The 144,179-nt window shown below is 43.1% G+C and overlaps 4 protein-coding genes, 1 non-coding gene and 1 pseudogene across 13 annotated transcripts; 5 read left to right on the top strand and 1 right to left on the bottom strand.

The window, feature by feature from the left end:
- The first annotated feature begins 4,145 nt into the window (after positions 1-4,145).
- On the top strand, positions 4,146-5,459 carry LOC128573465 (serine/threonine-protein kinase Sgk1-like; annotated as a pseudogene).
- A 1,748-nt stretch (positions 5,460-7,207) lies between these two features.
- Positions 7,208-7,314, top strand: LOC128574434 (U6 spliceosomal RNA). The gene has a single exon (XR_008376785.1). It is a non-coding gene; the product is annotated as a U6 spliceosomal RNA (small nuclear RNA).
- A 33,876-nt stretch (positions 7,315-41,190) lies between these two features.
- NXT1 (nuclear transport factor 2 like export factor 1) lies at positions 41,191-44,987 on the top strand. 2 transcript variants are annotated; one of them, XM_053574726.1, is made up of 3 exons: positions 41,191-41,453; positions 42,776-43,117; positions 44,199-44,987. In XM_053574726.1, the coding sequence occupies exon 3, from the start codon at positions 44,260-44,262 to the stop codon at positions 44,680-44,682; it is 423 nt and encodes a 140-aa protein (XP_053430701.1). In that variant the 5' UTR covers positions 41,191-41,453; positions 42,776-43,117; positions 44,199-44,259; the 3' UTR covers positions 44,683-44,987. The 2 variants fall into 2 exon arrangements, with proteins under 2 accessions (XP_053430701.1, XP_053430700.1); XM_053574725.1 differs by lacking the exon at positions 42,776-43,117.
- Positions 44,988-62,440: 17,453 nt separating this feature from the next.
- On the top strand, positions 62,441-72,273 carry GZF1 (GDNF inducible zinc finger protein 1). Of its 6 annotated transcripts, XM_053574476.1 has the most exons (7): positions 62,553-63,310; positions 63,478-63,568; positions 64,760-66,137; positions 68,067-68,161; positions 70,104-70,271; positions 71,046-71,203; positions 71,553-72,273. In XM_053574476.1, the coding sequence occupies exons 3-7, from the start codon at positions 64,777-64,779 to the stop codon at positions 71,901-71,903; spliced, it is 2,133 nt and encodes a 710-aa protein (XP_053430451.1). In that variant the 5' UTR covers positions 62,553-63,310; positions 63,478-63,568; positions 64,760-64,776; the 3' UTR covers positions 71,904-72,273. The 6 variants fall into 6 exon arrangements, with proteins under 6 accessions (XP_053430450.1, XP_053430451.1, XP_053430452.1 ...); XM_053574475.1 differs by lacking the exons at positions 62,553-63,310; positions 63,478-63,568 and adding an exon at positions 62,441-62,540; XM_053574477.1 differs by lacking the exon at positions 63,478-63,568.
- Positions 72,274-75,954: 3,681 nt separating this feature from the next.
- NAPB (NSF attachment protein beta) lies at positions 75,955-139,759 on the bottom strand. 2 transcript variants are annotated; one of them, XM_053573613.1, is made up of 11 exons: positions 139,529-139,759; positions 121,624-121,703; positions 115,378-115,494; positions 113,326-113,372; positions 113,108-113,185; positions 99,135-99,190; positions 98,890-98,974; positions 82,355-82,459; positions 80,992-81,060; positions 80,537-80,587; positions 75,955-79,359 (listed from the first exon to the last, which is right to left on the bottom strand). In XM_053573613.1, exons 1-11 carry the CDS (start codon positions 139,624-139,626, stop codon positions 79,249-79,251), a joined length of 897 nt encoding a protein of 298 aa, XP_053429588.1. In that variant the 5' UTR covers positions 139,627-139,759; the 3' UTR covers positions 75,955-79,248. The 2 variants fall into 2 exon arrangements, with proteins under 2 accessions (XP_053429588.1, XP_053429590.1); XM_053573615.1 differs by lacking the exons at positions 113,326-113,372; positions 139,529-139,759 and having other exon boundaries at positions 121,624-121,639.
- On the top strand, positions 116,619-117,741 carry LOC128573392 (40S ribosomal protein S3a-like). 2 transcript variants are annotated; one of them, XM_053573616.1, is made up of 2 exons: positions 116,619-117,031; positions 117,306-117,741. In XM_053573616.1, the coding sequence occupies exons 1-2, from the start codon at positions 116,625-116,627 to the stop codon at positions 117,691-117,693; spliced, it is 795 nt and encodes a 264-aa protein (XP_053429591.1). In that variant the 5' UTR covers positions 116,619-116,624; the 3' UTR covers positions 117,694-117,741. The 2 variants fall into 2 exon arrangements, with proteins under 2 accessions (XP_053429591.1, XP_053429592.1); XM_053573617.1 differs by lacking the exon at positions 117,306-117,741 and having other exon boundaries at positions 116,619-117,247.
- Positions 139,760-144,179: the final 4,420 nt, after the last annotated feature.

The following is a 144,179-nucleotide window of genomic DNA, read 5'->3' as shown; positions in this document are numbered from 1 at the left end:
ATCTGGGCACCCTTATGTCTAAGATGGCATCAAAGGTGGTGGCCAGGGAGGTGTGCTGCCCAGATGTCTCTCCAAGATAAGTGGTGGACTGACTGCAGCTGTCCTCCTTCAGGTGCTCCCAGGTGGGCAGCCCATTACTGAGCACAGGGTAGTGGGGCCAGGCCACCCTCCCGGGCCGGCACACCTGGAGGGGGCAGACTGTGCTCGCTCCCCAGTGGGTGGGCTGAGCCACCGTCTCCTGGGCCAGGCCAGGCTGCACAGCACTTGCTCCCCTGACCTTTTCTCCTTTCTAGACAACCAGCTGCCCCACAGAAGTCCCACACGTGGCATCTCCATCTTAAACCAACACATCATGCAAATTTGTCTTGAGCTTCTTTAATGGCAAGAAACTCATGAGGAAGCTTGTTCCACTTTGGTGTGATGAAAAAGTTCTTTCTTACTGTATGTAATGCTGGTGAAAACAGATTTCTACTTAGATGGTTCAGAACCTTAAACAGAGGGAGACTTGTCCAGGTGTGAAGGAACAAACTCTGCCCCTTGTCACTGTAGCCCGGGGAGAAGGGGCCAGGCAGGGAAGGAAGGGCCACTGCTCCCTCTTCCTGCTCATCTGCTCCTCCCTGATCTTTCTCAGTAACCCAATGGGGGAGGCAGTCTGGGAGCTCTGGGCAGAGACAGACCCATGCTGAGGCCTAGGCAAAGTAGGAGCAGCACCCCTCTTTCCTTGATGGCCACAGGGTGGTCCTGGCTATCTTCTCTGTTGCTGTTCTCACTTTGTACCTTGTACCTGTGACTCCTTTTCAAGTTTTACATTTCAGCCTTGAAGTTTCCCCCCAAGTTCTCCTGGATTTATGCTACCGGCCTCATGATGAAATATATAGGGTTGCACACACCCACTGCAGCCAGAACTAGCCATTACTGAGGATATACTGAGGGTATACTGAGGATGGGGACGTCATCTCTCTGCACGCATGCTGTGTCTTGGGTGGAAACATTTGGCCAAGGTAAATGTTCACCAGACCACAGCACTCTATGAACCTCTTGCTCACAGCTACTGATTCCAGGATTCAAGGGCCGCCAGAGCCTCCTCTCCCATGGCAACTTGTGGCTGAAGTTAGTTTTCCAGCTGACCTCAGACCCTCACCTTTGCCAGTTTGCATCTCTCTGGGGGCAGTGTATACAGCACTGCACATCCAACTCAGTGCTCTCAGAACAGAACTGAGTCCAAGGAAAGTCACCATCATAGATTTATAAAATACAAAACACAAAAGTCCAAATTTACCCAACAAGTCTCCAGGGAGCTGTTTACCATTATGTTCTATATAGGATGGCCATGTGATGCCCAAGGCCTGGACTTGTATCTGCAGCAGCAACTTTACTGACACACTGGCCCAGCGTGATACCATGGCTTGCTGAGTAAAAGCCAGGGGCTCCCAGCAGGGATGGGAGTGAAGAACAGAGCAGCAGGGCCTCCGGTCAGAAGGGCAGCGCCCAGACTATGTGGCTCCTACACAGGAGAATCAGGGACTTAAACTCACAAAAAGTTTTTTATTCTGAAAAATATATCACAACATGAAAGAAGGTTTTGAGTCTTGAAATGTGACAATAGGCTTTAATTTTTAATGGAATTCTCTTACAGCTGTGTTAGAGCTGAGAGTTCACCTCTGTGCTGTTCAGAGGACCTGGTTCAGTTCATCGAACCAGCAAGTTCGGCTGAGTCAGAGGGAGAGCAAAACACTGGGGTAATGAAAAATGAGGCAGCTGGGACTCCAGTATAGCAGAACAGGAGCAAAGTTTGTATTTAAAAGTGAAGTAAAAAAGTAAAGGAAAGCAGAGACAAGAGAATGGAAAAGGGTCCTCCCTGCGAATGTGAGGAGACCCTACACAAGGCAGTGTAAGTGCATCATCCTGAATCCTCCTACGTTCATTATAAGGATTCCCACTGGTTCCCCTTTGGCTCTAAGAGAGTGAAGATGGGAGGTTTGATAGCTCTTGAGGGTCCAGAAGTTGAACCGCACCACTCCCTCCACATTCTCCCAGATAAGGGCATCCAAGGGCCAGTCCAGATTAGAGGGGTGAAGCAGCAGGCTTTGTACCTTGATGAAAAAACCTGGAACGTCACATCAGAAAGGGGCACCGCCACAGGAGGCAGGGTTTGCTGGGGGCCATACTTACAAGGATCTATCACAGTGTCAGGCAAAGCACAAGCCTCAGAATGAGCAAAGCACTGGATTCTGCTAAAGGTTTAAAGAACAGCAGCTATCTTCCTCCCCCAGAGCTGGCCTGATGATCAGTGTGAAAACTGCAGTTTTGCCACTTCTCATGGGCCAGTTGAGGTGCTTCTTTCAGACTCCTAGGGAAATGACCTTGGAACATCTCCTGGTGGCCTTCACAAGAGGCACCATGCAAATAAGCACTCATCTGGGGGTACAACCTCAGCTGGCTTGTGTCAACGTGTCAGCTGCTTATTATGCGAAAATGTGTTTTTCTGGCCTCACTCTGGGTTGAAGTTCAGAAATTTGGTCCTATTCAAAAAGAGAATTGGAATACCCAAGACTCCCCTGGAACCTGGTTAAACCAAACAAACATTCTGCTCTTGGTGAACCTGAAACGCCTGTCTCTGCAGGAGTGTTCTCGGGACTCGTGTTTTCATGCTGCATTTCCAGCCTGGGTCCACAGGGGGAGACTGCTCAAGACACAGAGCGCTGATCAGAACAAAACATGTTTCTCCTAAGAATGGCAGTGCACCTGGAGAGAAGCAATGTCAGCACCCGCTTCCCACTAGCCAGCTCAGGGGCATGAGCTCCGCTGTCTACAGCAGCGCACCAAATTCAACAACATTCTGGTTAAGCCACAAAGCTCAGGAATCTCATTTATTTCAGGCCACCATCACCTGGCAAAGTTCCAGAGTACACCAGCCACTCACTGCTAGTGAGTATCATTCCGTGTGTCCTTCCTACACATTCAGCCCCATGCATTGCCCACCCACCCCAACCCCCCCATCTCCTGCGACCATTGCAGGTCACCTGGAATAGCCAGGGACTTTGTTTTCAAGCAACAGAATCTGAAGTTGGCTAACTTGGGTAAAAAGAGAAATTTAGTGAGAGAGCTGTCAGAGCTCACAGAATTAACGGGCAGCTTGAAAACTACTGTCTTATAAAACGAGACAAGGGTGACCACTATCACCTTTGTTCAACATAGTGCTGGAAGTCCTAGCCAGAGCAATCAGACAAGAGAAGGAAATAAAGGGTACCCAAATGGGGAAAGAAGAGGTCAAACTATCACTCTTTACTAAAGATATGATTTTATATCTAGAAAATCCCAAAGAGTCTGTTAAGAGATGCCTAGAATTGATAAATTCAGCAATCTCATGTTATAAAATCAATGTACATAAATCAGTACCATTCACACATGGCAATAATGGTCAAGCTGAGAACCAAATCAAAGACTAAATCCCCTTTACAAAGAAAATAAAATACCTAGGAATATATTTCACTAAGAAGGCGAAAGACCTCTATAGGAACAACTGTGAAACATTAAGAAAGGAACCTGCAGAGGATATAAACAGATGGAAAAACATACCATGCTCATGGACGAGCAGAATCAATATCTATACTACCCGAAGTGACTTACAGATTCCATGTAATCCCCATCAAAATACCAATGTCATTTTTTTTGCAGATCTGGAAAAAATAGTCCTAAGCCTTCTATGGAACCAGAAAAGATCCTGAATAGCCAAAGAAACCGTATGCCCAAGAAAAAAAATTGGGAGGCATCACTTTACCAGCCTTCAAGCTATCCTACAAGGTTATAGCAACCAAAAAAGCATGGTGCTGGCACACACACAGAGACATAGACCAATTGATCAGAACAGAGAATGCAGATATAAAACCAACCTCATAGAGCCATTTGGTCTTTGACAAAACAGGCAAAAACACACACTGGAGAAAAGAATACATATTCAGGGCTGGTCACAGTGGCCTACATCTATAATCCCAGCACTCTGGGAGTCCAAGACAGGTTGATTGCTTGAGCTCAGGAGTTCAAGACCAGCCTGAGCAAGAGGGAGACCCGTCTTTAAAATTAGCCAGGCGGTTGGCTGAGCCGGTGTCCAGTCATCAACGCCCTGATTTATTCCTTCGGAAGTGATGATGGTGAAAACTGAGGCTGCTAGGGGTCCCCTCACTTACTCCAGAATGAGGGGAATAGTAGCAATTCTTATCGCTTTCATGAAGCAGAGGAGGATAGGCCTGAACAACTTTATCCAGAAGATTGCTAACAACTCCTATGATGCAAGCATGCAGAAGTTCAGTCCATATTGAAAATCTCCCAGCCCCACGGGCCTGAGCTTATAAATGCCAACCCTTCTCCTCCACCAAGTCCTTCTCAGCCAATCAACCTTGGTCTATCATCCAACCCTCATGCTAAACCATCTGACTTTCACTTCTTGAAATTGATTGGGAAAGGCAGTCTTAGAAAGGTTCTTCTAGCAAGACACAAGGCAGAAGAAGTGTTCTATGCAGTCAGAGTTTTACAGAAGAAAGCAATCCTGAAAAAGGAGGAGGAGAAGCATATTATGTCAGAGCGCAATGTTTTATTGAAGAATGTGAAACACCCTTTCTTGGTGGGCCTTCACTTCTCTTTCCAGATTACAGGCAAATTGTACTTTGTTCTAGACTACATTAATGGTGGAGAGTTGTTCTACCATCTCCAGAGGGAGCGCTGCTTCCTGGAACCACGGGCTCGTTTCTATGCTGCTGAAATAGCCAGTGCCTTGGGTTACCTACACTCTCTGAACATCGTCTACAGAGACTTAAAACCTGAGAATATTCTTCTAGACTCCCAGGGACACACTGTCCTTACCGACTTTGGACTGTGCAAGGAAAACACTGAGCACCATGGCGCGACGTCTACCTTCTGTGGTACACCTGAGTATCTGGCACCTGAGGTGCTCCATAAGCAGCCTTATGACTGGACCGTGGACTGGTGGTGCCTGGGGGCCGTCTTGTATGAGATGCTGTATGGCCTGCCTCCTTTTCATAGCCGAAACACAGCTGAGGTGTACGACAACATTCTGAACAAGCCCCTCCAGTTGAAACCAAATATCACAAATTCTGCAAGGCACCTCCTGGAAGGCCTGCTGCAGAAGGACAGGACAAAGTGGCTTGGTGCCAAGGATGACTTTATGGAGATTAAGAGTCATGTCTTCTTCTCCGTAATTAACTGGGATGATCTCATTAATAAGATTACTCCTCCTTTTAACCCAAATGTGAGTGGACCCAGCGACCTGCGGCACTTTGATCACGAGTTTACCGAAGAGCCGGTCCCCAACTCCACTGACAGGTCCCCTGATAGCATCCTCATCACAGCCAGCGTCAAGGAAGCTGCAGAGGCTTTCCTAGGCTTCTCCTACGCACCTCATGGACTCCTTCCTCCAAACAATCTTGGGGTTAGGCTTTTGAAGGATTTTGTGTGTTTTAAATGCTTTAGTTAGCCTTTCGGCGGAGCTGCCAGCTGACAGGACATCTTTAAAAGAGAATTTGCACATCTCTGGAAGCTTAGCAATCTTGCACACTGTTTGCTGGAAGATTTTGGAAGAGCACATCCTCAGTGAGCTCATGACGTTTTCATTTTTATTCTTACTTCCAACGTGGTGCTATCTCTGAAATGAGCATTAGAGTGCCGCCTTAGATGCAGCAGTCTTGTCAGAAGGAAGGCAGTGTTCTAAGAAGGTTCTCCTGCAGGTTTATCTAGGCTGTGATAAGGAATATTATGAAATGTATCTTTTCTGAAGAGATCGTGTTAGCTCCAAAGCTTTTTCTATTGCACAATGTTTCAGTTCTTTACTTTTTCCTTGTGGACTTACTCTGTGAACAGTGGAATGAGTGTGGTATGCTTGATCACAGACGATGGATTTTGTTATAAGCATCAATGTGACACCTGCAGGACACTACAACGTGGGACATTGTTTGTTTCTCCCAGATTTGGAAGATAAATTTATGTGTAGACTGGGTTTTTTTGTAAGATACAGTTAAAACTAAATTTACTGAAATGGTCTTGCAATGACTTGTATTCAGATGCTTAAAGAAAGCATTGCTGCTACAAATATTTCTATTTATAGAAAGGGGTTTTATGGAGCAATGCCCCAGTTGTGAGTCAGAGCCGTTGGTGTTTTCATTGTTTAAAAATGTCACCTGTAAAATGGGCATTATTTATGTTGGTTTTTTATTTTTTGCATTCCTGATAATTGTATGTATTGTATAAAGAAAATCTGTACATTGGGTTATAACACTAGTATATTTAAACTTATAGGTTTATTTGTAATGTAAACCACCATTTAATGTACTGTAATTAACATGGTTATAGTATGTACAATCCTTCTCCCACCACACAATTTTTTTGTGTGTGATAAACCAATTTTGGTTTGCAATAAAATCTTCAAAAAAAAATAATAAATAAAATAAAATTAGCCAGGCATTGTGGTGAGTGCCTGTAGTCACAGCTACTCAGGAGGCTGAGGCAACAGAATCTCTTCAGAGTTTGAGGTTGCCATGAGCTATGATGCCACCGTACTCTACCCAGGGGGACAGATTGAGACTCTGTCTCAAAAAAAAAAAAAAAAAAGAAGAATATATTTCCTATAAATGGTGCTGAGGAAATTGGATAGCCCTATGTAGAAGACTGAAACAGGATCCTCATCTCTCACAAAAGTTAATCCACAATATGTAACAGACTTAAACCTAAGGCACGAAACTATAAGAATCCTAGAAGAAAATGTTGGAAAACCTGTTATAGATATCAGCCTAGGCAAAGGATTTATGAAGAAGACTCCAAAGGCAATCACAGCAATACCAAAAATAAATGAATGAGACCTGATCAAATTAAAAGGCATCTGCACAGCCAAGGGTACAATCAATAGAGCAAAAACAAACAAACAACAAAACAGGAGAGAATATCTGCATGCTATATATCTAATAAAGGGCTAAAAACCAGAATCTATTAAAAAAAAACTCAAAGAAATCATCAAGAAAAAAAGTCATTAAAAAGCAATCAAAAGACATGAAGAGAAACTTTTCAAAAGAAGATAGACTAATGGCCAAGAAACATGAAAAAACGCTTGACACTTCTAATCAGGGAAATGCAAATCAAAACCACCATGAGATATCACCTAACTCCAATGAGAATGGCTCTTATCAAAAAGTCCTAAAACGTGCTCGCTTCGGCAGCACATATACTAAAATTGGAACGATACAGAGAAGATTAGCATGGCCCCTGCGCAAGGATGACACGCAAATTCGTGAAGCATTCCATATTTTTAGCAACAACAACAACAAAAAAAAAAAGTCCCAAAACAACAGATGTTGGCATGGATACAGACAGAAAGGGACACTTACTCACTGTTGGTGGACTGCAAACTAACACAACCTACATGGAGAGTAGCGGGGAGATACCTCAAAGAACTAAAAGTAGACTTATCAGTTGATCCAGCAATCCCACTACTTGGTTCATACCCAAAAGAAAAAAAGACATTCTATAAAAAAGACATTTGCACTCAAATGTTTATAACAATTCACAATTACAAAGATGTGGATGTAACCCAAGTGCCCACCAATATATGAGTGGAGTAATAAAATGTGGAATATGTACACTATGGAGTACTATTCAGCCATTAAAAAGTGGTGGTCTAGTATCTTTTATATCAGCCTGGATGGAAATTGGAGACCATTCTTCTAAGTGAAGTATGGTGAATGGAAAAATAAATACCACACATACTCAATACTAAATTGAATACTAATAATCAACATGTGCACATATGGAAATAAAATTCAACAGAAATCAAGCAGGTGGAGGTGGGAGGAGGGAACAGGTAAATTCACACCTAACAGGTACAATACATACATAAAAGGTCACACTTTTAAATTTGGCTAAAATGATACAAAAGGATTAAATGAAACCAAAACATTTATACCCCTGTAATATTCTAAAATAATAAAAAAAGAACCACACCTTCTGTGCTATCCTGGGTACGTCATGTACCTCTGGTGTAGCTGAGACGCGCTGAGAAGCCTTCGTGGTTTAATGAAAACTAATCTGAGACCAAGAGATAAACAGGAGTCAGGAGAGGCAGGCGGTCAGAAAGATGGCCAGCCTCATGCAGCTCCATCCAGCTCTCTGGACTAGACTTGCAGGACTGATGTCAGCTGGGGACAGCCTAGTGTGGTCCTCTGGGACTCAGGAGATGGGAGATTTTGTCCTGGCTAAGGACTCCAGGAATGACATCTTTCAGCTCAATTCCTCAGATAGGGAAGCTGCTGGGCTTGGTGGGTAAAAGCTCATGCAGCCATTTTAGCAACAGAGAACCCAGCTTCTCTCCTGTTCTGCTTTCAGCTTTACAAAATCACGGCCTGGTTTGCAGAGTAGACATTACTGCAACTACTATTTACTAGCACCCATTCCTGGCCAGGCTGTGTCCTAATGAATTTACACTGAAGTTCCCAAACCTCATGGCAACCCTCCCGCCCTGCCCCACTCACAGAGAATCACCCTCCATGGACCTGCAGGCCACTGTCAGCAACCAACACAAAGCATGGCCACTTCCCCTGTTCACCCCCTGGGTGTCCTTGTCAACTTCTGCTGTCCAAAAACCACCTGCCACTCAGGAAAGCATGGCTCCCACAGCCCTCCGAATGCTGCTCTGTGAAGGGTGACAGGCCTCTCCAACTATGTCATACCTGTGGTCACCTGGTCCCAAGGCAGCTTGGCCTTCACCCATATTCCCTATGAAGTTTTTTTTTTTTTTTTGAGGTATATTTCTCTGGCTTCTGGCCATGCCCAGACCCAGTCCAAGGCAGAGGTCACACCTCATGCCCTCTTCTCTAAGGGCCACAAGGCCCAAATTCCTCCTTCCTCTCCCAATTAAAAACCAAAGTACCAGGCTGAATCAGTCACATGATCTTCAAGGCCCAACACAAAATGAAAATGTAGGTTCTCTTGTTCAAAAATTATTAAGAATTTTAAGGCTGGACACAGTGTCTCACACATATAAACCTGGCATATTGGGAGGTCAAGATGAGAGGATCACTTGAGACCAGGAGTTCAAGACCAGCCTGAGCAACACAGTGAGACTCTGTCTCTATATAAAAAAATAGAATTAGCTGGATGTGATGGTGTGCAACGGTAGTCTTAGCAACTCAGGAAACAGGCAGGAGGACCCTTTGAGCACAGGAGTTTGAGGTTATAGAGAACTATGATGATGCCACTGTACTCCAGCCCAGGGAGAGGAATATTCCTCTGGCCTTAGGATGGCCTTAGGATGCTGTCTCCTAGCTACAAAAGCAGAAATATTGTAGGGAAATTATTATACACATATCAGAGTCTTGCTCTGTCTCCAAACAACAACAACAACAACAACAAAAGATGATGACTGCAACAAAGCCAGAAAGCATTAAAATCCTGGCTCGGAGCCCTTCTTAGGTCTGTGTGACTGCACCAGTAGCACTCCAGGAAGCCAGCCCCAAGCATCTGGGTGGCCTGGTGGCAAAGCAGGTCTCATGAGTAATGTCAGGGGCCAAAAGGCCCTGTGATGCATGGATGGATGGGGACGCTGAGATGCTCCAGGCCTGCACAACTTGCCCACGGCTTTTACAGGATTGATGTAATGTACATGGCTATTCAGCCCCTTCCAAAGTGCTCAGCAAATTTCACAAGTGAATGAAGGGAGAAACAGACCAACAAGGCAGCAGAGTCAGGACTGAGGCTTGGGTTTGCTGCTCTTTTCCACTCTTACCAATGGCCAGACTCACACTATGGGAGTTCTCCACCTTGAGGAAAGGCATCACTTTTACTTCATAACTACCCTGTTTCCCCGAAAATAAGACACCCTCCGAAAATAAGACCTACTTACAGGAAAGATAAGATGTTCCCTGAAAATAAGATCTGGTGCATCTTTGGGAACACACCTTAAAATAAGACACTGTCTTATTTTGGGGGAAACAGGATAGGTGGGGGGTCAGAGGGACCCTCTTACTACCTTTGCTGGGAGGCTCATGCATACCCTCTTCAAATGTCCTTCCCAGCCTCCAGATCTATCTGTGCTCAACTTGGATCATCGGTAAATTCCCTGGAAGGTGTGGGACCAGAGCTCCAATGCTCAGACTTGAGGTTCCTGCTTGAAAAAAGGAACTCAAGCACCTTTGAAAAGAACCACAAAGAAAAATTCTCCATCTGTCCTTCCCATCCCCTTGGGGAAGAAATTTTAGGAAGGACTCCAATAATTTCCCTACAATATTTCTGCTTGTGTTGCTAGGAGACAGACTAGAGCCCTTGCAAGAAGCCAAAAGATCAAAACTCACTGGTACAGGACAGAGCCACTTGCTGACAGGCTTGTTTTGCAAACTGTATTTGAATTAATTGCATCTCAGTCCTTTTTTTTTTTTTTTTGTCTGCTCTATGCCTCAGCAAGAGGATACAATGAACATAACCCCACCTTGTGTTCTTGTTGCACTGTTGCACAGGACCCTGCAGGCTCCACGCCTGTGACCGTGCTTACTCATTAGTGCCTCACCCTTGAGGGATGGAGTTAGATGCGATGTACAAGGGCCCAGAGGAGAGGAGCCCACACAGGGAGCTATGTGGAGGGTGGGGTGGCGCTAGAGGAATTCTGTTGTTCATTAAGCCCAGGCAAAGTTAACATGTGGATGTGTTCTTTGTGCTAATTTCAAACGTTCTGAGTTCTAAAGTGCCACAGAGGGCACTGCACATCTAGAAGGCACTAGATGAAGACAGATGGGTGAAATGGTCTGCCAGGAAATCCAGCAGAGGACTTCCTCAAAGCACATGAAAATCCAGTGATGGTAAATCAGGGCACTCAAGGGATGCAGGAAGATGGGACTCTGGAAAGCAAGCCCACGCTGGACCTTGCTGTGCCAACACGAATCCTCACCTGCCTTCTCTCCCCACCCAACTGCTGCAAGGTTTGTTTTTATAAATCTTGATTTTCATGTGAAGTTAAATCTTGATCAGAATGGAAGCAACCACAATTTTCAAACACTTGTATGTCTTTTGATTATTCACCTTTTAAGATAAAGTCCAACATGAAGAAGAGAAGTTGATATCTAGGATTAATTAGGAATAATTCCTGTTTGGATTGTCTCTGTAGAATTGGAGAGCAGAGATTCAATTAAATAAACCATTGTGTGGCAGGGCTCAGTGGCTCACGCCTGTAATTGTAGCACTCTGGGAGGCCCAGGTGGGTGGATTGCTTGAGTTCCTGGGTTCAAGACCAGCCTGAGCCAGGGCAACACCCTGTCTCTATGAAAAAAAAAAAAAAAAAAAACACTGAGGCAAGGTGAGTCTGGGGAGATAAGACTCCAGGCATCTCTGGCTGGTGGGATACAGGGAGTCAGCAACAGACTTCTGGACCCCAAGAGGAGGACAAAAACAGTGAAAAACTGGCAAGTGGTTGCACGTGTTCGATCGACCTAATCTCGCAGGCAGCCATAAGTACAAGCAGCAGTGAGACTACAAACAGGAAAGGCCTTACCTATGAACTGTTACTCTGTTTTTGGACTTGGCACACAGTTGAACTGCCTTGGGGAGAGCTTGAGCAGGAGTGAGGAGAACTCTGGGCATTGTCTAGGGCCCCAGACTGAGCCGCTGAGCCAGACGGAGCTAATAGTGCTCGGCTGTGGGCCGTAGGGAGCCATTGTGAGAGAACTGCCCCGGCAAGCTCCACCCTTAGGGTCACAGAGCAAGGATCGGGAGGGAGCTTGTAACCTAGTCACTGAGCAGCCTAAAGGCGGGGACTGAGCTGCCTTATAGCCTTAACACTCAGGGCAGAGTGAGACCGGTTTTGGCACACTGGAGCCTCGAGTTGTTGCCCAGGGTAGAGTGCCGTGGAGTCACAGCTCATAGCAACCTCAAACTCCTGGGCTTGGTGCCGCCCGGACCTCCATAAGAGCTGCGCTGCGAACCCCAACCCACGACCTGTGCCCGCCGGGCCTCCGCGTGCCCTGACCAGGAGCCGCGCAACCCTACGTCCTCCCTCCAGTAACCTCCCTGCCTCCACACCGGCCCCCCTCGTCTGGCCAGGGACTCTGGTAGCCACATACCCTACGGAGCCCTCCCTGCCTCTGTGCAGAGCCCTTCTCCTGGACAGAGACTGTTGGAGACTTGGACTCTCTGTGTCAAAGTCACTGGGCACCAGGCACTCCCAGAACCGTGTGCACGACCTCCTGCCCTGTTGCTGGATCTGCGTGTGTCCCACTCCGGAGCTGCCTCACAACCAGAACTCCCTGGCTGGGGCAGCACCAGAGGAACTACACAGGGTCACTCCCTACAAAGATTCAGCAACAATACAGTGATCCTGCTGGGGTCTAATCTTGGAGAGACACCTCCCCAACTCTGAGGATGGCCAGTGGCAACGGTGAAAAACAATCATGAGATGAAGTCAACAGAAAAACTCTGGCAATATGAATAATCAGACTAGATGAACTCCCCCAAGTATCAATGGAGCAGACACAGCACAAGATCCCATGCACAAACAAATAGCTGAGATGTCAGAAATGGAATTCAGAATCTGGATAGCAAATAAGATTGAATTAGAATTCCAAGCAGTAACCGAAAAGATGTATCAAGAATTCAACGAATTCAAAGACCAAATGACCAAAGATTTTGACACATTGAGACAAGAAGTTGCAGCCCTCAAAGATCTGAGAAACACAGTAGAATCCCTCAGTAACAGAATGGAGCAAGCACAAGAAAGGATTTCTGACATAGAAGACAAAGCTTTTGAATGTTCCCAAACTCTCAAAGAGGAAGAGAAATGGAGGGCAAAAACAGATCACTCTCTCAGAGAGCTCTGGGATAATTTGAAGAAAACCAATATTCGTCTTATAGGGATCCCGGAAAGCGACGAAGAGGCTTCACAAGGCACAGTCTCTTCTCCATGAGATTATTAAGGAGAACTTTCCATACATGCCAAGAGATCCTGAAATTCAGATAGCAGACAGTTTCAGAACTCCAGCACGACTCAACCCAAATAGGACATCTCCCAGACACATCATAATCAATTTCAGTAAAGTTAATATGAAGGAGAAAATTCTGAAAGCAGCCAGACAAAAGAAAACCACCACCTATAAGGGCAAGAATACTAGAATAAATGCAGATCTCTCTGCTGAAACCTTTCAAGCTAGAAGAGGATGGTCATCGACTTTTAATCTCCTAAAACAAAATAACTTTCATCCCAGGATCTTGTACCTAGCTAAACTGAGCTTCATTTATGACAGAGAAATTAAATACTTCAATGACATTCACATGTTGAAGAAATTTGCCATAACTAAACCAGCTCCCCAGGATATTCTCAGACTTATCCTCCATAAAGACCAGCATAATCCTCCACCACAAAAGTAAACCCACCCAGAAAATTTTGATCAAATTCCAACTTCCACAGTCACAAAAGGATTAAAAATGTCCACCGGACTCTCATAAGGCTTATCAATATTCTCAATTAATGGGAATGGTTTAAACTGTCCTCTGAAGAGGCACAGGTTGGCTGACTGGATACAAAAACTCAAGCCAGATATCTGCTGTATACAAGAATGGCATCTTACATTAAAAGACAAATATAGACTCAAGGTGAAGGGATGGTCATCAATATTCCAGGCAAATGGAAAGCAGAAAAAAGCAGGCATTGCAATCCTGTTCACAGACGCAATAGGCTTTAAACCAACCAAAATAATTAAGGATAAGGATGGACACTTCATATTTGTTAAAGGTAATACTCAATATGATGAGATCTCAATTATTAATATTTATGCACTCAACCAGAACACACCTCGATTTATAAGAGAAACTCTAACAGACATGATCTCGATTTCCTCCTGTTCCATGGTAGTTGGAGATTTTAACACCCCTTTAGCAGTGCTGATAGATCCTCCATAAAGAAACTAAGAAAAAAAAATTTAGATTTAGGGTGGCGCCTGTGGCTCAAGGAGTAGGGCGCCGGTCCCATATGCCGGAGGTGGCGAGTTCAAACCCAGCCCCGGCCAAAAAAAAAAAAGAGTAAAAAAATTTTAGATTTAAACTCAACCATTCAACATCTGGACTTAACAGACATCTACAGAAACACAGTAGATGTTTCATTTGTTTCATCCCAACAAAACTGAATACACATTCTTCTCATCAGCCCACAGAACATACTCCAAAATCGACCACATCCTAGGCCACAAATATAACCTCAGAAAATTTAAAAAAATAGAAATTTTTCCCTGCATCTTCTCAGACCATCATGGAATAAAAGTTGAACTCAATAACAACAGGAACCTGCATACCCATACAAAAACAGGGAAGCTAAACAACCTCATGCTGAAGGATAGATGGGTTATAGATGAGATTAAGAAGGAAATCACCAAATTTTTGGAACAAAACAACAAACAAGACACAAATTACCAGAACCTCTGGGATACTGCAAAGGCAGTCCTAAGAGGGAAATTTATAGCACTGCAAGCTTTCCTCAAGAAAACGGAAAGAGAGAAAGTTAATAACTTAATGGTACATCTCAAGCAACTGGAGAAGGAAGAACACTCCAACCCCAAACCCAGCAGAAGAAAAGAAATAACCAAAATCAGAGCAGAATTAAATGAAAATGAAAACAAAAGAATTATACAACAGATCAATAAATCCAAAAGTTGGTTTTTCAAAACAATCAATAAAATAGATAAACCTTTGGCCAACCTAACCAGGAAAAAAAGAGTAAAATCTCTAATTTCATCAATCAGAAATGGTAATGATGAAATAATAACAGACCCCTCAGAAATTCAAAAAATCCTTAACGAATAATACAAGAAACTCTACTCTCAGAAATATGAAAATCTGAAAGAAATCGACCAATACCAGGAAGTACGCCACATACCAAGACGTAGCCAGAATGAAGTGGAAATGTTGAACAGGCCTATATCAAGTTCTGAAATAGCATCAACTATACAAAATCTCCCTAAAAAGAAAAGCCCAGGACCAGATGGCTTTACGTCAGAATTCTACCAAACCTTTAAAGAATAACTAGTACCTATATTACTAAACCTCTTCCAAAATATAGAAAAAGAAGGAATATTACCCAACACATTCTACGAAGCAAACATCACATTGATCCCCAAACCAGGAAAAGACCTAACAAGAAAAGAAAATTATAGACCAATATCACTAGTGAATATTGATGCTAAAATACTCAATAGGATCCTAACAAACAGAATCCAACAACACATCAAAAAAATTATACACCACGACCAAGTTGGATTATCCTAGGGTCTCAAGACTGGTTCAGTATATGTAAATGTATAAATGTAATTCAGCACATAAACAAACTAAAAAATAAGGACAATATGATTCTTTCAATTGATGCAGAAAAAGCTTTTGATAATATCCAGCATCCCTGCATGATAACAACACTTAAGAAAATTGGTATAGAAGGGACATTTCTTAAACTGATAGAGGCCATCTACAGCAAACCCACAGTCAATATCGTATTGCATGGAGTTAAATTGAAATCATTTCCACTCAGATCAGGAACCAGGCAAGGTTGCCCACTGTCTCCATTGCTCTTTAACATTGTAATGGAAGTTTTAGCCACCGCGATTAGGGAAGAAAAGGCAATCAAGGGTATCCACATAGGGTCAGAAGAGATCAATCTTTCACTCTTCGCTGATGATATGATCATATATCTGGAAAACACTAGGGATTCTACTACAAAACTTTTAGAAGTGATCAAGGAATACAGCAATGTCTCAGGCTACAAAATCAACACCCATAAATCTGTAGCCTTTATATATACCAACAATAACCAAGCTGAAAAAACAGTCAAGGACTCTATTCCTTTAACAGTAGTGCCAAAGAAGATGAAATATTTGGGAGTATACCTAACAAAGAATGTGAAAGATCTCTACAAAGAGAACTATGAAACTTTAAGAAAACAAATAGCTAGGGCGGCGCCTGTGGCTCAGTGAGTAGGGCGCCGGCCCCATATACCGAGGGTGGCGGGTTCAAACCCAGCCCTGGCCAAACTGCAACCAAAAAATAGCCGGGCGTTGTGGCGGGCGCCTGTAGTCCCAGCTGCTCGGGAAGCTGAGGCAAGAGAATCGCGTAAGCCCAAGACTTAGAGGTTGCTGTGAGCCGTGTGACGCCACGGCACTCTACCAAGGGCGGTACAGTGAGACTCTGTCTCTACAAAAAAATAAAAAAAATAAATTAAAAAAAAAAAAAAAAAGAAAACAAATAGCTGAAGATGTTAACAAATGGAAAAACATACCATGCTCATGGCTGGGAAGAATCAACATTGTTAAAAGGTCTATGCTACCCAAAGCAATATAAATTTTAATGTAATTCCTATTAAAGCTCCATTGTCATATTTTAAAGACCTTGAAAACATAATACTTCGTTTTATATGGAATCAGAAAAAACGTCAAATAACCAAAATATTACTGAGCAATAAAAACACAGCAGGAGGAATCACGCTACCAGACCTGAGACTGTACTATAAATCGATAGTGATCAAAACAGCATGGTATTGGCACAAAAACAGAGAAGTAGATGTCTGGAACAGAATAGAGAACCAAGAGATGGATCCAGCTACTTACCGTTATTTGATCTTTGACAAGCCAATTAAAAACATTCAGGGCGGAAAAGATTCCCTATTTAACAAATGGTGCTGGGTGAACTGGCTGGCAACCTGTACAAGACTGAAACTGGACCCACACACCTTTCACCATTAACTAAGATAGACTCTCACCGGATTAAAGATTTAACCTTAAGACATGAAACTATAAAAATACTTGAAGAAAGTCAGGGAAACCTCTTGAAGGAATCGGCCTGGGTGAATATTTCATAAGGAGGACTCCCCAGGCAATTGAAGCAGTATCAAAAATACACTACTGGGACCTAATCAAACTAAAAAGCTTCTGCACAGCCAAGAACATAGTAAGTAAAGCAAGCAGACAGCCCTCAGAATGGGAGAAAATATTTGCAGGTTATACCTCCAATAAAGATCTAATAACCAGAATCCACAGAGTACTCAAACATATTAGCAAGAAAAGAACACGTGATCCCATCTCAGGGTGGGAAAGGGACTTGAAGAGAAACTTCTCTAAAGAAGACAGATGCATGATCCACAAACACATGAAAAAAAGCTTATCATCCTTAATTATCAGAGAAATGCAAATCAAAACTACTTTGAGATATCACCTAAGCCCAGTAAGAGCAGCCCACATAACAAAATCCCCAAACCAGAGGTGTTGGCGTGGATGTGGAGAAAAGGGCACACTTCTACACTGCTGGTGGGAATGCACACTAATACGTTCCTTCTGGAAGGACATTTGGAGAATACTTAGAGACCTAAAAATAGACCTGCCATTCAATCCTGTAATTCCTTTATTAGGTATATACCCAGAAGACCAAAAATCACAATATAACAAAGACATCTATACCAGAGTGTTTATTGCGACCCAATTCATAATCGCTAAATCATGGAAGAAGCCCAAGTGCCAATCAACCCACGAATGGACTAGCAAATTGTGGTACATGTATAGCATGGAATATTATGCAGCCTTAAAGAAAGATGGAGACTTTACCTCTTTCATGTTTACATGGATAGAGCTGGAACATATTCTTCTTAGCAATGTCCTTCCATTCTCAGGAATGGAAGAAAAAGTATCCAACGTATTCAACCCTACTATGAAGCTAAATTATAGCTTTCAAATGAAGGCTATAACCCAACTATAGCACAAGGGTATGAGGAAAGGGCCAAGGAAGGGGAAGGGAGTGGGGAGGTTAGAGTGGAGGGAGGGCAATGGGTGGAGCCACACCTAAGGTGCATCTTTGAATGGATACAGGTGAAACTTACTAAAGGCAGAATACAAATGTCTATATATAGTAACTAAGAAAATGCCATGAAGGCTACGTTGAACAGTTTGATGAGAATATTTCAGATTGTATATGAAACCAGCACATTGTACCCCTTGATTGCACTAATGTACACAGCTATGATTTAACAATAAAAAAAAAAAAAAAAAAAACTGAGGCAAGAGGATTGCTTGAGCCCAAGATTTGGAAGTTGCTGTAAGCTATGATGTCACCAAGGTACTCTACCCAGGGCAACAGCTTGAGACTTTGTCTCAAACAAATAAACAAACAAACAAACAAATAAATAACAAATTATTGCAGTCTAGTAGACACGGTACTGCACCCCTGACCCCACACAGCCCTTCATTTCCAGCAGCCAGAGGTGGCTGCCAAAGGCTCCCTGCCCAGCCTATGTGGCCCAAAGAAGCCACATGGCACAAGGCCACACCCTCCACCTGAGTTCCATGTTGTCTCCCTTCCTGTGTGTATTTCATTCATTCATTCATTCATTCATTCATTCATTCATTCATTCATTCATTCAAGAAGGCTCCAAGGTGTAGTAAGATTGCAGAAGTCCAGTGACAAGGGGCAAGGCGAGGGGTGTGGAATGCAGCAACCCAGTGTGCTATACACCCACAATATGCAACAAGTGCTTCTTGGGCTAATGATTTGTTTATGAAAATACTTGAAAACAACTAAGGACTGACCATCCTGAAAGCAAAACACAGTCCTCCTCTTACCACTCCTGAACTTGAAGAATCTCACGGAATTCTGTATGCAATACTAGCAGGATTTGACATGATTTGAATGCTACTACTTCGTAAGGTATGTTTGGGGCCAGATAATTCTTTGTTGTGGGGGATTGTGGAGTATCCTTACAAGGGAACACTGCTCAGCAGTTAAAGGGGAAGACAACTAACACACCCAACGTGGACAAATCACAAGGTGTCATACCAAATGAGTGAACAGACGCAAAGGGCCACACACAGGTAGCCACCCTAAGCCATGGTGGCAAAAGTAGGTAGTGGCTGCCTGAGGCTGGGGATGAAAGGGATAGACTGGACGGGATCTGGGAACATTTGGGGGTAAAACAACTGTTCTCTTTCTGAGGTGCCAAGACCAACATAAGTTGACTTATCAAGGTGAAGGTGAGGCCACCAACCCGGCTGTACTTCCAGCAGCTACCCCTACCACCCATGCCCTCTCCCACTTCTCTTTCTCACTGAAGGGCAGCCTCAAGTCACCTGCCTCTCCATTCCCCAGCCTTGCTCAGTCTCCCAGGACTTTGCTTTTCTGCCTACCTCTCAGCACAGCAGAGGCCACCATGGATATGAGCAAAGGGCCCTCCTTACAAAAATGCTCTGCTGACCGCAGCTTGGACAGACCTTGCTTTCATGCATGTCATCCCTTCAGAAGGCAGACAGTACCACTTGGCACCACTGGACTGACCAGGGGCACACGTCCAAATAAGACCCAGGCACCTGGGTCTTGGCTGAGTCTCCGACCTCTCTGTGGTTGAGGCTCCTGGGACCCCTGCAAGGCTCAGCCACTGCTGGTCTGCAGGGTCATCAGTCAGGAGGACCACGGGACTGGCTGGACACCTCTGTGTCTGTCTATCACCACATTCAACCTCAAGGACCCTGGAGAGTGGGTCCAGGATCTCAGGCAAGTTCTTTTTGGCCAACTCTAACCTGGAGCCATGCAGGGACGGGCACTCGGTCACAAGTGAACAGGCCAAAACACACCATCTATTCCAGCAGAGCCTCGTTGCACACCCACTGCTTCTTCAGGCATGAGTCACCCTCCCTGAAGTCCTGCCCCCACAGAGTGTGTGACATTTCTCCTCACAGCCTCACACACATACAGAAGCAGTAACTGCCATTTAAGAAATAAAAGCAGCTTTTATCTCAGAATAGTGGACGAGTGTTTAGGAGCTTCAATTTGCTTTTCCAAAAGAAAAAAAAAAACCTACATAATTTGCGAGTTCTGCCAATCACAAATCCTGACAGCGCGTTATGATAATTTTGCAATTGTTTCACACAAATTCTTTAAAGTATCTGATCTGATCTGATTTCCAAATTACAGGGTTCATTCCTAAGCAACAAGCATAGGCTTTCAGAAATACTGACAAGAACAGAGAATCCAGTAGCTGTGCTGGGTGAGAATAAGCCAGCCAAGTGTGTCTACCCTGCCATCACCATTTGCCTCAGGGACTTTGAGGAGGAAGTGCCTACTGGCACCAGCCTGGGTGGGCAATTGGCTGACTATCTGAGCTATCTTGCTGCTCCCAGCCATTGGTACTTCTCCATCGCTCCAAGGCTCAAACACCACATCCTGATTCTCTGCTGGCCCCAAGCACACAAAGCGCACTTCTGGTTTAGCTGGTGCTGCACACCCATGGCTACACTGCTCTCCTGAGGCCTCTTGCTCTTCCTGGGCCATCATGCCACCAAGGTACTGCCCCATCTCACCCCATGCCCTTAAGATCCCACCCTTACCTCATGCCAATAGGTACCACCAGGTTCCCACTCAGCACTCATCCATCCCTTCTTGCTGGGCCCAGACCATAAAGCAAACTAGAGCCCTTGGGGCCCAGAGCTGCTGAAGGTTCTACCAGTGTAAAGAGATAGGATCAGATGTGGACAGGCCAGTTTCCCTGGGTTAGATGGATGCCCTCTCTTCACCTACATGGAAGCACTTACTTGCCGTCTTCTAAGAAGACTGGGTCTTTGAGCACTGGAATTACTGCTCTAGCTGAAGAATTTTATCTGACAAAGTGAGACGCTATTCATGATACATCTTGGATTTGTTCTTTGTTGCCAGCATCCAACAATTGAAATTGGGAAAATTTACCCAACAAAGAAAATTTGTGGAAATCTGGCAGTGTGGTGACTCCCTGGGAGGCCAAGACCGGAGGATGCCTTGAGCTCAAGAGTTTGGGCCTCCTTGGCCTGAGAAAGAACAAGACCCCATCTCTACTAAAAATAGAAAAATTATCCAGGCATTGTAGTGGGTACCTATAGTCCCAACTGCTCAGATAGATGGAGAAGGATTGCTGGAGCACAGGAGTTTGAGGCTGCTGTGAGCTACCACACCATGGCACCTTACCCAGGGTGAAAGACTCTGTCTCAAAAAAAAAGACAAGAAAAAAAAGGAGGAAGGAAGGAAAGTTGGTTTGTGTAAACGTGTCTGCTTTTGCACAGCTACACCATATGTGCATAACGGTCTGGCACACACAGGCCCATACAATCAAATTCCGCCAAATGTAATGGCTGCTTTTTGTGTCAACTTGACTAGGTCATGAGGTACTCAGAGAGCTGGTTAAACATTATTTCAGGTGAATCTGTGAGGATTTTGAGAAGAAGCTAGCATTGCAATCAGTGGGCCAAAGAGCGCAGATGGCCCTCCATGATGTGGGAGAACATCAGGGGCCTGAACACAACAAAAAAACAGAGGCAAGAAGAACTTGCTCTTTCTCTTTGGGGGCTGGGCCATCCCCGCGGACATCAGAACTCCTGGTTCTCAGGCCTTTGAATTCAGACCAGGACTTACCATTTGCCCCCCTAGTCCTGGGGTTGCAGTGATTCTGCCTAACTTCTTAGGACATGGATCTTCTGCCCTCTGCTTCTGGTTCTCTGGCTGGGACTGGAACCTCAGCCTGGGGCTCTCTGGCTTTTAGGCCTCTGGACACAGCAGCTCTCCTGAGTCTCCAGCTCGCAGATGGCAGATTGTAAGATTTCTCAGCCTCCATAAATCACGTGAGCATATAGTAAATCTCTTCCTATGTAATATATAATAAATTATATGTGAGATAAATCTCTTCCTAATCTAAATAATGATTATACTATATTTTACCATGCATTTACATGTTATATATCATGTCTTATTATTAAAATATATATTACATATAACAGTACCCACAGTAGATACACAACCCCAAGACCCGTTGACTCTCTTTCCCTGAGAACCTGGCTAATACACCAAGTGTGATAAAATCCAGATGGTTTCCCTACACAACCCTTTCTTGGCCTTACTCCTTCCTCTCTTTTCTTCCTTTCTCCTTATGGACACAGGGTTACTACACTCACAGGTTGGGCTGAGCACACCTCCCACAGAAATGACAAAGTTGCACATGGTCTCCTCAGAGGCCCTCCAGAAAGGAGACTAGAACAGGAGCAGAGCTCCAACAGAAAGCAAGGAAAACCAGTGTCCTGTGAAGATACGTCTCAAAACCTACATCCCCCAGAGCAGCGGTGGCGCTTGTGACAGTGCAGATTCCCAGACCCTGCCCAGACTCACTGGATCAAAATGTCAGAGACACACGCTGGCATCTGCGTGATCTTTTGCTTGTAGCTGCACATTTAGGCCTGAGAACCAATGCCACAGATACTCAGGAGCAGGGATGAATGTGCAGGAGGTGCATTTGAGGAAGCTCCATCTGGCAGCTTATGTAACATGCATTAGGGGAAGGTGCGCTGGATGCCGGGGAATCAAAGAAGCTGCAGGAACACACCTGTAACCCCAGCACGAGGCTCTCTGGAGTCGGCTCTCACAGAAGCTGAGGCTGAGATGGAGATGCTGGTGTCCAGGGTTGGAGGGCAGGCTCAGGAGGAAGAGGGTGGCAGAATGGGGCAGAGAAGTGAAGTGGGCCTTGTCTCCACATGGGCACAGCTCAGCCTGGCCCCCTGGGGCTCTGGAGCAGGGACCGAGCCACAAAGTTGATCCCACTGTGGGTCATGGCACCTGTTGGCACACACAGCAGAGGCTCAGTGATACAGGGTGCCCGCTGAGCAGCACGCCCCTTTAGACATACCAACAGGCCCAATCTCAGGTCAAAAGCACACTCCCAGGGTGGCTCCTGTGGCTCAAGGATTAGGGCGCCGGTCCCATGTGCTGGAGGTGGCGGGTTCAAACCCAGCCCCAGCCAAAAACTGCAACAACAACAACAACAAAAAAAAAAACCCACACATTCCCCAAAGGATCTTGGCAGCTGGTTACAGGAGCCATTATTGGTATCAGGAGAAGAGAAAACATCTCTAGAGAAGATGCTGCTTCTCCAGGGTCTGGTGGTTTTATTTGCAAGGATTTTCTTCAGTATTTTTTGTCTACGCAAAGCTTACTTAAAAACTCTACTAGAGACTCATTGGCAGGGACCAGACAGAACAGGAGCAAGAGATGACCAAAGCTGATTTTTTTAGGCACTATGGCCTGGGAAGATAATGGCAACAAAAACAGACCACACTCACATCTCCTCTATTGCTCCCTACGTTCATTTCTGACCAACCAAGGGACTCGATTCTGGGTCATCAGTCACTGTTTCCTCCCAACAGTGTCCTTGAAAGTGCTGAAAAATCCCTACTGCTTCCCTTAATAAGTCTTTACCATAGGACTCAACTTCTTCATTTCTATAGAGAAACAGCTAGACCTAAAATCTCATTTTCTTGGCTCGGCGCCTGTGGCTCAAGCGGCTAAGGTGCCAACCACATACACCTGAGCTGGTGGGTTCGAATCTAGCCTGGGCTGCCAAGTGACAACAGCTGCAACCAAAAAATAGCTGGGAGTTGTGGCAGGCACAGCGGAGGCAAGAGAATCACTTGAGCCTAGGAGTTGAAGGTTGCTGTGAGCTGTGATGCCGTGGAACTCTACCCAGGGCGACAGCTTGAGGCTCTGTCTCAAAAAAAAAAAAAATCTCGCTTTCCTTTTTTCTTTTTTTTTGAGACAGAATCTCTGTTGCCCTGGGTAGTGTGCTATGGTGTTGTAGCTCACAGAAACCTTAATCACTTGAGCTCAAGGGATCCCCTGGTCTCAGCCTCCTAAGTAGCTGGAACTATAATTGCCCATGAAAATTTCCAGCTAGTTTTTCTATTTTTAGAGAAAGTAGAGATAGACTTTCCTCATTCTTGCTCAGGCTGACCTTGAACTCCTAAGCTCAGGCAATCCACCTGCTTCAGCCCCCCAGAGTGCTAGTATTACAGGTGTGAGCCACCATGCCCAGCTCCAAATCTCATTTTCTTAGGGCAAGAACATTTGTTGCACATTCACAAACCTTTTCTTGGCAGAAAATTTCTAAATCATTTACATTTATTAAATAAAATACATTTATTTATTTATTTGGAGACAGAGTCTCATTATGTCGCCCTGGGCAGAGTGCGGTGGTGTCATAGCTCACAGCAACCTCAAACACTTGGGCTTAAGCGATTCTCTTGCCTCAGCCTCCCAAATAATTGGGACTACAAATGTCCACCACAATGCCAGCTATTTTTTTGTTGTTGTTGTTGCTGTTGTCATTGTTGTTTAGCAGGCCTGGGCTGGGTTCAAACTCGCCAGCCTCGGTGCATATGGCTGGTGCCATAACCACTGTGCTATGGGAGCCAAGCCTAAATAATTTTTAAAGAATCATTCAAATAAAATGCCAGATCTATGAAGAAAGAATCATTCCACCCACCAACACCAATAACATCTCCCTCAACCATCTAACCACACGCAGCTGGCCACATCACTTTCTGGTTTGGCACTGGTCAGGTGTGTAATGTGAAGGCACAATAGTTTGTTTCAGGTGACTGAAGAAGGCCAGGTGTGCAGGCAGATGCAGGCAAGGGTCCATCACTGGGCACAAGAACAGCCTAGCTCATCACAAAACTGGCTTCCATGTGAGTACCAAATGATGTTTCACAATAGTAGGCTATCTCTGGGGTTCCCCTTCCACACCTCTCATTTACAAAACAAGATCCTCTTCAAGATTGGTTGGTGGTTGCTGGTCAGTAAAAAGAGAATCCACCCCACTATCATTTAATCATTTAATGAAATCCAAAGTTTTCATTAAAATTTTTGATTACTACCCATTGTTGCTATTTCTTGAATGAATGCCACTTTGAGAACCTGTGGTTTCCACCTTATATTTTTACTATAAATTTTTCTAATCCTTGTGATATCAATTTAACTTTTAAGAGATATAATCAATGAAAAATAACCAAAACATCCAACACATAGGAATAAAGATAAATAATTTAGGACCCAGATGTCACTTGCCTTTGCCTCTATCTGATGCCAGCTGACTGTTTTCCTCATCTTCATCACTCTGCTAAATGAGCCTCTGCCATCTGTTCCAGGGAGGTGAACAAACATGCATAATTTGGGCTTCCCATCTCCACCTCATGGAACCAGAGATCGCTTTCATTTTTCATAAATCAATTCTTAAATAATATTCCACCTACAACACACTCTTTCTTTAGTCTACACCAGGGGAAGCCAACCTTTGCTGAGGGACTTGGAGTCCCAGACATGTTACTTAAACAAAACTCTGGCTGATGGGCCTGCACAGAGATGCTTCAGAAAACCATCTCAATTACCAAGTGCTGCAGGGTTCTCGGGCTGGGGGCTAAGAAGCCAAGTCCGGCCAGGGTACCCCGGTTCCCCCATCTGGTTCCTTCCTGGTCCCTCCACTCAGGCCTGAGGCTGACCGCTCAGTTGCTGTAGCAACAAAGTCAGTACTGCATCCCAAGTGGCAAGCAGTGTCAGGCCTCAGTTCATTTTTGTTTGTTTGTTTTTAATTAAGACAAGGTCTCATTATGTAGTCTTGAACTCCTGGGCTCCATGATCCTCCCGCTTCAGCCTCCCAAGGTGCTAGACTACAGGTGCCACCATGGCCAGTCCACAGCCTCAGTTCTTAGAGTGTGGGGAACGCGGGAAGAAGAAAAGATCCCCACCACTGCCCTTTCTTAGAACTGCAACTAAAGCCTCCTCTTATCCTTCAATTTTGATTTGCTCTCTGGTGATTTTCCTCCTCCAGCCATCCACTTGTTGTGTACTTCCAGGTACTGAAATCATTTTGGTATCCCCAGTGATTGTGTAAGCTCTGATTCATTCCACCACTGCAATTGTTCCTGAGTTCAAGTGGGCCTTAAAAATAGCTCTATTTTTCCATCCAAATTGCCATTTCCATTTTTCCCTGCTACTTCAAGTATTAAAACGATAAACTCCAATATTCAACAGATACAGAAAAACCTATAGAAAGAGTAAACAACACAGCTAGTATATTGGCTGACATATACACTGGGAAGCCACAGAAAAACCTGAGATGATCTGCTCCTGATGGCTGTCCTCAGTGAAGAGCTTCCTCTAAGCCAATGAGTCTCAACCTTCCTAATGCTGCGACCCTTTAAATACAGTTCCTCATGTTGTGGTGACCCCCCAACCATAAAATTATTTTCATTGCTAAAGGTTGAGAACCACTGCTCTAAGCCAGGTGCAACAACAAGTCAGGCCCCCTTGCTTCTTGTCATTCTTATCTGCAGAAACAAGGTCAAGCTGGATCAGCCATTCCTGGGGCTTTGCCTTCCATCTACAATCAGATCCCTAAATCTGACCCCTAGACCTTCAGCCTTAATCCCACTCATGCTCCCACCCAGTGCCAAATGGCCTTCTGAACTTGACATCCCAAACTCACCCCCAACAAGTATTCCAAGTCGCATCTACCTCGTTCCCATTTTATCACAGTACATGGAATTGTCCACACAAGGACTCGGGGTCCCTCCTTATTTTCCTTCTCCCCACCAACCACCATCACACCCCAAGGCTCATGACCGTCTCCCTGGTCACGATGCATCTGTGCTCTGCACCCTCAGTGCTACTGCATTCGATAGCTCCCTTGTACTGGTCTTCAACTTGTCCCCCTGCCTCTATTCAGTCCCCCAAAGCACCCTCCACAGGGCCAGGAGTAGTCAGGCCAAGAAACTGCCAAAGCTGACCACTCAATCTGCGTCTCTTCCCACATGCCCTGTGTAGAGTGTGACTTCAATATTCTTCCCATCAAGATGGGGTCTTCCATAGAACTGACCCCAAAGACAGAATAGAAGAGAAGGGACACTCTGTAACTTACCAAGGCCAAGTATAATGAAGTTATTTTTTTGCCACTGTTTTGGATATGTTTGCAGCCAGAGTGTCAGGGACCTAATTCACCTGCATAAAACCCCTCCCCAGTCTCTGTCTTCCCCAGGGGATACTTGAGCAGAATGGCCACTGGCCATCTGCCCTGCCCTAAAAATTAAACTAGCTACTACTGAACAATTATTGGGTCAAGAATGAAATTAAGATGAAAATCAAAAGATCTTTCAAACTAAATGATATAGGGGACACAAGTTACCAAAATCTGTGGGATGCTACAAAAGTAGTCCTAAAAGGAAAATTCATAGCTTTAAATGCCTATGTCCAAAAGCCAGAAAGATCATAAATCAATAATCTAATTAAAAGTCTCAGGAATTTGAAAAGAAAGAGCAAACCAATGCCAATCCCAACAGAAAAAAATAAATAAGGTCTGAGAAGAAGTAAATGAAATTGATTCCAAAAGAATTCTATAGAAGTAATAAAACATAAAGTTGGTCTTTGAAAAGATAAACAAAATTGATAGGCCCCTCACTAGATTAACCAAAAACAGAAAGGACCCCAACACACTCAATTAGAAATAAAAAAATAATATATTACAACGATACCATGGAAAGACAAAATATCATCTCTGAATACTACAAACATCTATATGCACATTAACTGGAAAACATTGAGGAAATGTACAAATTTTTGGAAACACACAACTTCTATAAGCTCAATCAGGAAGAAATAGAACTCCTGAGCAGACCATTATCTAGTAATGAAATTGAAACATCAATAAAAAACTCTTTCAGCAAAAGAAAAGTCTCAAATCAGTTTCACAGCCAAATTTTACCAGATCTACAAAAAAGAACAGGTACCTACACTGCACCAATTATTTTCTAACAGCAAGGAGGAAGGAATCCTAACTTGTTATACAAAGCCAATGTCACCTTAATACCAAAGCAAGGAAAGGACAACAATAACAACAAAAACTACAATTTTCCCTTATGAGTATAGATACAAATATTCTCAATAAAATCCTAACAAACTGAATTCAGATGCACATAAAAAAAAACATTTCCCCATGACCAGATGGGCTTCATCCCAGAGATGCAAGGTGGTTCAACACACACAAATCTATAAATATGATTCACCACATAAAGAGAAGCAAAAACAAAGACCATATGATCCTCTCAGTAGACACAGAAAAAGTGCTTGACAAAACTCAGCATAATTATCTGATAAGAACTCATAAAAAAATAGGCATAGATGCAAAATACTTCAAAATTATAAAAGCCATGTATTACAAATCCACAACCAAAATCACAGTCATGGAGAAAAATAGAGAGCATTCCACTTAGAACTAGAACAGACCAGGTTGCCCACCGTCACCACTTCTATTCAGCATAGTGCTGAAAGTCCTGGCCAGAGCAATCAAGCAAGAAAAGGAAATCAGGCGGAAAACATATCATACTCATGAACGGGCAAATCAACATTGTTAAAACATCTATGCTATCCGAAGTAATTTACAGATTTAATGCAATCCCCATTAAAATACCAATGCCATTTTTCATAGGTCTAGAAAAAATAATTCTATACTTCACAGGGAACCAGAAAAGACCCTGAAGAGCCAAAACCACCTTACAAGAGCCAAAACCACCTTATGCAAAACGAACAAATCAATAGCATCAGTTTACCAGAATTCAAGCTATACTATAAGGCTATAGTAACCAAAATAGCATGGTACTGGCACAAGAACAAAGATCTGTATCAGACAACCCATATATAAAATCATCCTCATAATGCTATCTGATCTTTGACAAAGCAGACAATAACATACACTGGGGGGTTAAAGAATCTATATTCAATAAACGGTGCTGCAAAAATTGGATGGCCACGTGTAGAGGATGAAAACAGGATCTTCACCTCTCACCAGTCACAGAAGTTAGTTTACAATGGATTATGGACTTAAACCTAAGGCATGAAACTATAAGGATGCTAAAAGAAAACGTTGTTAAACCTGTTATAGATATCAGCCTAGGCAAAAATTTATGAAGAAGATTCCAAAGGCAATCACAGCAATAACAAAAATAAATAAATGAGACTTGACAGAATTAAAAATCTTCTGCACAGCCAAGGATACAATCAACACAGTAAACAGACAACTGACAGAATGGGAGAGAGTATTTGCATGTTATAGATCCAATAAAGGGCTGATAACCAGAATCTATAAAAAACTCAAGCAAAGCAGCAAGGAAAAACAAACAACCCCATTTAAAAGTATGCAAAAGACAAGAACGGAAACTTAAAAAAAAAACTTAAAAAAATCTTGACTAAAGGCCAAACAAAAAAAAACGCTTGACATTTCTAATCATTGGTGAAATGCAAATCAAAACCACCACAAGATATCAGCTAACTCCAGTGAGAATAGCTTTTATCACAAGTCCCAAAATTACAAACATTGGCATGGGTTTAGAAAAGACAGGAACACTTACACTGTTGATAGGACTGCAAACCAGTACAACCTCTGTGGAAAGTAGTATGGAGATACCTCGAAGAACTAAAAGTAGACTTACCATTTAATCCAGCAATTCTAATACTGGGTATTTACCCAAAGTAGGGAAAAAAGACATTTTATTAAAAAGGCATTTGCACTCGAATGTTTATAACAGCACAATTTACAATTGCAAAGATGTGGAAACAACCCCAACGCCCATCAATAAATGAGATTAATAAAATGTGGTATGCAAGTTATTAAGTTTGTAAACTCATCCTAGAAAAAGTGCTACACTGAGTATCACTCAGTCACCTCCAAAGTGCTCCTCTTGGGAAGCTATGCACCAAAGTCAACACCTAGCCCGTGCTTCAAAGCAATTTTGGAACTCTTTTTACTTTTTTTGTTTGTTTTATTTCAGATTAATATGAGGGTACATGTGATTAGGTTACATTGTGTTTATACGGTAAAGTCCGAGTTGTAGTTGTGACCTCAGCCAGGAAGTGCGCCATTTATTCATAAATTGTACCTGTTAGGTGGAAACTGACCAAACCCCTTGCCTCTTCCACGCTTCTTGAATTTTAGTTTTGCTTTCATGTGAGCACAATAGTGTTAATCTACAAGTTTCAAATTAGTATTGAGTACATATGATGCTTGTTTTTCCATTCTTATAATACTTTAGAGAGTACTCTCCAAAATCCTCCAAAGCTGTAACAAAAGATACAAAATCTTCACCTTTTTATGGCTGAATAGTATTCCATGGTATACATACACCACATTTTATTAATCCACTTGTGTTGAAGGGCACTTGGGTTGTTTCCACAACTTTGCTATTATTAATTGGGCTGCTGTAAACATTCAAGTGTACATGCAAGGACATATCGTGGTCACAACTGGGAAAATCAACATTCTTAAAATGTCTACAATAACCAGCAATCTATAGGTTTAATGCAATCCCCATTAAACTTCCATTGTCATGTGACATCAGAGCTATCATCATATGGCACACAAAAACACACAATAATGAACGTCACTCAGCAAGACAATGCCACATATTGACATGAACACAGCTGTGAGATACTGATATACCAACCTAAGTTGTTTGTATAGTACTGCCAACATAAGTGCATAGTGGCAAGTTTGCAAACTTAATTGTCAGGCCTGGTATTGTGCATATTGTGGAGTACTACTCAGTCATTTAAAAAATGGTGAATACTTCTTGTATTAACCTGGATGGAACTGGAGACAATTCTTCTAAGTATCACAAGAATGGAAAAACAAACACCATTTGTACTCACTATTAAATCAGAACTAATTGAGCAACACCTATGTGCACCGATGGACATAATACTCATAAGAAATCAAACCGGTAGGAGGAGGGGATGTATAAGTTCACACCTTAAATGTATAATACATCCTATCTGGGTAATGGGTACAGTAATAACTCTGGCTTTAACTGTACAAAATAATTTATGTAACCAAACATTTGTATCCCTATAAAATTCTAAATTTAAAATATAAAATAAAAATATACAAGGGGAGAGAAAGAGAAATGACCAAAATTATAAGAGAAAAGAAAGAGACCATTTCAAGTGATGAGTGGTATACTGAAAAGTCTGGTCAACTGGAGAATGTGAGTGGTTAGGGAGCTGGCCACATGCACTAAAGGCTGGTAGGTTCGAACCTGGCGTGGGCCTGCTAACCAATGACAACAACAACAAAAAATAGCCAGGCATTGTGGCAGGCTCCTGTAGTCCTAGCTACTTGGGAGGCTGAGGCAAGAGAATCTCAAAGGTTGATGTGAGCTGTGACACCATGGCACTCTACCAAGGGCAACATAGTGAGACTCTATCTCAAAAAAAAAAAAAAGAGCGAGAGAGAGAGAAGAGAAAAAAAATAGCTGGGAGAAAGTCATAAAGAAAAAATAGAATAATATTTGCAGAAGTAAAGGAAACAAACGAACAAAAAAAAAAAAAAAGAAGAAGAAGAAGAAGTAAAAGAAACACATCTAGACTGGAATGTTCCAAGGATCTACATAGAATGGCTCCAGGAATAAAGACCATTTCAAGCGATGAGTGGTATACTGAACAGTCTAGTCAACTGGAGGATGTGAGCAAAACACAGCCAAAGCAAGGAAGATAAAAAATAATTAAAACTCCAAGTGAAAATAAAACACTCTTGCCCTTTAAAGACATGGTCAAATCACATTTTCTCATAAATAAAGTGATCTTGCCACTTTCAGGAAAACAGCTGACAATATTTGTTCCCAGTGATAAAATGTGAGCTTTCAAAGGAAAATTAGAATTTTGGAAAACTCATATCCATCATTGTGAACTTGACAGCTTCCTAATACTCAGACTTTTTGACGAGATTGGTGGTAATGTGAAGAGTGGGATTTTTAAAAATATTGTAAAATAAATAAATCATTGTTTTCCAGATGACCAATGCACCATGCTATGAAATCATACATGAGTAAAAGCCATTCTAAGCGCAAGACAGGCAAATTTGCTGAGATGGTTTCAGATTCCACATTATACCTAACCTTTAAGAAACTTTGCCTTGGCCAGGCATGGTGGCTCTTACCTATAATCCTAGCACTCTGGGAGGCTGAAGTGGGTGAACAGCTTGAGCTCACAAATTCAAGACCAGCCTGAGCAAAAGAAAGACCCCATCTAAAAATAGAAAATCTGAGACAAGAGGATCACTTGAGCCCAGGAGTTTGAGGTTGCTGTAAGCTGTGATGCCACAGCACTCTACCAAGGGTGACAGCTTGAGACTCTGTCTGGAAAAAAAAAAAAAGAAACTTTCCTTTGTCAAATTTTTAAGTAATGTCAAGGAAGAATATTCACAATGTCAAGGAACAATATTCACAATTATCTGTTAAAATACTCTTTTTCACCTTCATATCTTCATATGCAGCCGAAAGCAGGTGTGAGAATCCAGCTGTCTTCCATTAGATAAATAGTAAAGACATTTATAAAAATTTAAAACAATGCCATTATTTTCACTTTGGGGGAGAAATGCAGGTTTTTTGCATAGTGTTATTTTTACTAATGTGTGACAGGTTATTGTTATTTTAATGGTTCACATTTTGTTTTAACTTTCTAATATAGTAGATAGCAACAGATATATTTCAACATAAACTAAGCTCTTTGGGGTCCTCAATAATTTAAAAATTCTAAAGAATGTAAATGGATTCTGAGATTAAGAAATTTGATCACCTCTGGTATAGCATTTCCCACTCGGATGTGAATGTTTGTCTAAAAAGTGTCCATCCTCTCTTCTCCTTGGATCAGGATCACTGGAGCAACTAAGATACTTAGGTAAAAGGTTCATAATCACTGCTGGTTAGGAAACGAGTTACGAGAACTTGAGAGGGAAGGAAGGCAAAACGGAACAGGGGAAATACTCTGATACGGACTTCAGGGGTTTCCAAATTGCTTTGTAGCACAAGGCACAGACAGGAGTAGCAGGCAGTACATAAGCATGTTCGTGTGTTTAAGTCAGACTTTTTAGGTCATCTATTATTTTGAAGGTTAGAGTACCCTGTGGGCCATCTCTCTATTCTTCCTGGCACAGTCACCAAAAAAAAGTCTGTAGCCTGTCCTCTTTGAAACTTACACGAGATACTAGCAAAGGGGGTCTTTGTGTTGTAAACTGTTCATTGATGAACACGCGTGTGCTTAACTATGTATAAGGCATCTTGTCATTCAATCTCAAATACAGATTAAAATATTTTTTCATGTTTATTATCCAGTTATGTTTTCTCTTTTGTAAATTGTTCATATCTTTTGTCTCTCTTGACGCCTTATTCTTGTCTATTCATATGTGTTCTTAATGAATAAAAATCTTTTTTATATATTAAAGATTAAAAAAAAGACATGGTCAAATCAGAAGTAAACTAAGATGAGCATGATTTAAGGAGTATACAAAAAGAGAAAATCATGCTGGACCTTGAATCTAGAATGTCACTCTTCAAGTGGCATAGATATCTATCGTGAGAGAACAGAGTGAGCCCTCACATATGTGCAGTCCTATAGAAATCAACAGTTTATAGTAATGTAAATGTTGTTTACAACTAAGATTCAATTAAATCTAGTCAAAGGATAAACCATGATTGTAGAGGTTTGGGGCAAGGCCAGCTCACGGGGTCAGGTGCTCCTCTCCCCCCACTTTCTGACTCTAAACAGAAACAAGCTTCCTCACTACCCTGGGTACCCCTCTGGCTGGGAGCAGGAAAACAAGTCTGGTAATGACCCACCTCCTCCAGTAACCCTCTGATCTCATGGGCAGAAGCTGAGGGACCTTTCTGAGGGTGGTGTCTTCTCAACTCTCTGGCCCCACGTACCAGGGGGCAACCAGCAGATGAAGGCTGGCAGCCAGGAGCCGTGGGGCAGATCATTCCACCCATCCACCACATCGTCCCTGCATACGCTGTCCACATGCTGCCTTGGAACCAAAAATGCTAATCAGGATGCATTTTTGAGACAGCATCTCAGAGATCCCAAATTGCACCATACAATAAAAGCTGTGCTGCTTTGTGAAGGTAGAGACAACTACTTTCCCAAAAGGTTTATAAGATCTCCTCCTAGGAAAACACACACAGCCCCTCTGAGAAGCCCCCCATCAAGATAAACACTATCCCTGGACGTTTTAACATTTCCAGAAGTCTGACATTGAGAAGGAACACTTTACTTTCATCAGAAAGGGTGTAGATCCTGTCTCCAATGCAAGCAGAGGAGCTCTTTTCAAAAGCGAGACTACCCTCACGTGGCCACTTCTTTGAATAGCAACTCAGAATCAAGAGCAGGACACATCCACACAGCTGCAGAAACGTGAAAACCACACTCAGTAGGCAAACCTGAACAGCCAGAAAAGTTTAAAATAATTCTTTATTTTATTAAATAAGCCTGAAGCACTTTTCAACCCCAGCTACTTTTATCTTCCAGTCGAGAGCAGGGGAGTCAGTTAGAAATGCCAACTGTGGCCTCCCCCAGATCCTCCTGCTTCAGCAGCTGAGGCCAACGGCCTACTTAGTATCTAGGGGTCTGAAAGTTCTCCAGAGGACTCTGACACACTTCCTGTCACTGGTTAACTGATGGCAGGAGTTGGGTTTATTACTGCCTGTCACCAAAAGAGACCTAATAGCCAAGGCACTGACCGTTCAGGGGACCAGGGAAGCTTCTCTGGCAATTATTCAGGAGTTTTGATATTGAAAGAGTCTTGTTCCCTGGTATAGGCAGGATCCCTAGCAGCAGCAGCAGCTCCTGAGACCATTAGTGAAGTGCAAACTAATTTGGGAGTGATCCCAAGAGCACCTGCTGGGCATGAGGACATGAGACAGGGCAGGAAGGAGCCGCAGAGGGTCAGCACTGTGGGTGCCTAGACTCATCCTGGGGAGTGCTGGGCTGGTATGGGGCATGCCCCCGAGACAATTTACCCAGTGCATAAAAGCTGGGGTATTTACCCTCCAACTCCCCTCTGTCCCTGATAAGGACAGCTCTCAGGGGTTAGCTCCAGGCAGTCCTGTCCTGCCCTTGGTAAGGCCTGCATCTGTGGGCAGAGAACTCCTGTCCAGGAAGGAACGGCGAGGGTGCCTCCACAGCCTGCCCTGCCCAGCTCCCCAGGTGGCTGGAGAAAAGGGAAGCTCTTGAAGTTCACATCTGCATTCCCAAGACTGTAATTTCCTACTCAAAGCCCACTCATCAATCAGGACCTCTCTCAAGTACCCTCTTCCCTGGATATCTCAGTGTCCCCAGGTTACCAGCTGCCTCTCTGGACACACAGCACAGCCCTTGAATCAATTCATCACATACCATCTCTGCTGACTTGGCAAAGCAGAGGCCAGCCTGGGCCCACATGGCCTGCTGTGCTCCGACCTCAGGTGAGGAAGTAGGACCCTTCCACAAATGACTGAAACAGGTGAGACAGAGAGAAACAAATACAAGAAAATGTTCAGAGAGGGAAAGAGCGTGGACAGTTCCTGAAAGCGGTAATGGCCACAAAGAGAAGGGTGGGGACAGGGTACTCAAGACAGAGGAATGAGGTGGGCAGGAGTGGAGACGGGGCAACCTGAGGCCTGTGGGAAGACAGGTTTTGTGTGGGTGAGACACAGGAGGTACAGAGAATGGCAGGAACCCTGCTCACAGGTTGAAGACATGGGGACTCCCTGAGGATGGATGTAACAGGGAGAGAGCCATGCCCTAGGAAAATCCCTTTGAAAAGTATGCTAGGATTCAGGTTTAGAAAAGCCAGAATCATACTTAGGAGAGGTGGCGGCCCAGAGTTTGGGGTACCTACTGCAAGAGGCCAAGAGCCACTCCCCACTCAGATGTCACAGGTCTGTTCACCTGTCAGCATTAGGGAGTGTGTGCCCTAATTTCACAGACTCAAAGGGTTAGATAATTCATAGGCAGTCACACAGGTCTACCCAGCTCCAAGTTCACACGTTCCTTCTCCTCTACCAGCCTGGATTGTTCAAAGAGCCCAGAGGAAGACAGTAGAACCCCAATGCCAGGCCCACAGCAGAGGCCACAAAAGTTCAGGCAACTCTTCAGGGGCTTCAGGAGAAATAAGACCAGACCCCAGACCCAGCCTTCAGGGACTGGACAGATGGCACATGGGAGAGAAGACACCAGGAAGCCAAGGAGCACAATGGCCATGAGGTCACAAAGGTCACCTCCAGCTGCTTGTGTGCTGAGCCTTGAGAGAAGGGGAGTCCTTTTTTCTGTTCGATCACTTATTGAAGTTGACATAACATCAAATAGACCACATAGTGGACCATAAAGTGAAAAGTTTGGTGGCATTTAGTAATTTCATAACCCTGTCTACCCTCTGTCCAGGTTCCAAAACATTTCTACCATCCCACAATAAAACCTGTAGCTGTGACACTGTTCCTCCCCACTCCTCCCTGCCCACAGCCCTGGCAAACACCACTCTGCACTCTCTTTGGAGTCTCTCTTCTGGATGTCACGTTAACAGAATCACACAACAGGTGACTTTCGTTTCTGGCTTTTCCCCTCAGCATTTGTCAAGGTTCATCCACAGTGCAGCATGTATCAGTGTTCTACATTTTATGACTAAATAATTCTCCATCATATGGATAAAAGTGGACATTTGGATTGTTTTCTACTTTTAGCTATTACAAACATTTGTGAACAAATACTTGTTTGAGTGCCAGTTCTCAGTTCTTTGGGGTATTTACCTACAAGTAGAATTGCTGGATCATCTGGTAACAATGTTTAGTTTTGTGTGAGCTGCCCTACCTCTTTCCACAGCAACTACGCCACTTTACATTTCCAGCAGCTGTTTCACTCTAGCCATCCTACATCCTAAAAGGGTGAAGTAGCACCTCACTGGGGTTTTGATTTGCATGTCCAGCAAAGGCACTCTTGGTAGAGGAAACAAAGCAGGGCAGAACACGTTAACAAATGTCACATCCTTAGGTCTGACTTTGGCGTGCTGAGGTCAGAAATCACAAGATTCTGACTTTCCCTTTGTGTTGCAGCTTGGAAAACCTAGGGCTGAACGAGGTACACAGTCCCTCTCCCAGACCTCCTGTGCCCAAAGTCACCAAGTGGTTGCCTGTAAAGAACACTGAGTGTGCTGGGGTCACACGGGGGCTGCTATGCTACCACTTATGATGCTTCCCCATGGCTCGCACCATCAGTGCCTGCCTGAGGTCTGGGACTTCCTTTTCCAGTGTGCTCCAACTGATTTCCAAAAAAAAGATCAGAAGGTCCCTTTCCAAATGGAAATGTAGGTTGTAAGGATCACTGCTAATCAGGCCCCAGGTCACCCTCTCTCTAGCTCAGGCCCCAGGTCACCCTCTCTCTAGCTCAGCCCCCAATCTTCTAAATTGTGGGGGCCAGTGGTGCCAGCTTTGCTCAAAGCACAGTGCAAGGATCCAAAGATGTGCTCACCTCAAGAGAAAGGCACAGGCTGTCTCTCCTTTCACAGACCAACCTCAGTAGCTACGCAGCACTATCTCCTCTGCGCACACAGTCATATAGGTAGGTTTGCTTGATCAGAGAGGGAGGCCTGAGGAGGTGGCAAGGTAAGGTTCTGCATAAGCAGGAGGGACTAGAAATATTTTTGTGGTCATTTCTGGGAAATATAATCTGCCATATGTAATGAAAAACTATTGAGAATCAAGGCAACCCCTCTCCACAGCATGTAAGTGTACATGCGCATATGTCTGTGTATATGTGTACATTAGTGTGCCTCCATAACAGGCTGTGTACACGTGCAAGTGTGAACGTAAATGTGCATTTGTGTCTCACCCCAGCTCTCCCCTCTCCTCCTCCTCTGGTCACATGGCCTTCGCCTCTCCTGTCATTCTCTCCTGTCTGCTCATGGCCACAACTCAGCTCCTAAGCTCTGAGCCTCAGTTCTTCCTGCCTTCCCAGAATCCCTCCCCCTTCCCTTGGGAACAGCCAGCCCACCTCACTTCTTTTGGGAGACTTCCCAGTGAGTCTGTCCCTCAGGCCGCATCCTCCCACTTCCTTGCGGGTGGGGGCATGTGACTGGAGATGGGCCAATCCAACGCTGTCCTGGGAATCTGATTTAAGTGAAGACTCCCAGGGCTGGAAGCTGGTCACAGCTCCATCAGTGTGACAGCTCCAGAAGCACATGATGCCCAGTCCTTGATCCCAAACCCCAGAGGCTACCTTACTGGTTCATGCTGTCAACTCTGCAAGCTCTCAGAAGTTTAACAGTTTTTGGATTAAATTAGCCAAAATTAGTTTTTGTTACTTGCAAAGAACCCTGATAAATATCTGTTATTTAGTTCCAGCCCCACACAGAGGCTCCGTAGCCATGCCTGACCTCCTCACACACACAATTCCAGATGACTGAAGGCTGGGCTGGACACCTGGGTCCTGATTAGCAGTGATTTTTACAACCTTCTCAGACAAAGGACATTGTCTCAGGCTAAGCAAATATTCCAGAAGGTGCATCCTCAATGCACTCCCATTTAACCTCTACAGTGTTCACATCCCCAATTTACAGACACAGTAACGGAGACAGAGAAGGCCGAACATGGATTTCACAAAAGACTATTTAGGGTGTACTTTTCCATGGCACTTAAAGTCTCTCCAAAAGTCAGGTCCCCAACTCACCCAATCCAACAGCATCCAGCAACAGCCCTGGCCATCCTGATAAGGCACAGGCCGAGAAAAAAGACATGATTTTGGTGGCACTACATCAGACACAGCTGCTCAGCCATCGCTCCAAGTCACACAGCCTCTCATGGCAAATACATGCTGTTGAGATCCTGCCCCAGGGACCAACACTCACAGTGGAAGGAAAGCTCAATCCTGTGTTTACAGACTTAAGGATCCTAAGTCAGTCCTGTGGTCAGAGCTGCCAGAGACTGCATGAATGAATGAACTCCATGCTGCAAATGGGACCACTGGCTCCACAGCTGCTGAAGCCACTGGGCTTGTCTTCAGAAGATGCCCATGTTACTTGGTGACAAATCCTACCAATTTGTCAGTATGCTTGTCTCAAGTTTAACAGCCGATTGTTGGAAAATAAGAAAGTTGCTTTCGATGCAAAATCATCCAAAGCAGAATACTGCTACTCTCTGGTGCTGCTCTGTCATACATGCAGCCCTGTGTGAAACACTTCCCCTAAATTGTTCCTTCGGGCCTCTTATCAGCTGGAAGAAATGGATATTATCATCACCCCCATTCCATAGAGGAGGCAGCTGAGCCCCAGAAAGTCACACTGGCCAGTCACCCTGCTACAGTCTGACCCACATTACTTAAGTTGCAAGTAACTTTATGTTTATGCCCGATTTTAAGTAGTATAAAAAATAAAGGGTATTTCTTCGCTTTTGAAACTGTAAAGTCCAAACTTGAGCGCTGACAGTCATCAGAGTATGATTTTTTTCTCATCTTTCCTGTCTGCTTCATCAGCAAGGGGCTCCCCTTTAGGAAAGCAAGATGGCTGCAGCAGTACAATCCACGTAGCACAGGTCCAGAAAAGAGAAAAAGCCCCTTTCCCAGAATCCCCCAGCAAACACCTTCTCCAGATTCAGTGACCCTAATTGAGCCTCCCACTACCCTCAATTGTGCTCAGGGCATACAGTGCCAACGATGTGCCCCTTACAGCCAGGGTGGTCTCTAACCTCCCCAACCCCCAAGAACAGAGGGAGGAATAAAAGCCTGGGTTGCTTCCAAGAAAAAGGAGAGTGAATGCTGGGCAGGACACATCACAACTGAAGGGCTGTGAAGTAATGATTTGACCCAGACCTGTCCATTCCAACAGTATTTACTGAGCCTTTGCTGTGGGTCAGGCATAATTTTACTTGCTGGAGACACAAACCAAAAGGTCCCTGCCCTCCTATCCTTCTACTGCAGGCTCTGCTGCCTCTCAAGTGTTACATTTTTAAAAGGACTTAGAGCTAGATGAATGTTCTCCTAACCAGCTTTTCTGAGTTTAAATTGATTACGTGAGTCCAGGCTGGTTATTTGTGTCTCTCAGCCCAGCTATAAAAATCAGTAATAATTTAATCAGTAATAACCTCTCCCAAAGAGTAATGCAAAAGAAAACTAAAAGGGCTTAGATGGGAAATGAGTAAAGTTAGAAGCAACCCAACACCCAACCTACTGGACAGACAGTAACTCTCATTCTCATTCCATTCCACTGATGCTGTCTATGATTTGGATTTTTGTACAGTAAATCCTAATATCACTACTACAGGGTTTATAAAGCCATTTTATTGTGACCACTGCTCTAAAGACGTTCATGCACCCTCTGCCTCCAATTTACCCTTTTAATAATCCAACTTTCCACCTACTAAAATAAAGCATAAGGGAGGGGTGACCCATATACTAAATAGTCCACCTGGGAACTCAACTTGTCCTGCAATCTGAGGACTCTCAGGAATGCAAGCAAAAGGAGCCAAAAGGATACCAAGAAAGTACAGGTTAAAGTTCATTTAATCTGGACATTCTCAGAAGGTTCTCCTGGCTTTGCAATGAATTATTCGGCCTCAGACCAGCAGATGGAGTTAATTTTGCGTCTGAAGAAAGCAACTAACTTTTCTAAAATTTACGGTTTACAGTCAAGTGCCCACAAGAAATGGTTCCATTCTGTTGAGCCCGTTGTTCTTAAGAGCCAGTAAAACTTCAGCCCTCGGTGCACCACAGCTGAAATGCAGCTGGTCTGAACGCTGAAGAACAGAGTTAACACAGCACCCCAACTCTGCAGCACAGTGGAGCTCCTCACTTCACGGGAGGCAGACTGGCCTAGCTCTCCTGTAGCGTCCTGTCACTTTCCAGCCTTACCCACATCCTCACCTTCACCTCTTCTCTCACTTGTAGTTAACGTCTCCCATTTGACTCAAGTCAGTTTTCCTCGGTGTCCATTAAGACGTCAGCTTTCAGCGGCTTAAACTACAAAGGGGAAGGATCAGCTCCGGCGCCTGGCCGCGCAGACCTCTGCAGAGGCCCCGCCGCCTCCCGGAGCGGGGAGTCCAGCCTCCCCGGCGCCCGCGCGAAGCGCCTAAGTGACGCCTCGGCAGGATCAGTCTGCGGCTTCTCGTGCCGCTCTGCAACTGTTTCCCGCGACTGCCTCAAGACTTAAAGGCTAATGAGTCTGAAATCCTCTAAATCACTCAGCGCAGGTGACCCCACGCCCATTCCCCGCTCGTTATTTCCAAGCGACCTTCCAACCTGCTGAAGAGAGGAGACTTCATCCCCAGTTCCGGGGGCGGGACATAGAAGCTGTCATTCAATCAGGGATCCCACCAAACCAATCGCGCCGACCCTATGCCCCAGTTAGACCAATAAAAACTCGAGCGCGGATTTGCCGGGGGCTTCTGGGAAGGTGATACTCCCGGAAACCACCGCCTCCTTCGAGCCACACCTAAGGCGGAGCTAGTCTCCTGCCTGCCGATCTGCTGGCTGACCGAGCTGCCAGTCACAGGGAAACGGGAGCGGGCGGGGGAGAAGTGCAAGAGTCTGCGCCGAGCCAGGCTGGCTGCGCGCGGGTATAAAGTGCTGCGAAACATCCTGGGCTCTCTGGTCCTGGCAACACCGACAGACTGTCCCGGGAGAAGGAGGAGGGGAAAAGCTCGGCTCTTCCCGCGCTCCCGCTCGAGGCCTCGGCAGACCTACCCCGTGACCAGCGTTCGGCCTTCCGAGGAGCTCGGCCCGCGCGGGAGGGCGGGGGCGTCGCCGACCTGAGCGTTACCACGCAGGTAGGTTACCGACCCTCCCCCACCCGCGGCCAGTGCGGAGGCCCCCAGAACAGCCCCCGCTGCCAACAGCGAGACGTGCGCGGGCTTGCCTTCGTCCACGCGGTGCCGTTGCATGCTGCATCGGGCTTTGCCTGTGCGAACGCGTGGCGGCAGATTCGCCTTGGGAGGGGGAGAGGAGCGCCCGGCGCGGAGCAGTTTTCAGTGGGAAGGTGGAGGGAAGGGCGTGCTCAGTCGAGCGCGGGTGAGAAAGCGACTCGCGCCGGAACCGACGCCTGCGCGGCTGTGGAAGCGACTCTTGGCCCGCCTCGGAGAGGGGACGGTGACCTTACAGCCTCTTGCTTCCCTTACTTCTCCGCCTTCCTCTTCGCCTCTTTCTTATTTGACAGAGACGCAGGCATTACCGCGTGGGGATGAGAAACCCAGCCCAGAGGTGGTCATTCACTGGATATGGGGGCGCGACCGCTTGGAGGAGCAAAGAGCGAGCGGGGAGCAGAGCGGGAGGAGAGGGGGCCTCCGGGGGCGTGAGGGACTGGCGCTCCGTAGGAGGCAGAGAGGTCGGCTGGGAATTCCAGCCAGAGTGAAATGGGGCCCCTGCAAGGAATTTCCAAGCCAGCAGTCCTGGAGTTGTGTTCCTACAGAAGGTCAGCATAGTTTTGACAAAATCTTCAGAGCCCCTCGTGTTCTTAACAAATGATAAATTAGTTTTGTACTTAGTTTTATGCCTCTGATCCGGCCATAAGTTTCCCTTTAACCATTTGTAAAATTGTCAGAGTAAAAACCTTCTCATCCGTTTGTGATGACAGTTAAATGAGTGTATGTAAAGCTTTTTCAAATACAGTCAGTCAGCCCACCGTATCCCAGGGTTATACATCTGTGGATTCAACAACTGTGGATTAAAAATATTAAGAAAAAATATTCTTTCTGTACCGAATATGTGCAGACTTTATCACCTTCTGAACGACTGTTCACATAGCTTTTACATAGTATTAGCTATTGTAAGTAATCTAGAGATGATTTAAAATATACGGGAGTATATGTATAGGTTATGTCACGGACTTGAGCATCTGTTGATTTTAATGTCTTCATGAGGTCGAACCAATGCCCCAGATACATCAAGCAACAACTGTACCTGGTTTAGAGTGTTTGTTGAGGCAGGACCAGTGTCTGAGATGGCTTCTTAACTGCTGGTGTCTGGGACCAGGCTTGGTCCCAGCTCTTCACTGGAGGCACTACCACCACCTTTGTTAGCCCTTACAGTACCTGACTCTTTCCCAGCAGTGGGTGGACTCTTTTTCTTTTCTTTTCTTTTTTTTTTTTTTCAGACAGAGTTTCAAGCTGTTGCCCTGGATAGAGTGCCCTGGTATCATAGCTCACAGCAACCTCCCACTCAGACCCAAGCAATCCTCTTGCCTCGGTTTTCTGTTTTTTTAAAGTAGAGACGGGGTCTCACTTTTGCTCAGGCTGGTCTCGAACTTGTGAGCTAAAGCAATCCACCCGCCTTGGCCTCCCAGAGTACTAGGTAATACAGGCATGAGCCACCTAGCCCTGCACTTTTATGTTTTTCATAAGCTGGTATTTAAGGAAGAAAACTTGACAGTTAACGTACGTCTTGAATTCTAATGAACCTTTCTGCTGTGGCATTGTGGCTCTACAGGACTTACCTGGTAGGTATTAGCACCCACAGAAGCTAGGTGTCCTCCCTTCAAACTCCCACTCATCCAGCAGGTCTGCTTCTTAATAGTTTACCAGGGGGATTATGGCCACTGTTTTGGTCCTATCCTCATGTCTTTGTTGTTTTACACTCTGAAGAAACTTGTCTTCTCTTGCCCTCCCAGTCCCTTCTGGGTGAGCTCACAACAGGCCTTCCCAGACTTACCAGCTGACAAGCATATTTCATTGGTCCATATTTCATTACATATTTCATTAGTATTACATACTAATACTATGTAAATTGGCCATTACTAGGCTAATGACCAATCTTCAACTTGGTCCACTGTCTTTATTCAGGGACAGTCACACCTGTTCTAAGCTTCCAGTAAAGGGTGGCCTTCCGTAGTTGAATGGACTCTACCTTGTAATATGGGCTTTTTAAAATTTATAGTACCAGCTCGGCACCCACAGTTCAGTGGTTAGAGCGCCAGCCACATAAACTGGGGCTGGCGGATTCAAACCCAGCCCAGAACTGCTAAACAACAATGACAACTGCAACAAAAAAAATAGCTGGATGTTGTGGCAGGCACCTGTAATCCCAGCTACTTAGAAGGCTGAGGCAAGAGAATTGCTTCAGCCCAAAAGTTTGAGGTTGCTGTGAGCTGTGACACCACGGTACTCTACCGAGGGCAACATAGTAAGACTCTGTCTCAAAATAAATAAATAAATAAAATTTATAGTATGGTCGGCCCTCCTTATCTGCACAGGATTGGTTCTGAGATCTTTCATGGATACCACATCCCTTCCGTGCTCAAGTTCCTTATATAAAATGGCATAGCACCGTTGGCCCTCTGTGTCTGTGAGTTTGTATCCACAGTTGTTGGCTCCTCCGGTCTGAAACCTGACACAGTGAACTAATCGTATTCTGAACACGTAGGTATTGAGCTTTTTAATTAAGTATTGGAGGTACACTGTGGTGATACTCCTTTTCCACAGCAAACAGGCTTTTACAATAGAAAAGGAGCATTGTTTGATTGTCAGAGCAGAATGAACTTTGCATTCACGTGGGTTCTTTTCACCCTTACTGTCCTACAGCCCCTGGCTCCCCAAGTCAGAGGAAACACTCTGGTGGAGACCTCCTCCCACAGAACCAGAGATGGCCTCCGTGGATTTCAAGACCTATGTGGACCAGGCCTGCCGAGCTGCTGAGGAGTTTGTCAACGTCTACTATACCACCATGGATAAGCGGCGGCGTTTGCTATCCCGCCTGTATATGGGCACAGCCACCCTGGTTTGGAATGGAAATGCTGTTTCAGGACAAGAATCCTTGAGTGAGTTTTTCGAAATGTTGCCTTCCAGTGAGTTCCAGATTAATGTGGTAGACTGCCAACCTGTTCATGATGAAGCCACACCAAGCCAGATCACAGTTCTTGTTGTGATCTGTGGAACGGTGAAGTTTGAGGGCAACAAACAACGGGACTTCAATCAGAACTTCATCCTGACTGCCCAAGCCTCACCCAGCAACTCCGTGTGGAAGATTGCAAGTGACTGCTTCCGGTTCCAAGACTGGGCCAACTAGTGGGGACAACAGAGGTCTCTGCTTCAGCCCCAACTCTGTAGAGAGAGACAGGTCTCAAATGTCAAATGTGGGGATGTAGGGAACACAGATGCATTTCTGTTATTGCGGGGGCACTGCAAGACTGCGCTGTGCTGAGACTGAACTCTTGGAGTTGCTCAAGTTCTAGGGGCCCCATTCTTGAGTATACTTGTTTGTCATAGATTCCTTTTAAAAGTAGTAAACTTTTGTATTTTTCTACTTGTCCAGTGAAGCCCCTGATTCTGGAAATTCTGACAAATAATACAGTCATACAAATGTTGCTTCTTCCCTTTGCCTGATGTATTTGATTAGGTTTTGAGGAAGGAGGAGAAGGAAGGTTAAAGGCAAAAAGCACAGTAGAAAGCCTCTGCAGAGGTATGAGGTCCAGGGCTGAGCACCTACCCCCACAACATGTGTGCACACAGGTGACCTGGAACTGTGGCTCACAGCTCACTGCACATGAGAATCCTCGGGGACACGGAAAGGTGCCTGTGCTCAGGCCACACTCCAGACTAGCTATCCCCAAATCCCTGAGGGAATGCTGTGTATTGGCATTTTTCAAAACCATTCTAGTTGTCTAATGTGTAATTCACTTTAGGATACATCAGAATCACCTAATCTGCATCCTACCTTAGTACCTTAACTAAGAGTTGAATGATGAAAACAGATGAAAGACTAAAGAATTAGCTAATAACTGCTTACAAATGAGTCACATTGAACTTTCTTATAAAGAGCAAGTGAGGCAACAGAGTGAGAACCTCATCTCTAAAAAATTTTTTTAAAAATTAACTTGGTATGAGAGCAGATGCCTACTATCCCAGCTACTAAGGAGGCTGAGTCAGGAGGATCACTTGAGCCCAGGAGTTCGAGGCTAAAGTGAGCTAGGACTGTGTTACCCCACTATAGCCTGGGTGACAGCAACACCCTGCCTCTAAAAGAAAATAAGAGAAGGACCCTGAGCACTGATACCGAGATGGGGGAAGAGCATCAGAATTAGAAACTACTTTTATTAACCCTAAAAGCCAACCTAATTGCATTTCTCTAATACAAAGAATAGAAAACCCTGCAGAAGGTTCCCTCATCCTTGAGCCAATAGATGACATCACCCCATGGCTTCCCCAGTTCTCTTTGATAAGAGTGCTAGATTTCACTGTAGGGTTGTGAATTAGGACTTTAGAATGGGAAAATTTGAGATGGAAAGAGTCCTGACGTGTACCGTGGCATGGCCGTTTCCTCTTCATCCTCCACCCCTCCTTTACTACTTCTGAAGCCCAGTGTTTCGAAGGACAAGGGACCCACCTAAAAAACTTGACTTTCGACTCAGCGCCAGCCACATACATTGAGGGTGGCAGGTTTGAACCCAGCCCAGGCCAACTAAAAAACTCCAAAAAAAAAAATAGCCAGGTGTTGTGGCGGGTACCTGTAGTTCCTACTTGGGAGGCTAGGGCAAGGGAATCGCTTAAGCCCAAGAGTAGGAGGTTGCCGTGAGCTGTGATATGACAGCACTCTACCAAGGGAGACACAGACTGTCTCAAAAAAAAAAAAAAGACTTTCCAGCTCAATTTATAACTAAGTCTGATGTGATTAAGTTCTGGCCAATGAAGTAGAAGGAGATGGGAATTTTGCTTCAATAGACCATCTCACAACCTCTGTCCTGCTGCTGGGAAGCAATTATGGTGGCCAGATCACTGGCTGAGTCTTGGGCCATGAGGACAGCTCAGCTACACCCTCGAGGTAGGATCCTGTAGGAGCATGGGTCCCTGGTGAATGTGAAACCACCAAAATAGCCCCAGTTCACCTACCGCAAGACTTCTTTTAAAATGAGAAATCTTGTTTTAAGCCATTGTCTACTTAGGGTATGTGCCATAGATTGTGGCAATTATCCTAAGTAAGGAAAAAGATTTGCAATGGGGAAGACTGTATGTTATAGGAGTGGCTCTGCCATGGCACTCTGGGTCTCTTAAAATAATCAGGAGCCAACACTGAATTGAAAAATAAAGTAAATGCCATTTCAAAGCTACATCTAAAGAATGGCCAAAGGAGCTATACAGACCATGCATAGCAAGCTGAGACAATAGTAAAATGTGTGTGAGAAGCCAAAGTGAGGCTCTAAAGCAGGTGTCCTCAAACTTTGTAAAGAGGGGGCCAATTCACTGTCCCTCAGACCGTTGGAAGGCCAGACTATAGTTTAAAAAAAAAACAACTATGAACAAATTCCTATGCACACTGCACATATCTTATTTGGAAGTAAAAAACAAAATGGGAACAAATACAATTCACACTGCTTCATGCGGCCGCAGTTTGAGGACGCCTGCTCTAAAGCAACGTGTAGATTGTCTGAGAGAGATCCCAACACTGTCCTGCAGGAAGACCCACAAGGAAGGAGAAAGGAGTGGCAAGGGATCTGTGCAAAGAGTGGTTTGGAGGGAGAAGCTGCTGGGCTTTGAATCTTAGCCACACCCCTCCCAAGTGGTTTGGGAAACAGCACTGTCCTCACCTCAGTGGGCACAGGTCTCAGTACCTGAGACTTGAAGAGCTTGACCTGAACTCAGGCATAGAGTCTGAATCACATTGGCCAGAGACAACTCAGAACAGAGGGCTTCTTACCTTCACTCCAGATTGTGTCCAAGTTAGCAGAAATAGGCCAAATCCAGAAGATTCTTCATTTCCTAGTGTCTGAGAATATCTAAATCTGAGATATTAGATTAATCGAACATGGTTCACAAGGACCTTTCAGCTTCTCTTACGTTTCATCCCCTGCCCGCTACTGCTTGCTCCTTAGCCAGAATCCTCCAAGCCACTCTGATCTTCCCCTCCCCCAGGCTCAGCTCCTGCCTCTCCCCACTCCTGGGATCAACCCACCTCTGCCTTCAGCGTCTGCCCAGCTCCTCCCCCACCAAAGTGGCCTTCATCAAATTCAAACCAAAGAAGCCAGCAGACCTTGCTTTGCCTCCTGACCCCTGGGTTACCTCTGAACTGAACAGCAGGCCCAGGGACCTGGAGACGTGAACTCAAGAGAGTGAAGCGCAGAGAAAAGGAGATGGCTATTCTTTTTTTTTTTTTTTTTTGTAGAGACAGTGTCTCACTTTATGGCCCTCGGTAGAGTGCCATGGCATCACACACAGCTCACAGCAACCTCCAACTCCTGGGCTGAAGCGATTCTCCTGCCTCAGCCTCCTGAGTAGCTGACACTACAGGCGCCCGCCACAACGCCCGGCTATTTTTTGGTTTGCAATTCAGCTGGGGCCGGGTTTGAACCCGCCACCCTCGGTATATGGGGCCGGCGCCTTACCGACTGAGCCACAGGCACCGCCCGAGATGGCTATTCTTTGTCTCTACGCGACAACCTTTTCCTGTTGTAGACCAGAAAAAAAAAATGCAATTGACCTTCTCTTTGAGGTCAGTCCACACAGTGCTTTCACCCAGAATTACAAATCTTAATTTCTGTGATCCGTATTTGATGTACTGTAGTGTCTCAGCCAAATTCATAAACCTCAATTCTGCTGTAATGTGTCTTTTACTTCAGGGAAGACTTAAGATATTTTTTTTTTTTTGAACCAACAAAAAGTGCAATGTATCAAACTAAGCAGGGAAAAAAAGCTCAAGCTGCACAGATAGCACATGCAAAGGTACAGAAAGATTTCTGATTAATACACAACCTGGTAGATGGAACAGACATGAAGGTATTGCCTCTCACTGCCTCCCCCAAAGAGACAGAGACCTTTAGCATCTCTGCAGATACCACTTCTCTGGAGAAGGTTTTATATGGATTTTAAACTAATTTTATTTTGGAGTGGTTTCTCTAATTCCTCACGTGACTTGATAGATGGAGCTACTAATCTTTGAATATTGAATTCCATCTCTTATAGGCCAGTTTTTTTTTTCAAAGGTACATCTGGCTATAGATTACAGAAACAATCATTAATCCTGTCATACATTATTTTCCTTATAGGAAAAGACAAGGGCTAGATCGTAGAACTTACATTTCTTTGGGTTTTTTTCTTCTTTCTCCAAAGTCTCAGAAAAATAGACAACTAATATTTATAAATAAAAATAGAAGATAATTTCAAAAAACAGATCATGCCAGATCTTATAGACAATAGAAAAAGAAGAAATGTGGGAGTGGCACCTGTGGCTCAGTGAGTAGGGCCCTGGCCCCATATACCAAGGTTGGCAGGTTCGAACCCAGCCCCGGCCAAACCGCAACAACAAAAAAATAGCCGGGCATTGTGGTGGGCGCCTGTAGTCCCAGCTAATCCGGAGGCTGAGGCAAGAGAACTGCCCAAGCCCAAGAGCTGGAGGTTGCTGTGAGCTGTGACACCATATCACTCTACAGAGGATGGGCAACAAAGAGACTCTGTCTCTAAAAAAAAAAAAAGAAGAAGAAGGAGGAGAAGAAATACTTCAATTCATTCTACTTCATCTGGATATACCTGATATTAAAATTGGAAAAAATATATTATTATAAACATTTCACTTATAAATGAGGATCCAATATCCTAAACAACATATAAACAAGTTGAATTAAAAATTATTGTTCAAATAATGTACTTCAGTCAAAATTAAATCCAACTTATGTGAGAATTAGTTTCTATTTTCTTTTTTTTTCTTTTCCTTTCCCCCGCCCCCTTCCTCCTCTATCTGCTGTCTCCTTCCCCCACCTCCACCATATCATTAATTGTCATTAATTGTCATCATATCAAAATTGAGTACATAGGATTCACGTTTCTCCATTCCTGTGATGCTTCGCTAAGAATAATGTGTTCCACCTCCATCCAGGTTAATACAAATTCTGCAAAATCTCCATTTTTTTAATGGCTGAATAGTATTCCATGGTATACGTATACCACAGCTTGTTAATTCATTCCTGGGTTCAGGGGCATTTAGGCTATTTCCACATTTTGATTGTAAATTGACCTGCGATAAACAGTCTAGTACAAATGTCTTTATAATAAAAGGGTTTTTTTCCTTCTGGATAGATGCCCAGTAATGGAATTGCAGGATCAACTGGGAGGTCTAGATTGAGTTTTTGGAGGGTTCTCCATACTTCCTCCCAAAATGGTTGTATTAGTTTGCAGTCCCACCAGCCATGTAAAAGTGTTCCTTTATCTCCACATCCATGCCAGCATCTGCAGTTTTGAGATTTTGTGATAGGGGCCATTCTCGCTGGGGTTAGATGTTATCTCAGGGTGGTTTTAATTTGCATTCCTCTAATAATTAAGAACGATGAGCATTTTTTCTTTTTTTTTTTTTTTTTTTTAATTTGGCCAGGGCTGGGTTTGAACCCGCCACCTCCGGCATATGGGACCGGCGCCCTACCCGCTGAGCCACAGGCGCCGCCCGAACGATGAGCATTTTTTCATATGTTTGTTAGCCATTCGTCTGTCTTCTTTAGAGAAGGTTCTGTTCATCGCTCTTGCCCATTGATATATGGGATTGTTGGCTTTTTTCATGTGGATTAATTTGAGTTCTCTATAGATCCTAGTTATTAAACTTTTGTCTGATTCAAAATATGCAAATATCCTTTCCCATTGGGTAGGTTGTCTATTTGCTTTGGTTGTTGTCTCCTTAGCTGTACAGAAGCTTTTCAGTTTAATTAAGTCCCATTTGTTTATTTTTGTTGTTCCAATTGCCATGGCAGTCTTCTTCATGAAGTCTTTCCCCAGGCCAATATCTTCCAATGTTTTTCCTTTACTTTCTTTGAGGATTTTTATTGTTTCATGCCTTAAATTCAAGTCTTTTATCCATCTTGAATCAATTTTTGTGAGTGGAGAAAGGTGCGGGTCCAGTTTCAGTCTTTTACATGTGGATATCCAGTTCTCCCAGCGCCATTTATTGAATAGGGAGTCTTTCCCCCAGTGTACATTCTTGTTTGGTTTATCAAAGAGACTTAAGATATTTTCGGATATGGCCCTGCTAGCTGTTGGAAAGTGCAGAAAGCAGTGCATACCTTCAACAAGGAGAGTAAAATTAATACATCTATTTTGCCAGTTGTCCTGAATCTTAGCGATGACAGAAATAAAGACAAAAACCTAGACACATGCAGCTTCTGGGGCTTTCCAGGACCCTGGCTATCCTCCCTTGCTCCTCTTGCTTCTCAGCCCCAACCTCCTGTTCAGCCCTCTGCAGAGGAGAAACTGCACAGCTGGGAGTTCGGAAGTGTCTGTCGTGAAGGCTGGATTTGGGCAGCAAAGCATTATGTCCCCAATTCTAACAGTCTGGTGATAGAACCCCCCAGCCAGAATTCCCAGGCATTCAACAAAACCTTTAAAAATGCTGGAAGCGGGAGATGAAGATGGTTGTTCTTCAGGCCAGTGTCTGTCCTTCCTCCCTCCTCCCTTCTTTCTTCTCCCAGATCAGAGGAGGAGGACGGCATTGAACATCCACAGAAGCCCTGGCTCCGTTTCCAGCATTTGTGCAGTAGGCTTCCCGCACCCACGGCTCCCCATCTGGCACCAGCCGTGAGAACAGAACACACGTAATCAAGACCTTGCCTCGTGGGGTCACGTTCTGGCCCAAGCAACCATACATAGCACAACAAATAAGGACAATGGATATAGAAGGTGATGCCTGCAAGCATGAAATGGATCCGGGTAAGGGACAAGGCACCACAGAAGTGTCACTTTGAACATGGGCCTAGGAGGACATTGTAGAAAGGTAGATTTTTGAGGAAAATCTCAAGGGCAAACGGGCACAGCCTAGAAACAACTGGTAGGATCTCCAGAGGCAACAGCCAGTGTAGAGGTCATGTACAAGAAGGGAAGGCAAGCAAAGGAGGGAGGATGACACCTGGGGAAGACCCTTCCACTCCCTCCCAGTTTAGGTCAGACCTCCATGTGGGCAGGGCAGCCAAGAGGAGGATGCGCTGTGTTCCCAGTGTCCACCTATTCATTGCATGTGGCTGGCCCTGACCACATGCCTGGCCTCCCACAGAAGTGAGACAGGTACACTCTTCCCACTCCCCAACCCTGTAAAGGTAGGACAGGTGTACACCCAGCCCTGGACTCTCCCATCCCAAAGGCAAGAAAGATAAATGTGCAGGTCATATTCTATCTGCTTACAGGATACATCCAGACCAACCATCCAGACAAGGTGGCCATGAAACAGGCACTGGCCAGGAAGCTTGTCTCTGCCGGTGGTGTTTCCCACCCAAGGAAAACCCACTGTCCCCTCACATCTGTCCAGTGTACTGCCCCCAAGTTCCAGGCCCTAGGCCAGAGCTCCTTGAGGCAGCCTTTCTTGGGGCCAGCCCTACCCAGCCAGTAAGGGCATAGTGATTAGAGCGGGCCAGTGAGAGCCAGCCTGGGACCCTGGGCCCAAGTAGGCAGGTAGGACTTACAAACAGGAAAGGGCCCCCATTTGACCCCAGTTCTCTCTATGCCGTCATTCCTGACACTACAGGTCAATCAGGCAAAGGTTTTCACAAAGCTAGGAATGAGGCCTGGCATGGTGGCTCACGCCTATAATCTCAACACTCTGGGATGCTAAAGGAGGTGGATTGTTTGAGCTTAGGAGTTTAAGACTAGCCTGAGCAGGAGTGAGACCCCGTCTCTACTGAAAATAGAAAAACTAGTAAGACGTTGTGGCGGACACCTGTAATCCCAGCTGCAGGGGAAGCTAAGGCAGAAGGATTGTTTAAACCCAGGAGTTTGAGGTTACTGTGAACTATAATACCACAGCACTCTACCCAGGTGACAGAATGAGATTCTGTCTCAAAAAAAAAAAAAATTATGTGCCTTAAATGTGCCACTCACCTCATCTTAATTTCATCCCTATTTAGACAACCAAGAGAAACAGTCCTGTGACTGCTCACTGTCGCACCCATGTGACAGGCAGGAGTTGGGTTGGCCATGTGGTAGAAAGTTGTTCATAGTATCTTGAAGGAGGTCAGTGAACTGGGGAAAATATTTGCTCCATAGGACAAAGACGATTTTTTTTTTACCACTTAAAGAGTTTCTAGCTGTGTTGTGGTGTGAGCCTATAGTCCCAGCTACCCTGGAGGGTGAAGCAAGAGGATGGCTTGGGCCTAAGAGTTCAAGGATGCAGTGAGTTGTGACTGGGCCACTGCACTTCAGCCTAGGTAATAGTGAGCAAGACCTTGTCTCTAAAAAACATGAATAGATAAAAAGTAAGAGGCTCTATAAACCTATAAAAGCCTTCGTGAAGTGGAAAACTTGACAAAGGACTCATGCATGCAATTACAGAAATAAAGATAACCTACTAATATCAGACAGTATTTTTTTTTTTTGAAGTAAGGTCTCACTCTCTCACCCCAGCTAGAGTGCAATGGCATCACTGTAGCTCATCCTAACTTCATTTTTTAAATGCACATTATAAAGCACTGTAGTGGATGTTGTGGCAATTTCCCTGGAATCTATCTCACTTTGGCCTCCTAATGGGTCCCTGTCAGTCAGAGTAATCATGTTGCCTTTACAACAGTGGCTGGTTCAGGGACTGGACCCAGCAGTCAGAAATGAAAAGCATAGAGGGAAAGGAGATTGTGTTCTTGGTGGCACTGATGCACACAGCACTGATCCAACCCAGGCCTGTGTGCCCATCCTCTGGGTCTTATGGTTAAGGGTGCCAATATTACCTCCCTTCTAACATGCAGAGCAGATTGATGGACCTTTCTGCAACTTGCAAAGGTGTACCACTGACATGAGTCACCACTTCTCTTTTACCCTAGTGATAATATAACTTTCTCTGTACTGCATGTTACCAGGATCCAGGAAAAGGAACTTTATTGCACACTTGTTAGGGGGTACTGATAGGCACAAACTCTTCTGAGGGAAAGCAGCATTTTTTAACTTATAAAGAAAAGGAATTTATTTTTTAAATAAATGGAGTTATGAGTTATGGAGGCTGAGAAGTCCAAGGTTAAGGAGCCACATCTGGTGAGAGTCTTCCTGCTGGCTGGGACTCTCCACAAGGTCCCTAGGCAGCTTAGGGAATCACAGGGTGAGGAAATTGAGTGTACTAGTTCAGGTCTCTCTTCCTTTTCTTATAAAGCCAAAAGCCTCACTCCAGCCTCATACATATCTCTAGCCCATTAATCCACTCATGAGGACAGACCCCCAATAACCTCTTAAAGCCCCACCTCTCAATATCTCCACACCGAGAATTAAATTTCAACATGAATTTAGACAGGACATTCATACCATCGCAGGGATCAAAACAGTGACTACTCATTGTTAAGTTCAACTTAAGGTTACCTGCTATTACTACAATTTAGGGAGCCAAGTTCATGGCTATTAATCTGCTGAGTTACGTATGACATTTAGTTCCAAGTCCACACAAGGCAGTGTGTGAGAAAGAGGGAGCTCCTTATCCCTTCAGGGGTAATGGCTTGCTTTCTAATTGTTACTAATTCTCAGTTTCCTAAAGTGAATATGGTGTAAATTTTCCCCCTTACAGGGCCTGGTTGCAAATGGGGGAAGCATGACAATCTCACACCAGCATCTGCAGAATAGCCTCAAAAGCAGAAAAGAACAGAAAAAGCTGGGGCCAACTGTGCCCTCAGCAGATGCAACATGGACTCCTGGGGCCAAGACACAAGTGGCATTTAGAAGTCATGTGCCCTGGCCGCTGTGACCCCATTGCTGTGTGTATTCTAAGTTGCTATTGCCCATCTACACACCATAATCTTTATACAAGATCTCCATAGAATGCTTTGTGATAATAATGACAGTCCAAATTAATAACCAATAAAAGATTAAACAAATTATATTTCCGTAGGAGGGGTTATCCTGCAGTTTTGAAAACAAAACTTTATGTGATATGAATGGCACAAAATAATCTTTGAGATTTCATTGGTAGTCAGAATAGCAAAGTTTAGACTCCTGCAGAACATCATCACTATGACCGCAGTCGGCCCACACGGTGTCTCAGGAACTGTGCAAGGTGCTTTGCACTGCTTTCAACTTCATTTTACAGATGAGGTAATTATGAGTTTTCGGCTTAAAAAAAACAAAACAAAGATGTCATTCTAATAGGCTTACTATGGATGCATGGACTTTTTTGAAGGATCGGCAAAAACTTAAAGATAGCTGACTTTAGAGATTGGCTTCCAGGGTTTTAACGTCGGGACAAGGCATTTTGCTGTTATGTCTTCGTTGACTGCGTTTTTTATACAGTGTGCACATGTCATTAAAAAATTAGGAATGTGCTTTTGGAGCCAGAAACGAAGGGCATTCCGGTTGCAGGGATCTTGAAGGAGTGGCCGAGCTACGTACAGAACAGCCCAACCCGAGCCTGACCTGAGCCTGACCCGAGCAACCGCGAAGTGGAGAAGTCTGCACGTAGATCTTTCACTGGGACATATTAGGGCATTATAAAAAACACACATCTTAAAAATCACCAATAAACCTTGAGAAAAAAGTTTACCTTAAAGTTGAGATAATCTGTCCAGATTTAAGGCAGTTAAAGACGTGTAATGTGCTGAAACCCCGCGTTGACCTCCTAAACTGCCCTAAATATGCTTAATTTGACCTGGAATATAACCTATTTTGCAGCATTTTAGAGTTCTGGAATCTGCCCACGAGAAGGAGGCGGTGTCCTTTCCTGGGAAAGCCCATACCCCTGCCGGGGCGTCCTCTCCCCACCGAGGGTCCAGCAGGAGCGGCCCGGACCCCTCTGCGGGCTGCTCTCCCTGCCTGGGGCGCCCAAGCCCCCACGACACGGACGCCACACCCTACGCGGCTCTCGGAACCCGGAGCGCCCGGCCGCGCAGACTGAGGGTCGGCTGGCCGGCCGAGCGGGAACGCCGGGGATTGGCAGCTGCTCTGCACAGGAAGCGGTGAACCCATAACCCTGGCCGCCGCCACCAATCACCAGGACGCCGAGGTCCCGCGTCGGGCAGGTCCCTGTCGCAGGGACTGTTCAAGTCTTTACCCGGAGACCTCTCAGGACCAATCGGAGGGCTGCCTGCCAGCCGACGGCGCGCCCCGGCCCCAACTCCGCCCTCGGTCTCCGACGAGCACCGAGGAGCGAGCCTAGCGGCCCGGCGGGGACGGGCTGGACTCCACGACAGCCAATGGGCAGCGAGGACGGTGCAGCCTCAGCCGCCGTCCCCACCCGCGGGAGTCCATATTAGGCGGGGCCCGGCCTGAGAGTCGGCCGCAGGTGGAGAGCGGGGCGGGCGCCCAGTGGTTGGGGCCTCCTGGTGCAGTTTAGAATTTGAAGTGTTTCTCTGTTCCTGATTTGATTGGCACTTAGTTGATGCCACACCTTTGGAACTGTGAATTGTGCATAATAAAAGGGAAAAAAATGTGATACATTTCTTTCCAACCTATTTCTATAGTTTTAAAATCAGATTAATGTGTTTGAAATCAGACCTTAGGTAAAATATTCGAGCTTTTACTTATGTAAACATTTCTCCAAGCTCTTAAACGGTTTTTTTTTTTTTTATTTGAGACAGTCTCACTGTGTTGCCCTCGGTAGAGTGATGTGGCATCACAGCTCACAGCAACCTCAAACACTTCAGCTTAAGCGACTGTCTTGCCTCAGCCTTCAAAGTAGCTGGGACTACAGGCGCCCACCACAACACCCGGCTATTTTTGATTGCAGTTGTCATTGTTTTAGCTGGCCCGGGGCCAGGTTTCAACCTGCCAGCCTTGGCAGCTGCTGTGCTATGGGCGCTGAGCCACTTAAACAGGTTTTAAAAGGTTAATATACACATAGTGCATATTCTAGTGTATAAATGTATCATAAATTCTCCTTATGGGTAAGCAGCTTGTTTCTGAAGTTCTACTAATGTTAAGTGCACTGATGCCCTTCTGTTTATTTCTTCTGGATGACTAAAGGGTAGGAATAGTTACACAGTCATTTAATATTTAATTTTTTCCCTAACTGCTCTGATGTTGAGTTCCTAGCCTTAAGCAATCCTCCTGCTTTAGCCTCCCTATGTGCTAGGATTGTAAGCCTGAGCCACGTTCCCTAACTGCTCTGTGATTGCATTTCTCCCTCAAGAGTTTCGCAGCATCAAATATTGTTTAAACTTTTTTGGTCAGTTTGACATAGATATTAGTTGGTCATTGTTTTTATAGTATTTCATAGTCAGTGAAGTCTGCCATTCACATTCTTATATTCATGTTCATATGAATGTTCATATTCTTTGCTAGTTATGTATCCGGCTGTTGGTGGCTTTTTTCCTTAAAGAATACCAGAGGTTCTTGAATTAGCTTGATGTAATTTCTCCTGTAAAACCTGATAGTGTTTGCAAATTGCTGTAGCATTTCTAAGGGGAACAGAATATACAATTTATGATAATCATACGCTGTTTCTTCACTTGGTCAGGCATTACAGCTTTTTGACACCTAACAAAAGCAGTCTTTTCAACACTCAATGCTAGCTGATGTAATCAGAACACTGAACCTTAGCTGCTCTTTTCCAGTATTTTTGCTTTTATGTCTGCTTAAACATTTAACACTTTCTAATGTTTAAACATAAACACTGATTGGAATCAGGCCAATCTGGTTGAACTTTTATGCAACAAAATTGTGGGTTGCTTTTCAGTTGCTATGAACCACCAGTTTGCAAAGTTATGTATCCCAAGCATGCCCAGATGAACCAAGCCTGCAACTGTGGGTGGAACCTAAGTGCTGGAAACAAAGAATGAGACCAAATTAAGAAGCTAGCACCTCTCGGCAGGATCCCTCATCCAGCCACACTGAGCTCTGACATCATCCCCATTGCACGATCCAGCGAGATCATGCCTCGCGACTCTTTGCCTACAAAACACACAGCGGCCTGAAGCTCAGGCAGATTTGAGCATCTCCTCATGTCTCCTTGCCAGTGACTTGATATAAAGCTTTTTACTTTTCTCAAGAGACAGTGCCATGGTACTGGCTTCTATGTGGATTGGGCAGCAAGCTCTTGCTTGATAACAAACACTTCAGGTGCTCTTGTAAACACATGTGATCCTTGATAGTGACAGAGCAATACTGCAGCAGTGCTGAAACAAGGTTTTATTTGAAATTCTATTAAGCAATCACTGATTTCGACATTCTATTTCGAAGCAAAGTTGAATGAAAAGGATTTGTGGCACATTAAATCATCCAAATTTGATTCTCACGATGAGAGGATATATGTGTTTTTAACTTGTGATACAATCTAAACTTTAAAAAATAAGGTGAAATGTATTAGTATAATTCTCATTTCCTATCTGAATTGTAATACAGGATTTTCTTGAGACATCTGGGCTTACCCTGAAGACTGAGTACTCTTCTTTTTTGAACTAATGAGATTTTTCTGAAGACACTGCGTATGCATATGAATCCTTTGCTTTAAAATGTTTCAGTTCATTGGCAAGGATGTGGGGAAACTGGAACCACTGTGCTTCACTGCTGGGAATAAAAAATGGTGCAGCTGCTGTGGAAGGCAGTTTGATGGCTCCTCAAAAAGTTAAACATATAATTACCACAACAATATATTCTAATCCAGCAATTCTACTTCTAGGTATATACCTATAAAAACTGAAATCAGCCAAATCACGATGATGAGTATGGGGGGATGGTGGGAGTGGGAGGGGATGGAACCAACTTTTTCTGTATTTTCTGTTGTATTCTTCAACATGTAACCAATCAGTATCTTGTCAATATAGTCAGCCGATCAATCGAAAAAAAAAAAAGAACTGAAATCAGGAACTCAAAACATACTTGCACACTAATATTTATAACCACATTATACACAATAGCCCCCCAAATGGAAAAACCCAAATACCAATAAACAGGTGAATAGATAAAATGGGATGTGTACATACAATGGAGCATTACTGAACCTCCAAAGGGAATGAAATTTTGATACATGCTATTAATACATATGAATGGACCTTGAAATATTATGCTAAATAAAATAAAGCAGATACAAAAGGAGACATGTAATTTCATTTATATGAGGTACCTGGAACAGGCACATTCATAGAGACCAGGGAGAGGGGTGAATGGGGAGTTACTGTGTATTGGGTAAAGAGTTTCTGTTTACTATGATGACACATCCCAAATGGTGGTGATGATTGCACAACATTGTGAATGTAATATCACTGAACTGTATGCTTAAAGGTGGTTAAACTGGTAAATTTTGTGTTATGGATATTTTACCACAATTACAAAATGATTCAGTCCAGAACCATCCTAAGACGATTTAGGAAGATCTTTAAGAAGTGTCTATAGCTTTTTAATGGTAAATGATCTTTTCCCAACTCCTTCATTAGTTCTTAGATAGAGCTCCTGCCACCAATTTCCTAAACATTGATATCTCTAGAGACCTGGAAATCATGTGGCTATGGCCATCAAGACTGCAGGTGTGCTCCCCATAGTTTGGCAAGCACAGAAAGAATTGTGTGAATCTGTATGACAGGTAAGGCCAATAGAAGAAAACACTACCAGCCCATGGTTCTATCTGCAGTCAGGGCAGTCAAGCAAATCAAACCAAAATCTTTCAGTAAACAAGACCTAAGAGAGCAGTGTCTGTAGCTCAGTGAGTAGGGCATCGGCTCCATATACCAAGGGTGTCAGGTTCAAACCTGGCTCCAGCCAAACTGCAACAAAAAATAGCCGGATGTTGTGGTGGCTGCCTATGATCCCAGCTACTCAGGAGGCTGAGGCAAGAGAATCGCCTAAGCCCAGGAGTTGGAGGTTGCTGTGATGCCACAGCACTCTACCAAGGGTAATAAAGTGAGACTCTGTCTAAAAAAAACAAAAAAACCCACAAATACCTCTTGTGTCAAAAGTAAGTCCCTCTCTTGGTTCAGTGTTGCCACTAACTAGGAGTATTCTACAGCAGATATATCAATGGTCCACACACCTACAGTCTTGCAGAGATGTAATCTAGTCTAACCGTACTTTGGTTTCCATCCTCCAAGCTCCAACCTCATTTCTGGAATTTGCCTACACTGCTGAGATTGAACCAGACAAATCGCCCTGAATGAGACAGGCAGCCAAGAGACACGAGGAAAAAGATTGCAAGACATTTCTGAAGAAATGCAGAAAGGATGCAAGGCTAGGATTTGAGGCTGGGTCTGCAGCACCAAATACGTAAAAATGGTGCAGCCTCATTAGTCTGTGGTCCAGGGATGGAAAAAGCAGACTGAGAGACTCTTTACCAAGTGTAATGTCTCTGGCAAAAACTGTAGTATGTGTAAGCACAGAAGTCACTGACAGAGAGCCAGCTCTTGGATGGGTGCCTAAAGGTCCAGATCAGAATGGCCCAGTGGAACCCAGCACAAAAACAGGAGTAGAGGTAGGTGGGAGTTGCCCCAGGGAGGGCACAACGGAGACACACTGGACAGAGTTGCCTTCCCTTTTGAGGAAGCCTGTTTAAGTCTCATGACTCAGCTCTCAGGTGGGGATGAAAATGCCAGCTCCAGGCCCCTGCCCCCAGGTGCGTCCAGCACCAGTAGCAATACCAACAGGAAAACTCAGGTGTAAAGGTGGCTAGAATGTCCTCTCCTCTACTAGACGGCCTGGGGGACAGAGATCCTCCTTGGCAAAGGCAGCCTGTGCAGAGGTGTCTGACAAGAGAGTGTCAAGTGTCTTGTCATCCGGGGGAGTGAAAAGAATACCACTCCCGGAGCAACGTCCTTCCTGTGATAAAGTGTGGTTTAAGTAGGCACATGTGTACCCACACCAATGAGAAGCCCTGGATATGTGGCTGTTGTCCTGCCAGTTTTGCAGAGTGGAACTCCTATCTCATACCATATACAAAACTTAACTTAGAACAAAGCATAGGAACACATCTTCATTACCCTGAATTAGGCAATATGACACCAAAAGCATAAGCAATAATAAAAAAAAAAATAGCTAAACTGGACTTCATCAAAATTTAAAAATCATGTGCTTCAAAGGTGCCAGCTCCCCACAGGTGTTTCCAGCACCAGTAGCAGCACTAACAATGATAGAAAATATTTAAAACCTACAGAATGACAGAAAGTATTTACAAATCAAGTATCAGATAAGGGGCTTTATCTGGAATATAAAAAGCTTTTAAAAATAAATAACAAGACAACCCAATTTAAAAATGGGCAAAAAAATCTGTATATAAATTTCTTCAAAAGAAACACACAAATGGCCAACCCTGAAGTATATAAAGATGCAGGTCACTTTTTCGTCATGTAAAGTAAATTCATAAAATAAAAAATGATTCTGAGCCTGCTGGAGCTACAGGTGAAAACTGCATCCATTTCAATTTCCTACATTCATGGAATACAGATATGAAGAGTCTGCCTAAGCAAAGATGATTATCACTATTCAATTTTCGAGTATTTATTAAGCACCTACTATGTGCAGGAACCTGGCTTCTACTGGGGAAATATAATTAATAAAAAGAATCTCCTAACCTAGAAATCGTCTCCACAGAGGTGGTCTTGCTATGCTGCCCAGGCTGGTCTTCACACAGGCCTCAGGTCATCCTCCCACCTCAGCCTCCTGAGCGGCTAGAACTGCTAGCACGCATTGCTGAATTGAATAAGTATTAAACCAGAATGTGATGACATCACAGGCAATTCACTAAGTAACAGATTGCAAGGTCAGAAAGCTCTCTTTTGTATATCCAAGCAGATACAATCTATTACATGTTTTCAAAATAAAATAACTAGTCCTCAAGTAGGAGAACTTACTAGTCTATTCATCCCACATACTTCATTCTACCTTTACCTGGTAATTGGGGTGATTACCAGTTCCAAAGGAGAAATAAACTCACATCTTTGACAGGCTATAGTTTTGCAATTGGAAGGAGGGGTCCATCGAAGTTAGGCTCTTAAACTGGAGACTGTCTACCTTCACCTTTCAGAGATGGCTCCCACGTTCCAGAGAGGTCTTAAAGAGAACAAAAAGGCCGAGTCTTTAAAAGAATTTATATACATTTCCAAGAGGTTGAAGTACTTAACAGTAATTACTGGTTTTATAAAATAAATGATCAGGGGAAAAAGGGAGAAAATCTCTCATATTCAGCAAAAAGGATTAAACCTCTTATTTTTAATTTGTATTTGTCCTTACAATCCCCAAACATGATCGATACTGCAAGTGTAATTCAAGGCGGGGATTTAATTAATACTGTGAAAGGACTGGTGCACATAGCAAGACTCCAACGCCAAGGGTTCAAAGATCTTAGGGCACAAACTGAATTTCCGCTCAAGAAGCGATGGATCTCTGGGGACGCTCCCTAACCGACAAACGACCACCTGCCTGGGCTGGGGAAATACTAAGCTGCGCGCGAAGATGCCCTGTAGCGCCAGGTCCCACACAGACGAGCAGCGCACCGCAGGCCAGGGCTCCGCAACCCTGGCCGCGGCCCAGTCGCCATGAAACGTGACTGCCCGCACTCACGCTTCCACCGTGGTCCGACTGGCGGCCGCGGTGCCTACGGATGCGGCTCGGGGTCATAAGCCTGCGCCGCTCCCAGCAAAATACAGCCTAAGGCAGTGAGCCGGCAGCCAGCTCCAGGGAGCGGCCGAGGCCCGGACTCCACAAAAAGGGGTCGCGCCGAGCAGCGCTCACGTGACCTTTGCGACCAGCCGCAGCCCCGGGTAGCGCGTCGCAGCGCGGACACCGCGGTCTCCAGCCCCGGCGCAGTCCTTGCCTCACGGCGGGTGACGCAATCCGACCGGAAGGCCGCAGCGCCGCGTACGTCAGATCGCGTAACTCCTCCAGAGTGGCCTGCGCAGCCTGGCGTGAGGGCTCAGGCCCTCCCGGGCCCCGCCAGCAGTAGGGCGGGGCGGGGAAGGGGCGGGGCCTGAGGCGGCCAATCGACGGTGCCCGCGTTGGGGCCGAGTCCCGCCCAGCCGGGCGGGCGGTTCCTACCGGCCTAGTGCAGCGGACGTCGGCGGCAGCCCGGCGGGCGGGGAGGTGAGTGCTCTCCCTGCAGGGCCCGGCCCGGCTCCTCGCCTCCCGCCTCCGCCTCCCGGTTGTCGGCGCGTGCTAACTGTTCCAAGGAGCGGCAGGCCTTGGGGTTGTGGGGACGGCCCTGGGCCCGAGGGACAGGCCAGATCCACGCGGCCCCGATGCCTGAGTCGGGGAGGCAGCACGTCCGGCAGAGGAGGGGCTTGACTCTAGTTGCAGCAGTTTGTTCTCATATCGCCTTTCGAGGGGCCGAAGGGGCCGGCGACCGCGAGGTGGCGGCCGCGGAGTCTCGGCCGGGCGGGGTGGCGCTGTCAGGGCCGGGGGGACGCCCGCAGCCTGGAGCCCGGCGGAGGCCGTGTCCCTGTGCTCTGCGGAGCTGCGGACAGCGGTTCCCGGGACCGCGAGGGCTGCCCGCGTTAGCGCAGGTGCTCAACGCGGAGAGACGTCCGCGAGGCCGGGGAAGGACAGTGGGGCACGCAGCTGTCACTTGGTGCAGATAGCTGTGGCCACGATCGGTGCCTTCTCTGGCAGCCAGGCAAAATAGGAAATCGTGCACTGAACCTGCTTTGTTGATGGCCTGAGACATCACTGCCTGGCTGCCTGCCTGTACGAGGCCCCTCGGCAGAGGCTCCAGGGAGTCGGGGCGGGTGGCTAGCGCTCACGTCAGGCTGAGAGCTCTGTAGCCGCCTCTTCCCGGGCTGGGACTCGGGTCACCGACTCCCCCACCCTCAGCGTACCTTGTATCTCACCGCGCCTGCTTGTGGACCCTTCTTCAGGTGACGTTGCTTCAGTCTCCAAGGGACTGGGTTTACAGCTGACCTCTCAAAGGGCAGGCCCCGTGTTTGAGGGGTCTTGTCTGTGGGAGCAGTATCATTTTGGGAGCTGGAGAAAGGGAGAGGGTGGGACTGGTTTTCAGGGAAAATAATCACAAGTTTTGCTCTAGACATATTGAATCTGAAATGACGTCTAAGATCTGGCTGAAGGAGACTGAAGGAAGGTGGATGCTTAGGGTGCGTGGAACTTGGAAGAGGAAGGTAGATTTCAGGAGCAGAGGTTGGGGGTGAACTTTGTTGCAGTTTGGCCAGGGCCGGGTTCCAACCCGCCACCCTTGGTATATGGGGCCTGTACCCTACTCACTGAGCCACAGGCGCCGCCCTGGGGGTGAATTTTGAAGATAAAGCACATACTCAGGGAGTCTGTGGAGAGAGTGGAGCCGGCAAAGCAGAAGAAATGACGATGGGGTGGGGGTATCACAGAGGCCCAGGTGGGTCTAGTGGAACCTGCATGCCCTCTGCATTGGGAGAAGGCAGGGGTAACCATGACCCTTTGCAATTGAAGAGTCTGAAGCCAGGGGTGTGGTGGAATGTTTGAGTTGAATCCAGAGTCTCACCAGGCCAGGCTCAAATCTGAGCCCAGCCACTTACTGTTACCTGGTTAGTTCCTCACTTGGGAAATGGGCATCTCACCTGCACCTGCACCTTCACCTGTGCGTGGGAAGCCGGATAACAAGTAGCCAGAGGTTTCAGGCTCAGCTGGGTGCACTTGCTGTGCTGCTCTACTGGGAACCTTGCAACAGCCTTCTCTGAGGAGGGAACAGGCTCAGAGAAGTTAGATTTTTCTTGCTCACATTAGCACAGCCTGTAAAAAACTGGAACCTGCATCCAGTAGAGTAACAGTAATTCAAAGTGTGCAGTGTTTGGACTGTGATAAATGGTGATGGAGTGTGAACTTCTTTCTTGGAAGTTTTCCTCATACAAAGTAGTTTTTTAGTTGGTTGTTTGTAAAAGCAGAAAGAATTTTCTAGGGGTTTTCAGTTTGCTCTGAGATGGTATTGGCCATGTGTTTCATCTTAATTATTTGGTCTCCTGATCAGAGAACTAAACATTATTGTTGCCATAAATTCTATTACAATTTTGAGGCTTATGTCTGTAAGCAAATTAGTGACCTTGATAAACAAATCACTGCTTTCATGTATTTAATCATTTATGTTTCTCATTGGAGCAAATCTTTGCAATATTCCATTTTTTCTTACAAATATTATGTTAGGGGAGTGCATCAGGAAATTCACTTCAGAAAACTGCTAAGAAGTACAATGTGGTCTGAGAAAAGCTAGGTTGTTAATGAGTTTATATCTTCTCAAAAACTGAAGTAATCCTCATAATTTTTACTCTTTTTATTTCTTTGGTTGCTCAGACATGAGATGATTCTTGTTTTTGTTTTCAAAGCTGTTTTTAGCAAGAAGATGGAAAGTGGTGCAGTTCTGCTGGAATCCAAATCTTCCCCATTGAACCTTCTGCATGAAATGCATGAGCTCCGGCTTCTTGGTCACTTGTGTGATGTGACGGTCAGTGTGGAATATCAGGGTGTCCGTGAAGACTTTGTGGCCCATAAAGCAGTGCTGGCAGCCACCAGCAAGTTTTTTAAGGAAATGTTCCTTAATGACCAGAGTGTGGATGGTGCTAGGACTAATGTCTACTTAAATGAAGTGCAGGTTGTTGACTTTGCTTCGTTTCTCGAGTTTGTCTACACTGCAAAGGTACAGGTAGAAGAAGACAGGGTGCAGCGAATGCTGGAAATGGCTGAAAAACTGAAATGTTTGGACTTATCAGAAACTTGTTTTCAGTTAAAGAAACAGATGCTGGAGTCTGTACTTTTGGAATTGCAAAGTTTCTCAGAGTCTCAGGAGGCGGAGGCAGGCAGTGGCTCCCAAGTCAGTGTTGCTTCGGGCTCAAGGGGCAGTGGGGGCACAGAGGGACTTCACTCCAACGGCCTGCTGGAGCCCTCGGCCTCCCCGGTGGAGAGAGTCAACAATGGAGTGTCATCAGATATGCCCAAGGAGAGGAAGCCCAAGGAGAAACTAGACAAGAAGAGAGAGGGAGTTAAGCCTCCTTACCCCAAAATCAGGAGAGCTAGTGGCAGGCTGGCTGGCAGGAAGGTCTTTGTGGAAATCCCTAAAAAGAAATACACAAGACGACTCCGGGAGCAGCAGGACAGTATAGAAGATGAGTTGGGAGACGACACGTGTCTTCAGGACCAAAGCTCTGATAGTGGCGGGGTGGACAGGGAGCCTGTTGAAAAAAATGAGGGGTGCTGTGCAGGAGCCCAGGTGAAGGAGGTGTTGCAAAAGGCAGGTGCGGAGGAGGAAGAGGAGGAGGAGGACGACGAAGAGGGAGAGAAGAAGAGGAGCAACTTCAAGTGCACCATCTGCGATAAGGCGTTTTTGTACGAGAAGAGCTTCCTGAAGCACAGCAGACACCACCACGGGGTAGCCACCGAGGTGGTGTACCGCTGCGACACGTGTAGCCAGACCTTTGCCAACCGCTGCAACCTGAAGAGCCACCAGCGCCACGTGCACAGCAGCGAACGCCACTTCCCGTGCGAGCTGTGCGGGAAGAAGTTCAAGCGCAAGAAGGATGTGAAGCGGCACGTGGTGCAGGTGCACGAGGGCGGCGGCGAGCGGCACCGCTGCGGGCAGTGCGGCAAGGGGCTGAGCTCCAAGACGGCGCTGCGGCTGCACGAGCGCACGCACACGGGCGACAGGCCCTACGCCTGCGAGTGTGGCGCCAAGTTCTCGCAGCCCTCAGCGCTCAAGACCCACATGAGGTACGGCCTCGCAGAGCTGCCCAGCTGCGGCCGCAGTGTGGCTGGCGTCTGGGCAGGGACTGTCTTCTACAAGAGAAATTGAGCTTGGTCTGGGATTTGGCTCTAGTGGCCCCGTCTCTAGGTGACTTACTAACTTGTCCCCTCCAAGTGTTGGGTGGCTGTTTCCAGACAGCTTCGAGCTCTTTCAAGGTAGAAGCTGTGAGAAATGGCTCTTCCTCCCCCACTCAGAAGCCGGCTAGTGTCCCTGGGCGGGGCCAGGTTAGACCCTCCCTTGTCCTCCTGGAGAGTGACCTAGTTCCTTCTGAGGCCTGGTTGGGGAGCTGCCGTGCTGCACAGAGGGCAGTGACAGTGCGGGCCCCACTGGGCCCACCTGCCTGAGCTGCGTGCGGGCCAGGCTGGCCCATCCTCAAGGTAACATTCACACTTCCTGCCATGCTTGAGGAAGAGTTGGGCCAGATTACTTTTATTTCTCTTCTCCTGGCTTCCTTTAGAACTTGGGTTCTGTGACCTTTTGTGTTCAAAATCCCATTGAAGATCTCAGTGAGATGCTATGGAGGGTTTTAGGATCTGTCTGTGGGCTTGGAAAATGTGCCATTCGGTAAGTGTAAACTCTGGAATCAGGATGGACAGTGTTTTGTTTGTTAAAATGTTTTGAACTGTAGGTGTGTGGTCAGTTTTAAAATAAGTTTTCTCATAGTTCCCAGTATTTACACTTAAAATTCCAACCGGTTCTCTAGTCTGACCGCAAACCCAGGCTGGTCTGTGGTGGCAGCATGGTGCTCATCATCTTTTACTCTAAAGTTGTTGAAGTACTTACTCTATGTAGTAAGTTAAAAATATTTAATTTAGGAAGTGCTCAGTAAACCATGATTAATTGCTACTTAACACTAGTTGGGAAATTAAATTGCTTATGCATACTCCTCAGAAAACAGATTTCTTCAGCATTTTGAGAACAGTTCTCTTTTCTAGGCTGGTCATATTAGGAAGTGACAGAAAAATGTTTGATCATGTAGCGCTTTGTCAGCAATGGGTCCTTAGGTATTTGAGGCTGATTACTCTGTGTGAGAAAGCTTTACAAATATTAGATGGTGTGCTTGAGTGTTTTAAATAATACAAAAAGGCATGGTCTCTGAATGTGCCTTACGGCTGTGGCCCCCATGCTCTGGTTGCCAACTGGTACCAGGCTGTGACCTGTTAGGAACCCGGCTGAGTGGGCAGGGAGCGTCATCTGTATTTACAGCTGCTCCCCATTATTCCCATCACTTGAGCTCTACATCCTATCAGCCCTCTCCTCTCCTCCCCACACCACACCCATCCCTGGTCCATAGAAAAGTTGAAAGTTGTCTTCTATAAAACTGGAAGTGGAAGACATTATTCTTAGTAAAGCATCACAAGAATGGAGAAGCATGAATCCTATGTACTCAATCTTGATATGAGGACAATTAATGACAATTAGGGTTATGGGGGGGGGAAGCAGAAAGAGGGATGGAGGGAGGGGGGGTGGGGCTTTAGTGTGTGTCACACTTTATGGGGGCAAGACATGATTGCAAGAGGGACTTTACCTAACAATTGCAATCAGTGTAACTGGCTTATTGTACCCTCAATGAATCCCCAACAATAAAAATAAATAAATAAATAAATAAATAAAAATAGAAAAACTAAAAAAAAAAAAAAACTGGTCCCTGGTGCCAAAAAGGCTGGAGACCACTGCCTCATAGCATAAACAGTGAGGTTCATAAGATGTAGAAGGTTCCGTGATTTCTGGGGAAACGTGCCCATTAGCATGCTCGTGTAGGGCCTTGGACCTGCTACATCAGTCATTCTCAGTAGGTCTCTTGGAATAAATGATTGCAGGATAGAGTGGAAATTGTACTGCAAAGTGAGCTTTGAAATACATCCGAAGTTATCACCTGCATGTTGTACTTTCAGAATTCATACAGGGGAAAAGCCTTTTGTCTGTGATGAATGTGGTGCAAGATTCACTCAGAACCACATGCTGATTTATCACAGAAGGTGTCATACAGGTAAATAATTCTGCTCTTGTGATTAAATGTCTTTCCTAGCTGTAGAAGGAAGGAAGCTGCAGTTCATTTTCTTCTTTTTTTTTTTTTTTTCTGAGACAGAGTCTCACTTGGTTGTCTGGGGTAGAGTGCTGTGGCATTACAGTTCACACCAACCTCAATCTTCTGGGCTCAAGTGATCCTCTTGCCTCAGCTTCCCCAGTAGCTGGGACTACAGGCATCTGTCATAACACCCAGCTTATTTTTCTATTTGTACTTTTATTTTTATTTATTTTTCTGAGACAGAATCTCACTTTGTCGCCCTTGGTAGAGTGCCGTAGTATCATAGCTCACAGCAACCTCAAACTCTTGGGCTCAAGTGATCCTCTCACCTCAGCTCCCAAGTAGCTGGGATTACAGGTGCCTGCTACAATGCCTGGCTATTTTTAGAGATGGAGGTCTCTGTCTTGCTCAGGCTGGTCTTGAACTTGTGAGCTTAGGCAATGTACCTGCCTTGGCCTCCCAGAATGCTGGGATCACAGGCGAGAGCCACCTTGCCGGCCTGCAGGTGATTAATATAGAAGTTGGCATCTGCTGAGGCGATGCATTTACAGCCATGCTATACCTTTTCCATCCAGTAAGGGAGCAAGAATGAACAAAAATACATCCATGCCCTCCAGTGCTCATGTGCATGTGGCCAGGACTTACATACCTATGGGCAATAGGATCTGGCTTACAGGTCTTAGATATTAGGAGGTATGAAACAGTCTCGGCCAAAAATTCCACTTCAAGAATCTCTCCTAGGCCTGTAATCCTAGCACTATGGGAGGCCAAGGCAGGTACATTGCCTGAGCTCACAAGTTCAAGACCAGCCTGAGCAAAAGTGAGATCCCCGTCTCTATTAAAAATAGAAAAACTGAGGCAAGAGGATCTCTTGAGCACAAGAGTTGGAGGTTGCTGTGAGCTATGACGCCATAGCACTGTACCTAGGGTAGCAGATTGGAACTCTGACTCTAAAAAAAACAAACAAACAAAAAAAAACTTGGCCACTTAGCCAGGCACAGTGGCTCACACCTGTAATCCCAGCACTCTAGGAGACTGAGGCAGGTGGAGTGCTTGAGCTTAGGAGTTTAAAACCAGCCTGAGCAAGTGAGACCCCGTCTCTACTAAAAATAGAAAAACAACTAGCTGGGTGTGGTAGTAGTCCCAGCTACTCAGGAGACTGAGGCAAGAGGATTGCTTGAGCCCAAGAGTACGAAGTTAATGTGAGGTATGATGCCATGGCACTCTACCCAGGTGTGAGATGAGTGAGACTCAATCTCAATCAGTCAATCAATAAAATAAAAATTGGTTACTTGATGAGAGTGTTAGTATGTTTTTATTTTATTAAAGGCAGTATTTTTATTTTGATGTTTGTGAAATTGGGGACACACCTAATAATTCAATGCCTGATTTATGAGATTAAGGACTTAAATTAGAAAAAAGTGAGACAGTATTTAAATGTTTCTCTTGTCCTTCAGTCCAATCAAGTTGATTGGAATTGCCACGCTAGACTAGTTACATGTATGTGTCCGTGTAAACTCCCTCGCCTTTGAAAAGGTAAAGATACATAGAAGTGCTCCTCTGAAAATAATCCATTCCTCCCAAGAAGAGTTGAGAAATTATTTTCTCATTTGGAATGACTAAATTTTTAAAATGTTAGCTAACTGAACAGAACCTCTTTGAATCTAGTCTAATGGGATTTTTCCTGGGATTTCCAAGGACATTTTACACCAACGTTCACCAAGTAGCAAGCACCTTACATGACTGAATGTTTTGTAATAGTTTTGACTAGAAATGTAAAATGCTGTCAGCCAAGGCACTTTTGAAGAGTTCGTGTGGTTTTTAGGAGTACACACCTACTCTTTCCATGTGCTTTTAATGCATGTATCATTCCTGACGTTGTTGTTTCATTTCCCCCGTGCAGGTGAAAGACCATTCATGTGTGAAACATGTGGCAAGAGTTTTGCTTCCAAGGAGTACTTGAAACACCACAACAGGGTCCATACTGGCTCCAAACCCTATAAGTGTGAAGTGTGTTTCCGGACTTTCGCCCAGCGGAATTCACTTTACCAGCATGCTAAAATCCACACAGGTATGGCTGGAATGCCCCAGGAAGAGAGTTCAGTTTCACAAGAAAAATACCTCAGGAGTTTTCACACTTACTAGAAAAGTATTTGAAAGGAAGCTTTAGGAGAAAATTTTGGCCAACTTTTTATAACATAATAGCATTTTTTAACTTTTGAACTTATTTCTGGCTCTGAGAAATTGAAAAGCATGCATGTGTACAAACAGGAGACAACCAAGTCCCATTGGTGCTTGGGGTTTTTATTATTACCCAGGGGATGAATGTTGGAATATGGATGTGGATATGTGAATATTTGAACATCTTCACAGTGTAAACAGGGATAATGATCTATATGTTAGTCTACACACATACGCACATACTTAGGACTTGCAATTTTGTCCTCCATCCTTGGAGGAGTCTGTAGGTGTAGTACACACGGCAGGCACAAGCCAGGGCCTTTTTTAGTCTAAGCCAGTGGTTCTCAACCTTCCTAATGCCACGACCCTTTAAGTAGCAATGAAAATAATTTTATGGTTGGGGCTCACCACAACAGGAGGAACTGTATTAAAGGGTCGCGACATTAGGAAGGTTGAGAACCACTAATCTATGACATAAACTGTTGGTATCATAAGGACATTAGATTTTTGCCTCTGTCAGTTGGCCCTTAAGTTGCTCCCAACACAGCTTATGTTGAAATGCCGAGGCTTCCAGAGGTTTGCAACATCATCATCCCAAGTGTATTCAGGATTAAACACAGGAGGTCAAATGAGACCCACCAGCAGTCTCCTCTCCCCGTCACAGGGGAGCGTCCCTACTGCTGTGACCAGTGTGGCAAACAGTTCACCCAGCTCAACGCCCTACAGCGCCACCATCGCATCCACACTGGGGAGAGGCCATTCATGTGCAATGCTTGTGGGCGCACGTTCACCGACAAGTCCACCCTCCGGCGGCACACCTCGGTAAGCAAAGGGGTGGTTTGTTCCAGAAAGAAAACCATTGGCCCTTAGACCCACAGAACCCCCAACAGAAACACCTGCTGCCATTCCACGAAGTAAGGAGACACCAGGTGTTTCCTGTTGAATGCATCCATACCAGGTGAATGCAGTGGAGAAGCAGGCCCCAAGGAAAGCACAACCCATGACAGATACTTTCCAACAGTGAGGGTCGGGGAGGCTGATACTTGACAGTCAACGGAAAGGGTTTCACTGCAGTGGAAGCCAAAATCAAGTTGAAGAGGGACTATTGCTTTAAAAGATGCACTTGTTCAGAGACACATTCGGTGACTTTTGTTTTGTGTTCAATTTATAGATACACGATAAGAATACTCCATGGAAGTCTTTCCTTGTCATTATAGATGGCTCACCCAAGAATGATGACGGGCACAAGACTGAACAGCCTGATGAAGACTACATGGCACCCAAACGCTCAGATAAATTGCTGTCTTTTGCAGAAAACAGCCATTTCCACAACCTGGCCACAGTCCAAGGCACTGTATCCACCATACATGAGAACAGTTCTGCAGACGCAGCCTGCAAATCAGACAACTCTGTAGTGTCCCAGGACACTCTGCTCACTACCACCATCAGCGAACTCAGTGAGCTGGCTCCACAGACAGACTCAGTGTCCACACAGCTGCACCCTCTGACCAACATGGAATAGAGCTGACGTTACTCGCCCGGCAGTTCCCATCTTGTTGGTCTTTGTGGGTAGATAGCTGTACTCAAGGTGATGTTGGGGCTAAGAAAAATAATTGTGAGCAAAGTTGGGGCAAGAATGGCTTCTGCAGATTTTCCTGAACTTCTGCGAACTTGCACAGCTTTCTCACAGCATTTTCAAAGCTTTCCCTGCACAGTTCTGATCTACATGATCTCGGCGACACATTACTGGCAAGACAGCACACATGACTTCACTTAATTCTGCCGTGGGCTGTGTGTGTCATTCATCCAATGCTTTTCTATCTCGATGTTTAGACAACTGCTCATTTCACTGCAGAGGACAAAGCATTGATGACCTCACGACCCTGCTGTGAATGGCCTTCCTGGTCTCTGATCTGCCTTACATTCCCACATGGGTTTCCTTCTCTGGTATTTTTCGACCAAGCTGAAAGAAAATTGGGGCCATGTATTTTCAGTTTTTCTCCCCTGTTTAATTGAAGCAAATTGGATTTGCTGCAGGGACTCTCAAATATTACTGAAGAGATGGATTTTTGCAGCCATCCCATCCCACCCCACCTTACGTGTAAGCACTAAAAAGGTTATGACAAATTGAAAAGTGCTTAATGTAATCTCTGCTCACAGCACATATACAGCTAGGAAATTTGTCATAAAAATCAACTTACTTTCATTCTTAAAAAAAATCAGATTAGGTAAAAGCTGTCCTACCAAAGAACCTAGCAAAGCAGTATAGTCTTTGCAAAGAAGTGTGAAAAATTAAGCTAGAGGCTGGAGCGCACTTTTAATAAGATTCGCAAAATGTGGTGATTGTGGTGAATCTTAGAACACAGAGTATTTTTGCCAGGTTTTTCTGACTTGATTTCTCTAATTTCCAGAACCTTGGACTTCCTCACTTCCCCACCAGAGATTGAAATCAAGAATTGCCACATGTTTATTTCCTTGGGAGCATGTGAGAATATAGCAGAAGGGACCAAAAGCCTCAGCACAGTTACCTCTGATTATGCCTTAAAGAGCTGACTGTGTCTTTGACCAGTAGCTTTGTCTCAAATGCTCCTTCGGCTGTTTCATGCAGGACTTAATTATTGCTAAAAAAAATTCACAACTGGACAAGTATGGTGGTTTATGCCTATAATCCCAAGGCTTTGGGAGGTGGAGGTGGGGAGGCAGCCAGGAGTTTGAGACTTGTCAGGGCAACATAGTAAGACCCCATCTCAATAGCCTGGCGTGGCAGCATACACTTACAGTGCCAGCTACTTGGGAGGCTGAGTTGGGAGGATTGCTGGAGTCTGGGGGCTCAAGCTGCAGTGAGGTATGACCAAGCCATTGTGCTCAGAATGTCTTTTAAAAAAGAAAATTCACAACAAAAAGACTATTCTGCTGCATTTGTTAAATGTGACATTGGTTCCAGGGCTTTGGGTATGTGCCTCATGCTTGTGAAACGCTTTGATTCACATGTAATCCTTAAACATCCTAATTAAAAAAAGAGAACCTTGAAGGAGAATTCCTTTTTTCAGTAGTTGCTTTTGTTCCCTTTGTTTTTGATAAATTTGCTGTGAAAAGAGTTTGATTTTCTAAGAGGAAGGTACTTTGCCACAATGCTCAGGGTGCTCCCCAGGGAGGACTCTTCCTGAGTGCCACTTAACTTGCAGCACGGAGACCACTGCAAGGTGTTTCAGGCACTCACCACACATCTCACACCTGCTCTTAAAGGTCACAATATCAAGTTATTTTAAATTCAGTTAAGAAAGTGTAATTGTATCCTAGTTGTGTTTATAGAACAAATAAATAGCAACTGTCACAGGGCCATTTTAATCTTGGTAAGAGGAGACTGAGCCTGCCCATCTAATGTACTATTTATGGAAAGAAGTCACTTGATGAGAAGGAATTTAAACAATAGATTATTTTGTTACCTACTAGAAAAATTCTTGTCTTGAATTTTTTTCTTTAGAAGTTCTAAAAAGATTGTTAGCATTAATAAATGTCTGCTTTGTAAAAGTAGTTGTGCCATTCTATTTCCATAATTGTAATTTAGGTTCTGCAGAAATAGGCTTCTCAATTAAAACAGGTAAAATATGCCTAATTGCATGAATAATGAAACTTAAAATCGGGGCCTTTAAGTCTTTATTTCCTGCATTCATAGGGTTAGTCCCCAGCAGTGGCCTCTTGGGGAGGGGACGGTGCCCTCTGCTTGAGCACATGCCGTGGCCATCAGGCGGAGTGCAGCACTGCCACTTTCTTCAGAAGGCTAAGTTGCCCACCAGAGACAACTACTACACACAAATCTCTTCCCCCCGTGCAGGAGCTGCTTACAGAGAACCTGTGGGCATCTCCTGGTGCCCCCCAAAGCACAGCAGAGTGGAGGGCCAGCCACCTGTGTCCAGCCCAGTGCTGCCACACTGCCGCTCCCAGAGCCTAACGAAGGTCATTTAGGTGACTTAGTGCCTGCCAACTGAGTGAAATATTTTCAGCCCAAACTCCAAAGGGCTCTGAAGCCTTTGGTTCTGTTATACTTTTGGTTGTATAGATTTTGAAAAAATGTGAATGGGAAGACCTTTATGAAAGATGATTTTAATGTGGTTTTGCTGTAGGTGATTATCTAAACAAATCCGAGTCTATGCTGTAATTTAATTTCAAACTGTTAAATAGCGAACCTTTTCACACCAGGTAAACATATTTCAGAAACTAGGCAGGTGCCTGTCCAATTACCTAAATACCATTGATGATATTCATGTAGTATAGTTGGTGAGAATGACCCCAAATTTGGCAATCATTTCTATCCAAAATGGGGGAAGAGAACAAGAGAAAGTATTTTATTTCACCTTAATCTCGCCAAACCCACCAGTACCTTTTCTAAACTCTTACATTTGCTGTGCCTACTTTGTGAAGAATCACAGAAATAATGAAAAGCAATACCTAGATAATTTTTTTCCCTTCTTAGTAAAAAGTGTCATTTTCAGCATTTTTTAAATTCAAGTATTTCATTGCATGAAAACTCTTGTATTCCTTTTTTAAAACACAAGCATGCAGATCCCTGGAAGGCGTCCCTTCTTAATGCTAAGTGAGATTTTTTTCCTAAAAAGGTCACTACTGAATGGAGATAATGTATGGAAATAACACTCTAAACAAGAGGCTGTCTAGCACATATGTCCTGTCAAGTGTAGGTTGATGATAAAGAAATACCAAAAAACATTAAAATTTTGCTTTAAATGACTTGGAGAGTCAAGAATATGCTTTAGGACATAAAATCAATGCTGTGACAGGATGATGGGATGAGCTGGCTGGTAACTACCCCACAAGTCTGCCTCCTCCCCCAAACTTCAGGCTCCAGCAGTCAGCGGGTTTGAGCCCCACAGCATCCTCTGCCCCTGCACAGATATCTCCAAAACCAACTGCCCAGAGAGTCAGCTGGCATTTTCTTAGGGGAAGGGAGTGGCAGGCTTCAGGATCCATCGCTTCCCTGTCAGCCAGCAATCTTTCAGCAGCCACTCTTTCCTCAACGCTACAAATGACTGTTGAGCATGAGGATTCAAGGTGATGAGAATGTGAGGTTGAAAAGAGCTCTGCACTTCATTGAGGGTTTCCTTCTAAACTCTCAGTCTGGGCTCAAGGCCCATAACTCAGTGGTTAGGGCACCAGCCACATACACCAGGGCTGGCGGGTTTGAGCCTGGCCCAGGCCAGCTAAATAACTGACAACAACAAAAAAATAGCCAGGCATTGTGGTGGGTGCCTACAGTCCCAGCAACTTGGGAGGCTGAGGCAAGAGAAATCGCTTAAGCCCCAGAGTTTGAGGTTGATGTGAGCTGTAGCACCATGGCACTCTACTGAGGGCAACAAAGTGAGACTCTGTCTCAAAATACTAAATAAACTCTCTGTCTGCAAAACCATTAAAATTGTATAGGTTCAAACAGCCTAACGCAAAGAGCCTAGAGAATATTAGTGTGCAGTGCCTTAAACTTAAGGGGACAATTTTGAGAAAGGGAAGCTACTTTTGATTTGTATAAATTCAGCAAGGAAAGACTAGGCAAAATGTTACTTATAATTTCCATTTTATTTACTCGTACAGGTTCAAATAATACAAACATACTCTTCTAAGGTAGACTTATTGTTACATGGTGAGTTTTCATAGTGTAATCCCCTGCTGAAGAGCAGCTTCGGCTTCCACAGGGCAGGAAACCTGCTCCTGCTCACAGCTGACACGGCAGCAGGCAGGTCACAGGGCATGCTGTGCAGCCCAATTCCCCAAAGTCACAAAGGTTTTGCATTTGGACATTTTAAATGCACGATTAAACAAGAAATGCATATACTTTAGTTACAGTGACACTATCACACATGGTCACAACTGTGCAAAAATACTGTTTTCAAATCACTAAATTAAAAAAAGAACTTATACAAGCTATAAAAATGTTGCCACAAAAAGCAAAGCTTTCCTGTAAGAAATTCTCACTACTTGGACAATGAGCCAACTTCCAATTTGCTAAAGTTTAAGAGCTGTGCCATAATCATTATATTTATTCATAAATAATCTCTTTAAATCTTGAAGACCTGACTCATTGGCCTCTGGATATATGGCACCATCCTCTATCCAGGGGACACAGAAAGGAATTAAGTTTGCATTCTGTTGTCTGAGCCTTTCTCTCATTCTCCTTTTATCGTCTGGCAGGTCTATCCTAGTTATCACAATTACTTTTATTCTTTTCATGTGAAATATTAAAGATAAAAATTAAATCTTAACCCAGGCCCCAGTCCCAGTGTTTATTTCAATGCAAAGAAGCAATTCTCTAACAAAACATTACACACCCTGTACTTAAAAAACCAAACCTCTTCAGACAGGCATCTGTTAGAGGATCATGATAAAAGGTCAACAAACAGAAATGCCCTGAAAGAAATGACTCGGTTTTTTGTAGGAGATGCCAAGAGCCGGACAGCCTCTGGGCAAGATATTTTGCAGCTCGGGGGCAGACCCACGGGCAACTCATCCACAGGTGTTAAAGCTTAAATATCCTTTGGAGTCTCCAGGAGAGAGTCCAAGCCGAGGCAATCCTTAAGCACACGGTCATTACCTAATACTCCCCTCACCTGTCAGGACTGTCTCACTAAATAGCTCCTGAGGAGGTTGCTTGAGGCTGCCCTGCCCTTATGGTTAGCCCACCTCTTGCAGCTTATACTTCTATCCGTGTCACACCTGTTTCCTTCACGCGAGGACAGCAACAGGGCCCTAGCGGTCACAACAGTTTTTACTTTAAGGGGTCAGACTATAAGATTCTTTGTTAAACTGGTAATGACACAAGCACACCACCCTGTTCCAACGCTCTCCTAATGGACACTTAAAACAGAGGGCCCCAGCTACACCCCGCTGGCTGTAGAACATATTAGGTATAGCGACAAGAAACCACTTTTCTCTGATCATTTTTTCATAAGAGATTCTAAGAGGGAGTGAAGACGCACCAGCTGGGCACCACTATAGATCTGATCTCCAACGGCAGCATCTTTCATTCAAGCATCCCAGAACTTGGAAGGAAGGGAAGAAGAAATCCTCATCAGATTCTAGGGCCTATGGCCAGAGCAACCTCATCTCCTGGCCCACTCCCTCTACCCCAGTGGACAGACAACTCTCACACCTCGGAGCTTTCAGCTTTACTAGCCTGCTTCACACAAATCACCATCACAATTATGACCATAAGTCTTCAGGGCCATTTGATGTGGAACCTATACAATCTGGCCTTAGCTGGCTCTTTCAGTTTCATCTCCAGGTACTTTCTCTTTCATTCTAGACTGACCTACTCCCCACTCCTAAAGTCCCCCTCGCTCAGCCTGCGGCCAGAGCTCACCCAATCTACTTCTGCCCAACAAAATCCTACCAATCCCAGTCAAAGAACCATCCAAAAATGAAAATGCCACTCCAGTACTACTTACTGACATAATATGGGAAGTTTCATTATCTGTCATTAATGACAGCAGCACAATTTAGAAAGAACCACAGGTTATGATGGGCAGCAAACACATATCATTTGCATCTTCTTTGAGATGAGTCTCCCATTGTTGCCCAGGTTAAACTCCTGGGCTCAAATGCTCCTCCCAGCAGCCTCCAGAGTAGCTGGGACTACAGGTACATGCCACTGCATCCTGCTTCCAACAGATGCATGCTGAACACAAATCATGTAACTGTAAAATATGAACAGAAGAGATTCAGGAAATGACTGTGCCAAAAGCACTACATCAGCATATAAAATAATAGGTAGGATCAAATTTACAAACAGGAGGGTATCCATATATTCTGTAGACTGAAATAAACAGGACAAAGTTCAAACACACAAGCAAAGAGGAAGATCAAGTCTCCTCAGAAGTAATTAAGAATTCCTGCCCAATTGGTCAAAAACCAAACTCCTGTACCATATTTACCCCACCTAACACATCAAGTTCAATAAATCAATAAATTAATTACATATATTCTCAAGCTTGACTTAGATAATCTATCAAGCCCTGATCAAAATTTACATGGCCATGGCACAGAAGACACCACCTCAATATGGGAGCGTGCATGAAAATAAAGACCAGGACGTGCCAATTAAAACATTCACAGGCAAACAAAGGGATTTCTACTCCAACTGTAAGTGGAAACTATCTCCAAGGGAAAGGGGAAATTCCATTCTAAAGATCTTATGATTTGTGTGTGCACATGTGTGTCAGTCAACTCCACTGTTGACGTTCACCCACACACAGAACCAGTGCTGCCAAAAAGCCCCTTTCCTCCAGAGCCGCGACAGACTCTGGCTACTCGAAACTTTTGCCATGCACATACACGTACATGTTTACAAACAGAACATTGTGGAAAGCAAAGAAACTTTTCAGTAGTATCACTGAAATAAACACAGAACTACAAAACCATAAACATCTCTAACAAAGTTATAAACTCATTCCTAATAACTGTCCTAGAAGTTAAACACCTTTAAAGAACAAATACGTCCAGAGGCCAATGTACAGAGAAAACTGCAAAATGTCTATTAGAACTGGGTTGGGTACTTCAGTCCAAGGAAAAGGACATAAAAACGTGGCAACATCAAACATGGTCTCTGAAAATACCACAGTAGTAGGGTTGCAATTCTGAAGTAATGCTCAGGAAACACTGGGGTTCTGTCTGGGGTTCATAATCACAGACAGGGACCTCCTCCTCTGTCTCACAGCAGCACACGCGCAGGGAGCTTAAACAATACATGGGCCATTTGGCTCATATGCAACAAAATTAAGCATTAAATGGGTATCCCATAAAGATCACTTAGCCCTAAGACAAAACTAAAGAGGAGTTAACCACATGCCACAAAGACAGATGTTTCACTTCAGGTCTCCGTCTCCTTCTCCATCCCCCTGGATGGACTTTTTGATGCGGAGCAGCATGGTGGTCAGCCACTGGTCCAAGCGAGATATTGAGTCAAATTCCTTCACCTAGTATAAGGAAAGAGGAACAGGAATTATTGCACGGAAATATATCCAAAACACAAAACAACACTATCCCAAGCTGCATTTATAGTAAAAATCCACCAACTTTCTCATTAGAAATTATTCATTCCAGTTTATAACTTGCTTTATTAAAAATTGTTTATTTTTTCATTATCCTGTTAATGTTTTGATGGCTCTAGGGGCATGTTCCTGGGATACTGTATGTGAAGATGTGTAAGAAAAATTCATAACATTCACGAAAACAGAAAGGGCATTATCATCATATTAGAGGAAAATGGACACTGTATAATAATTACAAAGGAATGTGGAAAATATTCATGGACACGGAAAACACAGACGCAGAGTTAGAAGTAGAATCCCTTTAACACATTTCAATGCATTACCAAAAAATAAGTTGACAATAGGATGAAAATGACTTTGCAAAAAATTTAAACAGGAAAATATTCTTTTCCATTATCACTTCAGACCCATGATGAACATGCAAATGGAGGTTATTAGAAATCTGCTTGAATCTAAACATAAGATGGCCAAAGATAGGAAAACAAAAGCAAAAGAAAAAAGATGAGTATTAAGAATAAATTTCGGTTATTTTAAGCTACAAATATAACAAACTGTCACTACTTTGTTTCTATATTTAAAATTATATTTTCAACTAATTTTACTTTACACTTATTAATAGATCAGATTGTATCTGTTGCTTTTTTTTGCTCTGCTGCCCAGGCCACAGTGCAGGGACGTGACTGTAGCTCACTGCAGCCTTGAACTCCTGGCCTTAAGACATCCTCTTGCTTCATCCTTCTAAGCAGCTGGGACTCTTAAGTCACACCACCATGCCAAGCTTGGGTCAGATTAATTTCAAAAGACATGTTAAAACAACACATCATAATAGTATGTATGTGATATCTGCTCTTGAACTAGTCTGAAAGCTAAATTAGTTTTGAGTATAAATCAGGGAACAGCACCAACTGCAAATGGAATTTCTGCCTGGTAATGGCTAATGGAATAGTCCCATTTGTGGGAGATACAAAATATGACCTTTGGAAAATACAATATAGGTATGCTGAACAACATTCAAATAAATGTTTAGATTTTACACAATGAGAAGAAAACAAGTTTCTATAACTTAAGTCTTCAAGAATATGTATCCCAAAGCAGAACTTACTGCTTCAGTGTAAGCTTCACTGTTCTGTTCTTCGTGAGCTTCTAGAAGTTTCTGGTAGCATAAAAATATGGAAAAAATAGTTAAGACAAAAAGTCCTATTTCTGAATGGATACTTTAAACACAGAAACAGCCTTTGCATGGTATTAACTCATGTTGCCAAATACCTCACCTATTTGGAGAAATATTCAAACACGAGTTAGGATCCAAGTTAAAACAAAAAAGATCTAGTTTTTAACTATTAGTATTAATAATATTTCTGAACTGTCTATTCCAGAGAACAGCGCTCTGTTCTTGACACTAATGGCAGTAGAATACCCACAGCACAACACAGGAAAGCACCAGGTCTCCCGGTTAGCAGATTTCAGATTAAAACTTCATGTTAAACCAAATCCCACTCAGGTACTGTCATCTGATAGAGCAAAACTTCTTTTCTTCAAAGTTTCAAAATTACTTACTTTCAATAATTTACATTCTCTTGAATCAGTAAATGCTGGAAACATTTCCTCATACTTCTCAAGAGCAAGCTGAGAAAGAAAAACCACTCATCAAGGTCAGACTTATTCAACTAGGAAACAAAGCTTTCAACATTGTATTAACTTCAAGAAATACTTAAGCGTTTAAGAAGTAAACTGTTAAATCAACAACAGAATCAACCTATTTTGAATTTTCAGTTTCAATTAAGAATTATTTCCAGGGTGGCACCTGTGGCTCAGGGCACCTGTGGCTCCCCGCCCCATATACTGAAGGTGGCGGGTTCAAACCCAGCCCCGGCCAAAAACTGCAAATAAATAAATAAATAAATAAAATGATCTTTCAAAAAATAAAAAAAATAAATAAAAAGAATTATTTCCAAACCAATTTTCCCAAGTTAGGGTGCTGAAGAGAGGCAATCTGAAAGAAAACTAATTCTAAAAATTCACAGACCAGGTGTTTATGTTCATCATTAAATGGAGAAGCTCTTCCTTAACACTGTCCAGATTACAAACAAATCACGTTTAGATTCCCATTCAAGGTTGGGGAGAAGAACATTTTGCTCTTCCAAGTCTGGACCCTTGATGCCCATCCACCTCGGCCTCTGTCTCCCAGCTCATACTTCTCCCCAAGCCCTGCTCCCACTCCATTTCTGAGTAGTTTTTCTTTTCTAGTTTCCTAATTTCTTTCTTTTTGAGACAGGGTTGTCAGCCAGGCTGAAGTGTGGTGGCACCATCACAGCTCACTGCAACATTGAACTAACTCTTGGACTTAAGAGATCCTGCCATCCGGCTTCCCAAAGTACTGAGATTGTAGTCATAAGCCACCCACCATGCCCAGCCCCCTAATTTCTTTAAAGCAAAACTACTAAAGTAAATGTGCCCTTCAGAAAACTTACAGCTTTGACTATTGAAAGATTATAGTGGGAAAATCTTCCACAGAATTATTCCTTTGAATGAACCCAGTATAGTCTTGCTACTAACAGCCAAACAAAATGGAATCAAGAACAGCAGAAGGCCAGGTGTGGTGGCTCATGCCTGTAAACCCTAGCAACCTGGGAGGCCGAGAAGGGTGGAATGCCTGAGCTCAGGAGTTTGAGACCAGCCTAAGCAAAAAAAACAAGAATCCATCTCTTAAAAAAAAATAGGTGGGTGTTGTGGTAGGTGCCTGTAATCCCAGCTACTCCAGAGGCTGAGGCACGAGGATCTCTTGAGTCCAAGAGTTTGAAGTTGCTGTGAACTATGATGCCATGGCACTCTACCCAGGGTGACTGAGTGAGACTGTCTCAAAAAAAGAACAACCAGAAGAGGACATGTAGGCAGGGGCCATTTCCAGGGGACTCCTTACCTTGGCATTCAACTCATCTACTATGAAGTGACAGAGGGCTGCTTTGAAGAAATAATCCTTTGCACTGTACTTCAACAAAGGATTATCCATTGTGTTTGCCCCAACCTAGGCACAGAAAACAGTTAATTTAAAAGATTGCCTTTTGCAAAAAAAAAGAAAAAAAAATATCTTACCTAAAAGATTGCCTTTTTATATTAAGCAAAATAATTCTCCTCTGTTGCCCTTTAGAATATACTTAAGAATCTTACGTTAGTTGAGCTGTGAAATATAGTAGAACCTCAGTAAGTTGACCACCCAAGCAAATGTAACAGGGGCAGTCAATATAAGGAACTAGGCCTACTATATTGACAGGTACATGTGGTACACGTCCAGTCTATGAAAATAAGGTCAATTTAAGGAGATGGTCAATTACAGAGGTTCTACTGTACATTCTTTTAACTCAATACCACATAGTAGAAAACCCCTTTTTTTTTTTTTTTTTTAGAGACAGAGTCTCACTTTATCGCCCTCAGTAGAGTGCAGTGTCGTCACAGCTCATAGCAACCTCCAATTTCTGGGCTTAGGCGATTCTCTTGCCTCAGCCTCCTGAGTAGCTGGGACTACAGGCGCCTGCCACAATGCCCGGCTAACTTTTTTTGTTGCAGTTTGGCCGGGCCAGGTTTGAACCTGCCACCCTCGGTATATGGGGACAGCGCCTTGGCCACTGAGCCACAGGCGTTGCCCAGTAGAAAATCTCAGTAGACAAAAATATTAAATACAAAAAGTGCTAACTTTTGAAAAACAACTTGTTGAAAAAACAACTTGGAAGACTTCTGCCTCCGGGAAGATAAAGCAGAGACATCCCTTCCCCCATTCCTCCCACTAAGCACAACTGAAAGCCCAGGTCATTTTACACAAAACAAACATCCACCAATGATGGACAAAAGGGGGCAGAGCCACGAGGGACTTTAAGACCCAAGACAAAATCTAAGGGTAGGTTCTCCTGCGTTCTCCTTTCCTTCCTGTATCCATGGCACAGAACTGAAAAAACCAGCAACCCAGAACTGTCAATAGGTGCAGACCAAAAAAGAGAACTGATACTGCCTGCTCTCCAGCCAAAGGACCAGGGCAGGGGAAGCCTATCAAGAGAGAACGCTTAGACAGTACCTCTCTACTCCATCCAAACACACAGAAAATGCCCACTCCCGCAAATATCACCAAGGCTGAAGAGGGAGCCATGGTGCCCATTCTTGCAGGCCTGTAAGGAAGGGTCTAACATCCCTGCCAAGGGGGCCTCAGGGAAAGCCACACAGGGAGCTGAGGCTTTGTCCTCCCCTCCACCCATCACCGAAGCAGTACAGACACACAGGGAGCCTGGGCCCCACCTGCGTCCAGCAGGAACGAGGCACCCCTCCATCTCCCAGCTGGAGGTGTCAGACGAGGTCTGGTGGAAGGTGGAGGGTGAAGACTTTTCAGTATCACCAGATGAAATGAAGAGCCCCTGCATGGTGTTGGTGGAGACCAGGTAGGGAGTGCAATGTGTCTACCTCCGTCCAGAGGTAACTAGGCTGCCTCAGGTGTCAATGGAGGCCTAGTGATGGGCTTGAACTTCCACCTCCACCTGGCCATAATGAAAAAACATCCCAACTTTTCCCAACGAGATGAGTGTCAAAGAAGGACAGCCAAAAGAAAAGGTTTAAATGGTACTCATAACCTAATGCAAAAATGCCTTGTTTTCAATAAAAAGCATTCATAATAGCAAAAACACAGGAAGATCTCAAGTTGTATGAAGAAAGACAAATAAGAGGTAGCAATGCCCAGATGACAGAAATGTCAGAATTATCTACTGAACCTTTCAAAGGAGCCCTCTAAAAATGCTTCAATATGAAATTACAAAAGCACTTGAAGCTAATGAAAAAAAAGAAAGTGGAAGCAGCCCAAATGCCCATCAACCCATGAATGGATCAACAAATTGAGTATATGTATACCATGGAATACAATTCAGCCATAAAGAAAATGGAGACCTTACATCTTTTATGTTTACCTGGATGGAGTTGAAATACATTCTTCTTAGTAAAGTATCTCGGAATGAAAAAATAAATATTCAATGTACTCAATACAAATACAAAACCAATCTATAAACAATTACATGCTCATATGAACAATAAAACACAAAAATATGGGAGCAGGGGGAGAAAAGAAGGGAGGAGAAAGGGGAAGATGATTAGTAGAAGGAGGGAGGGCATTTGGCGGGATCTCACCTAATAGGCACAATGGGTGGGTGGATACCACCCCCCCTAATAAGGTGTTCTTTTACAACTGGAACTTTACCTTGGAAGTGAAAACAATGTAATCTGAAAATTTGCACCCTCACTTTAATTGGAAATAAAAAAAAGATAACTAAATAACACAAAGCATCAATGAAGAAAAAGCCACTAAGAAAAAAACTTAAAGATGTAAAGAAAAATGAGAATTTCAGAACTGAAAAACATGATAACATATATCAAAAGTAGGTGAGGTGAGCTCCAAGACAGAATGGATAGGGCAGAGGAAAGAATCAGTGAACTGGATGACAGAAACAACAGAAATCGGTCTGAACAAAAGAGATCAGACTGGCTTAAAAATGAACACACCATCCTGGAACTATAAAACAAGGTCCATCTTTTGTGTTCTTTGAGTTCTAGAAGAGGAGAAGAAAGAAAGGGACTGAAAAACCATTCAAAGAATAAACTGCTAAGGAATTCTCAAATTTGTCAAGAAATAGAAACCTACAGATTCTAGAAATTTAGTGAAACCCAAACAGCATAAAATCAAATACAGCAGAACCTTTGTAGCTGATCACCCTTCCTATACTGGCCACCTCCTTAAGTTGGCCTAATTTTCACAGACCAGACATGCCTAGTTCCTTACGTTGACCATGTCTATATGTTGACCATTTTATTACAGTCCCTTGTGTGGTTAACTTACTGAGGTTCTATTGTACACGCACCCAAGATACGTTATCATTACACTTACAAAAACTGAAGACAAAGACAAAACTTATGAAAGTGGTGGGAGAATGACACTTTACCCACAAGAGAAAAAACAACTTGAATGACAAGAAACTTCTCATCAAAACTTATGGAGGCCATAAATTGTACTTTTTTTTAATTGAAAGAAAATATCTATCAATTTAGAATTGTACACCCCAGGAAAATATACTTCAGGAATAGGGGTGGCGCCTGTGGCTCAAGGAGTAGGGTGCCGGTCCCATATGCCAGAGGTGGCGCGTTCAAACCCAGCCCCGGCCAAAAACCAAAAACCAAAAACCAAAAAAAAAAGAAAGGAATAAAAAAGAAATCAAGACATTTCCAGATGAAGGAAAGTTAAGAAAATTTACTACCCTAAAAATAATGGCAAAATGATTTTCTCTAACTTGGAAGATCAGGAAGGAAGAACGAACTTGGTAAACAAAAATATGGGTAAATATAATCAGCTTTCCTTCTCTTCTTGAGTTTTTAAAATTATGTTTGATGGCTGAAGCAAAAATTCTGACTAATGTGGTTTTGCATGTATGCAGAGGAAATATTTAAGATAATTATGCATTGGGTGGAGCCTGTGGCTCAGTGAGTAGGGCGCCAGCCCCATATACCGAGGGTGGCAGATTCAAACCAGGCCCCAGCCAAACAACAACAACAAAAATACATAGTCAGGCATTGTGGCAGGCACCTGTAGTCCCTGCTTCTTGGGAGGCTGAGGCAAGAGAATCGCCTAAGCCCAAGAGCTGAAGGTTGCTGTGAGCTGTGAGCTGTGATGCCATGGCATTCTACTGAGGGCGACAAAGTGAGACTCTGTCTCTTAAAAGAAAAAAAAAAAAAAAGATAATTATGTATTGACTGGGAAGAGTAGAGGGTTAGGGTTAGTACGCTTGGATGTGTGGGAGATCCTGGAACTAGTTCCCCATGGATACCGAGAAACAAAGGTACTCAACAAACACTACAGAATATAGAATGACCCCAAAAAAAGTGTGGAAAAGAAAACAGAAATAAGAAACAAAATAAAGACAGAAAAAAGTAAAATGGCAGCATAAAGCCCTAACATATCAATAATTATATTAAATAGTAATTATCTAAATATATCAATTGTAAAAGACTGGAAGAGAGGATTACAAAATAGGACCCAACTGTAAGAAGTTCACTTCAGTTATACCAATACAGATGTACACATAAAAAGCAAGAGGGAGTAGAAAGCAGATAAAGCCCTCTGAGCAAAGAAGATTACTGGAGACTAAGGACAACAAATAATGTTAAAAAGAAGGAGCCCTTAAAAAGAGTCACAGTTCAGAACTGCAAAATATGTAAAGAAAGCCTGCCAGAATGAAAAGAGACAGACAAAACCACATTACATTGGGAGCGTTCAGCACCCAACTCTCAAAAATTGATAGCAATACAAATAAAATTGGCAAGTATTTTAAAGAACTGAACGGTGCCACCAACCAACTCAACAAGGAACTAACCAACACTTAGAGAACACACTCGCATAGCAACAGCAGGACGATACACAGACACCAAGGCAGACCAAATCTGGGGCCATAAACAGACCTCTACCAATTGTTAAGAACTGAAATAACACAAAGTATGTTATCTCATCACAAACTAGACATCAATAACAGAAAGATTACAGGAAAATTTCTACCAAAAACATAGAAGTTAAATAAAACACTTCTAAGTAATCCCTGGATCAAGGAAAATCAACAAATACAATAAGCTGAATTAAAATCAAAATAATAATGTAACAACTTTGTAAAACAGTCAAAGCAGTGTTGAAAGGGCAATTGATAGCACTAAAAAATGCATACACAGCAAATAAGAACATCAATAAGCCACAGCCTCCACCTCAAGTACTTGGAAAAAGAAAAGCAAAATAAATCCAAAGAAAGTAGAAGGAAGGAAATCATAAAAACAGTAATTAATGAAAATGAAACAAAAATAGAGAAAACTACTGAATTCTACCAAATATTTCAAGAGGGTGGTGCCTGTGGCTCAGTGAGTAGGGCGCTGGTCCCATATACCAAGGGTGGCAGGTTCAAACTTGGCCCGGTGAATTGCAACAAAAGAAATAGCTGGGTGTTGTGGCGGGCGCCTGTAATCCCAGCTACTCGGGAGGCTGAGGCAAGAGAATCACCTAAGTCCAGGAGTTGGAAGTTGCTGTGAGCTGTGATGCCACAGCACTCTACCGAGGGCCATAAAGTGAGATTCTGTCTCTACAAAAAAAAAACAAAAACAAATATTTCAAGAAAAATCAATACCAATGATTCATAAACTCTTTCACAAAAACAAACAAACAAAAACAACATCAACAACAACAAAAAAAAAAAAACAGAAGGGGAAGGAACACTTCCTAACTCACTGTGAGGCCAGAGTTAACCCGATACAAATACCAAAGTATCCACAAGAAAAGAAAACTGATAATCAAAATCCTTTACAAATAAATAGATATAAAATCCTCAGCAAAATATTAAAAAATCAATCCTGGCACTTAAAAAAAGGATTACACTCCATGACTGTGTGGTAAAGGATTAATCTTGCCCAAAGGGAGATCTGGACTTTGCCTGTGGCTCCTGGGAAGTAATGTCTAAATCCTGGGAACATCTTGCCTCAAAGAGTGCCTTTGGTGACCTTGGGCTTTGGGTGATGTGGTTCAACTCAACCTACAGAGGGTGGAGAATAGGGTTAGCCACAGTGTGGCAACCATGTCCTGGAACTCTCCTGGACCCTCTCCTATTAGCTTCTCCTTTGATTGATTATAATCTATACCCTTTTGGCTACAATAAACCACAACTGCAAGTGTAACTAGTTCTTCCAGCAAATTATGAAAATGTGGGCATTCTTGGGGCCCCCAAATTTTGCAATGATCAAGCAAGATTTACCATACAAATCTAAGGGTGGTTGAACATATGGAAAAAAAAAGGAATACACAATATTACTTGTAATAAAGACCAAAAACCATATGCTCACTAAATAGATGTGGAAAAAGCATTTGACAAAATCTAACACCCTTTAATGATAAAAATACTTAACATACTAGAAAGAAAAGGGAACTTCCTCAAACTGATAAAGCTATTTACAAAAAAACCCACAGCTAACACAATACTTAACAGTAAAAGATTGAAGGCTTTTCCTATAAGATCAGGAAAAAGACAAACATGTCTGCCCCTGTCACTTCTCTACAGAACTGTACTGGCAACTCTAGCCAGGGAAACTGATAAGAAAAGGGGATTCAGACCGAAGAGGAGGAAGTAAAGCTGTTGCTATTTACAGATGACACTTGTATTGTCTAAATCTATTAGAGTTAATAAACAAGTTTAGCAAGGTTGCAGGATACAATGCTGATGAAGTTCAATTCTATTCCTATACATTAGCAATTAATAACCTGAAAAAGATATTAAGAAATTAAGTAGCATCAAAAAAATAAAAAACTGGGGCATGCAGGGAAGATGGCGGCCGAGTAACACCTTCCTTGCATCTGGGCACCGAGAGTCTGGGGAGATAGGACTCCAGGCATCTCTGGCTGGTGGGATCTGCCTATCATCACCCCTGTGAGGACACAGGGAGTCAGCAAGAGACTTCTGGACCCCAAGAGGAGGACTAAAACAGTGGAAAAATGGCAAGTGGTCGCGTGTGTTCAAGCCGTCTAAACCGGCCGCAACTCTAACTTCAGTAGCAGCGAGACTGCAAACCAGAAAGGCCTTAACTGTGAACTGTTTTGGTGTCTTTGGACTTGGCACTCAGTTGAACTGCCTTGGGGAGAGCCTGAGCAGGAGTGTGGAGAACTTTGCCCGTTGTCTAGGGCCCCAGTCTGAGCCGCTGAGCCAGACGGAGCTAATAGTGTTTGGCTGTGGGTCACAGGCAGCCATTGTGAGTGATCTGCCCTGGCAAGCTCAGCCCCAGGGTTGCAGAGGTAGAATCGGGTGGGAGCTGGTAACCCAGCGACCAAGTAGCCTAAGGGTGGGGTCTGAGCTGCCTTGAAGCCCTAACCCTCAGGGGCAGAGTGAGACCGGTTTTGGCACACTGGGTAAGTGGACAGCCACTTCAGCAGTGATTCCAGCGACAAGCACTTTCCTGGGAAAGCTTCTGCTCAGCAAGTTTACAAGTTCAAAGTGCCTTTTAAGTGGGCTGAAGAGAGACTTAGGGTGTCTACTTGCTGGGGTTTGAGAAATCAGCAGCCTCCAGTAGTATCAGAACTGTGATTAACATCTCATACCCCAGAAGACCACATGTTGCCCAGACAATATTCAATAACATATACATACTGCTTTGTTTTTGGTTGTGATTTTTTTGTTTCTTTTTTTTTTTGGTTTGGTTGGGTTTTTTTTTGTTTATTTTGATGTTGCTGATGTTTTCTTTTTTAATTTCAACCTTTTCCATACAGATGGTTTTTCTTTCTCAATTTTTCTAGTTCAATTATAATTTCCCATTGCTGCCTTTGCTAGTGTTTCTACTGCTACTATTTGGTTTTTCACCCAATTTTATCCCGTAAGGTTCTCTGTGTGCTTGTTTTCGTTTGATATATAGCATTTTTGTCTTTCCTCTCTACTTGGTGGAGGTGGGGTACTGTGTCTGATCAGGTTAGCAAAGAGCTGCTGACCTCAAGGGAACCACCCAATTGGGCACCCCCAGAAGGTGGGGATTTTTAAGGTTGTGTCAAAGTACCCTACTGCTCACCTATATTGCTCTGTCTCCCTCTTTCTGTGCCTCTCTTCTTTTTGTCAATATTCCTTTTACCCACCCCCTCTCCTTTCTCTATTTTTCTTTTATTTTCTTATCACTCAGTCCTCCTTTCTTTCATCCCTTTTTTGCTCTTCATCCTTCTCACCCTTCTGGTCCTATAACCCTTAGTCCACAGGCACGAGAAGTTAAACAGCAAGAGGAAGTGAAAGGAAAATTAGGGCAAGGAAACAGATAAAAGAAATCACTCATGAGGAAGAATCAGCAGAAAACTCCAGGCAACATGAAGAACCAGTCCAGAACAACCCCGACAAGGGACCATGAGGTAGCTACTGCAGAGGATTCCACCTATAAACAAATGTTAGAAATGACAGAAAGGGAACTTAGAATACACATGTTGAAAACAATGAAACAAATGATGGAAACAAAGAAGGAAACTACTAATAAAGTGGAAAATAACCAAAAGGAAATCCAAAAACAGAATCAAATAAGAGATGAACGATATGAAGAATATAAAAACGATATAGCAGAGCTGAAGGAACTGAAACAGTCAATCAGGGAACTTAAAGATGCAATGTAAAGTATCAGCAACAGGTTAGAACATGCAGAAGAAAGAATTTCAGAGGTAGAAGACAAAGTTCTTGAGATAACTCAGATAGTAAAAGAGGCAGAAAAGAAGAGAGAGAAAGCAGAACGTTCACTGTCAGAATTATGGGACTTTATGAAGCGTTCCAACATACGAGTTACAGGAATTCCAGAAGGGGAAGAAGAATGCTCCAGAGGAATGGAAGCCATACTAGAGAATATTATAAAAGAAAATTTCCCAAAAATCACCAAAGATTCTGACACACTGCTTTCAGAGGGCTATCGGACCCCAGGTCGCCTCAACTCTAACCGAGCTTCTCCAAGATACATTGTGATGAACCTGTCCAAAGTCAAGACAAAAGAAAAGATTCTGCAAGCTGCCAGGAGTAAGCGCCAGTTGACCTACAGGGGCAAATCCATCAGAGTGACTGCAGACTTCACTAATGAAACTTTCCAAGCAAGAAGACAATGGTCATCTACCTTTAATCTACTTAAAAAGAACAATTTCTGGACCAGAATTCTGTACCCTGCTAAGCTAAGCTTAAAAATTGATGGAGATGGCGGCACCTGTGGCTCAGTCGGTGGGGCGCCGGCCCCATATACCGAGGGTGACGGGTTCAAACCCGGCCCCGGCCAAACTGCAACAAAAAAATAGCCGGGCGTTGTGGCGGGCGCCTGTAGTCCCAGCTACTCGGGAGGCTGAGGCAAGAGAATTGCTTAAGCCCAGGAGTTGGAGGTTGCTGTGAGCTGTGTGAGGCCACGGCACTCTACTGAGGGCCATAAAGTGAGACTCTGTCTCTACAAAAAAAAAAAAATTGATGGAGAAATCAAATCATTTACAGACACACAAACATTGAGGAAATTCGCCACCACAAGACCAGCTCTATAGGAAATACTTCAACCTGTACTGCACACTGACCACCACAATGGATCCAGCAAGGTAAAAACTCAGAAATTGAAGGACAGAACCTAACCTCCACACTGATGCAAAAGATAAAACTAAGCAATGGACTCTCACAAAATAAGACGAATAGAATACTACCACACTTATCAATTATCTCAATAAATGTTAATGGCTTAAATTCCCCACTGAAGAGACATAGATTGGCTGACTGGATTAAAAAACACAAGCCATCCATTTGCTGTCTGCAAGAAACACACCTGGCTTCAAAAGACAAATTAAAGCTCTGAGTCAAGGGTTGGAAGACAATTTTTCAGACAAATGGAATTCACAAGAAAAGAGGAGTTGCAATCTTATTTTCAGATACATGTGGATTTAAAGCAACTAAAGTCAAAAAAGACAAAGACGGTCACTTTATATTGGTCAAGGGAAAAATACAACAAGAAGACATTTCAATTCTAAATATGTATGCACCCAATTTAAATGCTCCCAGATTCTTGAAACAGACCTTACTCAGTCTGAGCAATATGATATCTGATAATACCATAATAATAGGGGACTTTAACACTCCTCTTACAGAGCTGGACAGATCCTCTAAACAGAAATTAAACAAAGATATAAGAGATTTAAATGAGACTCTAGAACAACTGTGCTTGATAGATGCATATAGAACACTCCACCCCACAGATAAAGAATATACATTCTTCTCATCACCCCATGGAACATTCTCCAAAATTGATCATATCCTAGGACACAAAACAAATATCAACAGAATCAAAAGAATTGAAATTTTACCTTGTGGTCAAATTACCTTCTCAGACCACAAGGCACTAAAGGTGGAACTCAACTCTAACAAAAATGCTTGACCTCACCCAAAGGCATGGAAATTAAACAATCTTCTGATGAATAACAGATGGGTGCAGGAAGAAATAAAACAGGAAATCATTAACTTCCTTGAGCGTTATAACAACAATGAAGACACAAGCTACCAAAACCTGTGGGATACTGCAAAAGCAGTTTTGAGAGGAAAATTCATTGCTTTAGATGCCTACATTCGAAAAACAGAAAGAGAGCGCATCAACAGTCTCACAAGAGATCTTATGGAATTGGAAAAAGAAGAACAATCTAAGCCTAAACTCAGTAGAAGAAAAGAAATATCCAAAATCAAATTAGAGATCAATGAAATTGAAAACAAAAGAATCATTCAGGAAATTAATGAAACAAGAAGTTGGTTTTTTGAAAAAATAAATAAAATAGATAAATCATTGGCCAGACTAACGAGGAATAGAAAAGTAAAATCTCTAGTAACCTCAATCAGAAATGATAAAGCGGAAATAACAACTGATCCCACAGAGATACAAGAGATCATCTCTGAATACTACCAGAAACTCTATGCCCAGAAATTTGACAATGTGAAAGAAATGGATCAATATTTGGAATCACACCCTCTCCCTAGACACAGCCAGGAAGAAATAGAGCTCCTGAACAGACCAATTTCAAGCAATGAGATCAAAGTAACAATAAAAAATCTTCCAACCAAAAAATGCCCTGGTCCAGATGGCTTCACTCCAGAATTCTATCAAACCTTCAAGGAAGAGCTTATTCCTGTACTGCAGAAATTATTCCAAAAAATTGAGGAAGAAGGAATCCTCCCCAACACATTCTATGAAGCAAACAGCACCCTGATACCAAAACCAGGAAAAGACCCAAACAAAAAGGAGAATTTCAGACCAATCTCACTCATCAATATAGATGCAAAAATTCTCAACAAAATCCTAGCCAGTAGATTACAGCTTATCATCAAAAAAGTCATTCATCATGATCAAGTAGGCTTCATCCCAGGGATGCAAGGCTGGTTTAACATATGCAAGTCCAAAAACATTATCCACCATCTTAACAGAGGCAAAAATAAAGATCACATGATCCTCTCAATAGATGCAGAAAAAGCATTTGATAAAATCCAGCATCCTTTTCTAATTAGAACACTGAAGAGTATAGGCATAGGTGGCACATTTCTAAAACTGATTGAAGCTATCTATGACAAACTCACAGCCAATATTTTACCCACAGCCAAAAAACTGAAAGCTTTTCCTGTTAGAACTGGAACCAGACAAGGTTGTCCTCTGTCACCTTTACTATTCAACATAGTGCTGGAAGTTCTAGCCAATACAATTAGGAAAGACAAGGAAATAAAGGGAATCCAAATGGGAGCAGAGGAGGTCAAACTCTCCCTCTTTACTGACGACATGATCTTATACTTAGAGAACCCCAAAGACTCAACCACAAGACTCCTAGAAGTCATCAAAAAATACAGTAATGTTTCAGGATATAAAAGCAATGTCCACAAGTCAGTAGCCTTGGTATACACCAATAACAGTCAAGATGAGAAGCTAATTAAGGACACAACTCCCTTCACCATAGTCTCAAAGAAAATGAAATACCTAGGAATGTACCTAACGAAGGAGGTGAAGGACCTCTATAAAGAAAACTATGAACTCCTCAGAAAGGAAATAGCAGAGGATATTAACCAATGGAAGAACATACCATGCTCATGGATGGGAAGAATCAACATTGTTAAAATGTCTATACTTTCCAAAGCAATCTACCTATTCAATGCCATTCCTATCAAAATACCAACATCGTACTTTCAAGATTTGGAGAAAATGATTCTGTGTTTTGTATGGAACCAGAAAAAACCCCGTATAGCTAAGGCAGTTCTTAGTAATAAAAATAAAGCTGGAGGCATCAGCACACCAGATTTTAGTCTGTACTACAAAGCCATAGTAGTCAAGACATCATGGTACTGGCACAAAAACAGACATCGACACTTGGAATCGAATGGAAAACCAAGAAATGAAACTAACATCTTACAACCACCTAATCTTCGATAAACCAAACAAGAACATACCTTGGGGGAAAGACTCCCTATTCAATAAATGGTGTTGGGAGAACTGGATGTCTACATGTAAAAGACTGAAACTGGACCCACACCTTTCCCCACTCACAAAAATTGATTCAAGATGGATAAAGGACTTAAATTTAAGGCATGAAACAATAAAAATCCTCAAAGAAAGCATAGGAAAAACACTGGAAGATACTGGCCTGGGGAAAGACTTCATGAAGAAGACTGCCATGGCAATTGCAACAACAACAAAAATAAACAAATGGGACTTCATTAAACTGAAAAGCTTCTGTACAGCTAAGGACACAATAACCAAAGCAAAGAGACAACCTACACAATGGGAAAGGATATTTGCATATTTTCAAAATCAGACAAAAGCTTGATAACTAGGATCTATAGAGAACTCAAATTAATCCACATGAAAAAAGCCAACAATCCCATATATCAATGGGCAAGAGACATGAATAGAACTTTCTCTAAAGACGACAGACGAATGGCTAACAAACACATGAAAAAATGTTCATCATCTCTATATATTAGAGAAATGCAAATCAAAACAACCCTGGGGTATCATCTAACCCCAGTGAGAATGGCCCACATCACAAAATCTCAAAACTGCAGATGCTGGCGTGGATGTGGAGAGAAGGGAACACTTTTACACTGCTGGTGGGACTGCAAACTAGTACAACCCTTCTGGAAGGAAGTATGGAGAAACCTCAAAGCACTCAAGCTAGACCTCCCATTCAATCCAGCAATCCCATTACTGGGCATCTACCCAGAAGGAAAAAAATCCTTTTGTCATAAGGACCCTTGTACTAGACTGTTTATTGCAGCTCAATTTACAATCGCCAAAATGTGGAAACAGCCTAAATGCCCACCAACCCAGGAATGGATTCACAAGCTGTGGTATATGTATACCATGGAATACTATTCAGCCATTAAAAAAAATGGAGACTTTACATCCTTCGTATTAACCTGGATGGAAGTGGAAGACATTATTCTTAGTAAAGCATCACAAGAGTGGAGAAGCATGAATCCTATGTACTCAATTTTGATATGAGTACAATTAATGACAATTAAGGTTATGGGGGGGGAAGCAGAAAGAGGGACGGAGGGAGGGACGTGGGGCCTTGGTGTGTGTCACACTTTATGGGGGCAAGACATGATTGCAAGAGGGACTTTACCTAACAATTGCAATCAGTGTAACCTGGCTTATTGTACCCTCAATGAATCCCCAACAATAAAAAAAATAAAAAACTTTGGCGTATATTTCACTGAAGAAGTATAAAACTTGGAAAGGAAAACTACAAAACACTGATGAACAAAATCAAAGATCTAAATAAATGGAAAAGCATGGTGGACTCATAGACTGTTGGCTTTAATACTGTTAAAATGGCTATATATATGTGTGTGTGTGTGTATATATATATATATATATTTTGTATTTTTTGGCCAGGGCTGGGTTTGAACCCGCCACCTCCAGCATATGGGACTGGCACCCTACTCCTTTGAGCCACAGGCGCTGCCCAAAGTGGCTATACTTTTTATGATGGATAACTTTATGTGTCAACTTGAGTGGGCCACAGGGTGCCCAGATATTTAGTGTTATTCTAGGTGTATCTTTGCAGGTGTTTCTGAATGAGATTAGCAATTGCATCAGTAAGAATGAGTAGATTGCCCTCCCCTACATAGATGGGCCTCATCCAAAAGGCTGAATAAAACAAAAGGTTAATAAGCAAGGGAGAAGAATTCATTCTCAGCGACTGAAGGTCTTGTTTCTCAAACCAGCACAAGGAAGAACAAACCAGAGGGGGAATGGTGGGGAATGAGGAAACACACAGGAGACAAAAATGGGATTGGAAAGGCTGGAGCAGCTAAGACAGCAGCCAGCACTGAACTGTGGAAACAGCTTTATTTATATAGTACCTTAAAGTTGCTAAATGACGTTAAGTCTTAAGCACGTGGAGTAAAGATTAACTTCAGGGAGGAAAAGCCATGTGATTACCACCAACATAAAAAGGAAAATAGGCAGGGGCTACATGACTTCTGGGAGAGAAGAAGGATCTGAACGTTCCCTGAACATCTCCCCAGGCTGTGGGGGCTCTGCTACCTCACAGCCCATCCTCCATTCTCTTGCTTTCAGACTTGGACTCACATTAGAATATACACCATCAACTGTCCTGGTTCTCAGGCCTTTGGACTTCACTATACCATTGGCTCTCCTGGATCTGTAGCTTGACCACTGCAGATCTTAGGACTTCTCTGCCTCCATAATCACATGAATTAATTCCTTACCATCCCTTCTCTACATATACACACAATCTCCCGTTGGTTCTGTTTCTCTGAAAAAACCCTGACTCTTCAGATTGGGCTACACGTTCAATGTGATCTCTTAAAATCCAAGCTGGCTTCTTTGCAGAGACTGATAAGCTGATCGTAATAGTCATATAACAATGTAAGGGATCCATCCAGAAAAGCCAAATAATCTTGAAAAAGAAGAAAAAGTTAGAGGACTCAAATTTCCTGATTTCAAAACTTTTTTCTTCCCCTCTTTTTTTTTTTTTAATTGAGACAGGGTCTCTCTGTTGCCCAGGCCAGAGTGCAGTGACATGATCATAGCTTGCTACACTCTCAAACTCCTGGGTTCAAGCAATTCTCCAGCCTCAGCCTCCCCAGTAGGTGTTCACAACGCCCAGGTAATTTTAAAATTTATTTTTGTAGAGACAAGGTCTTACTGTGTTGCCCAGGCTGGTCTCAAACTCCTGGCTTCAAATGATCCTCTTGCCTCAGCTTTCCAAAGTACTGGGATTACAGATGTGAGCTATTGCAACCAGGCCTGATTTCAAATTTAACACGACGCTACAGTAATCAAAATGGTGTAATACTAGTATGAAGACAAATAAACAGACCAATGGAAGGAAGACCCCCCCCCCAAAAGACCCTAATGTACTGGTAAAATAATGTTCATCAAGGGTCCTAATACCATTCAGTAGTGAAAAGATGATGTATTCAACAAATAGCAGTGGAAACCGAAATATCCATATACAAAAGAATAAATTTAGGGCCTTAGCTGATACAATATGCAAAAATTAAAACGGATAAAAGACCTAAATATAAGAATTAAAACTATAAAACTCTTAGAACAAAACAGGGGAAAAGCTTCACAACATTAGATTTGACAATAATTTCTTGGCTATGACAACTAAAGCACATAAAACTGAAGAAAAATTAGACAAACTGGACTTCACGAAAATTAAAAACTTCTGTGCATCAAAGGACACTAAAAACAGAGTAGGAAAGCAACTAAAAGGCGGCCCATTGAATAGAAGAAAATATCTGTAAGCCACACCGTCTGATCAGGGATTTATAGTCAGGACACATAACGAGCTCCTAAAACTCACTGCCAAAAACAAGTAATCCAATTAAAAACTGGGGAAAGAATGGAAATAGACATTTCTCTAATGAAGACATGAAACTGGACGGCATCGCACATCCTCAGGGAGACACAGGTAAGCCAGGTGTGGTGGTATATGTCTGACACCCTGGGGACGTGGGAGGCGAGACACCACTTCACACTCATGAAAGTGCCTATTACTGAGGAAAAAAAACAAACAAAGAAAAAACAAATGTAGATTATTAGTGAGAATGTGGAGAAACTAGAACCCTATGCATTGCTGGTGGGAAGATAAAATGGGTTTGGCAGTTGCTCAGAAAATTAAATGTAGACTTGCCACATGGCCCCACAATTACAATTCCTTTACAGAAATCGTGTACCTCTGGAAGCCTCTTGCTGGTAAATGCTTGCTGTCCCACCAAAATATGTTCTTCCCTCACCTATAGCGAATGTCATATCCATTACATGACAGCTTCTCAAAACTGTCATGTACACCCACGAGTGGGTTTCCCCAATGTTGATGCATCTCCTCCCCTACAAGGTGAGCTCCTTGAGGGCAGGCCCAACGGTTCTGCTCCCGTCACAACCAGCTCTTAGCCAACTGCCTACCAAAGAGCACCCCACATGTCCACCAGTTGGTGAATGGGTAAGCTGCAGAGTATCACCCAGACAGGAAAGCAGTAAAGCACTGGTGGGAGTTACAACTTGGATGATGTTGAAAGCAAGACACTGAGTGAAAGAGACCAGTTATGTCTGACTCTGTACACCGTGACGGTTCACAACAGGCAATCTACAGAGACAGAAAGCAGGCTGTGCTTTCTGGGGACTGGGAGGATGGGAGGAGGGGTACCAGGTTTCATCGCTGGGTAGTGATGAAAATGTTCTAGAATTAGGTAATGGCAATGGTTAGACAACTTTGTGAATATACCAAAAACAAATGAATTGTACTCATTAAAAGGATGAATAACCTGGTGTGTGAATTGTATCTCAAGGTAAAAGATTAACTAAGTTTAATTTTAAAAAATAATTCATAGCAACTTTTCTCTGGGTAGACACCAGTGTCCTTACCTGCTCATAGATCTCAATGGCTTTCTGGTACTGCTCGAGCTGGGCGGCATATGCTGCCACCTTCAGCAGACACTTGTTGGCTGAGCTGAAATCAAGAACCAGAGCAGAGTAAATAACAGACTAACAGAGAAATGAAAGATGTGCACATGGCCCCAGTATACCTTCATTTGGCATAAATAACACTCACAGACTGTACAAAAGACCTCAAACCCCCATTAAACTCTATTAAAAAAAATAATACTTGCCTATTGGATTCTTCTCCTTTGTAATAATCAGCAGATTGTTCGTAATGCGCAATAGCCTGAAAATACATGCATATTTTATTCAGGAACAATTCACTTATACAGTTGCTTTAAAAACTACACGTGCATAGATGTTTTTCCTATGAATAAACCTATTCCAGCAGCAAACTCTTTACAACCGGCCAACTTCATTTAAGGAACACAATAAAACAGGTATCTCTGGAAGCCTCTTGGTCCAGAGGCTTGCTGTCCACCAAAAATCTGTTCTTCCCTCACCTATGGCGAATGCCCAGCTACCCTATGTACCCAACTTCTACTGCGCTTAGGGCAGCCTGTGACTCATTCTCTCCATGAAAGGGAAACAGATATGCTGTGGGCCCTGGCCAGGCTCAGGTGTACATCTTACTTCAAATCCTTCTCCAGGCCTTTTCCAGTCCTCATGAGCTAAAATGGCAAAGACAAAGTCCTGTGACATTGAAAGCCATAAACTGAAGATGGCAGAACTCTGTCAGCCTGGTTCCCAAGGGCAGACTGTATCCCCAACCCCAGCGTCCCCACACTGTAACCTCATAATAGCTACACTGAATTGCTATTTTAGAGGAATAACGAGGCCTGTTATTTGTCAGACCTACTACCTGCAGCACAGACTACCCTCACTTGTACCCAAAGTGTCATCTAGTGAGGGTACTGGCAGCAAGCTGAAATGTGTGGCAGCCAGTCCAGAAATAAAGGCCTTGTAAGACTGGACAAACCAATGGTTTCCATACTCCAAGTTATGAGATAACTCTAAACGGTGCTTTGAACCAAGAGTGTGGCAGACTTGTTAACAAGTCAGACAAATACTTTAGGCTTTGTAGGCCATCCAATCTGTGTTACAATGAGCTCTCTGGTTGCAGCACGAAGGCAGGCAGCCACAGGTGACGCATACAAGAAGTGTGGCTGTGTTTCAATAAGACAACGAAATTTCAATTTCATATAATTTTGATGTGTCAAAGAATGTTTTTCTCCCAATGATTAAAAAATATTTAAAAATCCTTAGCTTTTAGACACACAGAAACAGGCGGAGGGTACGCAGACTCCTGCCTTCTCTTTCAAAGCTTTCCCAAATGAGGGAGCTAGTGCAACATGAAAATCAGATTGAAGGTGCTGCCTTCCCACTCAAGCCCATTAGTTCAATGGCTTCAAGGCAGGTCCTAATGAGCTGAGAAAAACAAATGAAACCAAACAAGCTAGAGAAGTACTCTAGAAAACCACTTTGGCCATTGTCACTGGCACAGGGACCACCCTGCAGATGGTGGACGGTTAAGAAACCCTACAGGGTAGAAATGGCGAATCCAGCATCAGCCTGGCTCTGCAGAGCACCCAACCACTCTGGTCCCCAAACATCGGGCCTTTTAGGAGCTGGGCCTCAGAGCTCCAACCCCCTCCCGCCCCCACCCCCACCCCCGTCTGTGGAAAAATTGTCTCACATGAAACTCATGAACTGGGTCACACTGCAGGAGGTGAGCAGTATCACAGCCACTGCTTATGTCCCGCCTAACCCTGCCCCCACACTTCATGGAAAAACTTTCTCACATGAAACCAGTCCCTGGTGCCAAAAAGGTTGAGGATTGCTGCCCTAAAACATTCACTTTGAGCAAGTCTATGAAAAACAGATCCTTCTACTGCATTCAAATGATATTTTAGGTCTACTGTTTCACCCACTTAATCTACCCCAACCAACATGCTCCCCAAAGACATATATAGCCTCTCAGAATTATTTATAAGAGAAAAAATGACAACAATTTAAAGTAGTTAAATATAATGGGCCAGTGGGGTGTGATTAAAGGTAATGGATGGAAAGTATTCATATGGAAAATTCATCATGAAATATTAAATTAAAAATACAGCTATAAAGGAATATGTACATTAGGGTCCTCTTTTTGCAAATGTATCATCATACATAGAAACCATCGAGAAGAAAATGTTCCTCTGAACACTTCTCAGAGCTGTCAGGTACATGCACAAGTGGGATTCCCCAATGTCGCTGCGTCTCCTCCCCTACACCATGAGCTCTGTGAGGGCAGGCCCGACCATTCTGCTCCTGTCACACCCAGCTTTTAGCCAACTGCTTACCATAGAGCACTCATGCAATAAACAGACGTAAGCAGATAAACACAAACTGCATGGAAAATGAACGTCCCACATTAAATACAGCCAATATCTTTATTAATTTGGAATACCCAAGAAAGAAATGCTTTTCAGTGAATTTTTATTAACCAAAAAGAAGCTGCTTTGAAGTGGCCTCTTTCTCTAAGTGTTTGGCCCTTTTCCCACAGTCATGCATGGGGAAGGCATGAGAAACTGCATCTCACCTTTCTGTAAAGAGTATAGAGGCACAGAGTGGAGAGAGTGAGTAGGCTGTGTCTGGCTCCTACTCTCACAGCCACTGTGGTACATTGAGCTCTATGGAGACAGCGCTGGGGCAAGTGAGAGCTGGACGGGCACGGGGCGACTCTGTGCCTCGCTGAGGAAAAATAACTAAACATGGGCAAAGGAGATCCTAAGAAGCCAAGAGGCAAAATGTCATCACATGCATTCTTTGTGCAAACTTGTCAGGAGGAGCACAAGAAGAAGCACCCAGAAGCTTCAGTCAACGTCTCAGAGTTTTCTAAGAAGTGCTCAGAGAGGGGGAAGACCATGTCTGCTAAAAAGAAAGGAAAATCTGAAGATATGGCAAAGGCGGACAAGGCCCATTATGAAAGAGAAATGAAAACCTATATCCCTCCTAAAGGGGAAACAAAGAGAAGTTCAAGGATCCCATTGCACCCAAGAGGCCTCCTTCGGCCTTTTTTTTGTTCTGATCTGAGTATCGCCCCAAAATCAAGGAGAACATCCTGGCCTACGCACTGGTGATGCTGCAAAGAAGCTGGGAGAGATGTGGAATAACACTGCTGCAGATGACAGGCAGCCTTATGAAAAGAAGGCTACAAGACTTTACATCCTTCGTATTAACCTGGATGGACGTGGAAGACATTATTCTTAGTAAAGCATCACAAGAATGGAGAAGCATGAATCCTATGTACTCAATCTTGATATGAGGACAATTAATGACAATTAAGGTTACGGGGGGGGAAGCAGAAAGAGGGATGGAGGGAGGGGGGTGGGGTCTTAGTGTGTGTCACACCTTCTGGGGACAAGACATGATTGCAAGAGGGACTTTACCTAACAAATGCAATCAGTGTAACTGGCTTATTGTACCCTCAATGAATCCCCAACAATAAAAAAAAAGAAAATAAAAAAAAAAAAGAAGGCTACAGTTCTCAACCCTGCGGGGGTTTGAGAAATCAGAGAGGCCTCCAGTCTCCATCTCACACAGCTATAACAGCATTAGGATTAACATCTCATACCCCAGAAGATCACCTGTTGCCCAGATAATATTTAGCATAAGATATATATACTACTCTGGTTTTGTTTTTTTTTATTTCTATTTTGACATTTTCCCTCTAGTTTTTTCTTTTTTTTTTTCTTTAGTTTCTTCCCTTTTCTAGTTTAAATATAATTTTCCATGGTTGCCCTCTTTAATAATAAAGACTTCATTTTTGCTAGTATTTCTGCCCATATTATTTGGTTCCCCCCCCCCAATTTTATCCCATAAGGTTTAAAATTATTTGGTTTGGTTTGCTTTGATTTATAGTATTTTGGTCTTTCCTCTCTATTTGGTGAAGGTGGGGTACTGTGTCTGCTCAGACTGACAAAGAGCTTGCTGCAGACCTCAAGGGAACCACCCAACCCAGCACCCCCCAGAGGTTGGGGGTTTTTAAGGTTGGGTCAAAGTACCCTGCTGTACACCTTTATTACTCCTGTCTCCCTCTTTCTGTGCCTCTCTTATTTTTGTCAACATTCCCTTTTACTCACCCCCCCACCCGCTTCCTCTTTTTTCTTTTTTTAAAATCTTCTTTCCCTTCTTGCTCTTCAATCTTCTCATCCTTTTAGTCCTGTACCAAAAGGACTCATCGAAATCTTAGGCCAGAGGCACAGTAATTTAAAGAGCAAGAGGAAGTGAAAAAAAAATTGGGCAAGGAAACAGATAAAAGAAAACACTCATGAGGAAGAATCAGCCAAAAAATCCTGGCAACATGAAAATCCAATTCAGAGCAACTCCTCCCAAGGGACCATGAAGTAGCTACTGTAGAGGATTCTACCTATAAAGAAATGTTAGAAATGACAGAAAGGGAATTTAGAATTTAGAATAAAACAACGAAGGAAATTGCTGAGAAACTGGAAAATAACCAAAAAGAAATCCAAAACAGAATCAAATAAGAGATGAACGATATGAAGAATATAGAAAGGATATAGCAGAGCTGAAGGAACTGAAGCAGTCAATCAGGGAACTTAAAGATGCAAAAGAAAGTATCAGCAACAGGTTAGACCATGCAGAAGAAAGAATTTCGGAGGTAGACGACAAAGCTCTTGAGATAACTCAGTAAAAGAGGCAGAAAAGAAGAGAGAGAAAGCAGAACATTCACTGTCAGAATTATGGGACTTTATGAAGCTTTCAGACATATGTTATAGGTATCCCAGAAGGGGAAGAATAATGCCCCAGAGGAATGGAAGCCATATTAGAGAATATTATAAATGAAAAATTCCCAAATATCACCAAAGATTCTGGCACACTCCTTTCAGGGGGATATTGGACCTCAGGTTGCCTAAACTCTAACAGAGCTTTTCCAAGACACATTGTGATGAACCTGTCCAAAGAAAAGATTCTGCAAGCTGCCAGGCGTAAGCACCAATCGACATACAGGGGCAAATCCATCAGGGTGACTGCAGACTTCTCTAATGAAACTTTTCAAGGCAGAAGACAATGGTTATCTACCTTTAATCTACTTAAACAGAACAATTTCTAACTCAGAATTCCATATCCTGCTAAGCTAAGGTTTAAAATTGACAGAGAAATCAAATCTTTCACTGATATGCAAACATTAAGGAAATTTGCCACAAGACCAGCCCTATAAGAAATAATTAAACCTGTCCTGCACACTGACCATCACAATGGACCACCAGCAAAGCAAGCACTCAGAAATTAAAGGACACAACCTAGCTTCCACAATGATGCAAATGATAAAACTAAGCAATGGACTTTCATAAAATAAGACGAACAGTACGCTACCACACCTATCAATTATCTCAATAAATGTTAATGGCTTGAATTCCCCACTGAAGAGGCATAGATCGACTGATTAGATTAAAAAGCACAAGCCATCCATTTTGCTGTCGGCAGGAAACACACCTAGCCTCAAAAGACAAATTAAAACTCAGAATTAAGGGTCGGAAGACAATTTTTCAGGCAAACGGAATGCAGAAGAAAAGAGAGCTTGCTGTTTTATTTTCAGATACATGTGGATTTAAAGCAACTGAAGTCAAAAAAGACAAAGATGGTCACTTCATATTGGTCAAGGGAAAAACGTAAGATGACATTTCAATTCTAAATATTTACGCACCCAACTTAAATGCTCCCAGATTCTTGAAACAGACCTTACTCAGTCTGAGCAATACAATATCCTATAACACCATAATAACAGGGGACTTTAAAACTCCTCTTACAGAGGTGGACAGATCCTCTAAACAGAAATTAAAGATATAAGGGACTTAAATGAGACCCTAGAACTGATAGACGCATATAGAACCCTCCATTCCAAAGCTAAAGAATATACATTCTTTTCATCGGCCCATGGAACATTCTCCAAAATTGATCATATCTTAAGACACAAGACAAACCTCAATGGAATCAAAAGAATTGAAATTTTACCATGTATTTTCTCAGACCACAAGGTATTAAAGGTAGAACTTCACTCCAACAAAAACGTTCAACCCCACAGAAAGACATGGAAATTAAACAACCTTATGATGAATGACAGTTGGGTGCAGGAAGAAATAAAAGAGGACATCATTAACTTCCTTAAGCATAACAGCAATGAAGACACAAGCTACCAAAACCTGTGGGATACTGCGAAAGCAGTCCTGAGAGGAAAATTTATCGCTTTAGATGCCTACATTCGAAAAACAGAAAGACAGTGAGTGCATCAACAAACTCACCAGCCATCTTATGGAATTGGAAAAAGAAGAACAATCTAAGCCTAAACCCAGCAGAAGAAAAGAAATATCCAAAATTAAATCAGAGATTAATGAAATTGAAAACAAAACAATCATTCAGAAAATTAATGAAACAAGGAGTTAGTTTTTTGAAAAAAGAAATAAAATAGATAAACCTTTGGCCCGACTAACTAGAAATAGAAAAGTAAAATCTCGGGCGGTGCCTGTGGCTCAGTCGGTAAGGCGCCAGCCACATATACCGAGGGTGGCGGGTTCAAACCCGGCCCCGGCCAAACTGCAACCAAAAAATAGCTGGGCGTTGTGGCGGGCACCTGTAGTCCCAGCTACTCGGGAGGCTGAGGCAAGAGAATCGCTTAAGCCCAGGAGTTGGAGGTTGCTGTGAGTTATGTGAGGCCACGGCACTCTACCAAGGGCCATAAAGTGAAACTCTTGTCTCTACAAAAAAAAAAAAAAAAGAAAGAAAAGTAAAATCTCTAGTAACCTCAATCAGAAATGATAAAATAACAACTGATGCCACAGAGATATAAGATGATCTCTGAATACTACAAGAAACTCTATGCCCAGAAATTTGACAATGTGAAGGAAATGGATCAGTATTTGGAATCACATTCTCTCCCTAGACTTAGCCAGGAAGAAACAGATCTCCTGAACAGACCAATTTCAAGCATTGAGATCAAAGAAGCAATACAAAAATCTCCCCAATAAAAAAATGCCCTGGTCCCGATGGCTTCACACCTGAATTCTATCCAACCTTCAATGAAGAACTTATTCCCATACAGCAGAAATTATTCCAAAAAAATTGAGGAGAAAGGAATCTTTCCCAACATGTTCTACAAAGCAAACATCACCCTAATACCAAAACCAGGAAAAGACCTAACTATAAAGGAGAACTTCAGACCAATTTCACTAATGAATACAGATGCAAAAATTATCAACAAAATCCTAGCCAAAAGATTACAGCTTATCATAAAAAAGTCATGATCAAGTAGGTTTAACACACGCAAGTCCATGAATGTTAGTCACTGTATCAAAAGAAGCAAAAACAAAGAGCACATGATCCTCTCAATAGATGCAGAAAAAGCATTCAATAAAAACCAGCATCCTTTTCTAATTAGAACACTGAGAGCATAGGCATAGGTGGCACATTTCTTAAACTGATCAAAGTTATCTATGAGAAATCCACAGCTAATATGTTTACTGAATGAAGTAAAACTGAAAGCTTTTCCACTTAGAACTGGAACCAGACAAGGTTGTCGTCTGTCACCATTACTATTCAACATAGTGCTAGAAGTTCTTGCCAATACAATCAGGCAAGAGAAGGAAATAAAGGGAATCCATATGGGACCAGTGGAGGTCAAACTCTCCCTTCTTTGCTGACAATATGATCTTATACCTAGAGAACCCCAAAGACTCAACTACAAGTCTCCTGGAAGTCATCAAAAAATACAGTAATATCTCAGGGTATAAAAATCAATGTCCAGAAGTCAGTAGCCTTTGTATACGCCAGTAACAGAAAAGATGAGAGGCTAATTAAGGACATCTCCCTTCACCATAGCTTCAATGAAAATGAAATACCTAGGAATATACCTAACAAAAGAGGTGAAGGACCTCTATAGAGAAAATTATGAAACCCTAAGAATAGAAATTGCAGAGAATATTAACAAATGGAAGAATATACCATGCTCATGGCTGGGAAGAATCAACATTGTTAAAATGTCTATACTTCCCAAAGCAATCTACCGATTCAATGCCATCCCTATTAAAATACCAACATCATACGTTCAAGACTTGGAAAAAATAACTCTTCGTTTTGTATGGAACCAGGAAAAAAAACAAAAAAACGTACAGCTCAGCCTACCAGACTTTAGGCTGTATTACAAAGCCCTACTGGTCAAAACAGCATGGTACTGGCACAAAAATGAGACATAGACATGTGGAATGGAATAGAAAACCAGGAAATGAAACTAACATCTTACAGCCACCTAATCTTCAATAAACCAAAGAAGAACATACACTGGGGGAATGAATCCCTATTCCATAAATGGTGCTGGGAGAACTGGATATCCACATGTAAAAGACTGAAACTGGACCCACACCTTACTCCACTCACAAAAATTGATTCAAGATGGATAAAAGACTTAAATTTAAGGCACAAAACAATAAAAATCCTCAAAGAAAGCATAGGAAAAACACTGGAAGATTTCGCCTGGGGAAAAGGTTTTACGAAGAAGACTGCCATGGCAATTGCAACAAAAGAAATAAACAAATAGGACTTAATTAAACTGAAAAACTTCTGTACAGCTAAGGAGACAACAACCAAAGCAAATAGACAACCTACATAATGGGAAAGGATTTTGCATATTTTGAATCAGACAACTAGGATCTATAGAGAACTCAAATTAATCCACATGAAAAAAGACAACAATCCCATATATCAATGGGCAAGAAATATGAATAGAACCTTCTCTAAAGAAGACAGATGAATAGCTAGCAAACATGAAAAAATGCTCATCGTCCCTATTAGAGAAATGCAAATCAAAACCACCCTGAGGGCAGCGCCAGTGGTTCAAAGGAGTAGGGCGCTGCCCCTATATGCTGGAGGGTGGTGGGTTCAAACGCAGCCCTGGCCAAAAAAAACTGCAAAACAAACAAAAAACCACCCTGAGATATCATCTAACCCCAGCGAGAATGGCCCACATCACAAAATCTCAAAACGCCACATGCTGGCGTGGATGTGGAGAGAAGGGAACACTTTTGCACTGCTGGTGGGACTGCAAACTAATACAATCTCCTGGGAGGAAGTATGGAGAACCCTCAAAGCACTCAAGCTAGACCTCCCATTTGATCCTGCAATCCCATTACTGGGCATCTACCCAGAAGGAAAAAAATCCTTTTATCATAAGGACCCTTGTACTAGACTGTTTATTGCAGCTCAATTTACAATCGCCAAAATGTGGAAACAGCCTAAATGCCCACCAACCCAGGAATGGATTAACAAGCTGTGGTATATGTATACCATGGAATACTATTCAGCCATTAAAAAAAATGGAGACTTTACATCCTTCGTATTAACCTGGATGGACGTGGAAGATATTATTCTTAGTAAAGCATCACAAGAATGGAGAAGCATGAATCCTATGTACTCAATTTTGATATGAGGACAATTAATGACAATTAAGGTCACGGCGGGGGTGGGGGAAGAAGAGAGCAGAGAGAGAAAGAAGGAGGGAGGGGTAGAGAAAGGAAGAGCAGAGAGAGGGAAGGAGGGAGGGGGTGGGGTCTTGGAGTGTGACACACCTTTTGGGTGCAAGACACAATTATAAGAGGGACTTTACCTAACAAATGTAATTAGTATAACCTGTATCTTGTACCCTCAATGAATCCCCAACAATAAAAAAAAAAAAAAAGAAAAAAATAGTGTATAGAGGCAGAGAATTTTGATTCCCCATCTTTTTTTTTTTTTTTTTGAGACAGTCTCACCTTGTTGCCCTGGATAGAGTGCCAGTGGCGTCACAGCTCACAGTAACCTCAAACTCCTGGGCTTAAGCAATTCTCTTGCCTCAGCTTCCCAAGTAGCTGGGACTACAGGTGCCCGCCACAATGCCCGGCTATTTTTTTTTTTTTTGGTTGTAATTGTCATTGTTGTTTGGCAAGCCTGGGCTAGATTTGAAACTGCCAGCTCTGGTGTATGTGGCTAGCACCCTAGCCGCTGAACTACAAGCACCAAGCCACTTAGTTCTTTATGAGACAGAGTCTTGCTTATTGCCCTGGGTAGAATGATGTGGCCTCACAGCTCACAGTAACCTCAAACTCTTGGGCTCAAGTGATTCTCTTGCCTCAGCTTCCCGAGTAGCTGGGACTACAGGCGCCCACCACAACACCCAGCTATTTTTTTGTTGCAGTTGTCATTGTTGTTTAGCAGGCCCAGGCCGGGTTTGAACCCACCAGCCTTGGTCCATGTGGCTGGTGCCCTAACCACTGGGTTATGGGCACCAGGCCCCCATCTTTCTAGTTTTTAAAGCACCAGAACTTGATTAATAAGGTTAGGTCGAACCATATGTCACTGCTATATTTTTAAGAGCCAAAAGTTGATAATTTGGTTTAACTCGATATTTATTAAATAATGGCACTGCTCATCAAAATGTTAGAAAAGTAAACTACAGCTACACTTATCATAGTAAAAGAAAAACTTTAAGCCTCATTTTCAATAATGCTAACTAAACTAGTCATCAAATTTCGTAATTTTCCCATGTTTTGTCAGAGACTGGCCTTGCAAGAAAAGTACACCCACTGGTTTAACAGAAAAGTTGTCACAGAAAAGAGAATGGTCACAGGTTATCACCAGATGTTTACATATAATTTGGAATTTTAACAAGGAGCAAGCAGACCCTTACACAACACAAATCAGCTCACTCTATCTGACAATTTCAAGGACTACAATAATATCAAAAGCAGAAACACCACCAACACCACACGGAAGAAATACAGACACTGACACCAGCTTATGATCCTCTTATCTAAGCAGACTGCCAACAGGGTCACAATACTCTACTCCTTCTTGGGGAACCTGGGTGAGAGGTACGAAGTTGGAGAATACACGGGGTACTCAGATGAGAAACCAGGGCCAATGACCACATTGTCAGTACCTCAAGAGAATGCAACTTCCAGAGTTCAAGCTTCAGAGTCAGGTGAAAGAGCCTTCAGCAGCCTTACATTGGGATCAATTCTTTTACAAAACACCCCTCGGCAGAACCTACCATGAACCTGCCACATACCCCTACTTATCTTATGCTACATCTAACAGCATTAAAGAAGGGTCTCCCAGGGATGAGACAGAAATGAGCCACAATTCCTCTGACTCATTTAAAAGACCACTGAAATGAAATCACACGTAGTGTGAATAAGATGGAATCAGTCAGGCTGGGACAGACATGACACAGCTGGTCTGCTCAGCTTAGGTCCTAAGTGACCTTCACTTCCAGTCTCCTGTTCTTGTTACTTTGTAAATTTAGTTCTCACCCTAAAAATGCCCATCTTGAATAGTTTAGAAAACTGACTTTTAATTGGAAATATTATATAGTAAGTCACCGAGTTATTCTGATTATTATTTAAAATAAGAGTTAATGTGGTCTTTCCTTTAGGATTAAATTAGGAAATCAACTTTTAAATTAGAAGTGCTGTAATAGTCAATGAGTTACACTTATTATTATTTAAAATAAGAGTTAATGTGGTCTTTGCTTTGAATCTTTATGTATTAAATTGTAACTCTGAAAATGGAAGAATAGAACAGTCTTAGAGAGGCTACTCTCACTGTTCTCCAGAATCCATGGCCTTCTGACAAGTCAAGTTTAGTGAACTATCCCCGTCTCTGCATATCGGCTGACAGCAACAGGCGGCTGGACCCTCTTTGGCCAGTAACATAAAGGGGAACCATTTATTATTTAATTCAGTGTTTTGCTTGATGAAGTAAAACTAGTAAATAAATTCATAAAATGTCAAATTTCACTGTCCACTAATCAAAATTTGTGGCACTGGGCAGCAATACTAAAGGGGAAGAAATTCATTTGTAACAAACCACACAGAAGTGTGCCCCAGGTCATTATCCACCCTCAACTTCACCAAGACCCACGTGGTGGAGCAGTTGCCTGAGACCATGCCCTAGTGGCAGAAAAGGCACTGTACTGCGGGCTCCTGTGCATCGCTATGTACTGCGGGCTCCTGTGCACCGCTGTGTACTGCGGACTCCTGTGCACCATGGGCTCCTGCATCCAGAATGCTCCTCTGATGCCTGGCGGAGGAAGCTGGTGCGGGTGCCTCTGCTGGCAAAAGCGCTCCACACACAATGCTTGTCCTACAAGACTCATTCAACCTCCATAAATGTACTGCGCCCACCTCAGACACCCTGACCCATGAGTTCCCCCTCTTGCCCCATCATCCATCCCACCCCAAGGAACAAGAGAGCCCAGGTCCAGCTCTGTCGCCTTCCTTCAGAACCACAGACAACCCTTCAAGCAGACATCTCATATGCACATGCCAACGTGTGGGTGGCTTGGACTTGATGAAGCAGTTCGGAAGGTATCCTCAGAAAAGCATGGCAATACATACATGTGTATATATATATATATTTAGATAGTCTCACTTGGTCATCCTCGGTAGAGTGCTATGGCGTCTTAGCTCACAGCAACCTCAAACTCTTGGGCTTAAGCGATCTTCTTGTCTCAGCCTTCCAAGTAGCTGGGACTACGGGTACCCACCACAATGCCTGGCTCTTTTTAGAGATGGGGGGTGTCTCATGCTGGCTCAGGCTGGTCTTGAACCTGTGAGCTCAGGCAATCCACCCACCTTGGCCTCCCAAGTGCTGGGATTATAGTCATGAACCACTACATACATATTTTTTTAAATAGCCAAATAATAAAATTTATGTAATAAGCATAAGCAAATTTTATGCTAAATAACCAAAATGTAGCAGTGAGCATGAAGTTAGAGGGGAGCACTAACAATGCCAGTTCAACTTGAACACTGCCTAAGGGATGCTTCCCTGAACCAAGAAGATTCTATCTGCTATGGCAGAGACAGTTACTTGTTTATTCAACAATTATTTATTTAGTGCCTAGTACATCCCAGAGTTTTGGGCTCTTGAGATACATCAGCAAAACAGAGGGAAACCCTTCTATAGACACAGGTGCCCATTCTAGGGGAGGGTGAGGGACAAATATCAGGAATGAGAAGCAGGTATGTCCCCGGATGGTGCCAGGTGACAACCGCTCTGCAGCAAGAGGAAAAGGCACAGGGAGCTGCGTGTGGGGTTTGGTCTGTAGGTTTCAGTGTTAACTAGGTGGTCCGACAGGCCTCATGGAAAAGGTGATAAATGTGCAAAAACTGGAGGACATGGGAAAGCTGACCATGAAGACTTGAAGGACATGTGGGGAAGAGGTCTGCAGACGGAGGCAACAGCAGTGCAAAGGTCCTGCACTTACTTAGCACATTTGAGAAGAGCAAGGCGGCTAGGGTGGCTGAAGCAGGTCACGTCAGGGGAGGACAGTAAAAGGAGAGAAGACAGGTCACATGGGTACAGGGGCATTAGGCTGGAAGTTGAGGAGAGTCCAGAGGGGCCATGAAGGCTACGCAAGGCTGGCTGTCCCTCTGAGGAAAGCAGGTGCCAACAAATGGTGATGCGCTGTGGAGAAACACATCTGACACGCTGCCTACCAGGGACACTCTGGGTGGGGGCAGCAGGGAATAGAAGGCGGGGGACTAGTTAGGAGGCTCCTGCAGGATTAAGCCCAAGCTGAAAGACAAAGAAATAGTGAGAAGTGCTGAGACTTGGGAGCAGGCAGGACAGTGCCGACAAAAACTGCTCACAAGGTGGACACAGAGAAACAGAGAAGGGCGATTTTGGAGAGAACACGGTGGGGACTGGAAAGGGGAATGCTTAAGAATCCACACTAGGGGCAAACTGGAGACAGTCACTGGCTATAAGAAGGGAAGTCAGGAGGCTGGCAGATCAGAAATGTGGAGCTCCTGAAGAGGACTAGGCTGCTCAGATCTGCGAGCTGATGGATGACAGACACTACTGACAGATGTGATGGCAGGTGAGTGCAGAGGTGACCTTAAGATTCTTTCCCAGGGTACTCAGTGATAGAGCTGAGGATTCTTTTGGTAGTATTAATATTCTGACATGAATCAAAGAGAGCTCTCATGTCCTACATGTTCCCTCCAATAAAACAGCCCATCTACTCACCCAGCCAGGGCCTAAAAATCTTCCATGCAAAGCCATCTACGATCACACTGCATCACTCATGCTTGAAGGGGGCAGAAGAGAGCTCTCCAGTCAACTCGTCCACCTGCTTCACTGGTGAGGAACTATACCCATTGCTCACCTTCTCAATGTCCACAAGCTCAGTCTCATAGATCTCTGCAATAGTGATATGGTGCTTGGCTGCGATAGTAAACCTTCCCTGCAGGTGAGGAAAAAAATTAGTCACTCACCCAGTTTACCTATTTGAATGCCAATCAGTTGGGGAACAGAAAAATAAATGAACTCAACTTGAAGGCATCTCAAGGATTCCACCCCACAGCCGCTCAAGCTCTGTCTTACCATGTCTGTGTAAATGTCGATGGCTGCATTTAAGCAGTTGATAGCCTCTGAAGCGTAGGCATTTAAGAAAAACAATGAAAAATCCATTCAGTCAAAGAGGGTTCAGGTGAGCCTGTCTTCCAGGCGGTATTAGGATGTTAATAAGGTACAATCTGGGGCAGAGGGTGCGCAGGTTAGTTAGTGAGAACCAAACGAATCATGCTCAAGCCCAGAGTTGTGGTCAGCATGGCTTTGTTCCCAGCAGCTACAGTGTCATTTAGGGAACTGTAGCTGGAGTAACGTGGGCTCAGTTTCTCTTCACCTTAAAGTGAAGACTCCATCCATGTGGAATACTGTATCATAAAGAACATAAAACCATGCAGGTTATCACCAACACTGATACCTTTTGTCTACTACAACATAAATGTAAACATATTCATTAATACCACATATATACACTAATTTTGGAAGAGGGTATCATGTCACAGGAACAATCGCTTTAATAGATTCTACTCTTGGGGCCAAAATCAAAAGCTCTTTGAAATGCCTGTTCAGACGACTCTTAAGTGAACAGTTTTTATAATGTTCAAAGATGCTAACTTAGGGTATACTAAGATAGCTGCAAAAGAAAAAAAATTGAACAGAGGATAATGCTAATAAGTTGTATTAATTTTCTAAACTAATGAGCCAAAAAACTTCCCCTATAATAAAATGGTGGTATTTATAATGGTGGATTATAGTTGACAGCTCCAAGGTTATTGCTTTTTGTTTAAAAAGAGGCAGCAAAGGGGAAAGGCCTAACTGAACAATTAGAACAGTAAATAGATTAATAAATTACAGCAATTTCTCTCTAACCTACATGAAAAAATGTGGATTCATTGTTACAGCTTTAAAAACACAGAAACACTAAAAAAAAGCCTATCTAAAATCCTAATCAAACCCACTTGCTAGTTTTCTTTGATGCCATTTTTCCTTCAATTTTTTTCTTTGTTTTTAGAGCTAGACTCTGTCACCCTGGTTAGATTGCAGTGGCATCAACATATCTCACTACAACCTCAAACCCCTGACCTCAAGCAATACTCCCTCTTTGGCCTCCCAGAATGCTACAATTGCAGGAGTAAGCCACCATGCCCAGCCCTTCCAATGCTTTTAAAAATACATTCCTAAGTGCATAAGCTTTTTTTCTGAAATTGAGATTATGCAATATCCAGTCTGCCAGCCTTGTGCAGTTCTTTAATTACCATGTGAACATTTATCAGATCACTGAAGATTCTTTGAAACCAGGGATTTAATGCTCACACTGTATCCTAAAGCACTGCTGCGCTGTAATGTTGCCATTCTACTCTGCTCATTTACACTGTGTCCAGGTTTCACTTTTAGAAATAAACTGTGATTAATCTTTATACAAAATTCCTTAAAGAAATCTTATTTTCTTATGATGTATTTGTAAAAGTTGGGATTTGTATGTTAAACAAAATGAACTGCCAAAAGACAAAAAGGGGACTCAAAGCTCTCTTTGCACATGTGTGGGAGGGAAGAAAATACTTTTAATTGCTAAGTACACTCTTCAATCTAAAAAAAAAATAACATTTGCAAAATGTTTAAATAACCAATTTCATTCTTTCCTCAAATACTTTGAAAAACACTTAAAAAATGGATACTGTATGAATAAGAGATTTTTTTAACCATCAGATATAATCTCCCATTTAACTAAATCTTAAAACTGATTATGTATTTAGATGAGATCATTAGTTTATTATGATCAATATATTTTCATAAAATTAAGATACAAAAATGCTTATATAAAATTAAAGGTAATTTCCAAAAAATTCTCTAAAATTCAACATAAATGGAATTTGAGAAAACTAAACAGCCAGGGAAATTTTAACATATTTTCTACTTATAAAAGCTCCTAAATGATTAAAGAGAAAAATTCCTAAAGTCACCAAAATTTCTTTATTATTCCAAAATATCAGGACACAAAAATACCAACATTGATCAACATTGACCTTGAAGCTGAACGACAAGCTGGCTAGTTAACCAGAGACAGACGTGCTGCCCAGCCCACCTCACCTTGCGGGTCTGCTTTTTTGTAAGCATTCCCAGCATCCACAAAGCTGGTTGCGGAGTCATGTTTGCTCTGAAGCTGCATGTGAAGCTTGGCTGCCTGACAAAATGCATTTCCTGCAGCTGAGGAAAAAGATACCACGATTAAACAAAGAGGAACAAGTCCACCCACAGAAGAGCCCACATTGTTTAAAGTGCTAGACCTACCCAGAAAAGCTATATCCCAGTCAGCAGGACATGTAAATATGGTCAAGTGCATCTCAGGTACATACAAAAATAACCAGAATTAAGCCAAACAGAAATGAAAGTTTCTCCGCTTCGGCCCCAGGAGACCTCCTGAAGTGCCCCTGAGCTCTCCAAGCCTCCCTTCTCTGGCCACCACTCCATAGCAGTATCTAATTAAGTTCTGGGCTGCCCCAATCCTAGTCCATAAACATACAATAAACACTAATTAGGGCACCAAGCTACAGGTGATTAAACAACAGTAAAATACTCAGATCAAGGGTATTTTTCATTCATCTACCTTATAGTGTTTACTGGACTTAGTTGGGTGGAAAAAAATTACTGATAGAGACTTCATGAAGAAAGTTAAGTTTCTTGAGTAAAAATCAAATCCACAATTCTGAAATCCAAAAAAGTCTAAAAATCCAAAGTTTTGTCTTTAGTTTATTGTAAAACCTGACTGAAATCTTTCCCCTACACCATGATCTCAGACCTAACTGAGATCTAGGTGCAGTTCTGTCTGTGCATATCCATTCAGCATGAGAACTTGCGCATTTCCTTGCAGAAACACTGGCGGTCTCCATGGGGACATAGCACAACACGAGAAGTGTATGAACTAAATGTTTTTCAGGAAAGGTTTTGGATCAGGAATCTTCTAGAATGGAAGAATGAGCAAAGCATCCAAAGCATCCCTACCAGAGGAATCACAAAAACAGGTGCTTGAAGTAAGAAATGGCTGGAATGGGGGCGCCTGTGGCTCAGTGAGCAGGGCGCTCGCCTCATATACCAAGGGTGGCGGGTCTAAGCCTAGCCCCAGCCAAACTGCAACAATAACAACAAAAAAAAATTGCCAGGTGTTGTTGCGGGCGCCTGTAGTCCCAGCTCCTCAGGAGGCTGAGGCAAGAGAATTGTGTAAGCCCAGGAGTTGGAGGTTGCTGTGAGCTGTGACGCCACAGCACTCTACGGAGGGCGGCAAGGTGAGATTCTGTCTCTACAAAAAAAAAAGCCTTTTTGGCTCGCTGAGCACCGTCATGGCGGTCGGCAAGAACACGCGCCTTACGAAAGGCGGCAAAAAGGGAGCCAAGAAAAAAGTGGTTGATCCATTTTCTAAGAAAGATTGGTATGATGTGAAGGCACCTGCTATGTTCAATATAAGGAATATTGGGAAAACACTAGTCGCCAGGACTCAAGGAACCAAAATTGCATCTGATGGCCTCAAAGGTCGTGTGTTTAAAGTGAGTCTTGCTGATCTGCAGAATGATGAAGTTGCATTTAGAAAATTCAAGCTGATTACTGAAGATGTTCAGGGCAAAAACTGCCTGACTAACTTCCATGGCATGGATCTTACCCGTGACAAAACGTGTTCTATGGTTAAAAAATGGCAGACTATGATTGAAGCTCATGTTGATGTTAAGACTACCGATGGTGGGTGGCGCCTGTGGCTCAGTGAGTAGGGCGCCGGCCCCATATGCCGAGGGTGGCGGGTTCAAACCCAGCCCGGGCCAAACTGCAACCAAAAAATAGCCGGGCGTTGTGGCGGGCGCCTGTAGTCCCAGCTGCTCGGGAGGCTGAGGCAAGAGAATCGCGTAAGCCCAGGAGTTAGAGGTTGCTGTGAGCCGTGTGACGCCACGGCACTCTACCCGAGGGCGGTACAGTGAGACTCTGTCTCTACAAAAAAAAAAAAAAAAGACTACCGATGGTTATTTGCTTAGTCTGTTCTGTGTTGGTTTTACTAAAAAATGCAACAATCAGATATGGAAGACCTCTTATGCCCAGCACCAACAGGTTAACCAAATACGGAAGAAAATGATGGAAATCATGACCAGAGAGGTACAGACCAATGACTTGAAAGAAGCTGTCAATAAATTGATTCCAGACAGCATTGGAAAAGACATAGAAAAGGCATGTCAATCTATTTATCTTCTCCATGATGTCTTCGTTAGAAAAGTAAAAATGCTAAAGAAACCCACGTTTGAATTGGGAAAACTCATGGAGCTTCATGGTGAAGGTAGTAGCTCTGGAAAAGCTACTGGGGACAAGACAGGTGCTAAAGTTGAACGAGCTGATGGATATGAACCACCAGTCCAAGAATCTGTCTAAAATTCAGGCTTTTAATAATGACAAATAAAGAATCCTATTTGTGGAAAAAAAAAGAAAGGGCGGGAATTGGCCGGGCGTTGTGGCAGGTGCCTGTAGTCTCAGCAACTTGGGAGGCTGAGGCAAGAGAATCGCTTAAGCCCAACAGTTTGAAGTTGCTGTGAGCTGTGTCACCACATCTTCTACTGAGGGCGACAGCTTGAGAGTCTGTCTCCAAAAAAAAAAAAGGGCTGAAAGCGGAGGCCAGTGACAAGCATGTTCCACACAGTAGAGGGCACCAAAGACCAAGGCTTAAAGCTGCACCAGGCACTTTCTGGGAGGGTTTGAGTATCAACATGAGGAAACCGCTGAGTTCAGAGAAAGTGACAAGGCAGAGTACTTCTGAGAAATGATACAAGTGCAGGATAAATGAGGCAGACACAGCTTAGGAAAGTCTGAAACAGGGATGTCAGTGCAATGGGAATGGAGAGGAAGGAATCTGCTCCACTAGGAGAAGCATGATTAAGAATATCACAAAACCTTTAGGTTTTGAAAAAATAATTAGTCATGAAGCAGTACCCACTACTAATATTAAACATTTGCTTTAAATATCTTTGTAAGAAATAAATCTAATTCTGCTAAAGCTTCAACTGAGTCCCTAGAGGTAATCACATAATCCCTATGTGGGTTTTCTGAACGTTCGGCATGAACTCTGGAGGCAGCCAGCTCAGGTTAGATTCGTGCTCTATGCCTCGGCTTCTGGTAAAAAGAGCACCCAGGCAATTTTGAAAATAAATTTAACCACCAGTAGGGTGTGGATACTGCTAAATGTTGTTATCTCCCAAAATGTGTGTTGTTGGAGCCTAATATCCAATATCCGATGTGTATTAAGAGGCCTTTGAGAGCAATGATTAAGTTACGATGGCTCCACCCCCATGGGATTAGTGCCTTTATAAAGGAGGCAGAATGGAGCTCCCTTCTCCCTTTGGCCATGTGAAAAGCAGCAAGAAGGCACCATCTTGGAAGCAGAAAGCAAGCCCTCACCAGACAGGGAATCTGCTGGCTCCTTAATCTTGGACTTATCAACTCCCAGACCTATGAACAATAAATTTCTTTATAAATTACCCAGTCTAAGGTACTTTGTTATAGCAGCAGGAATAGGCTAACACAGGCACTAAATAATCAGAGAGGATGCTGGCCCAAGAGCTGTTGGCCACTGGCGGTGAATCAAAGAGGCTGGAGGTCCTAAGGACAAAGGCCACTGCCGGGGTAGTGGACAGGCATCTGGGGTACTTGGGGCAGCAGCTACCCACCTAGTGGCAGTTTAGGATGTATCAGCTGACTTAACAGCTTTGATGGGCTCTGCCTCAGAAAAATGTAACTTGGACCTCCCGAGAAAAATGCTAAGAAGGACCTGACTCAGGTTCCATACATGTTGGCTCTTTCTTTATTATATGCAAATAAAAAAACCCTATGGTTTAGCATGTTTAAATGCCATTGTTTCTTTACAACCTACATACTCGTTCCTGTCAGCATTCATTTTTGATTAGTCTATCTATGCCTCCTACCCCAGAACTGATCCTTTTCTTACTGAGTTTGTGAGACCACAACACCCAGGCTCTGTCGGCCTACCTCATTTCCCCACACAACACAAAGTTGTGCTTTTAATTTTATATTTTCACACTCTCATCTTCTGAAAGTAGCTGCTGGTTTACTTTTCCACTCTAAGCACTCATTTCAATAACTGTTGACAAATACCAGCTTACTTTGGCTAAACTTAAAGTTGTCTTTAAAGCAAGATATGTTAAACTAAATGGCCCCAAGGAAGTCAGGCAACTTCTCAGTCTTAATTTCCTTACCTATAAAACGTGTCTAATACTTATGCCCAGATAATCTCTCAAAAGCTATCAAACAAATTAACTCAACCATTATAAAATAACTTTTAAAACTATACAGAGATGATGTCTTAGCACAATAACTAAGAAAATGCCAGGAAGGCTATGTAAAAAAAAAAAAAAAAAAAAAAACTATACAGAGATGCAATGGTGTCATGATCATCACCACTGTCACATGAATATAACTTCAAGAGTCTAATATTTATTCATTCACTCAACAGATATACTAAATGTCTATTATGTTGTAGGTATTATTCCAGGATCCGGAGATATAGCGGAGATAAAACACACAACATCCTGACCTTCCAAGATTTGCATCCTAATGAGGTCACCATACAAGAAAAACACGTAAATGAAAGTGAATAAAACACTATGTAATTTATGGGCGGCGCCTGTGGCTCAAGGAGTAGGGCGCCGGTCCCATATGCCGGAGGTGGCAGGTTCAAACCTAGCCCCGGCCAAAAACCAAAAAAAAAAGAATTAGAAAACACTATGTAATTTATTTTTGCTAGATGGTGATAAGGAAATTAGAGAAAAGGAAAGTAAATCTCCCAGCAGGAGAATGTTGCTATTTTTTTTTTTTTTTAAAAGGTAAGACCTCTTTAAGATGACAACGCTTGAAGGACCCTTGAAGGACCCGAAGGAAGCAGGGAAGCAGCCACCTTCTGTTTGGGGAAGGAGTGTGAGACAGAGGGAACAGCATGTGCAAAAGCTCTGATGCAGGAGCTGGGGAGCTCACATGGTGGGGGGGTGTGGGCAGGAGATGAAGTCAGAGAAAGAAAGGGGACAGTCCTGCAAGGCCTTTGTAAGAAGTCAGCTCTCATTTGGATTGATATGACCAGACATAACCTGTGTTATGCTGCTTCATTAAAACAGACAGGAAAGGACAGAAGCATGGAGCAGTCAGGAGGCTAGACTAAGGCCATCGCCCCAGGCAACAGATGAGTTGGTTGGGAGACAGGAGAGTTACAAAGTGACTCTCTTTAGGTAAGATAATTTTTACATATGATTATAAGACCTTAACAAAAGATAGGATGATGAGACAAAACTATTTTCTCTTCCATTTAAAAAAAAATACAATATAATTTAGGCATAAGTATATTTTGATAGCTTGGGCAACAGAATGAGACCCTGACTCTAAAAATAAAATAAAATAAAATGGAATTCTTTTTAACTAAATAAAAGAACTTAGAGTCAAAAGAAACTTTTCAGATTCATCTAGTTCAAAAGTTATTTTCTCCTTTGAAATGATTTCAAAGTATCTGCCTTAAAAGCAAAAGGGAAAACGGCTTATAGAGGGGCAAGAGACGCACTTTCAGCCCCTAGCAGCTGTGAGCTGGATCTCCAGACCCACTTCTCCTGTTCTAGTCCAAGGCGGTCTTCACTTTCACAACAGAAGCCATGTAAAATCTCCTTGTCATAGGGAGAGGAATAAATCTCTCTCAAATTAGTGTTAGAAAGAGCAGCCTCTCTCACATCAATGAAAAGAATCCTCCTGTGCATTCCATTATGTGTGACATCACTGGGCATCACACATAAGAAAGCATTACTTTAAAAAATAATGAGCCTTCTTGGGTTTTATGTAAACCCCCTGTTCCCACTGTTCATTCATAGCTCTCAATGGAATCACAGTTATCTCAGAGCAGGGAATGGTTAGAAACTCTCAACCAACGTTCATGTAGAGAAAATCAGGCATTTTTTTTTTTAATTCCACTAGCTTTCAATGAATTTTACTGTAACTTTCATTCTTCATGGCCCTGTGTTTGAGCATACTAGTAAGAAACAAAGATTATTCTTTCTAATTCCAAGTAATTTTAACTTTTAGTTATCACATACATACTGTATTAAGTGGTTTATAGAGACTAAGAAAGACATTGTCCCTGTGCTTGAACTTGAGTCATGCTCCTTTAGATTCTGCCCACAGTGGACACACCAGTTTTTCAGTACCAACACCTGTCTCTGAGGCCAACAGTCTTCCTCTTTCAGGGGAAGTCACTTCCTCTGTCGTGATTTTAAAGTATTTGACTGAAAAGCAAACAAACAAAAACTTTGTACATACCACTCCAATTTTTAGCCATCTTGAACATATTTGCAGCTCTGGTATACATTTCACAAGCCTCTTCTATTCTTGTGTTTCCACTGAGAAAAATTGAAAAATAAGGTTAGGTTTCTTTGAACAACCATTCATATCTCTAATCCTCCCTCTGTTCAAATAATAAACTTGTAATGAGCACTACTATGTACTGGACAAGCATTAAAGAATCTTCACAGCTGTTCAGAGGAGGTAATCCTCCTCTTTCCATTCTTCCGATGAGGAAGATGGCTAATGAGGCGTACGACAGCAAAGCAACCAGCCCCCGGCCACACAGCAAGGACACTTCTGAGCTGAGACTCAAGCGCAGATGCAGCTGACCCCAGAACCCTACCCTCTCAACCAAAGTCCTTCCCATGTACTCAGCTCTACTATGAAGCTAAATTATAGCTTTCACATGAAGGCTATAACCCAACTATAGCACAAGACTATGGGGAAAGGGCCAAGGAAGGGGAAGGGAGGGGGGAGGTTTTGGTGGAGGGAGGGTAATGGGTGGGGCCGCATGTACGGTGCATCTTAGAATGGGTACAGGCAAAACTTACTAAATGCAGAATACAAATGCCTACATACAGTAACTAAGAAAATGCCATGAAGGCTACGTTGAACAGTTTGATGAGAATATTTCAGATTGTATATGAAACCCGCACATTTTACCCCTTGATTGCACTAATGTACACAGCTATAACTTAACAATAAAAATTAATAAATTAAAAAAAAATGAAAAAAATAAAAACTGAGATTTTATATCAGTCTCAGTAGTTAGAATTAAGGTGATTACGTTATGAGGATAAGGACAACTTTACTCTCTTACTTTCCAAGCATCTAGCCACTATGTTCATTCAGTCTTAAACATAAAAACAAAACCTAAAGCCAGACCTTATGAGAAAGGGCCACGCTATTGTACACTTGTATTAATATCATCTGTCAGCTCCACCAGGGATTCAGCATCCAACCACACCCTATGTACAAAAGCATATTTGTTTTTGTTTTGAGACAAGTCTCACTTTATTGCCCTTGGTAGAGTGCCATGGCGTCACAGCTCACAGCAACCTCAAACTCCTGGGCTCAAGGGATTCTCTTGCCTCAGCCTCCCAAATAGCTGAGACTACAGGCGCCCTCCGCAACACCCAGCTGTTTTCAGAGACAAGGTCTCGCTCTGGCACAGGCTGATATTGAACCTGTGAGCTCAAGCAACCCACCTGCCTTGGCCTCTCAGAGTGCTAGGTAGGATTACAGGTGTGAGCCACTGCACCTGGCCCTAGAAAAGCATTTTTACAAGATTCTAGGAGAAGGACACTCCAACACTTTTGAATACATACAGTTCTGGAAAACTTCCACCAGGCAGCTGATTCCACTGAGAGATAGCTTTAGCTGCTTATAAATTTATTCTTCAATAAAAGCCAAAATAATCTTCATAATTTCCTCAGAGTTTTCTAATCCAACCTTGCTTGGAGAGGCTAAGGCTCCTTCATGAAAGATATTTACCCATCTTATCTATCTATATAATAAACACAAAATAACCAGTGGAAAAGCAGGATGACGGAGACTAACTGTGCAGTACACTCAACAAGGAACTCGGTGGAGTTATGGACACAAAGTCCTGGACATGGGAGAGGTCGAAGGTGACACTGCCGACCTGACACGACATGAGCACGTGCATGTGTTGAGTGCACACATATGCTGGGGACTCCAGACTCCAGCAAGCAGCACACGGTGCCCTAGTGCAGAGTCAAGGCTGGGCCCACACAGTGAGGCCCTGGTGTGACTCAGACCTTAGTCAGAAATTACTAAAAACTTGACCCTGGGTTAGTTCTTTAACTCTTTCGCACCTTGGTTTTTGCACATGTAAACTGAGGACAATATTATCTATACTTTTGAGTTATTATGCGAATTATTTCAAAAGAAATAATTCATATATAGTTGTCAATGCACAGCTTAACTCAATCTGGATGGTTATTATAACCAGATTCGTGTATTGAAGGCATGAAAACCTTTGGGAACATTACATCATATATTTCATAAGGCACTTATATCTAGAATATATCAAAGAACTCTTAACAAGTCAGTAGTAAAGAGACTAATCACCCAATTAAAAAAAATGAATGAAGGACCTGCAGCAACATTTCTCCAAAGAAGACATACAAACAGCCATAACACATGAAAAAATACTCAACATCATTAGACACTGGAGAAATGTAAGTCAAAACCACACATATATTACTTGGCTCCTGCTAGAAGGGTTAGAGTCAAAAGATAAACAGTAACAAGTGTTAGGGAGGACGCAGAAAAACTGGAACCCTCATCTACTGCTAGTAGTAATGCAAAATGTTGCAGTCACTTGAAAAATCAGTGGGCAGACGCTCAAAAGGTTAAATATAAAGTTACCATATAACCCAGCAATTCCACAGTAAGCTATACACCCAAGAGAAAGGAAAACATATGTCCACACAAAAACTTGTATGCAAATGTTCATAGCAACATCAATCATAATAGCCAAAAAGTGAAAAAAATCAACTGATGAATGAATTAATAAAATGTAGTGTACACATACAATGGAATATTATTGGGCAATAAAAGGTAATAAAGTACCAATACACGCTAAAATACAGCTAAACCTTGAAAACATGCGAAGTGAAAGAAGTCAATATAGTATGATTCCATTAACATGAACGATCTGCAGCAAGCAAATCTACAGAGACAGAACACAGACTTAGGCTGCCTAGTGCTACAGGTGGATGTCTGTCGTCTCCAAAACTCAAGCTTAATCTCCAGGGCAACAGTGTTGGGGCCTAATAGAGATGTTCAGGTCATAAAGACTCTGCCCCCCTGAACTGATCAATGACTGCTTCTATAAAACGGTTTGTGAGAGTAGGTTCTTTCTCTTTCCATTTTCTGCCACAGGAAGACACGATCATACCAGTCCTCCCTTCCGCCGTCTTCTGACCTGTGAGGACACAGCAAGAAGGCCCTCACCAGACACCAGATGCCAGCAACCTGGGCTTTCTAACATCCAAAATGTGAGAAATAAATTTGTTTGTTATAAATTATCCAGTCTCAGGGAGAGTACTAGAACGGGAAGTGTTGGCACCTAGAATGGAAGTGGTTGGGAAAAATGGGGAGGTGGGAGAAATGACAGCTAAAAGGCTTCTTTTGGAGGGTAAAGATGTTCTAAAATTGTGATGACTGGATAGTCTTGAGAATATACTAAAAACCAGTGAATTCATTTCATTTCACTTTTTCAGACAGAGTCTCACTCTTTACCCAGGCAAGAGTACTATGGTGTCAGCCTACCTCACAGCAACCTCAAACTCCAAAATCCCCAGGAGCTGGGACTACAGATGCTTGCTACAACACCTGGCTAAATTCTTCTATTGTTAGTAGAGATGGGGTCTCACTCTCACTTATTGCTGGTCTGGAACTCTTTGAGCTCAAGTGGCCTTCCTGCCTCAGCCTCTCTGCATGCTAGGAACCATATGCTTTAAATGGGTGTACTGAATGGTATGTGAATAAAGCTGCCTCCCCCAAATCTAAACACAAACAAAAATAACCTCCGGGGGCTATGTCACACAGTGAATGACAAGATGGCAACAAGCCACACCAGAGATAAAGCATCAGAAGCAAAACTTTTTCTTACATCTTCATGCCCCTTTCTCTCTGCTTGAAATCTACATATTTAAAAAAAATTGGGCAGCACCCATGGCTCAGTGGGTAGGGTGCCAGCCCCATATACAGAGGATGGCAGGTTCGAGCCCAGCCCCCGGCCAAACTGCAACAAAAAATAGCCGGGCGTTGTGGCGGGTGCCTGTAGTCCCAGCTACTCAGGAGGCTGAGGCAAGAGAATCACCTAAACCCAGGAGTTGGAGGTTGCTGTGAGCTGTGACACCACTGCATTCTACTGAAGGCGATAAAAAAAATTAGCTGACAGGTTTCCCTGATGGAAAATTTCTTGTATGAGAACATTCTCAAATTTAGTCATGGCTCCTCTGGAGCTAACAAAGGCTACCACTTTCTTGTGTCTCATTTTTCTAAAGAATATCAGGAGTCTTAAACTGTAATTATCGTGCAATCATTCTCGTTAAAGGTTTCCAAATAAAACTAGCTTAAGTAAAAAGTACTTCATCCTCTTATTTTCAAAGACAGATACAGGTAGGAATTGCAGAACTCCCACCTTTTTTTGCCAGATATTTCCACATGTTATATCATTTTCATTATTACAATAACTATAAAAGACATTACCTCCATTTGACACAAAATAGTATCTGGATGCCAATGGCTCCCAAGGTCATCCAGCCAAGGTCAGTAGTGTGTGACACTTGACTTTAAGTTCAGTGATCTTTTTTTTTCTTTTTTGAAACAGAGTCTTACTATGTCACCCTTGGTAAGAGTGCCGTAGCGTCACAGTTCACAACAACCTCAAAGTCTTGGACTTAAGCGATTCTCTTGCCTCAGCCTCCCAAGTAGCTGGGACTACAGGTACCTGACACAACGCCTGGCTATTTTTATTGTTGTCATTGTTGTAATTGTCATTGCTGTTTGGCAGGCCCGGGTTGGGTTTAAACCTGCCAGCTCCGGTGTATGTGGATGGCGCCCTAGCCACTGAGCTACAGGTGCCAAGCCAAGTTCAGTGATCTTTATAAAAAATATTGCGTAAACCCTGCTAGACTATGAGATTCTTACCTCTCCTGAAACAGAATGAAGAGAAGTATTCCCACTTTACAAACAATAATCTATTTTGTCATAAATAGAAAATAACTTTAAAACTTCATGAAAAATATATTTTCAAAATTATCCAACGTGTTTACTTTGTTTTATATACATGAAAGTTCATTTTTCTAAGTCTTGAGGGCAAATATTCAAAATTCACGTTCAAATAATCCAACTGTTACCCAGAGCCCTCACAGAAGATCCTTACAAACAGAAACAAGATTCTGTGAGAGGAATCTATGTTATAAAGTGACATAACATAAGGTCATGGCACTAAACTGACATTAAGAAGGCTAAATTGAGCTAAATTAACTAGTTTTTGGTGTAACAGGATTCTGACCTTAAAGAACGTTTTCTCCACCATGAAAGAAACACTGACCAGCCTGCACAAGAACACTACCACCCAGCAGCCCCAGCTGAGCCTTCACCCTCAATTCCAGGGGCAAAGCAGACTCTCTCTTCTTGACCCTACTCATTCAGGAAAAATCTACTGATATGTGCCAGAGAACACTATGAGAAAAAAATTCTTGCCCATAAGGAAGTTAGAATGCTGAGAAAAAAATATCAAACTTCAGGGCTGGAAAAGGTCTGAGGGAGGTAACAACCCCCATGATCCACTAGACATGTGGTCAAAGCCACTACTTGTCCTACCAGGAGCCAGTGAACAGCAGAACCTTGAAAACCAATTAATCCTCAAATAATCTAAAGTCATGATTTTTTTCCACCCTGAACAGTACCTATTTAGGAGCTCTGTAAAACTGCAGTACATACCATTTTAAAACCGAGGGGGAGGAGGGAGACATGAAAGTAAAACCGTGGAAACTAAACGCCCACACATCAGCTTTAGAAGCTGCCTCTAAAAAATCACAAGATATTCGAGTACAAGTATCACAAAAAGTGACAATGATAGTGCTGAGGAGGTGCATACCTAACCAGAGGCAAAATTTAGCTCTACTGTCATGATGCTCTGAACAGGTGTCAAGACTTGACAAGGAACAGCAAACAGGGATTTCTGTTTGGGGGGTGGGGGGGCACAGAATAGGACAGCTCCTTCTCATCATTTACTAGCAGTATCTCATTAGCCACCAGCCTGACGCTCTGGGGAAAGGGACAGCACAAGGCCTGGTGCGCAGGCCACCCAACAATACCAATTCTTAGTGCCTAAAAGGAAGAAACCGTCCACATGATAGCTTTTTTTCTTTTTTTCTTTTTTTTTTTCAGAATCTCACTTTATGGTCCTTGGTAGAGTGCTTTGGCATCACCGCTCAAAGCAACCTCCGACTCCTGGGCTTAGGCGATTCTCTTGCCTTAGCCTCCCAAGTAGCTGGGACTACAGGCGCCCACCAGAACACCTGGCTATTTTTTTGTTGCAGTTTGGCTGGGGCTGGGTTCAAACCCGCCACCCTCAGTATATGGGGCTGGAGCCCTAGCCACTGAGCTACAGACACCGCCCCACATTATAGTTTGTTTTTTTTTTTTGTAGAGACAGAGTCTCACTTTATGGCCCTCGGTAGAGTGCCGTGGCTTCACACAGCTCACAGCAACCTCCAACTCCTGGGCTTAAGCGATTCTCTTGCCTCAGCCTCCTGAGTAGCTGGGACTACAGGCGCCCGCCACAATGCCCGGCTATTTTTTGGTTGCAGTTTGGCCGGGGCCGGGTTTGAACCCACCACCCTCGGTATATGGGGCCGGTGCCTTACCGACTGAGCCACAGGCGCCGCCCCACATAATAGTTTTTAAAAAGTTTTTACATGTGTCCCTCAAACAACAAGCCAATAAGAAAAGTAACCAGAAAAGGAAAGGAAAATTTATAATCTGTTTAAAAAGTGCCTCTGCCATATAGACTATTTAAACTTTGTGTTATTATCAACTCCATAAGCAACTGTCATCTGATGTTTCATTTCTGTAATCTCCATAGATGCTAAGAACTTGGGGTTTTCCTAGGTAAACATAACCCTTCTAAGATGATTTTAATTGATTTACTTTTGAAACAATCCTATTTCTTTCATGTGTTGCAAAAAGTAGAGACTTCTGCAACAGAAGAGATGAAAAGGCCCCAGGAGGGCACAAAATGGCTAAAAGAGAGGTTTTTGAATGTTCTCCACACAATGAGAGCAATGAGAAATGCACCGTGAGGTGACAGACCTGCTAACTACCCCGATTTGACCACTATACAGCACACACACACACACTGGAACCTTACAGTATGCCCACACATATATGCAAGTACAATGTGCTAATCAAAAAGTGTTCTGAAATGTTTTTAAAGGCAGGAGAGAAATAATCTCCAGAATGCTAATTCTTACTCCAAAATCAGTATTTCAAAGTTCCTTGGGTTTTGCAGAAACCAGTAATACAGAACTCAAGGTAGAGTGGAAAAGCCCAATGAATCCTGTCATTTACCAGCCTTTCCTTCCCAGCAGTCATTGGGGGCCTCACCCTGGCAGTGGAGACAGAGAAGGTCCCCACCAGGCAAGCCCACCCGAGCCAGGAGGGGAGCACTGTGCTGTCCCCTGTCTGGGGTCTGGGATTCAATTTTCTAAGAGCTTTTCACTTTATTTCTCCTTAATTAAGAAAAAATAAGCATAAGTTCTCAGACACAGGAAACCATCTGAGGCATTTAAGGACTATGACTGAACTATATGTGTTTAACCATAATTTCCTGGAAAAGTTTATGAGGAGAGGTATACCAAGGAAAGATAGCTGGACTTTATTTTGGCAACAATCCCTCCACTTGGTATGGGGAGGAGTCATCCACCCTTCTTATGGAGGGGAAGTAGCTACAGATTGGACCAATTAATAAAACAAAGCCAAGATATTCAAATACATAAGAAAGCTAAAAATAGTAACTACTGGATAAACTCAAATGATTGTTTCATAGGACTGACTTGCCAAGAGTAGTTTTTAAACTAAATTTCAGTCTTTACAAAAATCCTTAAAAGTACTGATGAGACTTGTAATTCCTAAAAAATAACAGCAGCTGCCTAAAGACAAATTTGTCCACACATCCTCCAGAAACCATGTAGATCAACAAGGAACAAATACAACCACCTATAATCCATGCCTACAGCAAAATTGGGAGACAGAACTCAGCAACCCTCCATTTTAAGTATAATTGGAGAAATAAAAATCTACAGCCTCTACCAAAATCCAAACAGAGCCTGTGGACAATAGCAGGAGTGCAGCAGGGCCTGACAATGGTCCAAGTGGGACCTCCCAGCAGACAAGGGCCTCACCACCGTGGAGAAACAGAGACCAGGGGAAAGACCTGGCAGTTTACTGCAGAGGGGCACAGAGAGGCATGGCCAGAGGCTGCAGTCTCTAGAAAACACTGCTTTGGGGAAAGAAGCAGGCTACCTAGAAAGGAGAGACAGCTCTACAGAGGCCTGGCAATAAAAAGAAGGCAAGTAACAGGTGTCACAGAGATAGAAGTCACACTAAGTCCCCCCCACACACACACACACAACACCATTCATTAGAGAAACTGCACTTAACTGTACTGACACCCACTACAAGCTAAGACACCTGCAAAGTCGCCTAAACCCCTCATCTCATTAGACAAACACAATGTGGGCCTCAAGAAACACCAGGACACTCTCAATAGAAAAGGGACAAAGCATCCGTACAAAACCAGTACGTAAGCATGAATAGCCAGTGGCTAACACCTGTAATCCCAGCACTCCGGAAGGCCGAGGCAGGTGGATTGCCTGAGATCACAGGTTCGAGACCAGCCTGAGCCAGAGCGAGACCTCGTCTCTAAAAACAGCTAGGTATTGTGGCAGGTGCCTGTAGTCCTAGTTACTCAGGAGGCTGAGGCAAGAGAATCACTTGAGCCCAAGAGTTTGAGATTGCTGTGAGCTGTGATGCCCATAGCACTCTACCAAGGGCGACAAAGTGAGACTCTGTCTCCAGGAAAAAAAAAAAAAAAGGAATAAAAACGTCACAGCTGACAAAATATGCTCCCCCAAACAACCACAACACAGAGGAAAATGATAATCCCATATGATCTGAATATTATTATTAAACTGAGAGAGGATACCTGGGAAGTGTGAAGTCTAGGAGTACAGAGATCTTCTCAAGGAGACCCCAAGTATACACCTGTGGGGTCCTCCCCAGGGTGACTTAGCTCTTAGGAATTTCTAGAAACTTAACTTAGTGGGACCTGGAAATTTCTGCTTCTGTGAAATCCTGTAGTTCTGTTGGGGCTGGAACAGCTTCTCCCACTTGATTCAAACTGACCGGTGAGAAAGGTACCTGTGTGCTGGAACTTGTTGACTACAGATAAAAAGGGAAAGACCAAGCCAGTCTGGGAGCGTAGCCATTCTGAATTCTTTCCGTTTGCTCAGCTGACTGAATAAAAGCCTTCTTCCTCTTAAATACAGCATTTGGGTGCTCCTTCTCTCCACTGGGCCTTGTCTTACCACAACAAAACAAACACAGATATGAAAGAATACCAGAAGTCAGAAATTTAAAAATTCAGAATGGAAATATACAAGACAATGAGATGATGAACTCATGTTTTGAATTCTAGAAGGAGAGAAAGAAATGATCTTGGAAATAAAATATTTATTATATATAAGGGGAGAATAGGTTCTACTAACAGTGTGGAGGAGAAAAATGAAACAGCCAAGAGATGAAAATGAAGAGATAAAGATTGAAGAAACAGGGAGAGAACCCGCAGGCAGCCAACACCCACGTAACTGGAATCCTAAAGAGAGGAGGAGAAAATACTGATTTTTATAATAAGAATATCAGAACATTTTCTGAAACAGAAGACGACCTGAATCTAAATACTGAGCAGGGCCCTCTCTGCCCACCGCCCACGCAGTGGAGCCCATTCCTGTCTATCCTGCTGTGTGAGCTTTCAGACTTTGTAAGCCCGTCTTTCTCTTCCTCCATAAACTTTGCTTCCTGCTTGCCTTAAATAAATAAATACTGAACAGGCCTACCATGTACTGGGAAAACTGACCCAGAATAGTCTACTACGAGATACATTCTAATAAAACTATTAGATTTTATAAATAAAGACTCTGGGTTTCCAGGTAAAAAGGCAGAGTTATATACAAAAATAAGAAAATTAGGTTAGCATCTGACTCCAAGAGCAACATTCAAAGCAAGACAACAATGGAACAAAAAACTTAAGGGGAGAAAAAGTGGGAATCCAGGATGATATAGGCAAGTCAACCCTTCAACACCACTGATGTGAGCCAGGACGCAAAGAAAAACACACTAACTCCCAGTCAAGAAAGGACTGGAGAATGCTGGGGAGATGACGGGTGGTGTTGCTGAGAACGTTTCACTACAGATCTAAAATTTAAAAAATAGGGAAGAAGACAGAAACACAAGTACAAAAAACAAACAAAAAAACTGCCCCCCACATACATTTTGGAAAACAAGGTAATTAGAACATGATTCCTGGGAGGCATACAGGTAATATGTGTTTTCCATAGCAAATAAAATAATACATGCTTAAGTACAAAAAGGAGCTTAATGACAAGAAAAGATTTATAGCACAAAGGTAAAAAGTTGAACAAAAAAAAGAAAAAGAGAACACATGAAAAATAGCAGTTAAAATAGCAATTAAAACCTAATACAGTAAATATTTACTGTAGTATGACAGAGTTAGGAAATAATCATATACATGTAATTTTCAGATTTGCTCACAAAAACAAAACTCAACTCTGTGCTCAATATAGGATACACAACTAAAATAAAGCTATACCGAAAGGCTTAAAATAGTCAAAAGTGTACTGAATATATAACAAGCTTTTGCAGATGTGTCACAACAGCAAACAATGCTGACATCTCCCAAAGGCTCTTCTTGGTCACTCTCCCTGTTAAGGCAGGCTGACAGGGACTGCTGGTTCTTTCCCCACGCATCTATTCTACAATGTGACCCCCATCTAGTATATACCCTTCTCATTTTCTGCACATCTGCTCGGATGGCACATGTGTCCCTTCCCCTCATATACTTCATCGGTCACTCAAAGCCAATCATGTGGCCGTGACAGTTCCGTGGAAGGAGGACAGAGACAGCAGGCAGAATGTATGATCCTCTTACATAATACAGTGCTAAACCAGGCAAACACAAGCAATCAGAAAGCAGAGACTTCTACCCTGAAAGCAGACAAAACAGAATTTGGGCTCAATAGCATTAAATGAAATTAAGTAGTTAACCTCATAATGCTAAAGACACAATTCATAATGAAATAATATTAGTTGTGATATCTATGTGCTATACCACAGTAGCTACCTTTATAAAGCAGAAACTATAAGAGATACAATAAGATAGAAATAAGTGAGAGGAGATATTAATATACCTCTTAGTCTATAGTAGATGAAGTAAAACTAAATGCAGACATGAAAGATTTGGACAATATAATAAGTAACAAGATCTCAGGGAGCTCTATTACACCCAGAGAAGAGAATATGCTCCTTCTTAAGTGCACAAGGACCACTCACATACACCAACTATATATATCAGGTGGCAAAGAAAACCTCTGTTTTCTGATCATAATGATATAAAACTAGAAAGTAATAATATATATATATATATATTTTTTTTTTTTAATAGGCCCTTCCACCTGGAATAAAACCCTTAAACAACTCTAGGATGAAAAGGAAAACAAAAATAAAAACACTACAAATCAGGAGCTTTGGGATACAACTCAATCAGTTACTTTATTTTTGAGACAGCGTCTTACTATGTCACCCTCGGGAGAGTGCCATGGCGTCATAGCTCATAGCAACCTCAAACTCTTGGGCTTAGGCGATTCTCTTGCCTCAGCCTCCCAAGTAGCTGGGACTGCAGGTGCCTGCCACAATGCCTGGCTATTTTTTGGCTGCAGTTGTCATTGTTGTTTGGCAGGCCAGGGCCGGGTTGGAACCTGCCAGCTCCAGTATATGTGACTGGCACCCTGGCCGCTGAGGTACAGGCGCCTAGCGAAAAGTCAATCAGTTTTAAAGGGAAATTCTCGCCATGAATATTTGGAACCATACAAATAATGAAAATAGCAAATGAATAACTTGTTACCCCTAAAGAGCCAGGAGGGAAATAAAAGAAAGCTGAAAAAATAAATAAAAAGCAGAAAAGCACAAATACAAAAGTAAGAAGTGACAACAAGGAAATAACTACTGAAACATTTTTCAAAGTCATAAAAAACTACTTTGCACAACTCTGCAAATACATGTTTTAAAACTTAGATGAAATGAAAAAATTCTGAATAAAGAAAGATTAAACATTCCAAGTTTCAGAGAAAAAAGAGAAAGTTATCAAAGAAACACCCAACAAAAATCCCCAAAGGTTTCACTATAAGTGCATTCTTCTTAAACCTTCAAAGACAAGAGTTAAGGAAAAAAGGGAAAACTTCCAAATTATATTTAATGAAGCGACTGTAACATCACAATACTTCAACCTAAGTGTAAATAAAGCAAGGCTAAATATGTAAAAACAATGTAATAGAACCCATTATGAATATTATACACTATAATCCAGAGAGGTTTATTCCAGGAATGCAAGGACAGTACTATGAGGCCGCATATTCACTAATTAACATATTAGTAACTCAAAGGGGAAAAATCACATTTCTCTCCAGAGATATTGAAACGTCTTCAAAATACTAATCCCTAATGAAAACACAAAGTAAAATCGAAAGTAACATATATTTTCTTACCAAGAAAAGATATTTGAAGAATCTATCGATTAATTTCTTAGATTTTAAAATTATCATTATTTACAATAAGCTCCATGTAAATACAGAGGTAGTCAGTATTCTGAAATTCTTCCAAGTTTCCTTGTTGTGAACTGGATCAGTCACTGAAAATCTTTGAAGGTGCAAAAGCTTTACTGATTTTATCATCCAACCAAATGAACATAATGTGAAAATCTAAGAACAGAAGACTCCTACAACTAGGGTAATTCTGTGGCCTGGCTGCATGAACACTCCTGGATTATACCCATTTCCTTGGTATCTCAAGAATATCTCAGTTTGGATATTTACATCCCCTCTATAACTTGCAGAAAACATCTGAAAAAAAAATGTTAAAAGTATAATTATTTTCATTAGCTTAAAGAATTTATTCAATATAGAGAACTACAGGTTTTAAATAAGCCATTTTTATATAAAGAGTATTACTTAGGGATTGAGTTGTAACTAAGTAAAATTAGGAGGTAAAGGGGGAGAGGCAAGACCATGTAAGTTATGATAAATTTCTAATAATTTTTAGCAGAATAAATACTGTCTACAAGTAAGAAATCAGGAAGTGCTCTAAAATTAGTTAGAATTAGTGTAATAGCCATAGAAGAACTAAAAAGAGACAGTTACAAGTGGTTACTTCCTGGGAATGAGATTTAGGGAGAGAGAAGCCTCAGGGAGCCTTTACTCTTTTACTCTTCGGCTGAAACTCCTCTATACTTATACTTTTCTACCATGTACATCTACTATGTTTATAATAAATAAATATTTAAATAAAACATACAAGAAAGTCACTTGAACTCTTCTTCACTTTGGATGTCTTTGTTCTTGAAACTCAAATAAAAGAAAAATCAGCATTTGCATTAGCATGCTAATACATGGACATTATTTATCCTCTCCACCCATGTTCACCAAGTGACTACCTCAAGCCACAAGCTGGGTGAGGTGTTGAGCAGAAGTAACAAAACAGGACAGACCCAAAGAGCCACACACCACACTGGGTCCTCCTCACCTCTTCTAAACAACTCTGCACAAGACTCACAGAATGAGAGTGAACTCATAGGGTGAGCAGTGCAAAAATGCAGTCAGAAAAAGTCCAGTCAGTTTACCATTTGATACCAAACTGCAACTTGACCTAAAATTTAAAAACTAAATAATTTTACTTAACAATTCGGTAACTCTTTGCAAATGAATAAGCATTGATACCTCACTCAATCCTTATAACCCTGAAAAGTAGATTCAGTTCCTCTGCTCATGTGAAACCTTAAAAAAACATAACTTCTAAGTGTGACTGACTTCCCTATGGTCACTGCACTAGTAAATGAGAGAACTAGAGCCTCTACTTGGTCTTCCCATATATAAAAACATATAGCATATAATTATCTAATGTACAGATTATTCTATTTCTTATTTAAGAACTATACACACATATAAATTTCTATTTCTTATACTGTACTAACATCTCTGTAAATAAATCCAAGCCTAATATTTTTTAAGTTCCATCTGCATTTGAATATCAACTGTAAATGAGGAAGACCAAAAAATGCTTTACACATGCTACCCCAGTGCCCTAACACATTTCAGCAAAACTTGAACACAATCTTTGTTGAAATTAAGCTGAGTAAAGAATACTGATAACAGCCTACAGCACTTAAGAAATATTACCAATTTTCACAAATAGCTCATAAATTAAATAGATTCATGAGTATTTCAAGATAGCCCAGTAAGCCTTTCATTAAATTTACATTGACACTGCCAGATTTATAGCTCTTTTATAAGCTCTAAAACTGAGAAACATTGAAACACAAGAGAGGATGGCATTAATCATCAAGAGTATCTTTCTAGGCCAGGAGTGGTGGCTCATGTCTGTAACCCAGCACTCTAGGAGGCTGAGGCAGGAGGCTTGCTTGCGCTCAGGAGTTTTGAGAGCAGCAGTGTCTACGAAAAATAGAAAATTTAGCCAGGTGTGGTGCTGGGCGCCTATAGTCCCAGGTGCTTGGGAAGGTGAGGCAATATGATTGCCCAAGCCCAGGAGTCTGAGGTTGCTGTGAGCTGTGATGCCACAGTACTACCCAGGGCGACAGAGTAAGACTGTTTAAAAAAAAAAAGAATTATCTTTCCATTGTCACTCTTAAACACTACTTTCTTAGATATGCATCATGCAAATTATCCCTCAATCTGTGGTCTCCTAGCACAAAAGGAAGAAGGCAGTTAAGAGGCAATTCTAAACTATCAGACTGTCAGACTCAGGCCAATTTAAAATCACATCAGCAGTTCATTAACATTAAAAGTTAGATTTGAAATTAACCACAAAATTCAATAGCTCATCTCTGACAATAAACTAAGTGACAGTGCAACTCTTTTGGTAGTAGTTTTTTATAATAAGTGCCATACTTATTAACCCATCAGAAAAAGTAAGGTTCAATTTAATTCCACTAACTACAAAAGCACATCACTGTTTTACCAGCAGTTAAGCAGAAAAACAGATCAGCAATAACAGTGGTTTCCTGCAATATTTGAACCCCTTGTCAACTCTTTCCTTGGGGAGGGACTGCACAGAAGAACATGGGCACCTTGCTTTCCAAGCAGACAAGGCATGGGACTTGAGCCTTACACACCAGAAGAAACATTTGACATTTACTCGTGAAAATAAATATATATTTTCATCTAATTTTATGAAAACAACAAAAAGCAAGAGCTATAGAACTGCATATACAGTATTTCCACAAACCAGTGTGGTTAGTGGATAAACACTGAGAGGAGACTTTAATCCGCAGTTGCCACACTGAAAATGTCTGTGATGTGAAATTGTGCAAATGTCAAAAACCTTTTAAGGCCTGCCATATCAAAACAGAATCACCTGTCCCCTTTAAAGCACAAGCTGGTCAGCTCCTAAATAAGTGAGCTCTGACATTGAACTAATGAGTGCTGTGTTCATTTTAATTTTGTGTTATGTTCATTCAGGTGTCAGACTGGAAAGAGACTATGTTGTGTTTTAAAAGGATTAGGTGGGAGGAGGTAGGGGGATGGGTGTGCTCCCACTTAATGGGCACCAAGTTAGCCTGTATGGCACCTCTTGTGGGGGGAGACACCATTCTAAGAAGGACTTTACCTAACAAATGCAAACATTGTAACCTAATTCTTTGTACCCTCGATTAACCCCAAGCAATAAAAAAAAAGAAAGAAAGAAATGATTACGTGTGGACCACTAGAATCGAAAAAGAGGAAATTCTACAGCTAAGGGGGAGGAAGAAGTAAGAGCATGCCAGCCTGGAAAGGTAATGACAGATGCAGGTGATGCCACATACAAGGAAGGAATGTAAACATCTAAAAATTGATATTAAAAACTTAAGTCTTCCCAGTGTCAACTCACAGAGAAACTAGGTCTAATTTTTGGCTTCAAATAATTACATCATATTATCAAAACTTACAAAACTCTAAGTTTGTAAGCTTTCCTGGAGCCAAATATTACTTGAAATAATATAGTCCTTATATAAATAATACCTGCACAGTATCTAGCTGGTTAAGTGCTTTTTCAGATATTTTATTTTATTAAAAGACCAATGACCCAATTCAAAAGGTCTTTGGCTCTGAAATCCTGGAAAAGTCACTTAATCCTGATCACTGCTTCCTTGAAAAACAGAATTGACAATTTTGATAATATGTTAGTATCTCATAATCACCATGTCCAATATCCAAGGTTCTAAACGTTTTACAAACTCATAAAGCTCTCATAAATTATGAGATGTACATATACTATTATCATCCCCATTTTATACTACAGGAAAATGAGGCACAGAGAGACTAAGTAACTTGCCCTAGGTCCCAAAGCTAGGATAATGAACTGATCTGTTCTGAGTTAGATCTAGGATGCAATGGTGCAAACTGACTGAAACCATGAAGATGAAAGTCTTCTTGTATGTCCTGTCAGTGACATAGGGTAGCAACAACCAAAAAGAGACTTCTCTCAAAACAAAAAGGCTTTCCAAAATCCTTTCAGGTTTACTGGCTGAAGGTTTAGCCTACTTTCCTAAAAACACTACTTCACCAAAAGGAGGGTTCCCCTGAGAAAAGCATCAAAGGGCTGCCATGCCTCTCCCTCTGCCAGTTACAGACTCCCCCAGGGAAGCACTTCCTGACTTGAAGTGTGTTGTGACATTAAGACATCTCCTGGCATGAGATGCGATGACATTAAATTTTACCTGAATTTTAAATGTTTTGTGAATCAGAGAAAGTAGTTTGGTGCCAGCATCAAGTATTAGGCAGCGCTCCTCAGGTGCTGTCATAACTTTCAAAATGAAAACGAAAATTATTAATTCATAGCCCTATCTTCACATATCACATGGGAAGTTTAGAAACCAGCTGTGACAAATGCCGTCTACAGGTTGTCTGACAGGGACCCTTACGCTTACGCATTTTTGCAGCCCACGTTACTGTGCATTGCATGAAACTTGACCTTGAGGATTTCCTAAAGATGTATCAGTAACAATAAAATACAGTAATTTCTAGCCAAAAGAATGAAGTTGGCAAAACAAGCCAAGAGCCCATTACGTGTTTTCTGAACTAAAAGTCCAAACTGAATTTGTAGAGAAATAAAATTGTGTCCAATAAGGCAATAGTTAAATATGTATCACTGGTCATATGACAGCAAAGAATTTTTCACTTTCAAAAGGAAACACACACACACACACACATGAAATTCCACCTCTGTCATTATAAACAGCTGAATCATTCACATTCAACAACCCCAAATTCTTTCACAAGCTGGCACTGCTGGCTGTGGTTTCCGACAGGTCTGAAATCAAAACCCTCCGGGGGAGATCATCCTAGAACTATAGGAATTAACGGGATTCCCCAAAGGTACAACGTCCGACAGGGGCTGCAGACCCCTCAATCACACAGCAGGCCTCGTCTACGCTTTCATCTCTGCGAAGGAAAAAACACTACACTGAGAAAACGTACTCGTCGATCCGGAGAATGTTCTCCACCAGTCGATCAGGCGCGTGGCCCCTGGCGAGAAGCCAGCGGGCACCAGACCCCGGGCCCGGGCGCCCCGCCGGCCCGCCCCCGCCAGGCTGCCCACCGTGCGCGCCCCCCAACGACACGGCTCCAACGCGGCGAAACGGACAAATGCGACTCGTAGGAGCCATGGGGTCCCGAAGCGCAGCCCCGACCGCAGGTGACCAGCGAGCCCCGGGTCCGCCCGCCCCCGCGCGAGGCCCGCGCCCGGCAGACGTCTGGGGGAACCCGGGGTCTTCCCAGGGCGCGTGGGAGCTGAGGGACCCTGAGAGAATGTGGGGTTTCCATGGGGCGCTGAGGGAGGCTGAGGATAAGTCTCTGGAGGGCTCGTGGGGCCTGGGAGACCCAAGGTGTGTTTTGCGGAATCCAGGGGGTCCGCGGAGACTCTGGGGGTACATTCGGCGGGGATGGCGGGTACGGAGACCCTGTTAGGGCACGCGCGGTCTGGGTCTCACCCAAACAGCCCTCGGAGGAAGGAGTGAGAGGCCTTGACTCGCTTCTCGGCCTCCGCCATCAGTTGTACCGCCTCACGCTCCTTCCCCGCGTTGTCCATGTTGCCAGCCGCGGCCGCCGCAGCCCCTCAGTTGACTCGCTGCGTTCCCGGGTGCCTCCGCCTCCCTCCTGGGCGCGGTGCGCAGGCGCAGCGCGCGGCCTGCCGGGACCAGTGCGCAGGCGCGCGACGGCGGGCGGCGGGGCGGGGCGAGGCGGGGCGGGGCGAGGCGGGGCGGGGCGGGGCTCCCTGAGGTGCCCCGGAGGCGCGAGCTCTAGGCGCCTCCGCACTGGGGCAGGAATTCCGGAGGCGTTCTGGTCAGAGTGCTCTTTAATCGTTCAAGTCTGCGGCAATAGAAGATGACCTCTGGCTTCCAGTAAAGATCATCTAAAATACGCGGCATCGAGAATCCCTGCTCGACACGGCTGACGTGGCAATGGGATGGATGAAACGCCCAACCTGTGTGCGAGTGCTGCGAAAAGAATCTATTGCGGCCGCCAGAAGCCCAGAAGCCCAGAAGCCCTGGCGTCACATGGTTGGTGCCACCCACCAAAACAGGAGCAACATCTGGCAAAAGGAGCCATTTTTTTTAATCTCCAAAAGCAAGACGTTTAAGGATATATCACGTTCCTCAATATAAAATGAGTTTTTTTTAAGCCTTCCCAGACTGCAGCTTTCTGTTGGTCCTCTCTTCCTCCTTTATAAGTGATTTGTGTATATAACATATGCATATTCCAGTTTTTACTAAATTCTATTCAGTGAATGTGAGCCATTAACTATACACACTTAGTCTTTGCATAATGCTGCCCATAAGGGGTAGATCTTCTGGGGTAAATTCCTGCCTGCCAGAAAGACTTCCAGTCTCCTAGGAGAAGTATCCGTAGATAGACAGAATCCTGTGCCAGCAACTTCCAGGCCTGTCCCCAAGGGAGTTATTTTTTAATAGAGTGTCTAGATCATTTAGGCTTGGCAGTTCTAACACGAAAACCATTGCCAAATGAGAATTTCATACTATTGATAAAAACACTGGCATGCAAAATTGCCTGGGAAAATAAAGCCTGTCTACAGAATGAAGTAAGGGGTCAAACTCTAGAAGGGAAGATTACTAAAGCGAAACTCGGAGTTCATACATTACAGGACATTGCAGAGAGAGAGAACTCTCGGTCTTCTTGCAGAGTTTATTTCTGCTTACTACTGTTAATTTAAAAATCCCAAGACTATACAGTTGGAGAGAAGACTTTCTTTCTTCCAAAGGATTATAGCCTTCAGGGTGGCCATTCTGACAGGCTAGGAAGCCTATTCTCCAGCAGAGCCCAGAAACGGAAACTTCTAGAAAGGGAATGGTAAGACAAGAGTTTAAACAGAAAGGTCTAGCCAAGTATGCAGATTCAATAGGTTACAGGAGGAGCTATGAATATGGAATGACATATAAAATAAGCATGCATCCCATGTTCACCTTGGGTGGAGATTTATATGTGTTATAATTAGTCCCTACATGTCAAATGGTCTTTTCAGGACACAAAAGCACTCAAGTGTACATCCCCCGTAAACTGCCCAGAACCAGTGCTGTGGTATGTGGTCCTCTTACTGAAGTCAGTCTCTTGTCCAATCAAAACTGTAGTTATGGCTTGTGGAGCAGAGGAGTGGAGTCAAGATCTGGCAGTGGCTGAGCTAGAATTATTTTAATATTGATTATCTTGAGGCTTGTTTCGCTGCTAGAGAAAAAAAATTCCTTGTGGCGGTTAGAGCCTACTTGTATTCTTTAAGTGTAGGGAATGTGTGACTTAACCCTTGCCTGACATGGCCTGAGATCTTGTTTAGAATTTGGTATCTTATTGTTGCAAAAAGTCTGTTCTGTCAGTCTTATGAACTCTACTTTAAAGTTAATGCTGGTCTGTTGTGTCTGAACTGCAAAAGGGAGGACATTGTATGTGTATCCTGTCAGTTTGGGAGATTTTGGGAGGTTCCCTTGGGCCAAGAGGGGTCCATTCAGTAGGGTGGGTACCTTAGGACTTTAGACGACACTACATGCATTATTTTAACTTTGTAAAGCCGATTTGTGTGCTTTAAGGAGAAGGAGGCATGAAATCAAAGGTGACATCACAGTAAACTCAAGAAAAAAGAGCGAAAAGTCTGGGGGATTTGATGGAGTGGGATCAACTCAAAACTTCTAAGTGCATCAGTGTGTTGATTAAAGCAGTTCTCAAACCTTGCTCAATGCAGAAGCCCTAATGGACATTCAGAAAAATACTGATTTGTAGACCTCTAGCTTTTGGTATCAAGATCCTCTGGAGCTAGGGGTCTAGAAAATGTATATTCTTAAAATAACTCTTTACCCCTATTTCAAAAGACTCCTATTTCTGAATTCTCAAATCTGTAATCAGCTGACTAGGAGCTTGAATGGATTGCCTTCTCTATACTGGAACTTGCAGCTAAGGGTGGCAGGGATATGTCTTGACATTTTTCATGTTTTCTGGTTATTTCCCTTATTCTCCTTTCTCACAGTCCCACTCTTCCCCCAGTCAACATCAAAGTGGGAGAAAAATTTCAAACCCTAATTTCTGGATAGAACAGATGATTTCTTTTCCCAGCAATAGGTGAGTGGTGGGGACAGGCAGAGAAATAAGCCTCATGGTAAGGTCCGAGTAGAGGGACAGATGGGGAATCCTTGAAACAAGAGGGAAAAGAAAAGGAGAACCACCTTTGATGTGGACCCGGGAAGGAGTGGAAGCACCTCAAATAGGAGCTGTTCTGGAGAAGATCCAAAGAACCCATTGCCTGTACGTGTGCTGTCCAGGGTGGGGGACATTCACCACCTGTGGCCATTTAAATTTAAATTTAATAATATTAAATACAATGTAAAGTTCCATTTATCAATCACAGTTCCTTCCCTCCCTCCCTTCCTTCCTTTCTTTCTTATCACTTCTCGCCTGAGAAAGTAGCCACATTTCCAGTGTTCGATAGCCACATGTAGCTAGTGGCCACTGAAAGAGTTAAAAATATTACCTGGCGTATTGATTATTTAAGTTAGACACTTGAAAAACAATAGGTCAAGAAGATCACTTCAACCACCCTCCTTTTTTTTTTATATGCAGCACACACACTGGACACTTTGATCTTACGGTTTCTTAAATGCAAGAGATGAAATTTACATGAGAAAAATGTACTCCCTATACTAGAAAAAAAATATTCTGATAGAAGAACCAAGGTGACAAAATATTTAAAGACGTTTATTCTGAGCAAATATGAGTTACTGCAGACCCAGGAGACATAGTTTCAAGAGGTTGTGAGGACATGCATTCAAGGTGGTCAGGTTGTGGTGTTGCAGGAAGATGAGGCCCCCTGGAGAGAAAGAGCACCCAAACACCATGTTTACAAGAGGAAGGGCTTTATTTACTGCCTGGGAGCTTACAACATAGAAGAATACAAAATGGCGACACTCCCCAACTGGCTTGGTCTTTCCCTTTTTATCTACAGTCAAAAAGTTCAACCCATAGGTACCCTCTCATTGGTCAGTTTGAATCAAGCAGGAGACACTATTCTAGTCCCCACAGAATTACAGAATTTCACAGAAGTAGGAATTTCCAAGTTCTAGGAAGTTAAGTTTACAAATTCCCAAGAGCTGAGTCACCATGGAGAGGACCCTGCAGGGGTATCCTTGTGGTTTCCTTGATCTTTTCTCCTAGACCTCAACCTTCCTGGGTATCTTCTCTCATTCCCTCCTTGTGAGACTCCAACATATTTTAATTTGGAGTCTCAATATCAGTTTGCTTCTGCAGATGCTGATATTAATTGCTTTTCAGCACTTAAATTTTAGGGACTGTGACTCTTCTTGAGTTCTCTACTCAGGCCTTAATAGTACTGTAGTGGTGGGCTAATATACATAGGAGTTTTTATTTTTCCCTGTGTGACATTCTTTTCCCCTTTTCCCCAAAGTCCAAAGTCCACTTAAGGCAAGTCCCTAAAGGAGTTTCCTCAGACTTCAGTTGTGCATTGACCAGCCAGCTCCCAGTATGTGGTTGGAGCAGGGCATGTTGACCATCTTAAAAGTTACTTTTACTTCCCAAGGGGCAGTGAAGCCCTATTCAGCCAGCTATGATGACTCCAGGTGAGAATTCCTTCCACCTTCGCTGCCACATGTGTGGTTAGGATGATGGTGTAAATTCCTTTCTACCTTAGTTTGAGGGGGACCAGGTTCTGATTCTGGACCTAGACTTAGTCCCCTTGTTCCTTTAGAGAGAAAAGATGTACAGACACAAAAGACTAGACAGAACACGGTTAATTACCCAAGTGGAGATTTTCCTTGCTACTTTTTCTAGGGTTTTTGTCTATTCAGTTCAGTCTTTCCCAGTTTTTTTAGAAGTCCCTGCTAAATTGCAGAGGATTGTTAGAGGTCTCTTTGAACAATACCAGAGGCAAGGCCCATATCCAATTAAACTTTGCTACCTGGCAGAGTTCACCAATTCCTGTTCTTATGGTCCTGTTCGTGCACTTTACCCTGTCTAAGCTTTGAACCTATAAATTACATATAATTTCCAGGTGATAGTCAAAGCTTTAGATTATTATTTGCACTATTTCTGTTATGAAGGCTAGCCCATCATTAAATTTAAACCAGA

The sequence above is a fragment of the Nycticebus coucang genome, chromosome 21 (genome assembly GCF_027406575.1).
Source record: "Nycticebus coucang isolate mNycCou1 chromosome 21, mNycCou1.pri, whole genome shotgun sequence".
Classification (NCBI taxonomy): Eukaryota; Metazoa; Chordata; class Mammalia; order Primates; family Lorisidae; genus Nycticebus; species Nycticebus coucang.
The sequence above is the reverse complement of the archived record's forward strand: the minus strand, read 5'-3'. Positions and strand labels throughout refer to the sequence as shown.

Coding starts and splice junctions, on each gene's coding strand:
- NXT1 (XM_053574725.1), top strand. CDS start 44,260: ATGGCCTCCGTGGATTTCAAGACCTATGTGGACCAGGCCTGCCGAGCT.
- GZF1 (XM_053574474.1), top strand. CDS start 64,735: ATGATTCTTGTTTTTGTTTTCAAAGCTGTTTTTAGCAAGAAGATGGAA. Junction 66,138..68,066: donor GCGCTCAAGACCCACATGAG/GTACGGCCTCGC, acceptor TTGTACTTTCAG/AATTCATACAGGGGAAAAGC. Junction 71,204..71,552: donor CCCTCCGGCGGCACACCTCG/GTAAGCAAAGGG, acceptor TTCAATTTATAG/ATACACGATAAGAATACTCC.
- LOC128573392 (XM_053573616.1), top strand. CDS start 116,625: ATGGCGGTCGGCAAGAACACGCGCCTTACGAAAGGCGGCAAAAAGGGA. Junction 117,032..117,305: donor ACCGATGGTGGGTGGCGCCT/GTGGCTCAGTGA, acceptor TTATTTGCTTAG/TCTGTTCTGTGTTGGTTTTA.
- NAPB (XM_053573613.1), bottom strand. CDS start 139,626: ATGGACAACGCGGGGAAGGAGCGTGAGGCGGTACAACTGATGGCGGAG. Junction 82,460..98,889: donor CCATTGAGATCTATGAGCAG/GTAAGGACACTG, acceptor TTCTGTGCCTAG/GTTGGGGCAAACACAATGGA. Junction 81,061..82,354: donor TAGATGAGTTGAATGCCAAG/GTAAGGAGTCCC, acceptor TTTCTTTCTCAG/CTTGCTCTTGAGAAGTATGA.